At 48.0% G+C, this 141,918-nt stretch overlaps 4 protein-coding genes across 7 annotated transcripts; all 4 read left to right on the forward strand.

Moving 5' to 3' along the window:
• The first annotated feature begins 5,581 nt into the window (after nucleotides 1-5,581).
• ENTPD3 (ectonucleoside triphosphate diphosphohydrolase 3) lies at nucleotides 5,582-34,746 on the forward strand. 2 transcript variants are annotated; one of them, XM_059664467.1, is made up of 11 exons: nucleotides 5,582-5,664; nucleotides 6,380-6,431; nucleotides 9,632-9,759; nucleotides 15,938-16,055; nucleotides 23,565-23,715; nucleotides 26,028-26,187; nucleotides 27,057-27,290; nucleotides 29,237-29,509; nucleotides 29,679-29,789; nucleotides 30,556-30,693; nucleotides 33,404-34,746. In XM_059664467.1, exons 2-11 carry the CDS (start codon nucleotides 6,392-6,394, stop codon nucleotides 33,638-33,640), a joined length of 1,590 nt encoding a protein of 529 aa, XP_059520450.1. In that variant the 5' UTR covers nucleotides 5,582-5,664; nucleotides 6,380-6,391; the 3' UTR covers nucleotides 33,641-34,746. The 2 variants fall into 2 exon arrangements, with proteins under 2 accessions (XP_059520450.1, XP_059520451.1); XM_059664468.1 differs by lacking the exon at nucleotides 5,582-5,664 and adding an exon at nucleotides 5,813-6,084.
• Nucleotides 34,747-40,373: 5,627 nt separating this feature from the next.
• Nucleotides 40,374-43,770, forward strand: RPL14 (ribosomal protein L14). Of its 2 annotated transcripts, none has more exons than XM_059664470.1 (6): nucleotides 40,374-40,602; nucleotides 41,084-41,185; nucleotides 41,761-41,855; nucleotides 42,996-43,095; nucleotides 43,180-43,233; nucleotides 43,434-43,770. In XM_059664470.1, exons 1-6 carry the CDS (start codon nucleotides 40,450-40,452, stop codon nucleotides 43,716-43,718), a joined length of 789 nt encoding a protein of 262 aa, XP_059520453.1. In that variant the 5' UTR covers nucleotides 40,374-40,449; the 3' UTR covers nucleotides 43,719-43,770. The 2 variants fall into 2 exon arrangements, with proteins under 2 accessions (XP_059520453.1, XP_059520452.1); XM_059664469.1 differs by lacking the exon at nucleotides 40,374-40,602 and adding an exon at nucleotides 40,712-40,960.
• A 4,402-nt stretch (nucleotides 43,771-48,172) lies between these two features.
• ZNF620 (zinc finger protein 620) lies at nucleotides 48,173-50,650 on the forward strand. The gene is made up of 3 exons (XM_059663709.1): nucleotides 48,173-48,191; nucleotides 48,320-48,472; nucleotides 49,060-50,650. The coding sequence occupies exons 1-3, from the start codon at nucleotides 48,173-48,175 to the stop codon at nucleotides 49,995-49,997; spliced, it is 1,110 nt and encodes a 369-aa protein (XP_059519692.1). The 3' UTR covers nucleotides 49,998-50,650.
• A 3,511-nt stretch (nucleotides 50,651-54,161) lies between these two features.
• Nucleotides 54,162-63,640, forward strand: LOC132215739 (zinc finger protein 621-like). 2 transcript variants are annotated; one of them, XM_059664472.1, is made up of 6 exons: nucleotides 54,212-54,280; nucleotides 54,879-54,963; nucleotides 57,372-57,440; nucleotides 58,730-58,856; nucleotides 59,431-59,538; nucleotides 61,301-63,640. In XM_059664472.1, exons 3-6 carry the CDS (start codon nucleotides 57,438-57,440, stop codon nucleotides 62,377-62,379), a joined length of 1,317 nt encoding a protein of 438 aa, XP_059520455.1. In that variant the 5' UTR covers nucleotides 54,212-54,280; nucleotides 54,879-54,963; nucleotides 57,372-57,437; the 3' UTR covers nucleotides 62,380-63,640. The 2 variants fall into 2 exon arrangements, with proteins under 2 accessions (XP_059520454.1, XP_059520455.1); XM_059664471.1 differs by lacking the exon at nucleotides 57,372-57,440 and having other exon boundaries at nucleotides 54,162-54,280.
• The last annotated feature ends 78,278 nt before the right edge of the window (nucleotides 63,641-141,918 follow it).

A 141,918-nucleotide genomic window follows, 5' to 3' on the forward strand; every position in this document is an offset into this window, starting at 1 on the left:
CTATATCATCTATATCTATATCTATATCTATATCTATATCTATATCTATATCTATATCTATCTGAATAACCTCGATGGCCCATCAGTACTGGAGACAGAATCAATTGCATCCAACAACTGGTTCATCGTCCCTAAAGCAAGGAAGAACCTCATCTTCACACAGTCCCAGAGATGCGTGAGGAGGGGCTCAGGAGGTGCACACCTGAAACTCCAAGCTTGGAAGTGGATCCTGGAGAAGTTACCGAGACAAAAAGGCAAGAAGTGGGGAGTGCGGAGAACCCTGCAGCTCTGGGAGGCCTGTGCACCTAGCCAGGCTCAGGCCACTGTGTTCGGCTGTGTGGGTTGCACGCTGCTCCACTCCAGGGCGGTGGTCCACGGGAATGGTGCCCCTGAAGCTGTGTTTGCAGGGCCACTGTGAGGGGCACCATTGGGAGGCTGAGGTCGCATCTGCTGACGGTCCCACCAGCTCCAGGAGAACCTCTCGGCAGAATCTCACCTTGGCTGTACCAGCCCTCCACCTGGTGCAAAACCCACCACAGTGGGACTGGGTTCCATCCCTGTCTGAGTGCCCTGCTCCATTCAGCTCCACCCGGGAATGTTCCAGGAAAACTTAATCCCAATGGTGAAGGTGTGAGACCCTGCGATTGTACTTGGGGAGGTGAACCTTTGAGCTGAGCCATGTTAGTGGCCCCACCCCATCGTATCTGCTGGTAGCAGTAGTGTTACTGTTCATACTGATAAACCTCTAACTGGCTGATTGGGAGCTTTGATATATAGCACAACTATGATACAAATGAATTTTTAATACATAGATGAAGTCAAAACAAGTAAAGAAATGCTGCCATAAACAAAGAGAGAATCTGAGGCCAGAGGAATCCGTATCACTAAAAATTACTCTAGACCAAGAGAATGTCAGACCTAAATATAGACATCAGAGGCTGGAGGCTAAAATTCCAAAAAAATGTGATGACAAACTAGCTGGATGAGCCCCCTGCACAAAACCCAGATCCTCTGAGACCTGCCATGTGCTTGATAAAGGCCCTTGAAACATTACACCCACCAGCCTGAGAACAAAAGCAAAGAAACATATTGCTGAGACCTTGAGCCCATGCCCAACCTTTAACACCATTAAAAGAGACATTATACACCGCATGATATGGTCTGATAAGTAGTTAGTGCATCTAACCACCTATTCTTGTCAAAAATTGAATCTGAACCCAATAAAGCTTCTACATCTAACTATCGGTTTACTGATAAATGGCACTACACGAAAGCAATCAGCCAAATCCAGAATATGGGAAAGTCTTGGCCAATGGCCCAGTTTGTCCAGTAAATCAATGACATGGTGGGGGGTGGGGGGGTGGGACGGAGGAGGCGGGGAGTGTGGACAATAATATAATAATAATAAGCCTTGGGAGATAAAGCAATTAAATGCAATGTATGGACATTATTTAGATCCCGATTCAAATAACCCATAAAAAGGCAGCTGTTAGATGATATTGTTACTGTTAACTCAGTTATGTGGAAGGGAATGGGAGTTTTTTTATGTTTCTGTCAGTTTGCCAGGGAATTGACATATCTGATATTTGCTTCAAAATACTGCAGGAAAAAAATGTTGACTGGGAGACTGTAGAAGAAACAAGATTGACAAAGTGTTAATTATTGAAACTAGAGTTCACTACACTATTTTCTTTATTTTATATATTAATGAAATTTACATAATAAAAATTATTTTATGTATGTATTTATTTTTTAATTTCTTTATTGAGTTTAGAGAGAGAAAGGGAGAGAGAAACATCAGTGTGAGAGTGAAACATCGATGTGAGAGTAAAACATTGATTTGTTGCCTCCTGCATCCATCCTGACCAGAGATTGAACCCATAACCTGGGTATGTGCCCTGACCAGGAATCGAACCCACAACGCTTCAGTGCCTAGGGCAATGTTCCAACCAACTGAGCCACAATGGTCACAGCCATAATAAAAAAATTTTTAAAGAAGCAATGAATGGAAAGCAAAGAAATTGGTAAACGTAATAATTGAATGTAAAAAGGAATCACTAAGTCTCATGTACAGAAAATTCCTAAATAATTTATGTAGCTCCTCTGCCCTCAAGGAGGTGGAACATAACTCCCCACCCCTTAAGTGTACGGTGCTAAGAGGGACTTCCTTCTCAGAAATACAGAATGGAGAAGGAGGAAAGAAGAGTAACGTTGCAAGGGAAAATTAGGTATGAGGTTTGCAGAAACTCTGTGATATGGTGGCAACTTTCCTATAAAACTAAAACTTCTAAAGTAAAAAGTTTACTAAAAATATTAATAATTTCTGAAGAAGTAAAAAACACAAACAAAGTTATAAAGTAATAGCAATACTGACTTAAATCAAAGCCACTGGGGTGGGTATCAGGCATAATTTTTTTTAGGTGAAAAGGCACTTTATTATCATTTTACTATATAATATATTAGTGAATAAACCTGAGTGCAGGCAGAGTTATTTTTTTAAATATATTTTTACTGATTTCAGAGAGGAAGGGAGAAGGAGAGTGAAAGAGAAACATCAGTGATGAGAGAGAATCATTGATTGGCTGCCTCCTGCGTGCCCCCTACTGGGGATCGAGCCCACCGCCTGGGAATGTGCCCTTTGCCGGAATCAAACCCGGGACCACTCAGTCTGCAGGCCCACGCTCTATCCCCTGAGCCAAAGTGGCTAGGGCTGCAAAGTGATTTTTTTAAAGTGCCCACGAAAGAGAGGCAGAGACAGAGAGAGACGGAAGGACTCAGAGAAGGAGATACAGGTGTAGAGGTTATGGACTACATCGTATCACCCAAAACTGAAGCTCTGACCCTCGATGTGACTGCATTTGAGATAGGGCTTGTAGGGAGGCAGTTAAGGTTAAATGAGGTCATAAGCTAACCATTTTGCTCAAGAAGTTAGAAAAAGAACAGTGAGCATTTAAAAAGTGGAAGAAGGAAATAAAAGTAAGAACAAAATGAGCTGTAATGGCCAACAAAGGCACACTGTGGAGAGAGGACGGTTCATAAAATGACAACAGAATTGTGGCTGACAGACAAGAAAACTATGAAAAGAATGCAGAAACCAATCAGGCAGGGAAGAAAAAGATAAACTGAAGCCAGCCAAGTGGAGGAGGAAATTAGGCATATTCCAGCTAAGGGTGCAGAATTTCATTTCCCCAAATCAGGTGATAAAAGATGGAAAGAGATTACAATCGAAACTGGTGCCCAGGGAACATGTGAGGCACTTGCTTATAAATCTCGCCGCCCCCTCCCCCCAAAAGGATTGGGTTGGGCGAGCCGGTGGCTGCCCGGCCCCTGGCATAGACAGGGCCCAATTCTAGGAAAAGGCTTAGCATGTGACTCAGGTAGAATTGGCCTAGAACAGAAGTTCTGAGGATCCCAGAGAGCTTTTATTTTCGTGACTTGTAGCTCTCAATAATGAATGCATTAAAAATTAAAACTAAAATTTAAAAAATACTGTAGTTTTTAAAAATAACAAGAATAAATCCAATACATTGTTTACCAAAAAAAAATGAGAACAATCCAAATATCCACAGATACCGAAAAGCCCAGTGCACTTGGTTTATTTATACAATAGAATATGATGCAGCTTATTTTTTACCGAATCTATAGATAACTACATGGTTTGTTTTGTTTTGTTTGGTTGTAATATATTTTTATTGGATTTCAGAGAGGAAGGAAGAGGGAGAGAGAGATAGAAACATCAATGATGAGAGAGAATTATTGATTGGCTGCCTCCTGCACACCCCCCACTGGTGATCGAGCCTGCAACACAACCCGGGCATGTGCCCTTGACCAGAATCGAACCTGGGACCCTTCAGTCTGCAGGTTGATGTTCTATCCACCCAGCCAAACCGGCTAGGGCAGATAACTACATGTTAACAACAAATCTGGGGGGGGGGGGGGAGAACCCCTTTGAATGAAAAAGGCAAGTGGCAAAAGGATAGAAAATAAAATACCATTCATGTCCATTTTTAAGGCAGAAGATACTTATTGGTAAAGTGGGTCTTTGATGCGAGGCTAAATTTGGGCCTATTTCAGTAGGCAGCTCATTGAATGAATGGTCAAAAGATTTTGAGCAGGAACCCCACACCTCTGCTATGAAGATCAGTCTAGCGGTCCTTACCCTGGGTCCACACACACAATGCAGGGGGCTTGTATCCTTGCATGGGGAAAAATTTACCGTTATTTTCAGGAAATGGAACATTTCCCTTATGAATGGAGTCAACAAAGCTCAATGGTATTGGCAGGAGCTGTGACTGTCACCAATAGTAATCACAGATACTTCATATCACCTTACAGTTACGGTAAATGTTTTAAAATATCCCTACACTCATCCTAGCATACGATCTGCTGCTGGATCTCATCACTTAATGGCTTAATAAAGACGCACATATATATTACACACAGATTTGATTTTTAAAACATTTTAAAAATGCACACACACACTCTAGCTTGGAACCCTCTGAGCTCAGCTCCAGGCCTGGCTCTAGCAGAGGGCAGGCAGCCCGGGATATAGCAGAGGCCGCGGCTCTTTCCTCCAGACAATCAGGAGCCACAGGAGGGGCCTCTTGCTGGGATCATTGCAAGGAGCCCTGGGGTCACTCAGGGGTCAGGAGTCTGCCTGCTGCTGCCTGAACCACAGACTCCTGGGGACTGGAGTCTCTGCAGCCCCCATGCTGCACTTCTGTCATTTCCCCTTTGGCCTCTCCCAGGCAGCGCTTGTCTTAATTGTTGGCCTAATGACACCCCTATAAAAAGGGGGCGGGGAGAGCATTGCTCAGTGACCAGTGAGAAGGTCCCCGGGCACGGCCAGGGCAGATCTGCTAAGGTACGGGGTGGGCAAAAATAGGTTGACACTTGTGGGTACGTGAAACAGTTTATTCTTGTCTTATTTATTCATTAATTGCTTATTTGTATTATTTGTCTTCTTATTATTCCATATCCTTACTTATGATTCGTGTTTTTAGGTAACGATGGCTGGTAATTTAAAGTACTTTTGCCCACCCCTGTATTTGAGAAATATGTCTCTGCATTAATTGGTGCTTTCGGCCCAGGTGACCTAGAAACCTGTCTGCCTCCTGTCCGCCTCCCCCACTTCGCAGGTGCTGGCTGGCCTGCATCCACGGCAGGTTGGAGCACAGGGCCCACCTGTGCGCGCCCACGGAGTGTGTGTCTCTGCTCTGCCCCCTCACTTAGGCTTGGGGGGAAGGTGGAGGAAACCAGAAGAGAAATAGAGAGGTTCTTGGCCTTGACAGAGGGAAGGGGGAGGCAGGCAGCGGCACCTCCTCCCTTTCCCAGTGTAGGCCCCGGCGCGATCAGGGTACTCCCCCCCCCCTCCGCCTACCTCGCCCCCTCCCCCCTCCCTCCCCCCTCCCCACCCACCCCCACTCCCCACCCCCGAGGCCTAGCCAGCCCCACTCCTTTCCACTTGGGTCCTGGTGATGGAGTGAGCTGCAAGACCAAGGTGAAGAGGCGCCCAGCCTGGACCCGGCGGAGGGGGCGGCCCTGGCCGCGGCTGCCCCGCCCCGCCCCGCCCCGCCCCGCCCCCGGCGCCTCCGCAGAAGCCTGCACGCCGGCCGCCCGCTGCCACTGCGGCAGCCCCGGCGCCTCCTCGGTCGTCCGGCACAGGTGAGGACGGGGAGCCCCGCGTCTGATCCGTGGAGGGAGGAGCGGGAAGCTTCGTCAGGCTGAGAGCCGGAAGGGGGGACCGAGGGACCCGAACTCCAAATCCTGGGCGGGCGGCTGGGAGGGGGTCCCCGCCAAGCCCCGAGAGGCGGGCTCGCCTTCACCGAGCCGAGCGCCCCTGCGGGTCCGGAGGTGCGCTGGGCGCTCAGGTGCCTGTGACTGCGTGGGGCTTGGGGCCTCCCGGATCCTGGGGCGCTGGCTCCGGGGGGGCCCCACATCCTCTCGCAGCTGTTCCCAGCCCGGAGCTAAGGATACGCCTCTGGGTCTTGAAAGGAGGACCCCAGGCTCGCGGGCCGCGACCACGCAGAAACCTGCTTGCGGCGCGCTTTGGAGAGACTTGTGCTGCCCGGGGGCTGCGGACAGGTGGGGAATTCTGCAGGAAAAGCCAGGCTCCGTTCTGATTGTTTTCAATGTGAAAACCCAGCAAGCCCGTTGTAACCCTTTCCCTTGCATCTGGGGAGGTGACGCCGGAATTTAAGCCCCGGCTTTGGGTCTATCTCTGAAGTTCTGGGTTCACCCCCACCCCCGCCACCTCTACCCTCACCCCCGCCGTGAGGTTTGGACTGGGAGGAAGTGGGTCTGTGCTTTAACCGGTGCGAGGGTTTTGAACTTGAGCCAGGCGCCCTGGAAACATGACCGTCTGTGTTCTCGCCTGCAGCTGGGAGGAAAGATGTTCACGGTGCTGACCCGCCAGCCTTGCGAGCACGCAGGTTAGTATGGCAGCGGGCGGCCTGCGGGGTTTCCCGCATCGCAGGAGGACCGCGTCCGCCCAGGTTCCTCATCCCCGCCCCGGCCCGGCACATGGCTGTGCATCCTCTTGAGCTTGATGCCAGAGTTGCTCACCGGCTCTCACCACAGGCATTCCTCGCAGAAAAGTAATGCTTTTCATCCAAGCGACACCAAACAAGGGCTAACATGCATGTTTCGATTAAATGGTTTTTCCGGTTTGCATAATCCATTCATTTGGCCCTTGTGGTTTCCCTTACCCAACGGTGTGTGAGGTTTGCTGTAGAATAATGTGGATTTTGTGCCGAATTTCAAAGTGCTTGGAGCTTTGCTCCAATCCCATTCAAGCGTTGTTGCTGGCACAGCGCCTGCAGCATCCTCCAGCCCCCAGCATGGTCAGCATTGTTCCTGCGGATGTTCCCGCAGGCACATGTGCGGAATTCTCTCTCTCTCTCTCTCTCTCTCTCTCTCTCTCTCTCTCTCTCTCTCTCTCTCTCTCTCACGCACACACACACACATGCACACACACTTCCATGTTTGCCCCACCTGCCTGCCCTGGAGCGCTCTTTGCGGTTGCTCATATGAAAGTCCGGGAGCCTCTGGCCTCTCCTCTCCCAGGTCCGCACTGGGTAATTACAGTGTGTGTCCGGCCCTAATGATAGCGCAGCCGTGGGCCCTGTTCCCTAAATGAATGAGACCCGGTCTAGTCCATTTTGCTTCGTGGTAGACTTTTCTGCTGGGGCAAGTGTTTGCTTAAGGTAATCATAGCCTTTCACCCCAAATCTGCTGAAGCGCGGAGGACTGGGGAGCTAGCGTGTGGCTGTGGTCAGGGGACTGCTTACCTACCACCCGCCTTCCTCCTGTGGCCAGATGTGCCCCTACATTGGGTATTCTTTTTTTTTTCCTTTTTTTAAAAATATATTTTATTGATTTTTTACAGAGAGGAAGGGAGAGAGATAGAGAGTTAGAAACATCGATGAGAGAGAAACATCGATCAGCTGCCTCCTGCACACCTCCTACTGGGGATGTGCCCGCAACCCAGGTACATGCCCTTGACCGGAATCTAACCTGGGACCCCTCAGTCCGCAGGCTGACGCTCTATCCACTGAGCCAAACCGGTTTCGGCAAGTATTCTTGTCTTCCAAAAGGATACGATTGTCGGCTAGTGGGGGGAATTTATAACAATTTTTTTTCTTTTTCTTTAAAGGGAAATAGTATCTAAGGAGCTGATTTATTTTGATCTCCAGGTTTTTCCTGAAACACTTGGAAATTTTAACACAGATCCGGTAACATCACACGTACAGACTAACTTGTTACATTCCTCCCAAAGGACAAGTTTAACCTGGCAGATTAAACCTCCACATGTCTTGTTAGGGGGGAAATCCCTTCAACTGACACTGACAGGTGGTTTCTTTAAAAGTTGATACAAGAGTTTGTCTCTGTGGATAAACTGGTTCCTGGTGGTCTCCAGCATCAGAAAAGTGATCTAGGACCTGAAGGTCACCCATGGTGGTTGGCCCCCTTCAGTTGCTACTACAAAGGAGTCAGCTTAGAGTAACTGCGTCTCGTTTTATACACATGGGGCTCCTTCTGTGGAATGCATTCCCAGGAGTGGGATTGCAAGTCAGATGGTAGGCCTATTTGCAATTATTGTCAGTAAATACTGACACATTGCCTTCCACTGATGCTGTGTCAGTTTTCACTCCCAGTGACAAGGTAGAAGAATGAGGCTGTTTGTTAAGTAACCACTTTTGACATTAGGAAATGTCTGCGGCAGTGTCTACACAGCAGGGGATCAGATGGGGCAGCAATAAACTTTCATGAACCCACACTAGTTTGTTAAGACCTAATCTTGTAATCATTCAGTTAAGCAATATTAGTTTAAATTTAATAGACATAGTTCATTATGATACATTATGTATTATTATACAACTAGAGACCTGGTGCACAAAATTTGAGCACAGGGAGTCCCTCAGCCTGGCCTGCACCCTCTCGCAATCTGGGACATCCCTCTCGCAATCCGGGACTGCTGGCTCCTAACCACTTGCCTGCCTTCCTGCCTGCCTGCCTGCCTGCCTGCCTGCTCCCCCCTAACTGCCTCTGCCTGCCTGCCTGCCTGCCCCTAACTGCCTCTGCCTGCCCCTAACCACCTCTGCCTTGGCCCCCGCCATGGCAGCTTTGTCCAAAAGGATGTCTGGAATGACGTCTGGAAGGTCGTTCGGCTGTCTGGTCTAATTAGCATATTACTAATTTATTATTATAGATATGTATATACATCATATATTATACCATATATGCAATTATATAATGATCTTTACTTAGTGTCTATATATTTAATTTAAGAGTATTCATGTGCTTATTTATTCATTTTTTTGCTTTTAAATGGGTAGATAGAGTTTACATGTTTGATTAAAATACAAATCCCAGCGATTACATGATCCCTTTTGGACGAGACATGTGGATTGGGGTCTAGTTCGTCTTTGTTGGTGAAGATGTAGGGAGAGCTAGTGCCTTCACTGTAGACACAGCAAGCATAACTGAGTGTGAGTTCTTATTGGGAGCCCAAATGCTGTAGAGATTTAGACATGTTATCATTTGCTCCACAATAAGTCACCGTGTAGTGAATCATTAATTATATCTGAAGTACCATATTAATTTCTTCTTATTTATCTGAGATTAATTTTAAATGAAATATTACCTGCTTTAATGGAAAACCCATATTTTTCTAATCTGCACTGAAACAAATGTTATTGTAAATCTTCTCAGGGACAACCAGTAATATGCATAACATACTTTGAGAAATACCAGAAAACTAAACTATGCATACCGAAAACTAATATAATATTGTATACAACATATAGATATATGTATATGTGTAATGTAAAATATATAAATATATGTATAAATATATTAGAAACTAATACATATATAACTAATATGATACTACAGAAAACTAAATACCAGAAAACTAAAGCCATGCAAACACGGTTTAAGTCCACTCTTTGGAGGAAAGATAAGTGGGTATTAGAACCCAGCTGCTTCTCCACCTTAAGCGTGTGGGCCTCACTAAAGCCAGAAGTGACTGGTGCCCACGGCTATGCACCCAGTTCCTGGGTTCTGCAAAGAAGACAAGTGTCCTGTTCCTGCGTTTCCCTTGTAAGTCTTCTGGGTCTTCCCGTTTCAGGCTTCAAGGCCCTCTCCCGCACGCCAGTCGTCATCGCCTTGGTGGTCTTGATTTTGAGCGTGGTGGTCCTTGTGGCCATCACACTCATCCAGATTCACCAGAAAGAGGTCCTCCTTCCCGGACTGAAGGTAAGCGTGACGGGGTCGGCACGGAAGGGGAGCAGTGGGCTATGACATCACTTACTCTACAGCCATGAGTTAGAAGAGAAGAAGAGCATTCTCCCCGCCTCCAGCTGGAGCCTGGGAAGACAGTGTAAGACCCAAGGGAGAAGGCCGGACATGCTGGGTTTGTGATGTCCGAGGCTCCAGTTTGATTGTGGTGACACCTTTCCCAAGGACCGTGTGGTTTTTGCTTTGACCCCTGACTATTGGAAGCAAAGCTAGACTTTGTGGCCAGTGATAAATGGCTACCAAAGATTTACCAACTTGTCCGTCTCCCCAGAGCACACATCTCTCCCTGATCATGAGTGGAGACCAGGAGACCCAGTCTCCTCCTCTGGCCTGGCCTGGAGGAACAAAAATTCAAGGACTTGAGAAGATCTGGAACTGTATTTGGGCCTAGAAATGTGCCATGATCCCCCTAACTCTCCCCCCGGAAAAATCTCTCAGGACCTTATGCTCTCTTCCAGAGACCTTTCACGGCCCTTGATAAATAAGTCCATCCTAGATGGCCTCCTGGGTGACTTCTGGCAGGCTGAGAATCATGAATATCGCCCCAGGCTTGGCTGTAAGGATGACGGGAGGTGATCCCACAAGGGCCTGTCCCATGAAAGGCAGGCAGAGTCATTGAGCCCTTCTGCCCCGTGGGTAGAGGCCAGCAAACTTTCTGTAAAGGGCTAAATAGTACGTATTTTAGGGTTTGAGGGCCATTTATAATCTCTGTTACACATACCCTCTTTTGTTTTTGTCTTCTTAACTCTTTAAAAATGTCAAAACCACCTGGCCGGTGTGGCTCAGTGATTGAGCGTTGACCCATGAATCAAGACGTCCAATCCCTGCTCAGGACACATGCCTGGGTTGCAGGCTCAATCCCTGTTAGGGGGCATGCCGGAGGCTGCCAATCCATGTCTCTCTCTTATCAATGTTTCTATCCCTCTCCCTTCCTCTCTCTCTAAAATCAATAAAAACATACTTTAAAAAAAACAGTTAAAAATGTAAAAACCCTTCTTAGCTGGAGAGACATAGGGGCCAAGTTCAACTGTGTTATTTGAATTTCATTGATTGATTGATTGTTTTGAGAGAGAGAGAGAAACAGCAATTTGTTGTTCCACTTATTTATGCATCATTGGTTGCTCCTTGTATGTGCCCGGACCAGGGATCAGACCTTGGTGTATTGTGATGATGCTCAGACCAACTGAACTACCGACCAGGGCTATTTGATCCCCTTTAGCATTTACACTTGGCCTCACAAGTCCTTCTGCATCTTCCTACTGTTAGTGACTGGTCAATGGCTATATTTGAAGTAGAAGTTTTTAAAGATAAGAAACTACTATTGCCTTGGCTCGGGGTCTGCAGAGAGTGTAGACAGAGCATGGATGTGGGTCTGAACTGTCCCACCGCCTACCGTCAGCCTACAGATGCACAAGGCTCTGTACTTCGTGGAATTGCCAGGGATGGGAAAAGGACAGGTGGATGGGGTGGGCAGGGCAAAAGCCTTCATCTGTAAAATCACCCCTCAGGCCCTTCAAAAGTGAGGCGTGGGCTGGTTAAGGTGGTTGCCCGCTGCTGGCTTCCACTCATTCTGGGAGGTAAGAGGTAAGTCCTCTGTTCAGCCTGAGGGACATGAGGAGTTAGAAGACTGGAAGAGTGAACTGAAAAGTGGAGCCCGAGGCATACGGAGGGCACCATGGAAGGAGAGGGCCACCCGTGTTAAATGTTACTGTCTCGGGTGGATCCCCCTAACCTAAGATCTGAGGGCAAGCAGGTCATCTGAGGACGGCCCAGGAAGCACAGGGAGGGGCTGGGGAGGTGAGACGGGAGGAAAGCAGCCACTGGAGGGCCTGGGACCCAGCAGGTTACCCCTTGGGCGCCTGGGGCTCAGTCCTGCTGGGGATGCCTGGAAGTCAGTGCAGAACCCATTGCAGGGTTGTCCTCTACAGCGGGGGAGGGGCATATGGAACACCTGCCTCCCAGCTATCCCTCTCTTGGGCGTATTTACACACCAACACCCATCACTCATCGGTTGAGAGACTGCTCCCTGGGGAACGTTAACTCTAGTGTTTCTGGCACTTTATGCGCTCGGGTTGGCTCAGGCCACTAGAGAGAGTGTCTGCAGGCAGGTGGAAAGCGCACGGTTGGCCATCACGGCGGTAAGGTCTGAGGGACCGTGGGCAGGAACCTCCGTGACTGTTCCATGTAGATACAGTAATGATTACCCCCCTTTGCAGAGGAGGAAATGGAAGAACAGCAAGGGCAAATGGCGTCCCGTAGTTACACAGAGGGGACATAGCAGGACTGGTGTAGCAGGAAGGAAAGAGTAGAGCGTTGGCCTCAGGCAAGGGTTTGGGAAGATGGGAAGACACACCCTCACCCATCAGCACACAGTTCAAAGAGGGGCTTTTTTTTAGAAACAATTTTTTTAATTTGTTGATTTGAGAGACAGAGAGAGAAACATCAGTTCATTGTCCCACTTATTCATTCATTCATTGGTTGATTCTTGTATGTGCCCTGACTGGGGATTGGACCCAAAACCTTGGCGTATCGGGAAGATGTTCTAACCAACTGAGCCACCCGGCCAGGGCTCAAGGAGGGGCTTTTTAATCTCTGCAGAGTCTTGCTTCAGGCCCAGGCGCAGTTGTCAGGGGCAGGAAGTTGTGTAACATTGGGATATTGGCTCAGAAGGCCCCTTCTGCCTCACCGGGCCCATTAACGTGAGAAAAGACACACGTTCTGGGCCAGCTGAGCCAGGAGGAGGACAGGCCCGGAAGAGAACGTCCTCATGCAGCTTTTCTCAGGGCGCCAGCGATCTTTCCTCTCGCTGTGTGTGCGGGGGGGGGGGGGGGGGGGGGGGGGGACGTAGTGTTGACTGGATGTGAGGGCTTTTTCATTGTCATGTTTATGTTGTCATACCTGGAGCCCCCTTTTCCTTTGTGCGGACCTGACAGTTGGTTAGGAGGGGCCAGCTCCACCGTGGCCTGAGGGGCATGGGATGCTCCTCATGACCCTCGTGAAAGGTCATGGTGTCTGGCAATTCAATCCAACCAGGGCTTTTCTAACCTTGGTTTGCCTGAGTTTGAGAGCGGAACTTGTAAAACTTAGTTAAGGGTCGAAATGTCCCCCAGTCCCCTTCTCACTGCTACTGGTCTGACCTGCTCTACCAGCTCGAAGTGTAAACATGATGACATCACTGTTCCTTTCACTCAGCCCCCCCGCTGGCTTTAGTATCAAGTCCAGGATCTTCCTCCTGAGCCTTCACATCCCCACCTCCCATCAGCAACTGTCCGGAAGCTGGAGTTGCTCAGCCCCGTGTGATCAATACCCCCGGCCTCGCCCATGCAGCTGAATGATGTCACTGTTGGAGAGGGAGGGGCCCGCACAGTCTCAGGGTTTCCAGGGCACGGCTTTTCTGCTGTGACATGTTGGGCCACTCTCCCTTGCTTGGCCAGTACCCTCCGAAGCACAGCCACTGAGCCCCTCTGCGTTGAAACCATTCCTTCTAACCCCCATCGAGCTGGGACCCGCAGCCTGCATCTCTGGTGCCTGTGGCCCACCTGCTCTGCCCCTTGGAGAGTAAAGGATGGATCATGGGTTTCTTCCTTCCCAGAAAGCCTGGGCTCCTTGTCTAACTCGGACCACCTCCTCTCCAGCCAGACCTGCATCCCACTTAGCCAGGAGTTTGCCTACAGGGACTTTTTGTCTGAACAGTCAGTCTGCCAGGCTGGCTCAGGGACCTATTGACTAAACAGGCACCTGCTAGACTCAGTTTCCTGGGAACTCGATGAAAGCGTGGGGACTAGGAGTACAGGTTTGAGAGTCTATGAGACCCAGGCTTGTTCCCAGCTCTGTGACCTTGGGCAGTGACCCTGTGAGCCCTGGTTTCCCCATCTGTTTAATGGGGATGATGAAAACACCTGCATTATGAACGCAGTCATATGAAAGCACGTGGTGCAGTGCCTGGCATATGATAAGTACTAAATAAATACTTACTACTACTATTATTCTCTTATAGTAACAGTAATGATGATGACATAGTAACACGACTACTACTCCTAATAATAAAGCAGTCTGAGAAAGCTGAACTCATGACCTCTGCTTTTGCTTTGGCCAGAAGCTCGCAGTCCTTACGTTTTGGCGTTCACGAGGAAGACTGTTCGCTGTGGGTTAACCCACATTGCAGCCCTGTTTCTCTCTGAAGCTACACTAGACAGCGGACTCCTTACTGTTTCTCATCCCAACATCACCCACCTGGCTGAACTGAATGAAATGCATTCCCTCTCCCGCCTCCCTGGAACCACATTGAGTTCCACTGATCAAAGCAAATGAGCTCTGAAAACTGGTCAAAGACCCATTTTCCCACTTTTGAAAATGTCAGTGAACCGTGGTGGGGGCGGTTGGGTGATACTAGCAGTCACGCTGGGCCTCAAGGCTGACCCCTGTCCCCGCATCAGCAGGTGCCCCGGGGGCTGCCATCTCTCCAGGCTCACCAAGTGGAGTCTGGGGCTCCCCACCCCCACCCACCCCATGAGAACTGGATTCCAGCTGATTCCACGTGAGAATGGATGTTCTTCCTTCTCTCTGACCCAGCCCCAGCGGTCCCGGGCTTCGTACACAGGGAACCGCTTGCTTTGAGAAGGGCTGGAACAGAGATTTGGGGAAAGGCAGGTACCCCTTTCCCTTATTCTCTCTGTTCCCTTATTCTCTCTCTCCATTTCACTGTTCCCTTATTCTCTCTCTCCATTTCACGGGGAGCACCAGGCGTGGAAGGGCCGGTACTGGGGTGCTGATCAGCTCCACAGTGGGGGGGGAGAGAAAGCAAGCATAATGTGGAGCTCAGACCTCCCGAGTGCCTGCTTTCCCTCCTGCCTTCGGGTTTCGACCAGCACTTTAATCTCTCGCCGAGCCTCTGCCGGGACTCTGGGACGGGTGGTGAACAATGCCTCCCTTATTCGCCGTGGAAGGTGTCAGGTCAGGATCCTGACCAACATTTATCAGACTGAAGGGCTGTCCAAGTTCAAATACCAGTGAACACAGGAGGTTCTAACTCATGTCACAGAGAAGCTGGGAGTCAGGAGCCGGAGCAGCATTTTTTATTATTTGGTCCCATTTCAAATGAAGCAAAAATTTGTGTAGTAGAAAGCTGGAAACCTCCTTCATGTCTGGAATCAGTTCAATAAATTATTGTAAATCTCACAGTGGATGTGCGGAATGTTCTGAAAATGGCTATATTGGCAGGGAGAAATGTTCATATCATCTTAAGCAAGAAGAAAGCATTGGAAAAGACTATGTACAATATGTTCCTGTGTTGTTTTAAAGGCACATGTCTAGCCCTGGCCGGTGTGGCTCAGTAGGTTGGGTGTCATCCCTTGCACCGAAAGGTTGCTGGTTCGGTTCCCGGCCAGCGCACATGTCCAGGTTGCAGGCTCGATTCCCAGTAGGGGGCGTGCAAGAAGCAGCCGATGTGTGTTCTGCTTTCACATCGATGTTTCTCTTTCTCCTTTCCTCTCTCTCTAAAAATCAATAGAAATATCTTCTAAAAAAGAAAAAAAGATGAATACTTTAATTCTGAGGGCTGATTCAGATAGTAATGTGTCCCCCTTGTGCACACATCCACCTATAGTTTCCCTTTGGTTGTTTATTCCGGGATGACAGGCCTGCAAGTTTGGAGAGCAGAGGGCAGGGGGTGACTGAGCCCCCGGTGGCTCTGTCCCCGACCTCAGAGGTCTGGATGAAGGGGACTCACGCGCCTGTCTTTGTATCCAGGGTCCTTGGAGCACTGCGCTTCAGCCTGGGCTGCATAAGGAATCAGTCGCCACGGGAGCTTTAAGGACTGCAGAGATTCTGACTGAATGGCTGTGGGGCACGGCCTTGGCGTTGGGAGTTCCCAGAGCTCCCCAAGTGATTCCAATGTGTGGCCACGGCTGAGGACCGTGCCCTAGAACATCAGCCCTACCTCCCTCTGCCCCTTCTCCCCCCACAGTCCCCGGAGACAGCACTGGTTTGGGGCAAATAGTTTTTTCTTCTCTGTCAGCCCTTCCCTGCATGAAGCAGTGTGGACTAAGCTCTTGAGACTGTTTGGGGGCCCCTGGGGAAAGGAGTTGTCAGAGAAGCCCAGCCCATTCTGACCCCTTTCCCCCCCGCTGTTCTTCAGTATGGAATCGTGCTCGATGCCGGGTCTTCCAGAACCACAGTCTACGTGTATCAGTGGCCAGCGGAGAAGGAGAATAATACCGGTGTGGTCAGCCAAACCAGCAAATGCAGCGTGAAAGGTAAGGCCCAGAGTGGGTCTGGGAGGCCCGAAGGGAGGCCAAGGCAGAGTCCTGTGTCCTTGAAGGCCGGGAGGGGTCCCGAGAAGCTGCCTGGACTGGGTGCCAGCAAACGATGAGATCTCACGCTAGTGCTGCTACGCATCAGTAGCAGTGACCTTGCGTCAGTCACCGCCCTTCTCTGGGCCACCGTTTTCTCATCTGTAAAACACAGAGGTTTGCAAAGACCTTGCGTGCATAGATGCATAACCCAATAGGGTGGCGAAGGCAAGGGGTGGGAGTGGGCTGGAGGGGGTCAATGGGGGGGAGGGGGAGGAGGACATATATAATACTTTCAACAATAAAGAATTTTTTAAATAAATAAATAAGTGGAACAACAACAACAACAAAACCCACACAGGTTTGGGGGGCATGTCAAGAGCTGCGAGTGGTCTGAGACGTTACCTGCCGCTCTTTCATGGATGCTGGTGGGAGACGCAAGCTTCCTGGGTCACAAATAAAGGCAGTTTGTTATTCACAGCAATAGCAGCAGCCAGAGTATCAGCTCCTTTTCATCTGCTGGTTCTCTGAGGATGATGCAAAGAGGGCCAGACAGCATCTGCTCGCGCAGTGGGTTGGATTACAGAAGAGAAACCTGAGATTAGGGAATCTGAAACATTTATAAAGGGCACTGAGCGTGCCTGCCTTTTGCTCTGGGGTGCAACTTTTCTCTGTCTTCTGAGCCCGTTCGCTCTGCAAACATCCTTGAAAAAATAATCCAGAACAAAGGCAATCAGTGTCTGTGCTCATAAAACATGCAGGAACACGGGAGACAAGTTGTCTCCGAGCAGGTGTATGGGGTGTGGGGAGGGGGGTGGAGGGGGATGGACAATACAGAACCAAGCAGGCATGGCTCTGTTCCAGTAAAGCTTTATGGATGGACCCTGAACTTTTCACAAGTCACAAGATACCATTTTAAAATGTAAAAACTGCCCTGACCCGTGTGGCTCAGTTGGATGTTGTTCTGTGCACTGGGAGGTTTCTGGTTCAATTCCGGGTCAGGGCACATGCCCAGGTTGCGGGCTCAATCCCCAGTTGGAGGCGGGCGGGAGGCAACCGATGGATGTTGTGCTCTCACATCGATGTTTCTCTCTTCTCCCTTCCCCTCTCTCTCAAAATCAATAAGCTATTCTTAAAAGAAAAAAAAAAAAAGTAAGTACTATTTTATCTTACAGGCTGTACAAAAAACAAAAAAGGTGATGGCTTTGATTTGGCCCATGAGCTGCCACCCCTGAAACAGCACATTATTAGCATCTTTAATGACCCTCCACACAACTCCCTGCCTCCCCCAACGTATCCTGAACTTTATAGTAACTGTTTCCTTGTTCTGCTACATACTTTTGTCCTAATGTATTTGGTTTTCCCTGCTTTTGAAAAATGGAATCAAACACATGTTTAGTTAAATAGCATCAAACATTTATTCCTCTGTAATTTGCTTTGTTCACTAACACCGGGTTTTAAGGTTCATCTCTGTTGATATGAGTAGCAGTATTCCATCATTTTCCCTGTTGATGGACATTTGTATTTCTCTGGTTATTAATAAGGTTGAGTATCTTCTTAGATATTTCTGACCACTTCTGTTTTCTGTGAAATGCCTGCCTCATGTCTTTTGCTCATTTTTTAAAAAATATATTTTTATTGATTTCAGAAAGGAAGGGAGAGGGAGAGAGAGATAGAAACATCAATGATAAGAGAGAATCATTGACCGGCTGCCTCCTGCACACCCTGCAGTGGAGATTGAGCCCGCAACCTGGGCATGTGCCCTGACCAGGAAGAGACCTGGTTTGTAGGTTGATGCTCAACCACTGAGCAATGCTGGCCAGGCTGCCTCCAAGACATTCAAATACTTGAGCAGCTCATTGAGAGAAATAAAGGGCCGGAAGGACTGGTCTGGAGTCTCTAACCTATGAGTATATCTGTAATGCAGACAGGACATCCTGATATTTTTTAAAAGAAAAGTTGAGAGGCAGAGTTAGCCTTTCCTAACAGTCTTCTTTTGAAGACCAGGGTGAATGCGGATCACTTGCCCTGCTGTGGTGAGCATCCTGGCCTCGTCTACCACGATGCATAGGTGTCACAGTTAAGTTTAAGTTAGGGAGACCAGGTAGTTACTGGAGATCCCCACCTGTTGAAGGAGGAGGTAAGAAGAAGGATTAGACAGAAGAGCGATAAAGTGCAACGCAGGCCTGGCAAACCTCCAGCCGATCGTAGTTTTCTTTGGGCTGAAATGGCCTGGAGTGGCCGGGTGGCCATACCCTGTCACCTCCAGTCTTTGGATGTTGTCACCCTGGAAAGAGCAAGGCAGCTCTCTACGGCTCAGGCAAACCCTGAAGTTGCTGGCGGCCGGGATGGTAGGTCTTTATTGGAAGGGCGTCTGCGTGGCCCCTCTCTGGGCTCATTACAACAAGAAAGTCGGATGTTTTGTGGGTGCTGCTTGCCCACATGGCACAGGCAGCAGTAGCCTGGCTCCGACCTGAGCCAGAAATCCCATCTCTGTTCTCCTGATGTCTGAGCAGCTCTCCCCTCCGGGCAGGAAAGAGGGCCCAGGATGCTTGTTTAGAAAAGAGAGACCACCCATTTCAAGAAGAGAGGAGAGTGGAGAATAGTGATTAAGGCTTCCCCTCACCCCGGCTGGGTGAGCTCTGCAAAGGTATCGAACCTCTCTGCATCTTGGCCCTCTCATCTCTCAAATACAAAGCATAACCATAGTAACGCCTCCCCCATAGGAGAGATTTGAAGATGAGATGCCATAATATATGTCAAGCAGGTAGCAAACGCCTGGCATACACTAAGCACTCAGACCGTGTCAGCTATTCCTGTTCACGGGGCATCACCCTTGAGGTTTTCTGTGCCGGAGTTATAAGGTCGGTTCGACCCGGAAAAGCAATGTAGCCAAGTCAGCCCTGACGTCCCTCTGACTTGTAGGGAGACGTGAGAGTGTCATGGGAAGGAACACGGGCAGTCTCTCAGGGGTGGGGGCCTTGGCCCACCCAGGGCGGGATTGAGGGGAGGAGCGGGGTCACGGAGCCCACACCACCTCCATAAATGGGTCTTCCCTCCTTTGATCACGGCAGCCTCAGTGATCCATATATACCCTGAACGACCCAAGGACCACAAAGGAAAGCTTAATCACAGAGCTGAAGTCTGGTTAAGTGTCACCCCCTCGAGGACATGTGGCTTCTCCAGGGATAATTTGGGTTTCTGGTTTCTCAATTGCAAATTTCCCCTGGACTCTCCCGTCTTAGGCAATCCGAGGGGATGTTGAATGCTTGCTTGCCCAGCTGTTTCCCGAATGCCTGGGCCCTCAGAAATTCCTTTCTCAGGGGCGCCCTGGTGTGTGTCAGTCTAGGTTGCTGCTCTTTTCCGGGAGTTCCCTGGGTGCTGGTCCCCGTGCTGGTGTGGAGCCCTTCTTGGGGGGGACTGCCTCCTTGGCACCCCTCCTCTGTTTCGCTGTGGGCAGCACTCATGCCTGCTGCTGCCTTCTCCCACAAGGGACACTCATGTTTTCCCTTTACACCAGTGCTTACAACCTCCTTAAACGCCACTGGAGCCTTCTCCTCCATGGAAACCCCTTCAAGAGTTGCCCCAGGGACCAGCCACTACAGTGCTGACAGCACCCTTTGCTCAGACACGTGTGTCTTATGCTGCTGTCCCACCTGGAGTAAGTTTTGTGTCGTCTGCCCGCCCCTCCGTCCCCAGATTAGAATACAGTTTTCACTCTGTTCTTGGGGGTGAGAATCCCAGTATCCCATGAGCCCATGAGCCCAGTCTCTTTTCCCTCCAGGAGGCTGACGGGACCTTATGGAAACAGGTGACATGCTCGGATGGTCCAAGTGCGGACACCCTAGCAAGGCTGCTAACCAGTCCCCATCCGGAGGCCAGCGCTGGCAGAATGTAGTTTGTTTGCTGCAGCCGGGAGCAAACGACCCCCTTCCCGTAGAGTTGCATGTTGGTTTGAAAAACTCATTGATAGATTGATTGATTCATTAGTTCATTCTTTTATTTAATAAAATGTTTACTGGGTACCTGCCATTTGCCAGTAACATTTCTCAAGGCTGGGAATTATAAAACAAACAAAATATACAGGCTCTTCTGTTACAGAACGTACATTCTAATGAAGGAGATAGGTAATAAACAGATATGTGATATGTCAGGGAGAAGTTCTGCGAAGAGAAATCAAGCCAGGCAGGTGGATAGAGAGTGATCATGCTATTTTAGACGTGATCTTCGGGGAAGAACAAAATAGGTGACAGTTGTGCAGAGACAAAAGTGGGACAAGAGAGTGAGCCATGCAAGCTTTTGAGGGAAGAACATGCTGAGCAAGAGAAAAGGCCAAGGGTAGAAGCTGCTCGGCATTTTCCAGGAAAAGCAAAGGGGCCAGAGTGGCTGGAGCAGAATGAGGAAGAGGAAGAGAGAGAGGAGACCAAAGCTGTAGCCAGGCCAACTCGTGGCTTCAGAGACAGCAGGGCTCTGACTTCGACTCCAGTGCAATTTCTGCAAAGTATATTGGGAAGCCAGTAGGAGGTTCTGATCAGGGAACTAACATGCTATGACTTACCTTTTTTTTTTTAAATTTTGTTTTATTGCTTAAAGTATTACAAAGAGTATTACATATGTCTCCCTTTTTTCCCCCCTTGACCTTCCCCCGGCCTCCCCTACCCCCCAGTGTCTTGTGTCCATTGGTTATGCTTATATGCATGCATACAAGTCCTTCGGTTGATCTCTTACCCCCCCACAACCCTCCCAACTTATGACTTACCATTTTAATGGATCCCTCTGTTGATACAGAACACGTAGTGATAGGCTAAGATTGGGAGCAGGGAAGCCAGGGCTATGAGAACAGTGCGGGTGACATGATGCTCTGATGGCCTGGCCTGGACAGGTGCTTCTCAGCATGGGGGGATTTTGTCCCTCCCCCTGTTCCATCCACCCCCCTGGGAACATTTGTCTGGGGACATTTTCGATGGTCCCAGCTGGGGTTGGGGATGGTGCTGGCACCTAGTGGTAGAGGACAGAGATGCAGCTAAACATCGCACAAGGCACAAGACAACCTCTACAAGAGGTACCCGGCCCAATGTGAGCCGTGCTGAGGTTGAACTCTGGTCTGGAATGGCTCTGGGGGACGGGGTGAGGTGGGCTCAGATTGGAGAGCTGTTTTGAAAGGAGAGCCAACAAGAATTAAGGATAGATTCAATGTGAGGCATCCGGGTTGATGGTGCCTGAGCATCAGTTCTGAGCTGGTAACAGGTGATGGTACCATTTCCCTGTGCAGTCAGCTGGGGACTTGCAGGGATTAAGGAATTTGATTTTGGGCACAGGAAGTTGGATGGAGGGGCCTAAGACAAACTGGCAAACATTTTCTGTAAAGAATTAGGTGCTAAATACTCTTTACTTGTTGGCCACATGGTTTCTGACATAACTATGTAACTCTACCATGTGAGCATGAAAGCAGCCACAGCCAATAGGCAGACAAAGTATGTATTTCAAAAAAGCTTTATTTCCTGGACACTGTCCATGCCTAATGGGATATTCCCCAAGGACAGAAAGAACTTTAAAATAATCTTAGACTGTTCTCAATGATGATACAGTGGGTGGTAGTGCGGTGTTGTCATACTGAGACTTGTGTGTGGACTGCGAAATAAAGCAAATGAGTTGTTAAGTTGGAGTGCTAGCAAACAGGATTGGTAGCATAGAAAAAAGAAGATAAGGGTAGAAAAATCAAAGAATTTCAGTAAAAACCTGTAGTTTTGAATTAGAAGCACCAACAAGAATTCACGATATATTTTTCTCTGGAAATAAAGTTTTCCCGAGGTCTGTCCTCTGAGAAAACTTACAGTGAGCACCGTAGCTCCCAAACTTTGGGTGCTGAATACCATTACTCAATAAAAGCAACCAGGGCTCGGTGGGGAAATGGCTGAGTTCAGATCCGGGGCAGGAAGTGTATGAGGTCATTGACGCATCTTCCCGTGTCAGAAAGCAAAGAAAATCTCAGAGGACGCCAGGCCAACTGAAGAAGGCTAAGTAAGAATAACTGCAATGAATTGAAATGCATCACATATACCTTTACCAGTGTATGTTCCTAACATACAAAACAAACAAACAAAAATCCCTCTTTGACGAAGTTAGAAAGATATTGGAGAGGCAGTCTGTATTTTTAAGCTGGTAAATAAAGGAACAGAATCAAGCTCTTACCCTGTCTTCTCTGGACAAACGGTACTGTAGGGTAACCAAATAGTTAATGGTGGTGTAGCTCTTCTCCCATGACAGCATTTCAGGTAGAAAATATCACCATTTTACAGGCCCTCCTGGGCCGATGGGTCTCAGCAGCGACCATTGGTGCCTGCACCCAAAGAGAGACAGCCAGACGCTGGCGCCTCTTATTGGAAGTACGCACTAATCCCTAAGAATTCTGGTTTCAAGCCTGAATCTGATTAAGCCTCAGCATTCAGTTACCAATTTCTAGGAAAAACTGGGACCAAATAACATGTTAAAAATGAACCATGGGGATTCGGTCAGCAACTTCTAGGCTGTGGGGAACTCTACAAGCCAAATTAAATTGGGAGGGGGGGAAATTTTGTATTACCAAGAAAAAATAGAGATGCACAGCCTCAATTAAGAGATTAAGAGAGACTTAGAGCTCTACCAACCAACTGCAATGGGTGGGATTTATTTGGACTCTAATTCAAATAAACTAGAAAGTGAGAAAGGGGGGGGGGGAATATGATCAAAGAGCAAATGTGAACCTTAACTAGATATTTGACTGTGTTAAAGGGCGACTTTAATTTCTTATAGGTATAATAGTGGGTGGTGGCTATGCCTCTTTAAAAGAACTCTTGTCTCTGGTGATGCATACTGAAATATCCGCAGGATGAAAAGACACCATGTCTGCGGTTTGCTTCTGAGGGGAGAATGGGGGCGGGGGTGCAGGTGAAGTAAGAGGTGATCATTGTTCAAGCTGGGAGGTGGTGCATGGGTTCGCTGCATTACTCTCCCTACTTTTATTTACATTTGAAATTTCTAAAACGAGAACGTTTTTTGTAAAAGTGCATTTTTTAAGGCAGCCTGCTGTAAGGGTAGACTGAGGCTCTCTAGAAGGTGAGGTCTGGGTATATTTTTAAAATTGAATTTATTGAGGTAGCATGACATAAATTTCAGGTGTACACAATATAGTTTGATATCTGTGGACTCTACTGCATGCTCACCACCCAAAGTCCTTTCCTTCCATTACCGTATATTTGACCATTTACCAATTCAAGAACTTTTTTAAGCAGGTTAATTTTTCCACCCTGGCTCAGTTTTTTCACCTTTGTAATTCCCTCCTTCCTGTTTTGGGAGCTGAATCATCACGGCACCTAGCACATCCACCTACTGAAACCTATTCATTTCCAAAGCTGATTGGTTTTTTATTTGAAAGTTGTGCTGCTCTTGTCGGTTCCTGAGGTTGCTAAGAAGTGCTGACTGCTTGCTCTTTAGGCTCTGGGATCTCCAGCTATGGGAAAAACCCCCAAGACGCCCCCAAAGCCTTCGAGGATTGCATGCAAAAAGTCAAGGAGCAGATTCCAGCCCACCTGCAGGGATCCACGCACATTTACCTGGGCGCCACGGCTGGGATGCGCTTGCTGAGGTAAGGGCAGGACGGGCACGGAGCAGCCCATGTGACCAGAATAGCCAAGAATGTGTTGGACTTTGCCAAGAACGTAACTCTATTTCTGGGAACAAATCCCAAAGACAGAAGCCCATATTCTGCCATAAATGTAGATTTTAAAAAGTTGGGAAACTTTTCATCTTTATTTTAATACCCAGAAAGAAACAGTTCTGAAATCGATTCCCTTGCCCTTGGCAATTCTAATGAGAACTCTGAGAAAGGGGAAGGTGACATGAAATCTGTTCACGGGGTTAACTCTAGTTTTTAGAAAAGTAGAAACTTTGTTGTTGTTGTTTAATATATTTTTTAATTGATTTCAGAGAGGCAGGGAGAGGGAAAGATAGAAACATCAATGATGAGAGAGAATCATTGGTCGGCTGCCTCCTGCCCGCCCCACACTGGGGATCGAGCCTGTAACCCGGGCATGTGCCCTGACCAGGAATTGAACGCTGACCTCCTGGTTCATAGGGCAATGCTCAACCGCCGAGCCACACCAGCTGGGCAAAAAGTAGAAACTGTTTTTGACGCCTGGTATGTTGACACCTGAGCACAACCAGCTCCACTGGGGGCCACCCATAGCTATGGAGCTTGTACCCGTGTACAAAACGACACTGAAGTCTACTTCAAAGTCACGAAATGTCTGCACCTCCCCTCACCCCATCAAAGCCTTTGGAGTTATTATGAAACAAACATCTCATTTCATCCAACTAAGCAGTTCCTTCTAGATTTGCAGCCATGCCTTAGCCCAGTTGCGTTGTTTCTGAAGGCCATTTATCTCCATTTCTTCATTGTAGTATTTCATTGGCCTTGAAATAAAAGAAAAAAATAGTTTTAAAAAACAACATCGAACTCAAATCTCTCTAGGGTAGAAGAAGCTGCTCCAAACTTTGAAAATCAGGCTTTATCCCCAAAAGATGACACTCATTATCCTCCCAAGCCCCCTTGTCTGTGATCCCAATAATGTCAGATCGCATGTGGGCATGAAGGAAACACAAAGGAACAAGCACACAGGGCCTCTTCAACGTCACCATCCAAAAAAATCTTAGTTGGATTGGGCCCTTTTCTGGCCGTTTTCCTACCCTTGTTCCTATTCCTGTGTCCTGGTGGACCAAGAGGAATGTGGAATTTCTTAGAATCTGCCATGTTTTGAAGTCATTGAATTTACCTGAAATAGAAATGATACAGAAATCCCTTCCTTCTGCCTTTTCTTCCACATGGAAACAAAGAACCCAACTTTTACTTCGCTGCTTCCCCTGCTTCCCAGTCCTCTGAGTGAGAAATAACTACAAGGCTCCGTGATTGGTAGCCCATGACCAGCGCCGTGGGGTAGAAAGGTCAGCGCTTGGGGAAAAAGTGAATGAATGTTCCATTGGAATGCATTAAATATTAACTCCTCCTTGTGAAACTTTCTGACGGTGAGCCACGTCTTTGGAGCAACTAGCTGACAGTTTAATTGCCAGAAAAGGCAAAATTTTTAAAAATGAATGGGAATCGTCCTGGATGAGAACAGATGAAACTAGGGAAACTGAATTCTTTTCCAAGCATCGACCGCTTGCTGCGGCTCGCACTGCTCTTTCTCCGGGAGCCAAGAGTGAGCCCGTGGCCCTGGCTTCCTTAACACAGGGACGGGGGACGGGAGGGAAGATAATGCCCCGGAGGGTGAAATGGCAGCGGGTGAACGGCCTGATCACACCGTGTCCTGGGTGACATGAAACTACCATGTTGCCACCCCTCCGAGGGCAGCACACGAATGGATTCCACCCAGTGACGCCCCCGAGCGTCCTCGTATCCCCCTGGTGAAGCTGGAGAGTCAACCCTCTTCCTTCCCGCCCCCTCCTGAGCTCCCCTTCCTTCTGGCTTGATGAGGGCTCCTTTTTATGGTGTCCCCAAGAGATGACTTATACCATATCTGTCCGTCCCCCCCCCCCCCCCCCCGTCTCCTTTCCTCTGCTGACCTGAGTCAGATGAAGCACAAGGCTCTTTGGACAAGTGGGTGGCTGGAGGGAGGGGCGGGAACAGGTAGGGGAGGAGAGAACTAGTGGTGCTTTTCCTAGAATCTTTTTTCCTGCTTGGCAGGTTGGCAGGTACCAAGTGCTCCCTGCCGTTCCTTCCTGTCCCCCAGGAAGCCGTAGCTGGCAGGAGGGGTTGCCTTGTGTCGCACACATCTGGGAAATGGTCCCTGTCAGCAGCGGGCGGGCGGGCGGGGAGGTTTCGCCTGTTCACCTGACGGAGGGTATTTTAAGGCTCTGTTGTCCGGGCACTCAGCCTTGTGTGTTCTGTGCCTTGCATAGGTTGCAAAATGAAACAGCAGCTAATGAAGTCCTTGCGAGCATCCAAAACTACTTCAAGTCCCAGCCCTTTGATTTTAGGGGTGCTCAAATCATTTCTGGGCAAGAGGAAGGGATATATGGATGGATTACAGCCAACTATTTAATGGGAAATTTCCTGGAGGTGTGTGAAAACAAATGCATGGTTTCTAATCTTGCCATTGACCCCTTCCCCTGTGGGTGGTAGCTTCAGCAGAGGTGCATGCCAACAGGGCATCTGTCCCGGGTCATTCCTATTGTGTGACGCATCAGGGAAACACAGGGGACAATAGGTAAGAAAAGACACGCTAGCTGGTGCAAAACCTTGGCTCATAAGCAGGACCAAATGCCCGGGGGAGCGGGAATAGCATCCCTTTACGAGCAAATAAGACATTGGGGGAGGGGTGAGACTCTAACACTGGGCTATGGGTAGTAGGAAGGGCGGCTGGAGAATGACTCCTCTAAGCTGGCCCATAGCCCTCTGGAATTTACAGAGCCTTTGGGCGGCCCGCTCCCCAGGTCCCCGTGTCCCCAGGTCCCCGTGTCCCCAGGTCTCCGTGACACGCCAGTCTCCACACGCCCTTCTCTGGTGCAGAGGAAGGCTGACTCCAAGAGACAATCACCGTGTTACAGAGACCATATCCAGCCCCACACCTATGCTGTTCCTCCTCAAATATATTTTTTAAATCTTTAGTTCACTGCCAACAGTTAATATTTTGAAAAGTTCACATAAAAAGTCATAGCTTCTCCTGACACACGCACTCCCCAGGTTGCCAGAGTCCCCACCATTCCCTGTTGTCTACACCTAACCTACTTTGCTCACTTCTGCTGCCTGCCCAGCTCCTGTAAGCATTTGAGTTCACCACCCCTGACATAAAGGAGAGGTTTGGCCCTGAATGCTTCCCCGTATGTCCTAGTTCTTAGCAGTCAGAGACGGGTCTTGGGTGGAGAGCCCTGGGCAAACAGAAGTGGCATCTCCGGCCTGTTCTCATGCCTTCTTCTCCCGCGGCGCAGAAGGACCTGTGGCACATGTGGGTGCATCCAAATGGCGTGGAGACCACAGGTGCCCTGGATTTAGGCGGCGCCTCCACCCAGATATCCTTCGCGGTGGGAGAGAAGGTGGAGCTGAACACCAGTGACATCATAAAGGTGTCCCTGTACGGCTATGTGTACACACTCTACACGCGCAGCTTCCAGTGCTACGGGCGAAACGAGGCCGAGAAGAGGTTTCTGGCCATGCTCCTTCAGGTACCTGAGTGCGGGCGGGGAGCAGGCGTTTCCTGGGGGGTCTCAGCTGAGGGACGGGCACCTTGCCTTCTGGGGTCCGTCCTTTCAGCTCCAGTTAGAAGGTGGGTGACGTCAACAGCATTTTCCGGTTTACTTGTGGGGGTCCGAGCGCGCACACTCTCTCTCTTTCTCTCTCTCTGTTGTGTTGACCACTTCCAGTGTATTTGAGTCAGAATTCCAAGGAAATTCCAGAGCTCCCCACATTTTATAAATGATTCAAGTCCCGGGATCCCTTTATGGCAGGGGTGGGGAACGTCCAGCCCACAGGGCTATATAAGGCCTTTGAAATCGTTTGGTCTGGCCCTGCCAAGGCATTAAGTCTCAGCCAACCTGCCTCTTCCCAGGAGAAAAGCCCTGGAAAATCCTCTTTTCTCAACCTCCTGTTATTTCAGGCAAAGCTTAATGCTCCTTCCTCCAGCTCTGGCCCTGGCAGGGGGAGAGGGAGGGTGGGGGGGAGGGCTCCTCGGAACTCCACAGAAGGGGGCAGGTGAAACCATCCTCCCAGGGTGAGTAGGGGTCCGGGACTCTAACCTTTTAAAGTCAGCTGGCCCTGAGTATACTCCCCTGTCTGAGGTCTCATTTGCATATGAAAACACAAGTTTCCAGGTCTGAGTCCAGGACTGGGGGCAGAGGTGTGAGAGCCCAGCCTCTGCTGTGGACAGTCATCTCACAGGGCCCAGCCGTCTCTCCAACTTGCCTGGTAACCTCTGGATGCTGAGAGGGTGGCTCTGGCCTGAGCCTTCTGACTCAGGTGAGGGAAAGGATCCAGGTGTGATGAGGATCACCCACAAATGCGTGCCCGGACCTGCCTGACCAGCACTTTCATGTGCCAAGTACATGCTAGCAAGCCCGACTGAGGAAGTTCACGCAGATGATTACATCATGATCACTGGCTGAATCTGCGTCTCATTTCCTCTTCTGTTCCATAAGGGCCTGCACAGTGTGGTGAGGACACCTGGGTAGATACTTGGCAATCATTCTCTTATTAACCAGTCCCCAGCCACCCCCGGCTCAGGTCTCACTCTGATAACTTGTTAGACATTAGGGACTCTCCCTCCCTCCCTTCCTTTCTTCCTTCCTTCCTTCCGTCCTTCCTTCCTTCCTTCCTTCCTTCCTTCCTTCCTTCCTTCCTTCCTTCCTTCCGACAGATCTTTTTCTTTGATCAGCTGCCTCCTGCACACCCCCTACTGGGGATGTGCCCACAACCAAGGTACATGCCCTTGACCGGAATCAAACCTGGGACCCTTCAGTCCTCAGGCTGACGCTCTATCCACTGAGCCAAACCGGTTAGGGCCAAAGATGAGTTTTTAAGTAAGAAAAGGAAGGAGCAGAATAATGTGTAGGGTACTACCATTTATGGTTTTAGTAAAAGAAAGAGGGAAGAAAAGTAAATGTATTCACATATGCACCCAAGAAGTACAGACAACATCTCTGGTAGAATACATAAAAACTGGCCATAGAGGTCACTTCCAGGGAGGGGGTCAGGTGGGGGGCAATGAGGGGGACGGAAGCTTAATTCTCATAATTCATGTATTTGTCCCTTTGGGATTCTTTTATTAGGTGGATAGATAATACTCTAGTCAAAATGGTTGATTAACCTAAGCCTATCTTGTTTTCTCACCAAAATGAAGTTCATAAATCCTGCCTCACAGGCCTGCCGTAAGGGCTGGATCTGGTCATGTGAGCGAGAGCCTAGCATTGCACCTGGTACAGGTAACTGTCCCGCCACCGCCACTCGAGTTATCTAGACAACCGGGAGTTGCCTTCAAGTACCCACTGACACAGAGTGGCGTTTTCCCCATTTCCCTCTCGGCATTAGCGTGTAGCGATAATAAGAGTTGGCAAAAGGGAAGTACTTTGTCCTCCACGAAAGAGTGCTTTCTAAGAGGCCACTCTTGTGCCTACAGAATTCCACCACCAGCACCAGCGTCACCAACCCCTGCTACCCTCGGAATTACACCACCACCTTCACCGCGGGCCACCTCTTTGGCAGCCTGTGCACGGAGGAGCTGCGGCCTGGAGGTTACGACCCCGATGACACCATCACTTTTGAAGGAACCGGGGACCCATTACTCTGTCGGGTGAAGGTGGCTTCCCTCTTTGCCTTCAGAGCTTGCCACGACCGAGAGATCTGCTGCTTTGACGGGGTCTATCAGCCGGAAGTTAAAGGATCTTTTGTGGTAAGAGCAGAAACCACGGAAAGATTCCTGGTTTTTTTCCCATTGCATATTTATTTCTCACCTTTCCGTTTTCCTGCTGCTGACCTGTCTCCTGCTTTTATGACCTGCCCTCACACCTCCATGGTCTGTCCCATTCTGAGACACGCTGTCCTGTTCCGCTTCCTCCCAGGCCTTTGCCGGGTTCTTCTACACAGCCAACGCGTTAAACCTCTCGGGCAGCTTTTCCCTGGACGCCTTCAACTCCAGCACCTGGGATTTCTGCTCACAGGACTGGAGTCAGGTCAGTGTGTAAGGAGAAAGGAGCAACAGCGACACCCACAGCAGAGCAGGGGATGTTCCATCGTGCGCAGGAGTGCCTACGTTCTGAATTTCGCCCTACGCTGTTCTGCTTTTAACCCCCAAAATGGGGCTATCAGGGAGCCATACCTGCGTCAGGAACTAATGTTCTGACCACAGGCGCTGTGGTTTGAACCGTGTTGGGCACGTGATAAGCACCCTGTACGCTTAGAGAGTGTTCTTACGTGATGATGTTCTAGGGATATTTTTAATATTATATCATTGCATTCCTTAATGCAGGAGGCAGCCGATGGATGGTTCTTTCTCATTGATGTTTCTCTCTCTCCCTTCCTCCCTCTCTCTCAAATCAATTTTTAAAAAACACTAAAATTAGCCCTAACCGGTTTGGCTCAGTGGATAGAGCATCTGCCTATGGACTCAAGGGTCCCAGGTTCGATTCTGGTCATGGGCATGTACCTTGGTTGCGGGCACATCCCCAGTAGGGGGTGTGCAGGAGGCAGCTGATCGATGTTTCTCTCTCATCGATGTTTCTAACTCTCTATCCCTCTCCCTTCCTCTCTGTAAAAAATCAATAAAATATATTATAAACAAAACAAAACACTAAAATAAAATAAAAAAATTTTTTTTAAATAAATATGAAATGCTGGGTGATACAATTTTTTCAGCTAGTCCTTTGGTCCTAACGTGTTCCAAATGTGCATTTTAAAACCTGCCTGCCTGCCTTCCCCTCCCTGCTTTGACCTTCTCAGCTCCCGCTGCTGCTGCCCCGGTTCGATGAGGTGTACGCCCGCTCCTACTGCTTCTCGGCGCACTATATCTACCACTTGCTCGTGAGTGGGTACAAATTCACCGAGGACACCTGGCCCCAGATACATTTTAAAAAAGAGGTAAGTCAGAGCACAAGTCCTTTCCTCCTCTTCCTCTCAAAACAGAGAGGTTTGCACGTACGTGCGTGAAAGGAGAGCCTTGACCCCCAGGGACCTCCCCGGAGGGATGAGGAAGAATTGGGAAGCCAGCTCACTGCAGACCCTTCCCCTTGAGCAGAGCCTTGGAAGCAAGGACCCGTGGGCTCTGAGCTCCTCCAGGGCAGGACTTGTGTTATCCTCACATTCCCAGCATTCAGTTCAGCACATGGGCGAGAACCTGGAAGATGCTTAGTAAATGTTTGTTGAGTAAATGAATAAATATGTTAAGGATTTCATCCTAACATATTTTCATTCTAAAAAGAAGCCTCAAATAGAACAGTTTGTTTTTTTTAAAAAAAGAGGATGGTTTTTAAAACAAAGCCCTGGCTGGTGTTGCTCAGTTGGTGGAGCGCCATCCCATGTACTGAGAGGTCACTGGTTCTATTCCTGGTCAGGGCACAAGCCCTGGTTATGGGCTCAATCCCCAATAGGGTTCATGCAAGAGGCAGCCAATTGATGATTCTCTCATCAATGTGTCTCTCTCCCTCTCCCTTCCCCTCTCTCTTTAAAATCAATTTAAAAAACTTTTTAAAAAGAGGGTAGTAACTAATCGCTCTCCATTTACGCAGATGTCAGAGTAAGATACAGGCTTTAGAGCTTGAGGGGTTAAATAGAATTTTCTCTCGGAATGAGCCTGAGGCACCATGTTTACTGTCAAGAGTCCAGCATGGGCCAAAGCTGGAACCCCGCTGTTCCCCGGTGACTGTGCGGTGACGGGCCTCGGACCTTGCTTTCGGGCAGCGGCAGCCTGGCTGACATGCCCATCCAGCACTACGTTCCCGGGGTCGGGGCAGCTTGTCTGGGTTCAGGAAGAGCTGGTGTAAAGCCTGAGGTATATCTGGAGTCCGTCTGTTCGGTATGAGCTTTGGCTAATTAGATGAAACCAATCAACATCTGGCATTAGGCCTGTGACTGGCTATTTTTACATCAATGAAATTGAATCATCTACAAGAAATAAGGATGTCTGGGAACATATCAGGATCGTTGTGGGCATGTCCTCTCCCCGCTTGGCTTCATGATCTAATTATCAGGAAAGTACATGATGAGAATGGAGAACGACTTCCCACTGAGCACCCGCTTGGATGCACACAGAATTCTAGGTGTCAAGTTCCTTTCCTTTATTCATAAAGAATCTTCTATCCAGCCAAATTAGTATCCGAATGTGAGGGCCTAAAAAGACGGCAGAAGATTGGCCGCACGAAGACTGAACATCAAAACTATATTTGGAGGAAGTAATGAAATAAGACTAGAAATAAATCCAGATGTTATAAAAACATGTGAAGTAAGAATAAATAGTGTTGTGGCTTAAAATGTATATTTTTATTTTTATTTTACTTTATTTTTTTTAATATATTTTTATTGATTTTTTACAGAGAGGAAGAGAGAGAGATAGAGAGCTAGAAACATCGATGAGAGAGAAACATCGATCAGCTGCCTCCTGCACATCTCCCACTGGGGATATGCCCGCAACCCAGGTACATGCCCTTGACCGGAATCGAACCTGGGACCTCTCAGTCCGCAGGCCGACGCTCTATGCACTGAGCCAAACCGGTTTCGGCAAAATGTATATTTTTTTAAAAAGAAAACTAACGCCAAATAAAAAAGGAAAAGAGAAGAATTCATCCATACACCAGAGCAACCCAGAATTCAAGTATAGCTAATATTCAGTGTGATGGGGATGGGGCCAGGGGGGTCATAGGATACAGGCACATTCGAGTGGCCTAAAATGCTAATTTTTTAAAGGGAACATGCACACACACAATTTATAAGGCAAGAAAGGAAAAAAATAAATATAGGAAAAAAGCACCAATTGACATTTTTAAAGTAAGGTATTAGAAGTCCAAGTATATCAACCATTACAATAATCCATAAATGGACCAAACCTACCAGTTAAAAGACAGACCTTGTCAGACCTGATTTTTAAAAATCAAATATATGTAATTTATAAGAGAACACTTAGGCTTCACACATCAGGATTTGGAAAGATTGAAAGTTAAAAAGAAAAAAGAAAAAGATTTTTTTTTAAACTGTCAGGCAAACATCACCCAGAAGAAAAACTGCTGTAGCTATTTAATATCTGAAAACAATAGTCTTTAAGATAAAGAGCATCATTCACAATAGAGAGGATTACAACAGAATGACAAAAAGTTCATTTCATCATGAAGATTGCAAATTCGAAATATTTATCCATCTAATAAAACAACCTAAAAATGTGCAAACCAAAAATTGATTGAATTTATCAGAAGAAACTGACAAAACCCTGTTTCTTAGAAACTGGCCCTCGGCTTAGCGAACACACATTACCTTCCTTCTTTAGCCGCAGACACTGTACAGCCGGCAACAACAGACAATGGTCCACTGTCATCAACTCTGCCTCTTCCCACTTGGCCGCGGCGAGGTTGTGGGGACTCGTTCTGCCTTGCCTCTGCGGTGCTGGAGTTAGGGCCCTCGAGCCTTTGGGGGTCCCAGTGACTTGGATTGTCGCCCAGCCTCTGCAGTGTCTGAACTTGGGCAAGTCCTTTGACCTCTTTTCCAGTGGGTGTTTCCTGCTGGTGGCAGTGGTGTGCCCCGGGTATGGCATTCCCACCTCAGCCCCTGCCCTGAGAACTCAACCATCTCTTCTACTTCACAGGTGGACAATAGCAGCATAGCCTGGTCTCTTGGCTACATGCTCACGCTGACCAACCAGATCCCAGCCGAAATCCCCCTGATCCGCCTGCCCATGAAGCCACCTACCTTTATGAGCGTCCTCGCCTTCTTCACGGGCGTGGCCTTGCTGTGCCTGGCATTCCTGGTGTACCTGTATGCGTTGTCTAGGAATCAGAGGCGCTCCCAGCATGCCTTGGACCACGCAGTGGATTCCGAGTGAGCCGAGTGAGCAGCTGCAGGAGCTCGAGGGCTGCCCAGGTCCAGCCTGGGTGACACCAGACAATGCGAGTGAAATGCCCATCTGCGGGAAACACGACCGCAGTCAAATATTTAGGTTGTGCGCCCCTCAGATACGATGTATGCCAAAGCACCTCTTGGGGAGCCCCTCAACTGTTCCTTGCACACTGCTCCTCAGAGACCCCACCACCCACTGCTGACCCCCTGGGGAACAGGAGAGACAGGCCCTCAAGGCCGGCTCCTTATTCCAGCGCCCCAGAGGAAGAGGAAGCAGAGATTATGACAGTTCCATGTTGAAGAATTGACCTCAGGGCACATTTTGCATCCTGTCCTCCCTTAGAAAGGCCGTATTCCTCCTGGCAGATGCCCACTAAGCATTTGACCCGATCAGCTATCGCATCGTATGGCTTCCGCCCACTGGTCCTTAACTGAGGCTGTCCTTTAGCAATCCCATCCACATTGAGCTCCCTCAGGTTGGTAGAATACAGGATCTGGGGGAGAAGACGGCTTTACGCCAAGGACAGTGGCTGCAGCCAGCTTCTGTCGTGCAGGCAGAACCCTGAAGGATGGACGCACGGCAAGTCTCCCAGGAAACAGCTGGCCATTCCTCAAGTGGGATTCCCTCCCGCTCAGGGCTCTGGTCATTAGATCGCAGCCGGTGTCTGTGTCATTATCCTCACCTCCCCTTCACGTTCTCCTGTCATCCTATGAAACATTTCCTCCTAGCGAGGGCATTGTGTTCCAGATCTTTCTGCCTTGGCGAGGCTTTTGTTTCGGGCCATCTTTCCAGAAACCGTTAGCGTGGCGTGCACCTTCTGTCCACCATCCCGCAGGTATGCTTGATGCTGCCACAAGACGCCCTATTCTATGATTGGCTTACCAGTTCCTTTCCTGGGCGGTAGACGTCCCTGCGTAGCAGCCATAGTTCCTGACTTTGGGGAAAGAAGAGGAAGCTGCAGGGACGGTTAACTCCTAAGTGGGATGGGGAGAACTCCGGCATGTCCGATGGCTACAGGCTAAAAGTCAGCAGGATTGCAGATGGTCGTTTGGTAGCTCAATGTGGAATAAAGGACTCGGATTTTGTTTTGACTTGCAGGGTGTGTGTTTGTTACTCTGCACATGGTCCTCCTTCTCCTAAGGTCCCAAGGCGGTACTGATGAGAAGTTTTAAAAATTGAGAACATTTTCTTCAGAAGACTTGCCTAGTGAATTAAGAAAATGATGCATTAATATCACTTTTATTTCAGAGAGTTCAAAGGACTTCCCTTTGGTAAACCTTTGGCTCCTTGAGATACTAGTAGTTGTGTTGACCTTATTTGATAGTCAAAGCTTCTGTGAGGCCACAGCCTGCCATTTAGATATCCCCCCCGCCCCCATTTAGATCTTGATTCCCACCCAGAATGGCTGCTCCATCCCAAAATGCACCTTTGCTCACAGAGTTCTCCCTACCTAGACTGGGTCATCCTCGAATCCATCCAAATAATGCGTATTTCTCAAGGCATAATTTTAGCTCTACTTCTTTCACAAAGCTTTCCTTACACACACTATGGCCTGTCTCCTGGATCACCTTTTCAAAACTAATTGCATCATAAATTCTTATATCATTATTCATCTTTGTGTGTGCATATGGCTTATTTCTAATATAGACAGAAGGTACCCTGGCCAATTTGGCTCAGTGGATAGAGTGTGGGCCCGAGGACTGAAGGGTTTTGAGATTTTGAGATCTTGAATAAGGAAAGGGGTTCTTAATACACACACACAAAAGGCCTTACCCATGAGAATATGTGTGAAAACAAAAGAACTACAAATATGTTCACTATGGATGGATCTTACAAACATAGGGTAAAAAGCAAGTGTAATTCCATTTATGTAAAGCTCCAAAACTGGCAAAACTAAACACAGAAGATCAACTCTAAAGAAAAACAAGAAAATCATTGCTCTTAAATTTGGGGCGGGGGGAAACAGAGATTGTGTCTGGAAAGGAATAAACAGATGTCTTAGTCTGCTAGGGCTGCCATAACAATGGATGGCTTAAACAACAGAAATCTAATTTCTCACAGTTCTGGAAGCTGGGAAGCCGAAGGTCAAGGTGCCAGCTGATTCAGTTCCTGGCTTGTGGGCAGCTGCCTTCTCACGGGGTCCTCACAGGGCCTTGTCTCTGTGCTTGTGCAGAAAGAGAGGGTGAGCTCTCTGGTGTCTCTTTCTATAAGGGTACTAATCCCATCATGATAGTGGGCACCCCCTCATGACCTCATCTAACCCCAATCACCTCCCAAAAGTCCCATATCCAAATACCATCCCATTGGGGGTTGGGACTTCTAACATATGAATATCGGGGGCACACAAAAATTCAGTCTATAGTAACAGAACTTTTGGGGTGATGGTGATTGATATTCTATAACTAGGTAGTAGTTACAGGTGTTCCCTTTTTTCAACCATGCATGTACTTTCTGTATGTCCTATATGACATTTAAAAGATTGTAGGTCTGGGTTAACTCAAGAATTTGCTCTTTGCTACCTCTATGATCTTCATAAAGTCTTTCAATCTCTGGGACTAATATCTACTAGTACCTCATGGGATTGTTGAGAAAAGTAAAATGTAGCACTTAGCCAGTGTCTGGCAGGGAGTATAGGCAATGAATAAGAGTTTTAAAAAGTATTTCTTTCATCCATTTACTCATTCATTCATTTATTCATTCATCATACATTCTCCAAAAGTCTACTCTATGCTAAGTAAGGACTCCTGAAACACATGAGACACGAAGGCCCTCTGCTGGAGCGATGGAGAAAATCTTTCCCAGGTTGGGTCCTTTTTGTTTCTACCTCATTAGGATGCTGAAAAAAATCATCAGTTCAAAAATATTTTTAATATTATAAAATACTGAGACAATCGGAAATCTGAACATTTGATATCAAGCATTCCCGCTAATTTTTGTTTACCTTCACAGCAACACCTAGAATAATGGTTAACTGAAGGTTGTAGCCTAGCCACATTGACACATAAAATTGACCATCACATCTATGAATTGATTCAGAATGATTTGTAAAGGAGGATGCGGATGGGACAGAACTAGCCAATCCTCCCAGTGATGGGACGAGCCAGTTGGGTGAAGCCGGCCTATCAGAGTTCTGCTTATGCGTGGTCTGATACTTTGGTTTCTGATGTAAGTAGCTGCTAAGGATTATCCTGCTCATTTCCCGTCGCCTACACCACAAGGTGGTCCGGGGCTTACTTAGAGTTACCTTGCCATTATCATACAGCAGCGGTTCTCAACCTGTGGGTCGCGACCCCTTTGGGGGTCGAACGACCCTTTCACAGGGGTCGCCTAAGACCATCGGAAAACACATATATAATTACATATTGTTTTTGTGATTCATCACTATGCTTTATTTATGTTCAATGTGTAACAATGAAAATACATCCTGCCTATCAGATATTTACATGACGATTCATAACAGTAGCAAAATTACAGTTATGAAATAGCAACGAAAATAATTTTGTGGTTGGGGGTCACCACAACCTGAGGAACTGTATTAAAGGGCCGCGGCATTAGGAAGGTTGAGAACCACTGTCATAGAGAAATCCGCAAAGAGCCTGGGGCTGCTTGGGAAGGATCTCCAGCGGCTTCTTCCAGGAGAGCTGTAGCGTGAGGAGCACATTCTAGGAAAAGGGAGGCCCAGTATAAGAAAAGCCGTGAGACCCGTAGCTACTGCAGGATTGTTGTGCAGGGCCTTGAATGCCAGGCTGGGTAGTTTGGACTTGATTCTGTAGAACAGAGGATGAAAGTGAACATTTGGAGGACTTTAAATAATTGTTGACTTAATCAGATGATGAACTTTAGAAAAATAATTTTGTAACTGGAGAATCCGAAAGTGTTTGCCAAAGTGTGTTCAGTGAATCACTGGGGAGCTTTTTTTTAAAATATATTTTTATTGTTTTCAGAGAAGAAGGGAAGGAGAGATAGAAATATCAATGAGAAAGAATAATTGATGGAATGCCTCCTGCACGCCCCCTACTGGGGATGCAGCCCACAACTTGGGCATGTGCCCTCACCAGGAATCTAACCATGACCTCCTGGTTCATAGGTCGGTGCTCAACCACTGAGCCACACCTGCCAGGTGGGGGAGCTTGTTTTTTTTAAATGCTGATTCTTGCCCCTCCTCAGACCAGCAAATCAGATTCTCTGGTGTTAAAGCCAGAAAACCCCATTTTGAAAGTTGTTTTTGTGTGTGTGCGTTTTTAAGCTAACCTTTATTTGGGGGAAATAAGTGTACCAGCCCTAAAGGTAACGCTTTGAATTTCCACAAGCTGAACACACTCAGGTAACCAACACGCGGAGGAAACTGGCCACCAGCAGCTCAGCAGCCTCTCTTCACCTCCAGCCGCCGCTGCCTACACCGAGGGTAAACACGTTCATTTACTTCTAACAACCAAAGATTAGTTTGCTTGTTTTGAACTTCATAGGGTCGACATCACATGGCATACACCCTACGCGTCTGACTTATTTCACTGTTGTGTGTGAGCGCGCCCATGTTCCGTGCACACGCTGCTGACTCCATTATAAAGACTCCCACGACGTATCCATTCTCTTGTTGATGAGCCCTTGGGTGGTGTCCACTCTGGGGCTCTTACCACAACCAGACTGCTGTGAGTGTTCTTATTCATGTCTTTTGCTTTGTAAATTATAAAGCAGGACGCCAAGGCCGAAAGACGAAACCATTGGCCACCCACTTGTTGAGCCCCTTAGGAGGCACTGTGCTAAGAAGACGGTCAAGGTCCTGCCCTCATAGAACTTACTTTAGTTGGTGCAAAACTACAGCTAAATGGACAGAAAGCTAAGAGTCAAACAACTGTGGTAAGAACTCTGAGGAAAACAAAAAGCTGATCTAGTAAAGGGACAAGGGGACTGACCTTTTTTATGTGGCAGTCATGCTGTATGAACAAAGGGAAGAGCATTCTTTTTTTTTTTATTGTCTAAAGTTTTACATTTGTCTTCTTTTTCCCCAATTGACGCCCCCCTTCCCCCCGCCCCGCCCCCGAAGAGCATTCTTGGCACGGGAGACGCCACGTACAAGTCATGGAGAAGGGGAGGGCTTGTCCTATTCAAGACCAGTGTGGCTGAAGCACGATGAAGGGGAACAAGGGGTTGCATGTAGGATCATATGATTCAGGCCAGAATAAGCAGCTTTGATTTTATTCTAATAGTGTAGACAGCCATTGAGATGTTTTAAACAGAAAGATGTGATTTATTGATTTAAAATTTTTATTGATTTTTGGAGAGGGAGAGGAACATCGATGTGAGAGCAGAACTTAGATGGGCGGCCTCCTGCACACCCCCTTCCAGGGGTCCAACCAAACTAGCGACTCGAACCAGGGGCAACCCTTCAGTGCACCGGCCGACACCCACCCATTGAGCCACACTGAGTCACACTTGCCAGGGCATGATTTGTTTTTTATTTTACTTTATTTTTAAAAATATATTCTTTATTGATTTCAGAGAGGAAGGGAGAGGGGAGAGAGAGAAACATCAATGATGAGAATCACTGATTGGCTGCCTCCTGCACGCCCCCTACTGGGGATTGAGCCCGCAACCCAGGCATGTGCCCTTTGCCGGAATCGAACCCGGGACCCTTCAGTCTACAGGCTGACGCTCTATCCACTGAGCCAAGCTGGCCAGGGCATGATTTGTTTTTTAAAAAGATCCCTCTGACTTCTGAGCAGAGAATAGATTAAATGGATCAATGGAAAAGCAGATCACTTTAGGAGGCGGCTTGGAACAGTCCAGGAGTATATGCTGGTGTAGATCTTAGGAAACGACTGAAATAGACTTGGGAATTGTCAGCAAAGTAATCACCATCTTAATCAAGTCGTGAATAGTAACACTGCCAAGGAGCATCCCGCGTGTGTCCTGATACGATGCCATCAAGGGCGCAGCATTTCTACCAAAAAGGCATAAGCTGAGTGCAATCGTGAGGAAAACCACAACAAACCCTTATCGAGAGACATTCCATGGAACAACTAGCCTGTATTTTAAAATGCAAAAACGTCAGTATTACCAAAGATAAAAGCTTAGGAACGGTTACCGATTAAAAAAACAAAACAGAAAAACTAGACATGGTAACTAAACACAACTTGTTTAGATTAGATTGTGGACCAGGAAAAAAAAAAATATATATATATATATATATATATATATATATATATATATATATATATATATTGCCTTTAACAACTGTAAATGGGGCAATTGATAACATTTAAATAGGACTGCAAATTAAAGAACAGACTATTCGTATTATTTTTCTGATTTTGATCATTTTATTATGTAAGATATGTCTTTGTTTTTAGGAAATAACACATTTAATCGTGTAGCGATAAAGAAACATCATGGCTGCAATTCTCTCTCAAATCGTTCAGAGAACGCAAACAAAATGTCAACATTCAGCATTTATGGGAATTACCTCTATTAGCTTTGCAACGTTTCTGTAGGTCTGAATTACTCTAAAATAAAACGTTAACAAAATTACTGGAGTCACTCGGGGACAGAAAAAACATCTAGCACTAAACCATGAGTAACCACGTTTAGACAAAAATCGGGAGAAAGGTGAGCAGTGGAAAGAAAGATGGAAGAATGTTAAAAAAGAGCCAAGTGGAATGTGGACAAAGGGAGTCAAAGCTTCTGTGCTCTGCACTCTAAACTGCTAAGCGATGACCACCGAGGGAGAGCTCATTGCCGGCTTCAGCGAAAAACCCACCAAGCTCCGCCGGCTCCGCCATGTTTTCCCAGTGAGCATGCGCGCGAGTACGCACGCACGCACGCACGCCCCAGCTCTAACCAATCAGCGCCCACGTCGGCGTTCCGTTCAGCGCAGGGGCGGGGCGACTTTCTGCACATGCGCACGGTTGGGTGGGCCTCGTTCCTTCTCGCCGAGCGCCGCCAACATGGTGAGTATCACTGCTGCGGGCTCCGGGGTCTGGCCTCCCCGCAGCTGCACCACCGCCTGAGCGGGGCGCGGAATGGCGCCCAGCGGGCCCTGCGTAGCGCAAGGTGAGGGTTCCCGGGCGAATGGAGCGCGTAGTTTGCGGGCTTCCCGGACCCGCGGTCGATGAGCGCGTGGAGGGCCCGGCAGGCCCGGCGCGCCTGGGCTTACGCGTGCGCGCAGCCGCCGCCAAAGCTGGAGGGCCGGCGGCCTGGCGGGGCTGGGACTGGCGGGCCGGGCCGTGGCGGCCGGCGAGGCCCCGGCTTTTGCCGCCGTCCCCGCCTCTGCGAGTTTGTTCTCCAGGTCGACCCGTGGCACTTGGGGTGGGTGTTTCCCTCTACGTTCTTCTTCGCTGCACTGAGCCTCTTTGCCTGTAAACTGCAGGACCTTGTGAATGTGGAGAGATTTTAATGAGTTTCGCTTTCCTCCCCCCCGGCCCATTTTAGGTGTTCAGGCGCTTCGTGGAGGTTGGCCGGGTGGCCTACGTCTCCTTCGGGCCTCATGCCGGGAAGCTGGTCGCGATCGTGGATGTTATCGATCAGAACAGGGTAAGTGTAAGGAAAGAGTCACAGCTTCCCACGGCAGTGGGTGGTGCGCTGTAATGACCCCAGCGGCCCCGGAGGCAGGAGGGCTGTGGGTGGGCGATGGCGGTATTGTAGTTTGGGGAAAGCATGCAGGGCGCTGTAGGGGTTTTCAGGCACAGATTTGAGTTGGCCAGTGCCACTGGGTTTGGGTATGGCCTCTGCCGCTTACACTAGCCAGCACCTTTAACTGTGGCTAAAACATTGGTGAGGGTTAAATGAGTTACTATATATGTATAAAGGGAGTTTAGAACAAGCCAGGCGTGTAGTATTGAGAACCACAAACTTAAGGGATTGACCAGAGGCTGTGAATGGACATTAAGTTGTTTGTTGGGAATGTAAGGATTGAAGACTTATAATTGTCAAGTAAATTACATGTAGTTAGGTAATAGGCTGAACTACTGCTAATAATAATTAATTGGGTTTTTTTTTAAAAAAGCATTTAAATAGTAGGGCTTGGATTTTGAAAGGACATGTTATGCAGGCTATCCTGTTGAATGCTGTTAGGTTTTGCACTGAGGTCTTGATCTTATGTATTCTAGGCTTTGGTTGATGGACCTTGCACTCGAGTAAGGAGACAGGCTATGCCTTTCAAATGCATGCAGCTCACTGACTTCATCCTTAAGTTCCCACACAGGTAAAACCCACCTCCCAGCTTTGCTTATGCTAAAGCAGCAGTGGCCAACCTTTCGGACCTCATGGGCCACCAGTGGTCCGTGGGCCACCGGTTGGCGACCACTGTGCTAGAGAACATTTTCTTGGTTTACTTAAAAAAAAGTTTTTGTTATTTTACTAGTTTTCCTTGACAATATAGTGAACAGTTTTGAAGAATGGAAGCAATTCAGAAGAATTTCCAGTGTGGTGGGCGGGCATTGTTTCCCTTTAAATGTGCTGCGATCTTTTCGTTCTCTGGGTTTGCCTGTGTGCAGATTTGCCATCCTCTTTTGTTTGTACCTCTCTCAGGATTTACGCAGCAAAGACCTTTTTTTAGGAATTCTGGTTTCCTGTTTATATTTTAATCACTTTTAGTTCCAAAACAAAAATACGAGTTCTTGTCTCTTCCAATACTCGTTATCCTTAGTTGAATGTTTCCTATGTATCAGAAGTATTTAACAGCCCTAGCTAGTTTTGCTCAGTGGTAAGAGTGTCGGCCTGCTGATGGAAGGGTCTTGGGTTCAGTTCCCAGTCAAGTGTATGGACCTGAGTTGCATGCTCTACCCCTGGCCCCAGTAGGGGCAAGTACAGGAGGTAACCACATCAATGTTTCTCTACTGCCACCCCTCCCCTCCAGTCTCTTTTAAAAAAATCAATGGAAAAAATATCCTCGGGTGAGGATTTTTTTAAAAAGTAACATGCATCATTTTGTGACAGTTACTTAATAGGAATTGAAAATCATTAATTCTTTCTTGACATGCTTTATGTAGACTGTGGACGTTAACTGCTGTGTTGTACAGTTATCCAACTGCACTGACAGTTGTAGTGGGACACCTACTGTAACTACTAGTTTACTTTTGAAGTGTACTGGGTTTTACTGGGTTAATTGTGTGTTTGAGGTTATAAGACATCCAAAGATGTGGTGTGCCGGGTGGTATTTGTTCTCTAGAGACAACTAGAGCTAGAAGTACAACAAATGGGAAGGGTACTTTTGGGATTATTTTGCTTATGCTTTTTAACCTGAGGGGTTATCAGTTCTGCTTTTTAGAGGGCAGAAAAGCTGCCCTTGGGTTTGTGTTGCTTCAAAGCTGATTTCTTCATCTCTAGTCTTGGTTCTTTCTAGTGCCCGCCAGAAGTATGTTCGACAAGCCTGGGAGAAGGCAGATATCAATACAAAATGGGCAGCCACAAGATGGGCCAAGAAGATTGAAGCCAGAGAAAAGGTAATAACTTAGAGTCATTTGAATTCTGGCCTTTTTTGGAGGGTTGGAAGGTGGTATAAGAGTTTTGTGTTTTGTTTTTTATAGAAAGCCAAGATGACAGATTTTGATCGTTACAAAGTGATGAAGGCAAAGAAAATGGTAAGTTTTTAAAATTAGTACAGGATTATGTTTTAACCCTAAACTTATTTATATGGTAATTCTGTTTGCCCATGCTTAAGTAGAGCAAAGTTGATTATATGAGGGTCTAAGACATTAGGGTTTTCTCTTAAACATATATACATATATGACAATAGTTTCTGTATGCATGTTGTAAATATACTTACATTGGCATTTTTCAGAGGAACCGAATAATCAAGCTCGAAGTTAAGAAGCTTCAAAAGGCAGCTCTCCTGAAAGCTTCGCCCAAAAAAGCACCTGCTGCTAAAGGTGCCGCTGCAGCAGCAGCTGCTGCAAAGGTTCCAGCAAAAAAGGCCACTGCTGCAGGCAAGAAGGCTCCAGGCCAGAAGGTTCCCGCCCAGAAACCTGCAGGCCAGAAGGCAGCGCCTCCAAAAGCTCAAAAGGGTCCGAAAGCCCCAGCCCAGAAAGCACCTGCTGCTCCCAAGGCATCTGGCAAGAAAGCATGAGAGCACGAGGGGCTACTGTACGCGTATAATAAAGGTTCTTTTTAACACACTGGCCCATCTGCTTGCTGCGGGGCAGGGATTGCGAAGGAGATTGATGGTAGGAAGGCTGATGTCATTGTTAGAAAATCAGCTCCTTTGTCTCACTCTGCCTGCTTTCGGGTAGTTTAAAGCCATCACACTGAGTGGTAACGAGTTAATGTTCTCATGGGAAATGATGATTAGACTATCAGGTGATTTTCTTTCTTGTACAAATATATTTTCCATATAAACATAAAATTCTAGCAGCTTTGGATGCTTGAGGGTTTAATAAGATATATTCTAAGTTTGGTTGCCTATCATTTCTAACCAAGAGCTGATTTCCTGAACCTGACTGGGAAATGGACAGAATCATTTTGGCTTGGTATCAGTAGTCAAGTGATAATAGTGTAATAGCTTCTGTGATAAAGGAAATGCAGTCAGTTTTGGGTTACCTGGCCTGTGTGAGGGTTCAGGAGTTGTCTAGAGAAATAAAATTAGACCTCCCCTTTTTTTGTGTGTGCCACAGAATTTAGTCATTTATATGTGCCATGAGATGAAAAAGGTTGAAAATCACTGGTCTAAACCAACTAAGTGGTGGTAGTGCCACTTAGGCCTAAGTAAGCCATCTTACTGGTTTCTTGGTTTTACTGCTCTTGGGTTCGTCTTCTGGTTTTCAGTTACTGCATCCTCTGGTGTTTCTTCCGATTAGGCTTCATGAGTGATAGACGTGGCTTGTCTGTATTATTTTGTCCTCATGAACTGTTTCTTACAGCATTTCTCATAGTAATTGTGTGGGTGTTATACTCCACAGCAGCCAGTGCGATTCTGACACTTGACTACCAAGGGGTTTAGAGGTCTGCTCCCACTTCAGGTGCAATCACAAGTCCCAGGCCTTCTGAGTAACCCGCTATAAATTGGACTGCCCCCTGAGGCTTGATAATTGACGGGGGCAGCTCATCATAGAACTCCTTCCTGTTAACAGTTTATTAGAAAGGTTAAAGCTTAACAGCTCTTCCCACTTCCAAGGCTCCCGCTGCGGGCGGGCTGGCGCAGCCACAGCTCCCAGGCAGCTCTGGCACACGGAGCAATGATCCCCTCGCTGCCTGGCAGAGCAGCCCGTACTGGCAAACGCCAGAGAACGCTGGGTAAATCAGGATTGTAACTCGACGTCCCCGGAGGATGGCCCTGCAGGACACGAACCCGGGGCCGGCAACGGCAACTTTCTGCGAAAGTGGGGACAATGGTCTCTGCGGCTGGGATAAGGAACCATAGAGACGAGCGGCTTCCCAACTTTCTAGAGAGGAAGCGGTGCACGCACTTCCGGCTGGGCTGGCCGCGCTTCCCTAGAGGACCTAGCTCTCGTTCCCACGCTTCGCCTGCGCCTGCGCCGGGCGGGTTAGCCCTCAGGGCAAGTCGGGGCTCGCCTCCCGGGCTGGCTAACGGTTTGTTTCCAGCTCTGCCTTTACGGTGAGGCGGTGGCGGGAGGAATGGGGCCCGAGGCGAAGAGAGCACATTCGCAGGGTGCGAGGCAGCGTTACTTTTACCCGTGCCTCCTTATTTCTCCTCAGTCTCACCTCTAGAACCGCGAGGGCGGCATGTCCAGGCCACGTGGCACCGGGTGAGCCGGCATCCTCTCGGCCTCTGTGGATCCCCGTCCTTCTGATGTGTCAGTGTCAGAGCGTTCAGACCTGTTAGGAGTTTACTCAAGCCAAACTGATAACTGACAGGAAGCAGAACCTCAACAGATTGAGAAAATGCTCTGGAAAATGGTAGTTTTGCACCTTATTTTATACATTACAGCCAAAAGAGAAGGCTTATGTGGGCTAATTGAAATCCATGGGTGATAGTGAGGCAGCAGAAAGCAAGGGGTGTGTGTGTGTGGGGGGGGGATTGGATACAAAGGAAAGTGATAGACACTTCTTTTCCGTAGGTGGGTACAAGTTAAGGTCTACGTTTAACATGATACCTATGAGGGGATCTGTTGTCTCTACTGGTGCCCGCTCTTTGAGGAGTCCAGAAAAAGAGCAATTACTTAGTTATTGCAAAGGCATGTTTTTCTGGTATGTTATCTTAGATGCAAAAAGACCAGAGACAGCCTTAATTAAGGTGAGGATTGACCTTTGTTAGGGAAAAATGCCTTAGGCATGACTACGCCACACACTGCTTTTAGTTCAAAAGTTTCAATTTAAAACCATCCCTCTGTGTTACTTGAGTTTGTAAGGCTGCCACGCAGGCCTCCCCTGCGCTTGTCAGGTTTAGTATTCGGTCCCTTTTTGTCCACGGATGTCAGGAGAGTAGGTGTCAGCTCTGCATCCAGACCTTGCGTTGTCTGGGCCAGTGGCTTCCATTTTGAACCTCACAATTGGATGTGTTTGGAGAAGAGGAGGAGTTGAGGGATGGAGAGATGAGAATGCCCAAACTAAGATAATTGCAATGGGAAAAAAGGAGTATGGAGGGATTGACTGGGATAGATTTGGCATTGAGGCTGAAAAGTAGAAATTAACTGAAAAGTGGAAATTGCAACACTGCATACAGTGAAGACCCCTTTCACCCCATCCACAAGATTGTCTTCCTTGGATAACACAATTCTAATAATTATTTTGTAGATCCCATTGGATTTTCTACATAGACATGCCATCTATGAATAAAGAGTTTTATTTTTTTCTTTCAAGTCTGGATGCCTTTATTTTTCTTGCCTATTTGCACTGGCTAGAACCTCCAGTTCAGTATTGAGAAGTGGTGAGAGCAGCTTGTCATTATTGCTGCTCTTTTTGCCTTTGTCTTTTTTCTCTCTGTGTTTCATTTGGTATTGCTATGCCTTACATGCACTTCTCCCTCCCTCGCCCCAACCTGTGCAATTTCTGATTTGCCGTTAATTTTCATCTCGGACATTGGAGTTTTCATATCTAGAAGTTTGATTTGGATTTTTTAAAGAAATACATTTTGTATCTATTTAATTTTTAAACATATGGTATACATTTATAATAACTACTAGAGGCCTAGTGCACGAAATTCATACACTGGATGGGGGGCTCCCTCAGTCTGGCCTGTGCCCTCTCACTCTCACAGTCCAGGACCCCTCGGGGGACGTCCAACTGCCGGCTTAGTCCTGATACCTGGGGATCGAGCCTAAGCTGGCAGTCAGACATCCCTCTCGCAGTCTGGGAACCCTCGCTCCTTACCGCCTGCCTGCAGCAGAGGCGGGAGAGGCTCACATCACCACTGCTGTGCTCACCAGCTTCTGCCTGAGTGGCGCTCCCCCTGTGAGAGTGCACTGACCACCAGGGGGCAGCTCCTGCATTGAGTGTCTGCCCCCTGGTGGTCAGTGCGCATCATAGCGACCAGTCTTTCCACTGGTCCTTCTGCTGTTAGGTTAATTTGCATATTAGGGGTTTATTATATAGGATTTTAATGTTCTCTGTTAGTGAATGCCAGGCATTGTTCCCTTCTGTCCTTTCAAAGGATCCTTTCCCTGGCTTTGGGTCATTTACTTACAGCCATGCCTAGATCAGTACTCTGTTAAATTTTCTAGGGGAACCGTCTGCAGGTGACTTGTATTCTTTTCCTGTTCAGCTCTTTCCTCTGCTTTTCTGTCCTATAAATTCTAGCTGTCTTGGTCCCCTCAGGCTCTACCACGATCTGCCAGGCTCTGTCTCAGTTTGCCCTCCCTGCATTATAGCCTGGAAACTTCCGGCGTAGTAAGCTTGGGGAATCGTGGGGCTTACCTCTTTGTTTCCCATGTCTCAGGAATGGTCTTTCATTGCTTGATAACCAGTATCTTAAAAACTGTTGGTTTATGTAATTTTGTTCAGGCGGGCTAATCGGGTCATTGAATCCCTGTAGATGAGAAATGGAAGTTTTCCCTTAGCATTTTGAAAAACATTCCCCTTTACTTTTGCCATGTAGTGACTCTCCAGTCTTCATGTATGTGTTGTTTTTCCTTCTCCAAAGCCTTTAGGATCTTTTTTCATGTTCTCATTTTTCTGAGACGTCTCACTGGGGTGCCTTTGTATAGATGTTTTTCATTCATTGTCCTAAATTCTTTGTGGGCCCTCCCTCCTCCCTGGTGCTTTTAAACAGAGAGAATATTTTACCAAAATATCCTGTGGTGTGAATGATCTCCCTTTGGTTTGCTTTCCCCTCTGCCAGCAGTTAAGATTTAGCTTTCTCTTCTTTTCTAACTTAGATACCACCCATCCTTTATTTTCTGCCTTCTGACATTTTGTTAACACCTCCTCGTGGGCCATGATGTTACTATCACTTTAATGGGATCAAGGAGGGAGTGGAGATCAGTACAAAAGTGCTGTGTGTGGGCGGTGTTTATACAGATGCCCCTGTGCATGTGCACACACGGCCCAGGTAGGGGGAAGGAGCCAGAGGGACCGACAGGTACACAGAGCAGGGCATGGCAGAGTCAGCGCAGAGATCCACCGGGGATGACCGCAGAGGGGTGCAGTGAGGAGGGCAGTGCGGCTGAGGGCTGGCCCCTGTGGTGGGGAGGGTGCTGGCTAGCTGTCCTGGACTATACCACCTGACCCCGTGGGCCTCTGCCCCTGTACTTAGGCTCCACTGCCCTCACACAGGCGTGAGCCGGGACCTGTTGTTTCAGGAGCCGGTGACCTTTGAGGACGTGGCCGTGTACTTCACTCAGAATGAGTGGGACATCCTGGACCCTGTGCAGAGGGTTGTCTGCCTCTACCTTTTCAGCATCCTGTCCTCTTTCTTCCTTAGACTTTGTGGGTCTCTCAACACCCTCATGGGCAGTTGCTCTAAAGGCTGAGCTCCCCAGAAGCTACTGGGTGGGGAGAGCCCTGGGTTCCCAGGTTTTGAAGTCGGCTGTCCCTCCAGCCCCGAGAGGGGCTCTGCCTTAAGCACGGTGGGAAATGAAGGTTTCTTGGGAGCTCAGCAGAGCCCCTTAGTGTCCCTGTCCTCCAGTGAGTGAGGGAGGATTCCAGGACTCTCCCCCTTCTTCTCCCGTCTCGGCGGTCTTCCTCTCACCGAGGGTCTCTGTTCATCACTTCGCTCTGTCTACCCTTTTATCCCTCCCAGTCACTTGGGGGAAAGCTCTTGGTCTTTTGCCCTAGTTAACAGTCTTTTCTGTCTCCCCGTCTTGATGCTCTTTATGGGAATGCTGCCTGGCCTCACCTGCCTCTCCCCCACGGAGTCTTCTTTCTAGGGGGGCTCTGTTGGGTGGTGATCTTTGGTGCCCTTTTCTGCACAGACTGGAAAATATCCACACACCTGCTCCTGTTTCCCCTGCAGCACAAGTCTTCTGTTTGCAACATCAGGGGCTGACGGCTGTGTTTTCTTTTTGTGATACCAGGGGGTGAGACCAGAATTGAGAAGGAAAAATCCACTCCAAAGGAACACATTGCCAAAGAATCAGAGTCCCGCAGACTGACACTGGCAGGGCTGCCAGGGAATGTGCCCCAGGACCTTGATCTTGGGAGCAGCCCAGGGCAGCAGCACAGCCACTGGGTAGTTACGAAGGCAGAGTCAGAGAGGAGAAATTTCACTGATGGGTCATTCCAGTATCATGAGGCCCAGGCTATTGAGAGTGGGGAGAAGTGTGAGAAATTGGCAAAAAACATTAGCGTCAACACACAACTCGCCGCGAATCAGCCAGGTCCTGGTGGTCAGATACCTTATGAATGTAGAAAATGTGACAGATACTTCAGTCAAATGGCTGACTTCCACCGACATCAGAGGTGTCACACTGGTGAAAAGTCTTTTGGATGCAAAGAATGTGGGAAAGACTGCAGATGTAACTCCTATAACCCACTACTTACTCGGCATCAGGTAGTTCACACTGGAAAGAAACGACTTAAATGTAAAGAGCATGGGAAAGGCGTAAGTTCAGACACAGCCTTGATTCAGCACCAGAGAATCCACACTGGAGAGAAGCCCTATGAGTGTAAGGAGAGCGGCAAGGCCTTCAGTAGCAGCTCCGTCTTCCTCCAGCACCAGAGGTTCCACACTGGGAAGAGACTCTATGAGTGTGAAGAGTGTGGGAAGCAACTGAGCTCCAACACAGCCTTGACTCAGCATCAGCGCATTCACACCAGGGAGAAGCCTTTCGAATGTAAGGAGTGTGGGAAGGCATTCGTTCAGAAATTCACCCTGGTTCAGCACGAGCGAGTGCACTCTGGTGAGAGACCTTACGAGTGTAAGGTGTGTGGGAAAACCTTTAGCTGGTGTGGAAGATTCTTTCTACATAAGAAACTCCACACGCAGAAGGCATCAGTCCAGGAGGAGGACTAGCCACAGCTGGGCTCACTGCCTCTCCTGGTGTCTCCCCGTCTTCATGTTTTTTGTCAGTGTCATCGCTGTTCTTCCTGGACTGTGCTCATTCTTTTTTCAAAAAAATCCTCACCCAAGGATATGTGTATTGATTTGAGAGGGAGAGGGAGAGAGGGAGAGAGAAACAGCGATGTGAGAGAAACAGTGATCGGTTGCCTTCCGTATGTGCCCCAACTGGGATTTAACCCACAACCTAGTTATGTGTCCTGACTGGGAATTGAACCCACGACCTTTTGGTGTATGGGACCATGTTCCAACCAACTGAGCCACCTGGCCAGGGCTGTACTGTACTGTGCTAATTCTTAACTGTATGCCTCTGTTCCTACAGCTCTGCGTAACTGGAATGCCCACTTCTCTCCTGTCCCACTAAGATGTTTAATTCAGACTCTTGGCTTCCCCAAATTCTCTGAGCCCTTGTTTCCCCAACATGAACTTTCTTTACAGTTAGAAAAGACAAAAGAACAAATCTCAAAACTTACAAACATGAAAGGAATGTAAGTTTCTAGACTGGAAGGCTATACTAAGTGCCCAGCAAGACTGATTAGAATACCAGGTTTGAAGAGATCCTAAAAAGTATCTAGAGAGAAAAAACAAAAAATCAGGGGGGAAAATAATGGCATCCCATTTCTCAGTAGTAACCTTGAAAGTTAGGTGACTATGGTGCATGCCTTCAAAATTCTAAGGGAAAATCATTTCGTCCAGAATTAAAGACATTTCAGACCCTTTAAATCTTAAAACTTATATGTCCCATGTATCTCTCTTCAGATGTGCAACATTAAACAAGGGGTAAACCAGAAAGATAAAGATATATGGGCACCTATTACAATATGAATATTAGAAGTCTCCCAAACTCACCAACAGAGGGGCCTTGTCCATTGGAGCCATCTGCATCTAGGACATTCTAATAGAGTTCAGGCTTTCAGAGACCGACCTCGGGTGCAGCCCACCCACACTACTTATTACTCTGAAGTTACTCTTGACCACTCAATTGCTGTCTGTGCCTTTGCAAAAGTTGGGGTGTGTGTACTCTGAATCAGATGCAAGATGCTATCTGTCTTAAATTTATCCATCTCATTGCTGTTCCAAGTGACCTCTCAGCCAGGAACATTTCTTAGCAACTTCATCTAGTTTTTTTTTTTTCCACTCAGGGAATTAGCTACCACTTTTGCAGACAGCTTGACGGCCCACTGCAGGAAGCAGAGGGTTAAGTTACAGAAACTCGCTGCTAATTTCTTTATCTGTAAAATAGGGATGACAATCTACCTCATAGTTCTGTGTTGAGGATTAGCTGCATTAATACATGTAGAGGTGCTTAGCACAGTGACTGGAGCATAATAAACAAAAATGTTATTTATGGGAATGTGATTGATATGTTTTGACTTACATATACACCAATGAAACAATCACCACAAGATAATAAGCGGCCAAACCTCCCAAATTTTGCTTATGCCCCTGTAATTCTCCCTCCTGGCTCCCCACAGGTAACCACTGATGTGCTTTCTGTCACTTTGCCTTCATTTTCCTTTTCTAGGATTTTATATGAATGTTGTCACACTAGGTACTTTTCTCTGGTCCAGAGTCTTTCACTTGGAATAATTATTTTGAGGTTCACCCATGTTGCATACATCAGTGGTTCATTCCTTTTATTTTCTGAGTAGTATTGCACTACGGCTATATCACAGTTTGTCCATTCACCTCTTGATGGCCATTTGGGTTGTTTCTAGTTTCTGGTTGTTACATATAAAACTTCTGTGAACATTTGTGTTCAAGTGTTTATAAATGTATATGCTTTTATTTATCCTGGTAAATGCCAGGAGTGGACTAGCCAGGTCATAGATAGGTATATTTATGTTTTTAAGAATCTTCAGAATGGTTCTACAAAGTTGTGGCATTTACATTCCCACCATTGTATGAGAGTCCCACTCCTAATACATCTTTGCCTACACTTGATATTTCACTTTACTTTTAACTATTTTGATAAGTGTATAACGCTGTCTTATTGAAATTTTAATTTGCATTTCCCTAATGACTAATGCTATTGTGCATATTGTCATGTGCTTACTTACCTTCCATATGTCTTCTTTGGTAAAGTTCATATTTTCTCCCTTTGTTTTAATTGGGTTTTCTTTTTATTGATATGTGAGAGGTCTTTATATACTATTGACACAAGTCCTCTTTCATAGATGTGGTTTCCAAATATTTTCTCCCTGCTTGTGGTTTGTCTTTTCATTCTCTTAACAGTAGCTTTTGAAGAGCAGATTTCAATATTGATGAGGTCCACTTTTTCAGTTCTTTTATGGATTGTGCTTTCAGTGTCATATGTAAGAAATATTTGCCTTACCCAAGTTTATAAAGGCTTTTTTCTGTTTTTCCTTCCTGTTTTTATAGTTTAAAATTTTACATTTAGATCTATCACCTGTTTTGTACAGGGTGTGAGGTATGGACCTAAGTTCCTCCCCCCTTCCCTTTTTAAATGGATCACCTATTGTAGCACCATTTTTTGAAAGCATGGTTCCTTCTCTTCTGAATTGCCTTTGCACCATTGTCACAAATCAGTTGTCCCTGTTTGTGTGGGCCCAGCACTAGATTCTGTTTTGTTGCACTGATCTGTTTGTTTATTTTGATGCCATTAACATACTGCCTTAATTAAAGCCACGTAGTGTCAATCATTCTACTTTGGTTTTTGCCAAAGTTGTTTAGGCCATTCTAGGTCCTTTGCATTTCCATGTGAATTTTAGAATCATTTTGTCTATTTCTACAAAACACATTCTAGGATTTTGTATTGAATCTATAGATCAGTTTTGGAATAACTGACATTGTAATCATTTAGATAGTCTTTTGACTCATGAACATTGTAAATGTATTCGTTTAGATCTTAATTTCTTTTAGCAGTGTTTTATTCATTTATTTAGATCTTAATTTCTTTTACTGTTTAGGTCTTTTATATGTTTTCTCAGACTTATGTCTAAATATTTCATATTTTTGATGCTCTAATAAATAGTAAATTACTAATTTTCATTGATGGTATACAGAAATATAATTAATTTTTGTATTTTGATCTTTTAGCCTGCAACCTTGCACAACTCACTTATTAGTTCTAGTGACATTTGTAGATTCCATAGGCTTTTGTAACATTGACAAAGCCTTTTATGTCTATTCCAATTTTGGATGCATTTTCTTTTTCTTGACTTATTGCATGGGCTAGTGGCTGGGGATAGTGTGTTTTTCTGTTCCAGACTTTAATTTGATCCATGAGTAGATTCCTTGACAGCTGCAAAGACTAACGTTTCCCATCTCTCCTGATTCACCTTGCCATGTAGCTGCCTCTGGGTCAGTGCTTCCTGCACTCTGTACCTCTGGTGAAGCTGTTCTGGGAAAGAACAGGACTAAACCATTAAATATAGGGCATGTCCTGTACACACAGGATGCCTGGCAACCTTAGTCACCATTATTTTGGTTGTTAAATGAATCTGCTCCAAAGGTCCCCCACAGGCCTAGGTCCTAGGAAGGAGGGGGCAGGTGGAAACAGAGACATAGAAGCATAGGACAGACTGACAAATTTCAGAGGGAAGATGGGTGGGTAAGTGGGTAGAGATTAAGCAAAGAACTTACATGCATAACCCATGGACACAGACAATAGTGTGGTGAAGGCCTGGGAGGAGGTGTGGGGTGGAGGGGGTTAATGGGGAAAAAAGGGTGACATTGTAATACTTTCATCAATAAAGTTAAATTTAAAAATAAAAAGGCAGGTGGGAACCATGGTTTAGGAAACCCAAGCAGGATCCTTGGCTTAGGCCCCTAAGAGATGACAAACAGGAGCCATCCCTCCACACCTGCACAGCCCAGGTGACCCACGGAGTAACGGCGGCCGACAGCCGGTGGGGCAGTCCGTCACCTGCGGCCCCGCTGGGCCTAGAGGCCGAGGTCTGAGCCCAGCGAGGCTGTATCCGAGCCACGATCCCCCAGTCCCAAGCTTGCAACAAGGGTCGCAGCTGGCAGGGCCCCCCCCCCCCCGAACCCCCACCAGCGACTGGCGGCCCGGTCAGGGACCCGCCCCCAGCCCCACCCCTTCCGCGGCCGGCCCAGTCACGTGGGGGCGGGCGCCGGGACCACCGAGACGGCCGGCCTCCGGCGGCCTAGAGGGGCGCTGGGCGCACGCGCTGGCTTCCGCGTCGGCGTTTAGCCACCAGCTTTACGCGGTTCGGAGAGGAGGTGTGTGCGTCCCAGCGAGTGCTCCGTGCCAGGTCCGCCCGGTGCCGGCCTCCTCACTTTCCCTGGCGCCCCGAGCTCGGTCCCGTTGGTGGCTCGCGCCTCCCTGACCCGGGTCCGGGCCTCGCAGACGCCGCCGAGGGGGCTGCGCGGCCTCCGGAGCCGGGCCAGCCCCTGCCCAGCGCAGCGCGACCCTCTTTCCCACCCCAACAGCCTCCGGCGCCCGCTGCTGAGTGTCCGTGTTGGGTCCCCTGCTTCCCTGCCGTTTCTGTGTTCGGGGTCTCGGCCAGCATCACCCCCTAGAACGCCGTTTTACTCTTTATCCGCAGCCAGGCACCCTGTCCCGCCTTTCCACAGGCACCTTTTGTGGGTCCATGTCATGGTCCCTGTAAGAGCTTCTTTGGGGTTTTAGGTGACTCTAGGGGCTCGCCTCGTCTCGGATCTCACCGCCCGCCGTGCAGGGCTCAGCAGCCCAGGGACGGGGCGGGCAGGGGCGGGCCTGGCTGAGGTCCTGGCGAGCACTTCCCGAGGAGGTGGGGGCGACCAGCCGGAGGGGCCTGGAGAGCCTCCTGCCCGTGCTGCTGCGGGGGGTGCAGACCTGAGCTCCCGCACTCATGGCTCGTCTTCTCTTAGCTTCTAAGGTTCTTGCTTTTCCACACCCAGAAGACAGTGCCCGAAGCCAGGGACACCAGCCATGCGCCAAACAACTGGGCCTCAGGTGAGCCGAGCTTCCTTTCCGTCTGTTAAAAAGCACATCAGCGCCCGGCCGGTGTTGCTCAGTGGTTGAGCGCGGGCCTTATGAACCAGGAGGTCAGGCTCCAGGAGGTCACGGTTGGATTCCCCATGAGGCCCCTGCCCAGGTTGTGGACTCGATCCCTGGTGGGGGACGAGCAGGAGGCAGCCCATCAATGATTCTCATCCTCCCCCCTTTTTTTTTTTTTTTTTTTAATTTGATTTTTTACAGAGAGGAAGGGGGAGGGATAGAGAGTTAGGAACATCGATGAGAGAGAAACATCGATCAGCTGCCTCCTGCACGCCCCCTACTGGGGATGTGCCTGCAACCAAGGTACATGCCCTTGACCGGAATCGAACCTGGGACCCTTGAGTCCGCAGGCCGACGCTCTATCCACTGAGCCAAACCGGTTAGGGCGATTCTCTCCTCATCCTTGATGTTTCTGCCTCTCGCGCCCTCTCCCTTCTCTCTGAAATAAATACAAATTTATTTTTTTAAAAAATCACAGTAGCTCTCAGTTGATCAGGAAAGGACCAAGAAGGCCTAAGGTGGCCAGGCTCTGGTTTTCTCTTTGAGTAAATACCCGGGGGAGGAAATGAGAGTTTTGTGTATAGAGAGGGATGAATTTGGGTGTGTAGATTTAAGTGTAAAAGGGGGACCCAAGCCTAGAAATTCTCCTTCACTGGAAATCTAGACCATGTTCTACAAAGAAAAGTCACCTGCTGAGATCAGAGAAATCCTTCATTGAAGTGATTGCCCCACAAATAGGAGACGTATCCCAGAGAGACCAGCATTGTTCCTCCCATACGCACTTTCTAAATGCTGGGTGCATAGTATTGAATAATGCAGACAAGTTCTCTTTTCTCATTAGCCAAATAGACGGTCTGCAAACAGATACACAAAATACCATAATTACATGTTGCCAAAGCACAATGCTTCTCAGGCGTGTGGTCCACTGGCAGTGTGGGCATCACCTGGGAGCTCATTAGAATTGCAGAGTCTTGGGCCCCATCCTAGACTCCGTCAGACTGGGGAGGAGGATAGCGGGGCTGGGAATCTGCTGTGAAAGCCCTTCAGGGGATTTTTATATACCTTCTCAAATTCGAGACACCTCAAGGAAGCTACCTCTCCAGGGAGGCCTCCTAGAGGTAGGATCTCATGTCAAGGATGCGATAGAAACAGTCTTGGGAACTGCAGAAGAGAACTTTCCAGAGAGAAAGACAGCAAATGCAAACCCCCTGTAGTGGGAGTGGGGGTGAGGGGAGCTGGGTGGACTTTAGAAACGGGGAAGTCAGAGAAAGTTGTTCAGTGTGAGATGGGGGACGTAGGCACATGTCTGGTAGGTCCCGATGAAGACTTTGGTTTCTACTCTGGGTTCACTGGGAAAGCACCAAAGAATTTTAAAAAGGGGAGGTGACATGGTTAGATTTATCTATTTAAAAGATTTTCCGTGGTGGTGAGTTGTTTGTGGAAGGGTATTGGTCAGTTGCATATTGTAGATCAGGTAAGAGAGTAATTACTGCCTTTTTCATTTGTAATTAGACTTCATTTTTTAGAGAAGTTTTAGTTTCATAGCAAAATTGAGCAGAAAAAGCAGATCCCGTGTCCTTCCTGCCTCCACACATGCATAGCCTCCCCCATTATCACTGTCCCCCGTCAGAGTGGTACATTAGTTAAAATTGATGAACATGCATTGATGCATCATAATCATCCAGAGTCCATAGTTTGCATTAGGGTTCACTTTTTTTTGTTATTTTTTAAAATATATTTTTATTGATTTCAGAAAGGAAGGGAGAGGGAGAGAAAGATAGAAACATCAGTGATGAGAGAATAATTGATTGGCTGCCTCCTTCAAGCCCCCTACTGGGGATGGAGCCCCTGCATATACCCTGACCAGGAATCGTACTGTGACCTCCTGGTTCATAGGTTGATGCTTAACCATTCGGCCACACCTGCTGAGCAGGTTCATTCTTGGTGTTTTACATATTGTGGGTTACAAACGTATGTGACATGTATCCACCATTATAGCATCGTACAGAGTGTTTTCATAGTCCTAAAAATTCTGTGGGCTCTACTTATTCATCCCTCCCTCCCTGGAAACCATTGATCTTTTCAACTGTTGACATTGTTTTGCCGTTTTCAGAATGCCAAATAGTTGGAATTATATTGTATAGGCTTTTCAGATTGGTTTCTTTCACTTAGTCATATTCATTTAAGGTTCCCCTGTGACTTTTCACGGCTTGATAGCTTATTTCATTTTAGTGTTGAGTAATAAATATTCCCTCGTCTGGATGTACCACAGTTTGTTTTAGACACTTACCTACTAAGGACATAGTGGTTGCTTCCAAGTCTTGGCAGTTACGAGTAAAGCTGCTGTAAACTTCTGTGTGCAGGTTTTTGTGTGGACATAAACTTTCAGCTCATTTGGGAAGACACCAAGCACGTGATTGCTGGATCATATGGTAAGAGGATGTTTAGTTTTGTAAGACACTGCCAAACTGTCTTCCAGAGTGGCTGTACCATTTTGCATCCCCACCAGCAATGAGTGAGAGCTCCTCTTCCACTCTTCCAGCATTTGGTTGTCAGTGTTCTGTTCTAGATTTGGCTATTCTGATAGATGTGTATCTCATTGTTTTAATTTGCATTTCCCAGATGACATATGATATTAAACATTTTATCATATACTTATTTGCCATCTGTGTGTCTTTTTTTTTAAAAAATATTTTTATTGATTTAAGAGAGGAAGGGAGAGAGAGATAGGAACATCAGTGGATCTGTGCCCAGAGACAGGGCACTGCCAACCTTGTTTGAATACAGGTGGTTCAGAGAAGAGACTGGAACAGGCAGGTTGTGGGTTTTTTCCAACAGAGCTAGCTTTTTTTTTTTTTTTTTAAATATATTTTATTGATTTTTCACAGAGAGGAAGGGAGAGAGATAGAAAGTTAGAAACGTCGATGAGAGAGAAACATCGATCAGCTGCCTCCTGCACATCTCCCACTGGGGATGTGCCCGCAACCCAGGTACATGCCCTTGACCGGAATCGAACCTGGGACCTTTCAGTCCGCAGGCCAACGCTCTATCCACTGAGCCAAACCGGTTTCGGCAGAGCTAGCTTTTTGATAAAGTAAGAAGGTATGAAAAGAAATTTGCAAAATGCTGGAAAAACTTTTTAAAAATATATATTTTTATTGATTTCAGAGAGTAAGGGAGAAGGAGAGAGAGATAGAAACATCAATGATGAGAGAGAATCACCGATCAGCTGCCTCCTGCACGATCCCTTTGGGGGAATCGAGCCCACAACCTGAGCATATATGCCCTTGACCGGCCTCGAACCCGGGACCCTTCAGTCCGCAGGCTGATGCCCTATACACTGAGCCAAACCAGCTAGGGCTGTGCGTGCGTACTTTAGATGGGCGGAGACGGGGTGAGTGGCAGCTACCTGTAGTGGTTAATGTATAGAAAATAAGGTGACCAGAGTATGGAGTACTTGAGATAGGAGGTGCCAGAGGGACAGATCCTCAGGGGTTGATGCAGTTACCAGGCAGAGAGCCCAGATGCCAGGCTATGAGATTAGGATGACTTAGAGCTGAGCAGATGGGAGTGCGTTGGGGTGCCATGTTTGAAGTGGAATGACTGGCTGAAGGCGATCTTGATACAGCAGACCTTCCACGGGGCTCAGAGTTGGGGACCTGCAGTTCAGGCTGCCTCCTCCTGCCCCTCACTCAGCTTGAGCAGGAACCTGTTGTTCCAGGAGTCTGTGACCTTTGAGGACGTGGCTGTGTACTTCACCCAGAACCAATGGGCCAGCCTGGACCCTGTGCAGAGGGCCCTGTACAGGGACGTGATGCTGGAGAACTATGCAAATGTGGCCGCCCTGGGTAGGTCCCTCTCATGGGCTCTTGGTGATAGTTTGACATCTTTCTCAGATATTTGGGGGACTCTGGTAGCCCTTGGGTTTGATGACTCTGTGGGGGAGTTCTGTAGTCCTAGCCTTCGGAGATGCTGGGTGGGGAGATTCTGGTGCCCTTTGGTTTTGAAACTGGACTTCCTTACACCTCAGGGAGGAGTGAGATTCTGGGCACTGAGTGGAAGGACTTCCTGGTGCCCTGGGTGACCTGTTCCTCCATCCTTCCATTGTCCTGGGGTTGTGGGTCCTCCTCTCTGAGGAGAGTCTCCCAGATATCAGTGCATATATCCTTCCTGAGGGGCTTTCCTTTCTAATAGCCAGGGCAAGGTTGAAATTTCCATGGAGAACGGCTGTCTCCCTGTCATTCCCTTTAGAGCCCATCCACTTTAAGCCCATCCTCAGAACCCTTGGCTGGCTCCCTTGGTCTCCGAGGTGGTCCATTTCTCTCCCCTCCCAACTAGCCCGTTAGGAGCTGGGCCAAGAGAGATCTCAGGAAGAGGTCTGAACGTCTCCCTCGACTTGTCTGTCTTTTTTTCTTACTGAAGTGGCATTTCCAGCCCCCAAGCCTGATCTGATCTCCCAGCTGGAGAGAGGGCGCGCACCCTGGGGCCCCGATCCTTGGGAAGCAGGGGTTTTGCGAAGCATCTGTCCAGGTGAGTAAGAGAATACAGCAGTTTCTGGCTTGGCCTTCCCGGTTTACTGGAAATGTTTCTTCTGCAGTAGAAAACAAAGCTCCCTGTTGTCCTAAGGCAGTAGTCGGTGCACTCTGACCTCCACTGAGTTCCAGCCCCGAGCCCAGAGAGACCAGTCCCCAGAGTCCGTGGCCACACACTGTCTGTACACACATGTGGCCGTGCTCCTGCAGAAAGCTGTGACCCAGGAGCTCCTGAACCACTTTCTTTCTCACCAGAGGAAATATTTAATTTCATGCCAGTTTTCTTGGCAGCAGAGGAGTAGGGTTTTTGCCATATTTTAAGGAAAATTTGATTCTGTGGGTCAAACTGATTTCTTTGTGCCACAGCTATGGATTTTATTTTAATTTGCCTTTATTGGTGCAGTTTAAAGATTCCTATGCCATAATATTTGGGTTTACATTGTATTTGTCCTATATGGGGTTGCATAGGAGAAGGCAAGGCACATTCCCCCCACCACGGCACCCAGCACGTACACACAGCCTCTGATTTCCCCGAGGCTGCTTCCCAGTCCTGGGAGCTTTTCATTACTTGGTTTTCTTTCCTTTCGAAAGAAGGTTCAGGCCTCACTTCTCACACATACAGTGATTTTGTAAGTAATGGTTTGTTTAGCATGATGCCACTGTGGCCTACAGTTCTCCAACTTCTGTTCCAGCTGACTTTCTGGAGGAATCTTTTATCTCAGGATATTACGTGGAACATTCAAAAATGGAATTTATTAGGCCATTATTTAGAATTTAGAATTCGGGTGGTTTCCTGGCCTATGAGGGCGGGGGGCATTATGATCTGTTGTTTGCTCACTTGTGTTCCCAGCCTGCTCCGCCTCGTCATGCTAGAGCTGACCTCAGAGCAGTCTCACTGGTCTTTTTCCTCTTCTGGGTCTCTCTCTTTAAAAAATGTTCCATTTTTGCTGATCCCTCTTATCTGTCCTTTTCTCTGTCCCCCCTCATGCCTTCTTTCCTTCCCATTCTTTTTATTTTTTTATTTTTACTGATTTTTTTTAATCCTCACCCAAGGATATTTTTCCATTGATTTTTTAAAAAAATGTATTTTTATTGATTTCAGAGAGGAACGGGGGGTGGGGGGGGGGTGGGGGGTGGGCCTGCATGCCCCCTAATGGGCAACGCTGGCATGTGCCCTTGACCGTAATGGAACCTGAGACCCGTCAGTCCGCAGGCTGACGCTCTGTCCACTGAGCCAGACCGGCCAGGGCCCGTTTATTATAGAGTGGAAGTAAGAGGGACAGACAGACAGACAGACAGATGTTGATGTGAGAGAAACACAGTGGTTGGTTGCCTTCTCTACGAGCCCCAACCAGGACCCGGGCCAGGGAGGAGCCTGTAACCAAGTTATGTGCCCTTGGCCAGAATCAAATCGGGGGTCATTTGGTCCTCAGGCCGATGCTCTATCCACTGAGCCAAACTGGCTAGGGCTCCCTCTCATTCTTGAAGTTCTCATTCTGCCCATTTCACCTGCCTTAGTGCCCCCCCCCCCGCCCCCTCCAACTCCAGCCTTCCTTACAGGAGGCACATCCTGTTTCCATGTCATTACAGCTGTATTTCACTACTTTTCTTTTTCTCTCCTGTCCTCCTCTATGGATGCTTATAGCCATTTTATGAGTATATTTTTAAAAAATCACATCCTACAAGAGAGAATTAGGATCCCTGGATTCTGCTTTCTGTCCAGCTCAGTAATTTGGAGTGCTCACGGTTGCTTTGGTCAGGTGACGAGTCCTGGATCAAGGATGAAGAGCCTGCCGTAAAGCAGGAAGCATCCGGAGAAACAGAGCGGCTCGGAGTGCCGGGAGGTGGACTCAGAAATGTTTCTCAGCGCCTTGAATTTAAAAGCAAGGCCACGTGGCCCACTTTCAGCCTGAACCCGAATCTGATACTTCGAGGGGGAATGAAGTTCTATGAGTGCAAAGAATGTGGGAAAATCTTCAGGTACAACTCAAGGCTCATTCGGCATCAGATGAGCCACACCAGGGAGAAGCCCTTCAAATGTAAGGAATGCAGCAAAGCTTTCAAGTCCAGCTATGACTGCATTATACACGAGAAGAACCACATTGGGGAAGGGCCCTATGAATGCAAGGAGTGTGGCAAAGGTTTGAGTTCCAACACAGCCTTGACTCAGCATCAGAGGATCCACACGGGGGAGAAGCCCTACAAGTGCAAGGAGTGCGGCAAGGCCTTCCGCAGGAATGCAGCCTACCTTCAGCATCAGCGCCTACACACGGGGGAGAAAATCTATAAGTGCAAGGAATGCTGGAAAGCCTTTGGTTGTAGGTCGCTTTTCATTGTCCACCAGAGAACTCATACTGGGGAGAAGCCCTACCAGTGTAAGGAGTGTGGCAAGGCGTTCACACAGAAGGTGGCTTCCATTCAGCACCAGAGGGTGCACACTGGAGAGAGGCCTTATGAGTGTAAGGTGTGTGGGAAAGCCTTCAGATGGTACAGCAGTTTTGTTCAGCATCAGAAATTGCACCCCGTGGAGAAAAAGCCTGTCCTGGCGAGTCCCCAGTGCCCCTCTTCAGCCTTGTCGCCGGGTCCTCTCCAGAGCCTGTGCTTGGCTCCCGCCGTGGCCACCCCCTCGCTGACCTTCCCCCAGGCTGTGCTCCTTCCTACCTCTGGGCCTTTGTTTGTGCTGCTGCCCACATCTGGAATGCCTTCGCCACCTGTCCAACTAGTGCAGGTCTTCCCGGGCCTTGCTCCCACTGTCAAGCCTTCCCCGGTTCATCTCGCCTCTCGTGAGCTTTATCTTGCCACGCCCGTGGCACTCACGCCCAGCAAATCTCCAACCTAATTGGAGTTTCATTTGTATTTTTTCCTCACCTGACGTGTTTCAGCACACACTGCATTGTAATCTATATATTTAAAGATTGTGTTTATATAGTATGTTGTCTTTTCTTCGGGGGATGGAAATACTTGATCTTTGCCTTGGCCCCTTTCTGGCTTGAATAGTAATGGCTGTATCTGTGGGGGTGCTGGTCGGACACTGTGGTGTTAGAGAAGTTTGGGAGAGAGCACATCCCTGTGTTAGTCTGTTAGAGAGAAGCAACCTGAGAGAAATGGAGGAGAGTAGAGAATTGTAGTAAATTTGCAACAACAGACTTCAGAAATGAGTGCAGATTGTTGAGAATAGTTCGAGATGGTGTAGTAATGCAGTTGAAGTTGCATTGTCCTTGCTCGGATCATTGAGGATCTCATACATCTATGCCAAAGCTCGCGTGGGATAACCAGTTTGATTCTCTGCCTTCCCCCAGACCGGTGTCCGTGGTGGAGAGACTGAGAAGCAGGCTGGCAGAGACCTCCAGGGGACATCAGACCTGAATCTAAAGTGTTAACTGTTCCTTAGAGACAAAGCTATTCAAGATAAAGTGGTGCTTCCCTAACACTAGTGAGATTCACCACAGTTGATGCCACATTGGTGGGACCATTAAACAAATCCACTTATTCATTCTCTTAAAAATATTGGGTATCTACTGTGTGCCAGGCACCGTAGGAAAACCAGGGAAATGATGGTGGGTGGATGTCTTCACCCTCCTGAATCTTACAGTTATTTGGGGAAGAAAGTGGGACAGATACTTTAACAAATTATTCAAATGTGAAGGAAATGTGTGGGGTGTTGTGCGAGAATCCGGGAAAAAGGAGGCCTGAGGGAACAGCAAAGGTCCTGAAGTAGGAAGACACATGGCTCACCTCAGATGCTAAAGGAAATCCAATCTGGCGGGGGTGATAAGTGAGGGATGGAGAAAATAGTATAACACAGCTGTTTTACTAGCTCAACTCACTCATTACACAGAGATTCTTCAAGGTCCACCCTAAAGCAAAGAAATGTGGCCCAAATATTTTACCGAAGCATTTTATTTTCTATCTTCATATGTACGTACGTATAGTTTCCTAACTCATTCCAAAGTAAGTTGCAGGCATCATACGCTTCGCCCCGGACTTCTTCAGCTGTGTCTCCTGAGAATGTAAGGCAATCCTTCCACATAATCACAATAGCACTCTCACCCAAGAAAATGTACCACAATGTGGGGGTACCATCTAATTTACAGTCCATTCCTGATTTCCTTGTACCTTTTCTAAAGCTGATTTTTTCCCCCAATCCAAGATCCAATGAAGGTTTCCCATGGATTTGGTTGTTACATCTCTTCTAGAACAGTCCCCTGATTAAAAACAAAATGATACTGACTTTTTAAAAGTTTCGTTACTTATATCGAGGTATATTTTACATGTAAATGATTCACCCGCTCCAGGTATACAATTCAATGATTTTTTTTAGTAACGTTAAACATGACCATAAATCAGTTTAACATTTTCATCCAGTAAGGTCCCTCCTGTCCAAGCAACCACTAATCTACTTTTTTGTCTCCATAAATCTTTTAATGAACTGTTTCTATTTTTTTATTAAAATTTTTTTTAAAGCCAAAACCGGTTTGGCTCGGTGGATAGAGCGTCGGCCTGCGGACTGAGGGGTCCCGGGTTCGATTCCGGTCAGGGGCATGTACCTGGGTTGCGGGCACATCCCCAGTGGGAGATGTGCAGGAGGCGGCTGATCGATGTTTCTCTCTCATCGATGTTTCTAACTATCTCTCTCCCTTCCTCTCTGTGAAAAATCAATAAAATATATTTTAAAAAAAATTTTTTTTAAAAATTGATTTCAGAAAGGAAGGAAGAGGGAGAGAGAGAGAGAGAGATCAATGATAAGAATCATTGGTCAGCTGCCTCCTGTATGCCCCCTACTGGGGATTGAACCCGCAACCCAGGCATGTGCCCTGACCGGGTCAGTGACCTCCTGGTTCATAGGTTGATGCTCAACCACTGAGCCACACTGGACAACAATTTCTATTTTTCAAAAGTGCTTCTGGGCTTTCTAGTTATAATATGATGTCCATGCTTAGCTGTTACTTCCCAGCCCTGGCCCTGGAATCAACCATTTCTCCAAGGAGTCCAGATGTGGGACATGGTATTTAGAAACCAAGAGCTGGGGACCAGATGTGGTATCTTGAACATGGATGGCCTGAGGCTGGGATTTGTACATGTCAGCTAGTTCAGGGCTGGGGGGCTGTTGGACATTCACCTGGCTTTCATGTGAAAATGCAAAATGAATGATCAGATGGATCTCTGCGATCTTGGTGCTAAAATATGACAAGAGGCATTGATTTTTGGTTCTTATTTGAACTTGTCGCCATTATGATGTGTGTGTGTAAGAAAAGAGTAAATAATCTATGATTGGCTGCCATGTCTAATTCATTCGATTTCCAAATAACTGACAGAGTGCCTGAATGTTGAAAGCTTCAATAAGTGCTTTTTAAATAAATTACCAAAGCATCTTTGTATAAATGGTTATTGCCTTCATCATAATTCATATATACCTCGCCTCCTCAAATAATTCAATTTGTTTCTATTGAGATGTAGTTTAATGTCACCAGAGGGCTAAGCAATATAGAGATTCATGAGCTATAAATTGTAAAAGAGGCCTCATTATGTATTAAAATACATCGTAATATCTGTGGATCTGTTTATAAATTGAAGAAATTATTGCCATAATTATAGGATTATAGCAAAAGTTATCTTAAAATAATTAGTGTATATTGGTAGATAAATGTTGGTCACTAGCAAAAGGGAAGTGAGCAATGTGAGAAGCAGTAAATTTAGTCTTTGTTAGTGCAGAAAGGGGCAAAATTCAGCATTGTTTATAAACTTTTACCTGTGCCTAGATTTTAAGCAAGTGGCATTTAAAAAATATATTTTTATTGATTTCAGAGGTAGAAACATCAATGATGAGAGAGAATCATTGATTGGCTGCTTCCTGCACGCCCCACACTGGGGACTGACCCCACAACTGGGCATGTGCCCTGACTAGGAATCGAACTGTGACCTCCTGGTTTATAGGTTGACACTCAACCACTGAGCAACGCCAGCCAGGTGAGAAAGTGGCATTTCTAAGGAAGAGTGAAATTGTCATCTTAGAGAGCACAGCAAGCATTAGCCATGGAAGCAAAGGGAAAAGAAAAAGATGGAGTTATTTCAGTTCCTAGCTGGATGCATATATACCCCGCCTCCTCAAATAGTTCAATTTGTTTCTATTGAGATTGACTTGAGCGGTCTTCTGACCTTTCTAGGATGTTAGTAATCCAGAGAGGGGATTGAGCCCTGTTCAGGTCTCCACCCTCATTTTCACCCCATTTGACAAAAGATTTGCACAGTCCCCAATTGTTTCCACATTTGGTCCTCCTCCTCCTCTTTCTCTTCCTCCTCTATCCTCTCTAGCTAGCTATCTGGCTATCTCTAAATACTTCCATGGGTATATCCAAGAACAAGAATCTTTTCTTAATGTAACTTCAATGTAGTTATCAAATTCATGAAATTTAACACCGATCTAATACTGTTTCCTACTTTATATTCAGATTTTGCCAACTATCCCATTAATGTTGCTTACAGCTATCTGTATTTCTAATTCAGGACCACAGATTACATTTAGTTCTCATGTCTTTCTGGGGCCTTTTGATTTAGAACATGTCCTCACCCTGCCTTTGTCTTGCATGACTTCGACTTTACCTTATTTGGGTTTGTCTAATGTTTCCTCATTATTAGATTCAGATTATGCATTTTGGCCCCAATATCCCAGAAGGGATAATGCGTCCTCAGTACATCTTATCTTGAGGCATACCTTGTGGGTTGATTTCATTATTGAAAATAAGGACATTGAGCATTTAGTTAAGGTGGTGTTGATTAGATTTTCCACTGTCAAATTACTCTTTTCCTTTTTGTGGTTAATAGGTACTTTTGTGGGAGGTATTTTGAGTTTATGTAAATATACTCCTTAGCAAACGCTCACCTAGTCTTGCCTGAGTCATACCCTAATTTCTAAATGGAGGTGGTATGGATCTATCAGCATCATCTGTGAAGCAGAAGACAGCACCTGGATCCAGTTTCATGCTTTTATTAAATTATCCTTGGCAGGTGAAATGGCTGCAGAGCGCCAGCATGCTTCACACTCTTTATTCAGTAGACTGGCAGCCCAGCCACCAGGTGAGAGCTGCCAGATATTTTTAAATGTAGCTATAAACAACCGCAGAGGAAGACAGAATAAATTCCGGCTGAGCCTGGGGCCTCTGAGTCCTCAGGTGATGGTTCTCCTGTGACGTGGGGCCAGGTTGACCCTGTAGGTGATCCGCCACTATTCTTAGGACAGGGAAGACCCTTCATCCCTCTGTTGAATTCCTGAATATTTATTTTTAAATTCTACTTAGTTTCTAAGGGTGAGGTCGTTTCCTAGGGAGAAGCTTCACCTCCCCCCCCCACCTTTTTTTTTTTTTGAAATATATTTTTTATTTTAGAGAAGGGAGAGGGAGAGAGGGAGATACATCATTGATGAGAGAGAATCATTGATCAGCTGCCTCCTGCACACCCCACACTAGGCATCGAGCCCTCACCCGAGCATGTGCCCTGACTAGGAATCAAACCATGACCTCCAGGTTCGTAGATTGTCGTTCAACCACTGAGCCACACCGGCTGGGCAAGCTTCCCTTCGTCACGAAGAATCCTTGAACGTATAAGGAACACGTACTGGTCGTACCACCTGCCCCTCCAGCGCCAGGCAGTGAAGGGCCGAGGGTCCCTGGCTTCACTGGGGCAGCGGGGCTTGGGCTCCCCTGGCTCCCTGCATATGGTGCATTTACTCCTCTCAGAAGCGAACCTTTGCTTTCTATTTGTTGGTCCTGGGCGGTACGGTTCCTCGATATACACAGCATAATGAAAAATGGTGCTTCCCACAGGAGATCCGAAATGGGGTGATTTGTCAGTGACAAAGTCCTGCCAGGCTTTTCTAAGTAGTTGTGGCTCCGGATGGAGTTACTCTCACAGCTAAACAGCAGTGCAGTTATTCATTTAGTCACCAGCAGAGAGAATCAATGCCTGTGGGCTTGTACAAAGATTCAAGTTCAAGGTGAGTCTTCATTGCATTTAGTCGTCAAGAAAGCTGGTGGCCAGTGTACATGTTCCTCAAGCTAAGAAAAGAACTATGACAGCAAGAGGCCAAACCTAGTTTTTACTGGAAAAGAATTAATATCCAATGAGATGCACATATCTTGAGCATGTGATGAGTTTTGATCATTATATACACTGTGTACCGTCACCAAAATAAGATAGAGAACACTTCAGTCATCCAGGGAATTCCAGTCAGGGACCCAGAGGCAGGGACCGTTCTGGTTCCCATCGCCATCTTTCCTTGCAAGCTGGCCACTGTTCTAACTTGTAGCTCAAAAGATTGGTTGGGCCTGTTTTTGATCTTCATATAAAGGGAATCATGCAGTATGTACTCTTTTTGGGGTCTAGTTTCTTTTTAAAAAAATATATTTTATTGATTTTTACAGAGAGGAGGGGAGAGGGATAGAGAGTTAGAAACATCGATGAGAGAGAAACATCGATCAACTGCCTCCTGCACACCCCACACTGGGGATGTGCCCGCAACCAAGGTACATGCCCTTGACTGGAATTGAACCTGAGACCTTTCAGTCTGCAGGCCAACGCTCTACCCACTGAGCCAAACCAGTCAGGGCTGGGGTCTAGTTTCTTGACTCAGTATTTTTCTGTGAGATTCACCCATGTAGTTGTGACGTTTTAAAAATTGTCGTGTAATATTCCCTCATATTATCTTGAAGCAAATCGTATCATTCCATCCATAAATATTCAGTAGGCAACTCTAAAAGATAGGTAGTCTAAAAAGACCCTACAGCCCAGCCGGTGTGGTTCAGTGGTTGAGCGTTGACCTGTGAACCGTGAGGTCACAGTTCGATTCCTGGTCAGGGCACATGCCCAGTGTGAGGCGTGCAGGAGGCAGCCAATCAATGATACTCTCTCATCATTGATGTTTGTATCTCTCTCACCCTCTCCCTTCCTTTCTGAAGTCAATAAACACATATATATATTTTAAAAAAGGAAAAGACCCTACATTGTCACATTGAAAAGAAATCAGCACAAAGGCTCTGATGTATTTTGGTCCTCTGTCTGGTGGTGATGTTGGGGGTTGTGGTCCAGGTTGGGACAGGAACATGAGGGCCTGAGGGCCTGACTATGGCAGAGGGTTACAGAGCAAGAGGAAAGCATTTTGAAATATAGTGGGGCCTTAATTTACAAGTGTCCCGACTAACGAGTTTTTTGAGATACGAGCCATCTCTCGGCCGATTTTTTGCTTTGAGTTGTGAGCTAAAATTCGGGTTACGAGCCAGCTTCAGATACCCCACCGCTAGTTGGCGCAGCGAACGTCACAGTGAACGCCACAACATCAGCCCAGCATCACATGTTTCACTCGTTCACTTTATGATTTGACATACGAGTAATTTGAATTACGAGCTCCGTCACGGAACGAATTAAACTCGTAAGTCAAGGCCCCACTGTACACAGTGAGGTGCTGGGAGGGGGGCAGGCACGGTGAATGAGGGACTGGGAGGATGACGTCATGCTGTGGTCCAGGTTGAGCCAGGAACACTGGGGACTTGGGCTTGCTAAATGTATATGGAATAAGTGAGTGACCATGGATGGCATCAGGGACAATGGGTGGCAAAACACCATTTTCTATTCTTTCTGCTTTTTATTCTGGGATTCCCAGCCACTGAGCATATACCTTAAGAAGCATTTAGTCTGAGGTGTGTTTGTTATGCTCAAAGATTCAACTAGCCTGCCTTATGACACACAGTATCTCTTAACTCCAAATACCTTTTCTTTTCTTTGTTTAAAATGGCTCTTTATTCACACACACACCCCTTCTTTTTGTTGGAATTTAATTTTGACTAGAAGAGATTGGTCTCATTCCCAGGTTATTTGGAATCTGCCTGCATACTGTCTTCTCTTGTGCATTAAAAAAAAAAAATCTTTCAATTTAATTTTCTCTTTCAAAAATGCTGTGTATCAGCCAACCCAACATGCAAATCCGGCGCAGCACATTCCGTGTTCTTGGGATGCTTCCCCAGGCTGGCCCGCATTCCGCAGCCCTCCTGCTGTTCCCTGCCCGTGTGTCCTTTCATTCTGTTGATAGCTTTCATTTTGGTCTCCCCTTCGCATCTGGCCCTTCAAGCTGGGCTGTGGTTCTGCACTGTGGTTGGGCCGTTCAGGGATTGGACTCTTTTTCAGCCCCCACTGAATGCCGTCTCTTTCTGTGGCATGAAGATGAGCTTAGGATGTCTTTCTTATGGTGCCTTGAATGACATACTCTGCTTTGGGTGCAAAAGCCCATACCAATATGAAGTGCTATCTGTGTTCTGTATGGAATAATAATAATAATAATAATAGTAATAGTAATAATAATAATATAAAAAGCACAAACTTTTAGCACCATCTTTGAACATAGCCCTCTTCCTTGGCAATATATTATCTTTCAACAATACTAAAAAAGGTCTATAGATTATATTGTGAGTGTTATATTCTAACATTTTTTTTATTCTAACATTTTTTTATTTGCTATTATGTATTGTATCATTTCCCCTCTCAACAGAAAAGGGTATTTAAAAATTAGAATTGTTCTAGTTGATGGCCAGAATAAGTTTTCTTTTTTTAAAAAATATATTTTTATTGATTTCAGAGAGGAAGGAAGAGGTATAGAAACATCAATGATAAGAGAGACTCATCAATCGGCTGCCTCCCACACGCCCCCTACTGAGGATCAAGCCTGCAACCCAGGCATGTGCCCCAACCGGGAATCGAACCATGACCTTCTGGTTCATAGGTCAATGCTCAACCATGGTTTTCTTCAAGCTAAAAATATAACTACTAGGATGGCAAGAGACTAGACCTAGTTTTTATTGAAATATAATTAGCATACAGTGAAATGCACATAGCCCAGTCACTTGATGAGTTTTGACAATTATATATACCCATCCCATGTACCATTATCAAAACAAGATATGGAATATTTTTCTCATCGTAGACTGTTCCTTCCTGTCCCCTTCAGTCAATACCCACCACCCAGGGCCAGCCACTATGCTGATTTCTATCACCACACCTTAGTTTTGCCTGTTTTTGAATATTGCATAAATACATTATGAATGCTTTTGGTCTGGGTTTTTTTCTTAAATATATTTTCATTGATTTCAGAGAGGAAGGGAGAGGGGGAGAGAGAGAGAAACATCAATGATGAGAGAGAATCATTGATTGGCTGCCCCCTGCATGCCCCATACTGGGTATTGAGCCCACAACCAGGGCATGTGCCCTTGATTAGAATTGAACCTGGGACCCTTCAGTGTGCAGGCTGCTGCTCTAGCCACTGAGCCAAACCAGCTAGGGCTGTGTTTGGTTTTTTCCCCCATACTATCATGTCTGTAAGATCCACACATGCTGTGTGTATCTCTAGTCCATTCCCTTGTATAGCTGAATGTTCTGTTGTATATCCACACAATTTGTTTATCCATTCATCTGTTGATGGGCATTGGGGTTGTTTTTAGTTTTGGACTATTTTAAACAAAGTTGCTATGATCATTTGTGTACGAGCCTTTGCATGAGTGTGGCAGAAGACTGTAGAATGGGACCAGTGATCCCCCTCCTGGTGTTCACGCCATTGCATAACCTCTTTCCCTTGAGTGTGGGCAGGACCCATGACTTGCTTCTGACCCGTAGATGATGACAACGGTAATGGGACGTTGCTCCTGTGACTGTCACGTCACATTGTGTCCTCTGTCTTGCTAGCACACTCTAGTGACCTTCTTGCTGCCTATGATGAAACAAGCTGCCCACTGGACAGGCCCTCATGGCAAGGAACAGAGAGCAGCCTCTGTCCGATAGCCATCAAATAACTGATGCCCTCAGTTGAGGGCCTTCAAGGAACCAAGTCCTGCCAACAACCATGTGACCTCAGAAGTGGTTCCTTCCCCAGTCAGATGAGACCTCCACCCTTGCCGACACCTCGATGGCAGTCTTGTGAGAGGTACTGAGGCAGAGGACCAGCTAAGCCATGCCCAGACTCTGGACTCATGGAAACTGTGAGATAAGCAATACATGCTTTGCCAGCTGCCAAGTCTGAGCTATGTGGCATAACAATAGATAACAAATACAGTCGGCTGTGTTTTTATTTCCCTCGGATAACTATCTGTGAATGGAATGACTAGATGATAGTCGGTACACATTTAACTTTTGAAGAATTTGCAAAGCTACTTCTCAAGCGGTTGCATATTTTTACTTTCCTATGAGCATTGCATGAGAGTTTGCTGGCTCCACATCCTCAACAACCTTTTGCGTTGCCAGTCTTTTTGATTTTACATTCTAATGGGTATGAAATGATATCTCACTGTGGTTTTTAATTTGCATTTGCTTGACTAATGAATGACTCATCACTGATGTTTCTATCTCTCCCTCTCCATTCCTCTCTGAAATCAATAAAACTATTTTTTTAAAAAAGAAAATGCACACTTGGATGCTATACCCAAATTGTGCCACTAGATGGAGCTCGGATGCAGGCAGACAGGGCGTTGAGGATTTTGCAGTGGCTGCACCTGCAGAGGGTGGGTGACTGTGCTGGTGTCTCTAACAGAAACGGTAATGAAGGCAGGGAGAATTGGACACCTTCAAGGTGACAATCTCCACCTGTGGGGCTGCCAAGATCCGTCTTGGTCCATTCACAAGCCCAGGGCTGATGTCCTTGGCCTCAGGAGGACGGTAGGCCCTGACACTAGCAGGGAACCAGAAGTGGGAGGGTGGGGTCCCATCCTTGCCCTATCTGCATTTACCTGCAGGGAGCCACAGGCAGCTGGATTTGGACAGATCCCCTCCCCCACACATGTAAAAACAACCCTGAACCTACAAGCCCCCAACATGCATGGGGCAAAACGGCAAGGAGTGTTTCTAGGTTTTCTGACGGGGAAATTCTGGACGGCCTCCTCAGAGGTAGTCTCCATTCCTGATGTTCTGTCCATTGGGAAATCCTGTGGATGCCAAGCGAGTCTCTTGGCCCTTGGGGACCTCAGTTTTCTTATCTGCGATGTGGGGATAATTACAGCTGGCGCCTCCTAGGGGAAATGCTCTGTGAGCATCATAGGAAAGAACGGAAGAACCGAGGGAGCTTTGCCAACTCTAAAGTGCCCTATGTGCTCGTTGTCTCTCTATGGCATTCACTCCTCTCCTTACTCCTGGAGAGCATGCATCACAGGCCAGGCACGGGTGTCGACCCCTGTAAGGCGGTGCTTCTGTAACCCCAGCAGGCTAGTCAGTGGCAGAGGGGCCCTTCAGACCCAGGCTGTGGCTTTAAAACGGACCCCTCGCCACTACCCCAGACCGCCTCTCCTGCTCAAAGTCAAGTGGCTGCGATGCAAAAGGCACGTGCCTTGTTTTCCACATTCTCACTTACTTCCAGGCGAAGGCTTAAGAGTCGCGTCCCCTGCGGCTCTCACTTCTGTTTGCACACACCTGCAGCCTCAAGGCCCCTCCCTGGGCCCAGCTGTTCTTCACTCCCTGTCTCCTGCTGCCTCCGAGATGGAGCCGGAGACAGGAGGAGGGTGGAGGGCAGAGCTGGGAAAGCAGGATGGGGGTGCCCTGCTTTCTGTGTGTCCTGCCGCAGCGAGGCTCCGACAGGCGAGGCCCCCTCCCCCGCCCCCCCAGGCGCCATTTGGCTTCTGTTAAGGACAGCAACACTTGAGGGCGTATTTGTCACTGACCTGTCCAGGCCCAGCTGACTGGAGCCACACTGGACATGCAAAATCAGGAAATGCATTTCCCCTCATGTTGGCAGCCTCTGCGCCACCTCAGAGCTGGTACCTCCCACCTGGGGCCAGTGAGGCGGCCGGTGATGGTCCCTCCCAGGTCAAGGGCTTCGGCTAGGAGCCGAGGCAGGGTCTGTGCCTGGTGGGCGTTGGACCCGGTACCGTTTCAGGTTTTGTCATTTCACGGAGGGATGCCTGTTTTAACAAGGTTCCCGGGTAGCGTTTGACTTCAATTCGTTAAGAAAGGAGGGTGTGCGCAGGGAGGGTAGGAGATGTGTTCTGTACAGGCTTCTGGCTGCAGCGCCGTCACTGCCTGAAAGGGAGGAAGCCAGCTAGACAGCGGGCGCCGGTGGTTAAGGCCCCCTTTGTCCTCCGATTCCGGGATCAATGACCCAGTTGTATTCATTTGTCTTCATTACAGTGTGAATGGCTGATACAGTAGGGAACCGTCCTTCGATTTTTCACAGGAGCTATAAGCGAGGCTGCTCTGGGCCACGTTCTCGGGACAGCAGATCCGGGGGCACAGGGAGCTGCCCGCCGGGAGATTCTCTGTCCCCGCGACCCCCAGCTGAAGTGTGCAAGGGCCTTCAGCCACCTCTTCCAGGAGGGGCTGGCTCCGGGTCCGGCAGGCCGGTGGCCCTGGAACCGGGGCTCAGGGACAGCCTCCCGCGTGGCCGCTCCCGCTGGGGCCGGAGGGGCCCCTCTGGCCAACTCCACTGAAATGGCGACGCTGGCGCCTCTCCCTGCCGCCTGGTGCCCGGAGGGCTCAGGGCCGGAAGGAAGCCTCTTCTCCCAGGACCGCCCCCAAGGCCATCATTTCATCCCGCGGTCCGATCCCAAGTCCGTTTCCACCCCAGCGAGCGTGGCCCGTGACCACGGGGCAGTCACGTCCAGGTGGGCGAGGCCAGGAATCCACCCAACCGCCGCTAAGCGTTTCCAGGGGTCTCTATGCGGGACAGGAAGCCGAGGTCAAGGGCCTGCGCGGTGACGTAGCCGTGGGGGACCGCGCAGGGGCCTGCGTGGTGACGTAGCCGTGGGGGACCGCGCAGGGGCCTGCGTCTGACGTAGCCGTGGGGGACCGTGCAGTGGCCTGCGTGGTGACGTAGCCGTGGAAGACCGCGCAGGGGCCTGCGTGGTGACGTGTCCGTGGAAGACCGCGCAGGGGCCTGCGTGGTGACGTGTCCGTGGAAGACCGCGCAGGGGCCTGCGTGGTGACGTAGCCGTGGGGGACCGCGCAGGGGCCTGCGTGGTGACGTAGCCGTGGGGGACCGCGCAGGGGCCTGCGTCTGACGTAGCCGTGGAGGGCCGACCGTGCAGGTGCGAGGTGTGGTGGCTCAGGGCCGGGCCCAGCCTGGCGGAAACGGGAGGAAATGGAAGAGCCATCTGTGCAGGGGCGATGCTCGGGGGCGAGTCGGAGTCAGGCGAGCGATGAAGGGGCAGCCGGGCTCCCAGGAGGAGCGGCCTGTGCAAACGCCCAGAGGTGGGAGCCAGGTGCATGCGCTGGGCTGCGCAGGCGGCTTTGCCTGGGGGATGGGGTTGGGGGTGGGGGTCGGAGCCCTGTGGGAAGATGGGGTCGGAGAGGTGAGTGGCCACTTTGGGAGGAATCAGAAAAGGAAGAAATAGCCCGGGTTCGATTCCGGGCAGAGGGCACTTACCTCCCTTGCTGGCTTGCCCCTGGCCCTGGTTGGGGCTCCTGCAGGAAGCAACCAATCAAGGTATCTCTCTCACATCCATGTTTCTCTCTGTCTCCCCCTCCCTTCCACTCTCTAAAAATCAATGGAATCTGGCCATCAAGGCTGGGTGGTTGAGCATGGACCCTCCAAACAAGGAGGTTACAGTTCAATTCCCGGTCAGGGCACATGCCTAGGTTGCGGGATTGATCCCCGGGGTGTGCAGGAGGCAGCCGATCCATGATTCTCATCATTGATGTTTCTCTCTCTCTCCCCCTCTCCCTTCCTCTCTCTGAAATCATAATTACAAAAACAAAACAAAATAAAAATCAATAGCAAAATACCCTCTGGTGAAGATTAACAAAAAATAAAGAAAAGGAAGGAATGCCCAGGGGTCCAGGACAGAGTCTTATATCGCCAGCGGGCAGAAAGCCACAGGCTCTGCCGGGCGTCTGGTCTTGTCCCCGTGCGGGTGGGAGCAGGCAGGCCAGCCAGAGGCCGCAGAGCAGGCTGGGCTGCTGGAGCGGAGGGGCCAGAGGTCCTTTCACGCCAGATTAGACTCGAATCACTCGGAGGGTCCTGCCACGCCCAGCCGCTTCTAAAGGTCACGGGTCCCCAGAGTCTGGCATTAGAATTTGTAGCTGCCGCTGGTCCAGTGGGAAGTCCCTGGTCAGGGGTCAGCGTCCTATTTGCGGTTGGCCCCGTGCGAGGGTGCTGCAGCCCAAGGCAGCGAGGCAGGGGAAGACATGCAGGGCTGTCTGGAGATCCCGGAGGCCAGAGGGTGGCCGGGATGCTCCTGGCTCTGCAAACCCTCCGCAGCCCTGCTTGGTGTGTGGGAATCCAGGAGCCTCCCTCGGCCTCACAGCAGGTGTAACATCCCGAATCCTGGGCCGCTCCCAGGGTGAGAACACTGGGGTGCAAGGCCCCCGCCTGGCCCTGTGGGCCTCGAGGGCAGGGCGGCCTCCTCGCTGGCCTGGTCCAGCTTGTGTGACGGAGCTCACTTGATTTTCCCTAAGAAGGGAGTCCCAGCACAGTTCATAGGGTCCTAGAAGAGGCATTGGCGTCAAATGCCAGGGCGGGATAAACCAGGCGCATCCCTGGGCATCTCGCTCAACTCCTTGGGACCCGTGGTTTCTCATCTATAAAGAGGGCCAGCCTCCCCTCGCAGGGCTAAACACTGAAGGAGACGAGGCCCAGCTCAGTTCTTCCAGCCACAGTGGGTCGGCACCGTGCAGGGACCACTCGCCGGCCTCTCTGGTTCCGCCCAGGGACCCCAGCCTGGGCCGGCTTTCCGGCCGCTCTGCAGCTGGTGGCCGGCAGGGGGCAGCAACGAAACGCACGGCCCAGGCTGTCTGGCTGCGTTCCTCGCAGTCTGGGATAGAAAGTTCTCTGCATCAGTGAATGCAGTTTGGGTGGATTTGTTTTCAAATGGGTGATGTTTGAGATTCCTTTCTGAAAGCCCTCCACATCTGGCATTCAAAGAAAACCACCCGTCTAGACGCCCAGGCCGATAGCAGCTTGTCTGAAATGCAGGCCCCTTTCCCCGCGTCCCTGCTCAGGCCGACGCCCTCCCTCCCTCCTTCTCTTCGTGTGACCTTTTATCTCAGCGGGAGCTCCGACTAGAAAGAGGATTCTGGAAATGTGGTGTGTTTCTCATTAAGTTTCTGCAGCACAGCGGTCACGTGACAAAGCCCCCCCCCCCCTTCTCCTTTCTTTATCGAGCGTATCTACAATAACTCCTGCGGCCGAGGTTTTATTTCATCTGAGACGATTGGAGACTGAAGTCTTGTTGAGAGGGAGATTGTAAAAAACCTGTTTCTAGGGTGCTGGTGGCCTGTTTGGGTCCTTTTTCCTTGACGTTGAAGCGGTCAAACAGAATTCCGAATGGAAGCAGTCCTGGGGGGGGGCCTGATGTCCCCTTGCTCTTCTCTTTCCAAACCTGAACGTTTCCTTCTCTCAAACTTGAGGCTGTGACCTGGGAGATTTTAAGGATGGGGAGCCTGGTGGCCGGAGGAGGGTCATTGCTGTGAGCCAGCTGCTCCCTCCCCTGAAGGTGTGAGAGGCTGTCGTCAGGGCCCAGGGGTCCATGGCAACGGAGGAGAGAGCGAGGAGGACGGGGGTCCTGACAGCTGCCTCTAGCCTTTGCCTCTCCCCAGGCCCTCCTGCCTCTGTGAAATGAAAAGCCGCAGGTCGAAGTCTGGGCAGCTGGTGTCTCCAAACGGGCCCACAGCTTCCAGCCTGAAGCAAAGAGCAGGAATCTGTCACACCTGTGCGGTGAGCACTGCACGAGGAGTCCCTCCCTACCCATCGCTCGGCCACCCGGGCATCTCTTCATCTCTTCCCTCATACTCACCTTGGCCGTGGAGGTGGGCGTGGCCGGCCTTTCGTTTTCCTCTGAGCAGCAGGGGGCTGGATCTCTTGGGGCACCATCTTAGGGCTGTCGTGGGCCCTGCCCCGCGCTGCACAGCCCAGAGGTGACCCACAGGCAGGGGTGCTGATGGCTGTCCCCATGCCTGGGTGCCTTCGAACCTTTGCCCTTCCCTTCGCCCCCTGACGCATCACGGCACCCTCTATTGCCAGCATTCTAGAAGCCTTGAGGATTCCGCCCCACCCACTGAACAGCAGAATGCAAACAAGGAGTGGGTGTCTGTTTCCAGTCCGACTGCCCCTAACTCCTGTGGGACCTGGGTGAGTCCGTTCCCCTCCCCCCGTGCTTGTCCTCATCTTTAGGATCCAGCTTGGATCTGAGGTTCGCTCAACTCTCAGCTCAAACTGCCTGTGGCAGGGGCCAGCAAGCTATTGTCCACAGCGGCCTATTTGTCTACATAAAGTTTTATTGGCACACAGCCCCGCCATCGCGGACCACTGCCTGTGGCTGCCTTTGTCTACACCTGCAACAGCAGAATGAGTGGTTGTGACAGGGACTGACTACACGGCCCACGGAGCCCCAGGTTTCACCACCTGGTTCTCCACAGAGTTTGCCGAACTCTGCTCCGTGGCTCAGTCTTACTTATTTTCCCTGGACTGAGGCGGAGTTGCTCCCAGAGCTACTCTAATTTTACTTTGCGGTGACAAGGCACTTGAATGAGGCCGAGGAGGCTTTCCAGGATCCCAGCCAGAGAGCCGGTGAAGGACTCTGTGTTAGTCTGGTCGGCCGCATAGCAAATACGCAGACGGGGTGGTTTAAACAATAGACATTTATTTTCTCCCTGTTCTGGAGGCTGGCAGTCCATGATCATGCTAGCAAATTCTGTCTCTCTCTTGGTCCATAGGCAGCTGCCATTTCACTGTGGCCTCACATGGTCTCTTCTTGGTATGTGTGTGTGTGTGTGTGGGGAGAGAGAGAGAGAGAGAGAGAGAGAGAGAGAGAGAGAGAGAGAGAGAGAGAGAGAGGGAGAGAGAGATGATTGCATGCTGGCTCTCTGGTGCTCTTTTGACAAGGACACTAATTCTGTTGGATTAGGGCCTCACCCTTATAACCTTGTTTAACCTTAATTACTTCCTTATAGGCCCCATCTCCAAATACAGTCACCTTGGAGTTGGGATTTCACCATATGAATTTGTGGGGAGGCCAGGGTAGAAACGCAGTTCAGTCCATAACAGAACCTTATTCCTTTTCTCAGGAGACTTTCTCATTACGCCAACAGGACAGATGGGGAAGCTGAGGCAGTGTGTGTGTGTGTGTGTGGGGGGGGGGGGGAGCGGGGGGGGGGCGGTCAGATGCTTGCTCTGAGCCTTAGGACAGTTTCCCCAGAAGCAAACCCTGAGATGAGGACTTGTGTGCAAGTGATGCACTGGAGATGTGCTTCTTGGTGACTGGGAGTCAGGGAGAGGCAAGGTGAGAGCTCAGGTGAGTCCCCGCAGGGGGTGGCTTCATCCTGACCCTGCAGGGGAGGGCTGGAGTGTGAGTTCCATCTCCTGAGCCTGAGACACCTGCACCTGTCAGTCACTGCCTAAGGGCTGCCCTGGGGGGACAGTAAGTCCCCGGCATTTCCAATCTCCGCAGGTGTGGGCAGAGCAGCTCTAGTGGCCGGAGCACAGTCCCTCACCGGGAGCTGCCAGATCACGCAGGAGCCAGCATGGGGAGGGAGGGCCACCCAGCAGCTGTAAAAGGGACAGGAGGGCATCCGGGCAGGGCACTGGCTGCGGGACTACCTCCCACAAAGGAAAGGCCGAGCCAGTAACAAGATGCACATGAAGAGTGCCCAGGACCAATCTGGCAGAACGGGATCTGGCACATCTGCAGGAATGCGTGAAGTCCTCTGAGGAAGGGACTAAACCTTTTGCATTCTTGCATTCCCAGATGTGGCACACAGTAGGTGCTCAGTTAGGCTGGAGGGCTGCTTGGAGAGTGGCTGAGTGGATGCTTGGGGAGGGGTTGGGGGGATGGGCGACAGGCTGGGATCAGAGGCAGAGGGCCAGCCCGCCTCAGGCCTCTCCTCACAGCTGGGACACCTGCTCACAACTGACATCCAGGAAGGTTTTGAGTTTGAGCAGTTTGCCCCCAAAAAGGACTTTTCTGAGTCTGGGTTTCAAAGACTTTCTTTGCCACACAGGGCAATGGCCTTTCCCCAGGGGTGGGGTGAAGGAGTGGGGCACGGAAATGTTGGGGGTGGTGGTGGTGGGGGGGGTGGGAGCAGAGGACTCGAATCTGGCCAGAGTGGGATTTTGTTTCTATCTTCATTGTTTTTCACACGTCTCGGAACAAACAGAACGGTGGCTGGTTTCACCCGCTCTTGGACTGTTTTTTCTCCCCCTTTGGGAGAATTGAACTGAAAAACTATTAGAAATAATGAGAGTTCAGTAAGGCAGCCCGTCACGAAACAAATGTACAAAAATCAATAGCTTTGCTATTTCCAACAGTAACCACTGAGGAAAAAAATAATGGAAAAGAAAGATCTCGTTCACAATAGAAACCAAAGATATTTATCACCTCCAGGCCAGGTTCTGGGAGAAGACACAAGGGCGACACCCTCCTCCCTCTGTGCCAGGCACCCCTCTGTGATGGCAGAGAGAGCTGTTGTGACTATGGTTGAGGGCCTGGTCCCCACCTCTGCCGCGGGGCAGGACGATTGGGAGCCGGCATTGCCCCGCCCCGGGCTCTCTTGGTGGGAGTGATTTTGCTTCCTCCAGGGCATGTTGAAGATATAAGCTCACGACAGCTGCTCTGGGAAGCTGCCAAGGGGCTGCTGGGCCTGCGGGTTGCCCGCTGTGGTTGCTGTGGGTGGTCACCCGCGCCTGGACAGGGCCGGGGAGCAGGCCTTCGGCTGGAGCAGGGAGCCAGAGTATGTGGCGCTGTCTCCTGGAGCCCGGCTGACTCTGGAAGGCTGCAGAGTTGACCACTCTAACCGCTCTGGGGTGTCCCGATGGACAAGCTGGCCTGCCAGTGTGAGTGCTGGGCACAGAAGATACCATCGGCAGGGGTTTCTCCTGTAACCAGGATGCTTTCACGTCTAGGATGGGGTTAAGTCAAGGAAGAAATCCAGGCCTTTTTTAAAAAACAGATCAATGAGGAGAGAGAATCATAGATCAGCTGCCTCCTGCACGCCCCCTACTGGGGGTCAGGCCTGCAACCTGGGCATGTGCCCTGACCAGGAATTGAACCACGACCTCCTGGTTCATATGTTGACACTCAACCACTGAGCCACACCAACTGGGCCCAAGGCTTTTTTTTTAAATCTCAGGGATATTCTAGGATCACCTCTAACTTGGGTGGAAGTATCACATACATTGGTCAGGTCAGGATGTCTTTCCTTTGCAGATGGTAGAAAACCTAGCACCCCTCACAAAATGAAATAAAAATACAGAACAAAACAGCAGTACCGCACCCATTTTCCTTTGCACAGAGCACACCAGCTTCTCTGCCCACTGCCGGCCCCCATGGCTGCCTAAGGAGCTTGCTTCGCCCGTTCTCATGGCCGTCCAGGAATGAAGGGGTACCCATTGCCCCCCGGGCCCAGCCTGACAGTGACAGGCGGGAGGAGTGGGTCAGTGCCCCAGCTCCCTTGCCCCACAGGCAGGCTGGCTCTGAAATGTGTGCCCCAGGCGGTCTCCCCGAGTTCCTAGCGGGACTCAGCCCAAGTTGGTCTTGAGCTGTTACCTGCTCAGTAATGCACCTTGTCTTCCTGGTCTCACCTCTTCTGCTGGGTTATCTGGCATCACTTCTCAAAGAAACTCTTTGCAAATGAATGTTTTAGGGGAAGCCTCCAGAGAGAGAGAGAGAGATTGAGATTTAGCCCCATATAACGAATCTAGGCATAGATTTGGCTTCAGGTAGGGTTGGACCCAGCAGACTCAAATACTGTTAGGACTTGATTTCTCTCTTCACATCACTTGGCTCTGCTTTCTTTTGAGTCAGAAATTCTCAGCACAGTGGCCGCCTGCAGTTCCAGGTTGACACTCTCCCAACTAAACCACCGTGGCAGAATAAAAGAACTTTTTTGCCAGTAGTTCCATGAAAATCATAGAGTTGCAAATCAACTGTCCCGACTTGCACATCTCCGAGCCATCCCTGAGGCCGGGTGGGTGGAATGGTCCCATTGGCCAGTCCCGAGTCTTGGGCCTGTGGTTCCCTTTCAGGTCCTCTTCTGCACACTCCCATTCTGCGTCCCTGCCCACTCCTTTGCATATCCTGCAGGGACCGGAAGCAGGGACGGGACTCGTGATTTGGAGGTAGTTAAGGGCAGTGCTTGCCCCTGTGCACATGCTGATGCCCAGCTGTAGAAGGGAGGGGCCTTGAACTTACCCGAACCTCTAGAATCGGCTCCCCTGCTGACCTTCAGACGACATTGGTGAACACTTTCAGTGTCTGTGGGTAAGCCAGACCACTCTTCCCCCCCCCACGTTATGAGGTAAAAGGAAAGTGAATATCCCAGCTGAAGCACTGCATCCCTCTGCTTTTCCGACTAGTGATTTCTGTAGAAGAAACCAACCTTTGACGAGAAAATAGGAGGTGGAAAGGGAGCTAATATCTGGAGCGTGGCCACTGTGAGCCGGACGTCATCTTCGCGCTGTAGGCTGTGATCCATTTAAAGTCAACCGGGCACTGCTCCCCTGAACCTGGGAGATGTCACCTCAGATGCCGAAAAAGGCAGGACAGGGGCTTGGCGCCCGGGCTGTTGGGCCCTGGGCCACTGTGTTTCCACCGTCCTAGATGCTTTCCCTCGGAGATGGTGTTGGAGAGGGAAGTCTGATCTGCGGGTTCTGTGGATAAAGAGAAACTCTTCCCCCTGGTCTGAGTCCTGTGATTGTGGGAAGGAACAATTTTAAGCAAGTGGGGCATCGTCATACGTGGTGTTAAGAATTAGAAGCAACCCACCGATGCTTGTGAAACCACAGAAAGCTTAATAGCCGAGAGCAAGCAGATTGCTCAGATCCAGGCCTGAGAAACTTGTCATCTGTGTCATTCACAGTGCAGGCAGGAGGGACTGAGGTCGGCGTGGCCCCAGAGAGCAAGGACTCTGCCTGCGTCGTGATGACTTTGTCCCCGGAGCCCAGCACTGTGCCTGACATACAGCGGTGCCCAGCGTGTACGTGGTGAGTGAATGAACAAATGGACACACGGTGATGGCTTTTTAAAAACAACAATACTGTTTTCCAAAGGTCTTCCCGTGACAACAGACACATTATTTCTGATGGTGGCATAATGGTTCCTCATAGTTCAATTTGTTTAACTCTTTATTTTTTATTTTTTTAAAAAAATATATTTTATTGATTTTTTTAACAGAGAGGAAGGGAGAGGGATAGAGAGTTAGAAACATCGATCAGCTGCCTCCTGCACACCCTCCACTGGGGATGTGCCTGCAACAGAGGTACATGCCCTTGACCGGAATCGAACCTGGGACCCTTCAGTCTGCAGGCCGGTGCTCTATCCACTGAGCCAAACCGGTTAGGGCTGTTTAACTCTTTATTAACAGCTCAAAATTGTTTTGATATATAGAACTACTTAATGCCCTATTTTTGAACAGTCGGGTAGTTTACATTTCAAGGGGATATTTTTGTGGATTATTGTGTAAGATAAGTGGGCCACTGGGTAAGAGTTGAGCATCGTTTCTTGCTGTGTACTTCCGCCCTCCTGTTCTGTGCATCTCTGGTGACTCTCTGGAGAGGACCAGCATCTTGTCTCTGGGCCTGTGACGCCACGTCTCGGTTTCTATCCTGCTCTGCTTCCTTCCCACCCCCACAACCTCGTTAGTGCCTCACGCAGGATCCGGATTTCAAAAATACTTGTGGAATTAGTGTTGGCAAGCGCGTGGGAGACCCAGACTCGCGCAGACTGTTGGTGGGAGTGTTAATTGGTGCAGCGGCTGGGAAGGCAGTTTGGCAGCATCTATGCATGTGTAGCATGTGCAGACCCTGTGACTCAGCCATCACACTGCTCCGTGTCTCCGCGGGAGGAACTTGTGCACATGTGCAGATGTTCACTGCAGCACGGATCAGAGCAGCGAGACTGGAAACCACGCAACTCCGGAGGAATTCTATACTGTGCAGAGGTCAAGGAGAATGAACTAGACCAGGGGCTAAACATCGGGTCCTGTGTGTCAAATCCAGGCCCGCAGACGTCTTTGACTGACATTGCACAGTGTTTTTGCGACATATAATCTACAATTGTTTGAACACAGTTGAATCTTTTTCTCTTGTTAATCTTTACCTGAGGGTATTTTTTCCATTGACTTTTAGAGAGAGTAGAAGGGAGGGAGAGAAGGGGAGAGAGACGGGGGAGGGGGGAGAGAGAGAGAAACATGGATGTGAAGGAGACATATCGGTTGGTTGCCTCCCGCATGTGCCTCAACCGGGCCAATGGAACCTGCAAACCCACGTACATGCCCTTGACTGGGAATCAAACCCAAGACCCTTTGGAGTGTAAACCGAGGCTCTATCCTCTGGCCACAGAGGCCAGTACTGAGTACAGTTGATTCTGCTTAAGGTAGTTCTGTTCTGTAAAGTCACTTCAAACACTGAATCAGCAACTACTGAACCACTGCTCCCTGTGTGAGGTTCCTGCAAAACTCCGGCCACATTTCCATCAGCCAATAAACACATGACTTTGTTTCATGTGTTTTTGTTTAAAGACACCTTATCTGATACATGTTACTGATTCATTAACATTGAACTCACCGCCCAAGGGCTTATGGGAAAGGTCTCAGGCCAGGAGAGCAAGTGAGAGGGACGACAGCCTGCCCTCGTGCCAGGCACTCCAGGTGCTGCTGTTTGCACAGCAGCTGAGGTCGGGGCGCTCTCCTTCCCATCATACTATTTTGCAATGTCTGTTGATTGGGCACCTTTGAGTCCTGGGGAACCGGCAGCTGGGAGAAGGGCTGAGGGTGCTGTGCAGGGAGGCCCGTTTCTCCCATGCTCATGAAGTCTGCCCACTGCAGAAACAGCGACAGCAAACAGGCTTCGAAAACCCTGTTAGGAATCCCTTTGGTCTGCGCCCCTGCAGGGAACAGGGGCATCTTCTGAAAAATAATGTTAAAAGTGGTCTCCTAAGCCCACAATGGAAGGAGGAGGCACTGATGGGCTTGATTCCCCATATTTGGGTCTTAAGCGCCGCCCGCTCCCCCCATCCAACATCAAAATGCACTTGAGGGGGAAGGGTGGTGAATAGAGGAAGGAGAGGAAAGGAGGAAGAAAGTGGTTGTGCCCATCTCCCAGTGGAGCCACTGCCCTTCTCTGGGGAAAGAAACTGATGTGAAGAAGGCAAGAGCAACAGTTTGGCACCAGGACAGAGGTTTTGAAGGCCTGGGTTCAAATCCAGGTCCTACTGCTTACCAGCCATGTGACCTGAGGCCAGTCCTCGGGCCTGGAGCCTTGGCTTCCTCACGCTAGCAATGAGAAGAACAATGACCTCAGAGAGCCGTTGGCAGGTTAAGAGCTGTATGTGAAGAATCTGCGCATAGTAGGTCTTCATAAATGCTAGTTGTAGTTGTTTTTATTTTGATCACACACCTGATTGCGGCCTTGTGCCAAAGGCCAGTGGACAGCCATCTGCATTTTCTGAGAGGGCCCTGGGGAAGGGAGACAAGAAGAAAAAGGCAGGGCTGAGAGCGGAGGTCTTGGTGCCTGCACATTGGCTAGTTTCATTAAAAAGCCAGCTTCTTGATAAGCCATTGCCTGAATACTGGGGGAAACCCTGCTAGCCCTGGGGACAGGCGTGTTTTGCTCTCTGACCCTCAACCACCTTGCTTTTGAGAGGAAGCTGAGCCCGGGGCAGCCTTGTTGATCTGACCTCTGCTTATCTGGGTCCTGGGTGTAACTGGATGGGGCCTCAGTGTCCCTGGCTTAGGACCCTCCCTTCTGGACAGGGCACTGCGCCCCTAACAATGCTGTTCCCAGAGACTTCTATGGCCCCACAACTCTTAGATGACTAATGGTGTGGGGTGTGTGTGTGTGTGTGTGTGTGTGTGTGTGTGTGTGTCCTAAATCAGATTAGCAGGAGATCTCCACACAAAACAAAACAAAAAAAAGAAGCAAAGGCAATAATAACTTTAAGAAGAAATATTCTCTCTCTCTGTCTCCCTCTCTCTCTCTTTCTCCATCTCTCCATCTCCCTCAGTCTCTGTTGTTTTGGTAAAATCTTGGCCTTGCTGTATTCTCCATGAAGGTTATAACAGGGTCATTTTCCCTCATAGGATGGAGTTGTTTTGATGGATGAGCTGCCTGGGGTGAGAACATAGCAGGGAGTGCTGGCAAAGTCGATGGATTTGACCACAGTTGGCCTGAGTGTGTGTCCTGCCCCGAGCTCTGGGGCTGTGTGACCTGGAGGAAATGACTCACCTGCTTTGAGCCTCAGTGTCCTCCCATGTGTCCGTGACCTTGCTTTGCTCACTTTTCACATGCGCCTCACTCTTCTGCAGTATTTATGTTCTGGTTGAAACGGGAGTTGTGATACGTCTTGAAGGTGAATAAAAACCAAACATCCATTTTGAAATGTTAGGTGATTATTTGTAATCATATCTTGGAATGTCTGGCTCATGTCGGGGTGTCAGGGAAAAGGCCAACAATTTCCTGAGGTTTTTACATTGGGCAAGATGGAGAGGAACTGAAGATTTTGGAATAAGGAAAGACCAATGAATAATGCTCATTTTTAACGTCTAGAATCAGAGCATTGAAAGAATAAAGACACCACACTCGCTGGAGTGTGGACCCATGGCCACAGGTCATTCTTGCCAGTCCTGGAAATACCAGTCTGACCCAAACCTTGCTGTTCTAGTTGGGGGGGGGGGGTATGTCAGTCTGCGTGGGGCTAGTTTTATTCTACAAGTCATTGTCCCTGCCCCGGGGCTGTCCTAGCTGTGCAGAGCCCGCTGTTTGAGATTCCTTCACGGGAGGTAGGCTCCTGGGGAGACTGGGGGAGTCTCATCGTGTTTCCTCTGGGACAGTGTCTCCCAGTAGCCCGTCCTGCTTTGAGAGCCTTGGGGGTGGATGTTAATGGGAATGGGGGGGGGGTGCTGGCCATGAGCTCTTAGGTTGAATCTATGGTGAAATGTACGAATGGCCAGGACCCTAGGAACTCTGAGTTGGGCAAACACCAGTGACTGTGACAGGGTCCCAGCCTCCCCATATATCTCAGCATCTATGATGGAGCTACCCCCAGGGAGGGGAGAAAGCAGAGGTTCTTGGCCTCTAGGTGGCTTGTCCAAAGCCTTCTTCAAAAAGCCTTCAATGTATTGTTGTCGGTATGGGGGCTCTTGACCCCAGAGGACGTGCCCTAGTATTCCCATCAGAGCTCCTTGCCTTTGGGGTCAGCTGTCAGAAGGGGGACAAAATAAGTGTCATGGAAGTACTTTGTCAGCAGTGCCCTGTCTGCAACTTGAAGCTGTTGTACCAGTTACCATTACATTGATCTTCAGTGGAGGGTTTTTATTCATCTCAAATGGAGTGTAGAGAACCCTCCCCGTGACAGCTGGATGCAAGTCCTTGTCACAATTCCAAGAAGGAACTTCTCCCAGGATGTACTTTACGGAATGTTCTCCTGATGTTGCCTTTTTCCTCTCAGCGTTTACTGGGGAAGCCCTGGGAGCAGTGCTATCGCCTAGACACCTTACTGTGGGTAATCGCCAACCTCTTATTCCGTTTTACAAGGCAAACAACCTTGGTAGTTTGCTTGCTGCGTGGTGGGTGTGACACTTTATCATCTTTACTGAGCCCTGCGAGTTTAGAACAAGAGGGAATTTCAGTTCCTGGCAAAATGGAAGGTTAGAATTTCTAAAACCCTTCTAATTGCAAATAATGGAAAATGCTACATAAAAACTAAGAAACAGAATCATAAATGCATGGAATACCTGACAAGAAGGTGAAGGGAGTCTTCAGAGACCAGGAGGAGGAGGGGGTGGGAGTGACTGCAGGTGTGAGCGAGCACCTGCGGCCACAGCGGTGAAGGGAGACAGGACACTGGGCCCGGGAGAGTTAAGCGGGGCCTTTCTACCCACTCCCTACCTACGTCTCAAATTGCAATTCTGTGTTGTTCCTGAATAAACTCACTTTGCTGGGAAAATATCTAGCCGTCTATTTTAGCTCAACAGTGTTTATCATTTGTTGTGAAAGTAGCCACAAGAACCCCGGATGGAGATACAGCCTCGAGAGCCAAAAGCCTGGGAAGACCTGGTGTTATTTGTAAACTCCTGGATGGATTGCTCTGTTTCATAAAGTCCTTATTCCTGCCCGGATGCTGTGTCTCAGTGGTTGAGCGTCGACCTGTGAACCAAGAGGTCATGGTTAGATTCCTGGACAGGGCACATGCCAGGGTTGCAGGCTCAATCCCCAGTAGGGGGCATGCCAGAGGCAGCTGATCCATGATTCTCTCTCATCACTGATGTTTCTGTCTCCTTCTTGGAAATAAGTACAAATATTTCAAAAAAATCCTTGCTTCCTTCTGGGTGCCTCAGCACTCGCCCAGAGGGGATCATTAATCAGCCCCATTGCCTTAATTAAAGCTCTCCAATATTTCATTGGAGATTAATATCTGTTTGCAAAGAGCTGGAGTTTCAACTGTCAGGCAATGAGCTCAAACTCTGAGTCACAGCCACTCTAAGTTCCATCAGCACTTCCAGGGCAGAACAACGCAGAGGATGACTTCGGAGGTCTCATGGGGTGCTCTATGCGTGTGGAATAATTATTACTCCTAAGCCACCCCTGACCTCCATTCCACCACTATCACTAAATGGTAGCAGCTGCTATTACTATGCACCAGGCACTGTGCAAAGTTCTTTTTATGCATTATCTCATTTACTCTTCACAACCATCCAATGAGCTAAGAGTTATCCCTGTTTCACAGTTAAAGGAGTTGAAATTTCAAAAGGTTAAGTAACATGCCCTGTAGCAGAGCTAGTGAACGTCCTAGCTGGGGTTAGAACACAATTTGAGTCCACGTTGTTAACTACTGCCCTCCAAGATGCTCAGGTTTCATTATGCTTCTCTCACCCCTGGGTCCCCATGTCATTCCCATAAGGGTAATGAAAGGTAATTGGTAAAGAGATTGTATCTTTTGGGATGTGTTCTTCAGGAAATATCTGAACACGTGTCCCTACCTGGCTTAAACAATCAGGAAGTATGTCACCCCACACTCCTGAACAACTGCTAGAGGAAGGTGGGTATCATCATAGTGGCTCTAGCCTTCAGTGTGGGTGGGGCCAGGAAAGGTGTCCCCAGGTCATGACACTTGAGCTGAGGCTGAAAGTGAATGGGAGTTAACCAGAGGGGTTGGCTAGAGGCAGTGGGGACAGTCAGGGAGAAGGTGATGAGTGCTGTAGAGCTGGACCAGACTCAGCCTGGCTGGATGTGGCCCTGGGGACACCAGGAAGGCAGGGAAAGGTGAATGGAGGCAGATCATACAGGGCCTTGTATATCATGCTAAGGATTTGGAATGTGTCCTTCGTGGTGGCGTGGAAATGCACAATCCCCTAAGCTGCTTGGTGGAAGTGGATTAGAGAGGGAAAGACTGTGACACCGAAACCACGCAGGAGCCAGTTGTAATTCAGGAGGCATCGAAGATGGAGGGGAAAGGACTTGGGCATATTTGGGGGTGATTTAGAAAATGATATCATCAGTCTTGTTGATCAGTTCAATAGAGGGGTGACAAAGTTCTGAGGGTGTCCCCAGGTCTCTAGGTTGAGTGAGTGGTTGGGGACACTCAGAGAGATGGGGTTAGGCAGGAAGAACCCAACTAAAGGCTGTTCTACACTCAGCTGTACAATGAGAGACATAAAAGAAAACAATTTAAGAGACATACCTACTCAAAAATGGGAAGACCCACTATGTGTAGGTGTCAACAATTCCCATATTATTGTTGAGTTGCAATTCTGTTAACTCTATGTCAATATTTTTTTTAGTCAACATGATACATATCAATGGATGACAGTAATCCCCCAATTAATGGTCTTTAACTATATTTTTAACATAGGTCTTTTAATTGAGGTAATATATGTTCTTGGTTAAAAAATCAAATTATAGCCCTGGCCGATAGCTCAGTTGGTTAGAGCATTGTCCCCATACTGCAAGGTGGTGGGTTTGATCCCAGGTCAGTGCACACGCAGGAAGCAACCAATGAATGCACAGATAAGTGGAACAACAAAAATAAAATCAATGTTTTTTGGTTTTTGTTAAAAAATTTTTTTTAAAATATATTTTTATTGATTTCAGAGAGGAAGGGAGAGGGCGATAGAGATAGAAACATCAGTGATGAGGGAGAATCATTGATCAGCTGCCTCCTGCACACCCCTTACTGGGAATCGAGCCTGCAACCTGGGCATGTGCCCTGACAGGGAGTGGAACGGGTGACTTCTTGGTTCATAGGTTGACAGTTAACTACTGAGCCACCCCAGCTGGGCTCTTTTTAAAAAAATTGTTTGCTTTCATTGTCTCCTTGAGTCCAAAATCTCAGGAAAGGTGTAAGTTCTCTGAAATCTCACCCCCAACCCACAGCTTCCACTCTGGGTTCCTGTTTGAGCTGATTGACTGTCTCTCCAAGGCCTCCCCCACCCTCTCTGCTGACTCTCAGGTTTCTACTCCCTTTGGGGGTGGGGGTGCTCACATCCCAGAGATTCCTAAGAAAGGACGGAGGGGAGGTGGTTTTTCTCACTTCCACACTAAAAATGATGTTCTTCTCCTCTGGCGGCCTTAACTTTCATTGATTATCCCTGGGTGAATCACATTTCACTCAGGCGGCAAACTGGTAGATTTTCTAATTTCTTCATTCCTTCCACATTGATTAGCTAGAATTCTTCTGTAAAGAAGTTCTTTCTTTATTTTTTTAAATCATCAACTAGATGTAAACTATAATTCCTAAGCAGCAGAGAATTGCTTAATTCTTCCCTTCTGTTAATTTTCAGGGTAAGGAGCTGGTACAGGTGTCACAGGTCAGGTTTTTGTTTGTTTGTTTGTTTGTTTGTTTTTTGCTTGTTTTCTTAATCGTCAGTTGAACATATTTGAGAAATAGGAAGCAAAAAGAGCCGGGCTGCCCTTCAATGGGGCTGATGCATAAACCATCCACTGTGTTTCCGGGATTTCTTCTGTCTGGGAATCAGGACAGGAGGGTCCTGCACCAAATGGATTCAAACCCCAAGCCTTCCCTTCAGGACAGGTGGAGGGAGAGGCAGACCTCGCCTCCCGGGAAAGCCGCCCCCCTCTCCTGTGGCATTGCCCAGAGAATATATATCCTGGGCACCAGCTTGACCCACTGCCATTCGGGTGGTTTAAAATTTTATGCTCCAGATGTTTCTAGAATAATTACTGTGTCTGCCTTAGCACAGCCCCCCTCAACGCCCCCGCACTCCCCCAAAGCCCTGTCTCACATGGGACTGTGTAAAGGAAAAAGATTGCAAATGACTCTCCAGTCCTATTTGGTTAATCTGTGGTGTTACAGTGAATACCCCTGGGTTTGGAGTTCGCTGGAGCTTTGCAGTGGAAAGGAGAAAAAGAGGACATTTAAAATGTTTTCTAATCCTCTCATCTCTTAGAGCCAAGTTTGCAGTTTCTGGTTCAGAGGAACTCAAGCATAAGCGTTCTGCCTTGCTTGTCCCAGGGATCAAGTAACAACCAGCACCCCAGAGTGGCTTCCTTCCCTGGCGGGGTGCATCTATCTGCACCTTCTCCTGCTCCTCCAGGGATGTAGATTTCGCTCCTTTCTCAGCACCGGGGTGGGCCCTCTGCTGTGTCCTGGACCCTGAGCTGGGCCCGGAGCTGTGGGGCTGGGATGCAGATGGTGTGCCACTCCCCGGGGTGGAGGGTCATCTCCACACTTCCCCAGAGAGCCTCTGTAGGTAAGACACAACTGCTCACCAGAAGTTTTCTTACCAGGAAAACGATGGGGGGGAGCTGGGGAGAGTCCTGCTCACTAAGTGTCTTGCATGGTCTGGGCACAGTGAGGCTGTTGATATATAAATACCAGCTTCTCACCAGCCAGGCCCCCACACAGGCCATTCTAAGATCCCATGCCTCCGTGTAAATGGAGTGAGATTGGGGATCAGGCGCAGTGCTGCTTGGGGAAGCAGACGGGAAGCCTAGTGCTCCCAGCAGGGAGGAGCTGTGACCTCAGGATTGGGAAGCTCTTGGAGAAGACGCTTTACCCAGAATCCCGTCCTGGGCATGAGGCACCAGAAAGGCAGCGCTCATGGCTCCCCTGACTCCCACTTACTTTGCCATGTTTTTCCTTTCACAAAGGAATTGATTTATTCATGTTTCCCTAATACTTGAATATTGTAAAAAAAAAAAAATAATAAAATTCAAAACTACAGAGAAAGTTCAAATGCTCTTATCCCGTGGAGGGGACCACATTCATAGCTGGACGTACAGTCGTTCAGACTTCAGCAGTGAATATGTAGACATGCCAGTGACTTAAATTGTATTACATGTGTGGAATCCCTTTTATTCCGTTCTCTCTCGCTATGTACAGATTTCCGTTTCTCCTGTGTCGGGCTGACCCTGTAGCCCCAGCATCTTCTCAGGTCTGCCCATCTCCACGTGGAATTCCCTGGTCTGGAATTTTGGGTCCTCCTCCCTCCTCTGCTGGTCTGAGGACCTGAGGTCCCACCTACAGTGGGGCTTCCTTGTGGGGTTCTTGCTGACATCTTACCCCAACATGCTTCCCTAAGAAGGACGGTTGGGACAGGTGTGTCTGTGTTGAGCACATGTTTTCCTCACCCAAGTACAAACCAGGGTGGACGTTCTAAGAGAAAGTGCACGCCCCAGAGCAGGAAGGCCCCCCGGGCCCCCCCCCCCCCCCCCCCCGCTCCCTGCACAGCGCCGAGACCCTGACATGTGTTTTGGGGGTCTCCACAGCCATGAACCTCTTCCTCTCTTGTTCTCTCCCAGAGAAGAAAAGTCTGCAGAGCTCGGAGCCCGTGTCTGCTCCTCTGCTCTGGCCTCCTTTTCGTTTCTTCCTCAGTCATCATGGACTGGAGTCTAACAGATGCAGGACAGTGCCCACATCGGATATTTACAGCATCACATAGATGAGGGGGTAACCATCCACGAGTCCACCGCCCACCCGGGGCAGAGTGCCGGACGTGCCAGCACCCGCTGCTCTCTCCTCTGGGCTGCCTTTTCCACTGGCCCAGGTGGCAGAAGGTCTGGCCGCCTGTCAGGCCACCGGTCCCCAGAAGCGCACAGCTGGGCCACTGCATCTCCTCCCCAGATGTCACTTCCTAACACTCCCCATCCCTCCCCAGGACTTTCCCAAAGGAGTCACCACCCTGGGGGAACCGGCCTTTTCCCTTCAACATCTCGGTTCTTCCCAAGTTCAATTTCCTGCATCCCCACTTCAGGGTGGACCCAGATCCAGACCAGAGCTCCCCCAGGCCTTCCCCCCCCCCCCACCCCACATTCCCACCCTCACTCCCCGCCCCCACAGTCTGGCCACAGTCCAGAAAGGGTTAAATTGGGGAGAGCACCAGCTCCTGCAGTTAATCCGGGATTCTCAGCACTGATCTTTGTGCCTGTCATTTGCATTTCTCTCCTTTGTGCCGGCTTTTCTTCCTCCCTTTCCCCTGGCCCCTGAGCCCGCATTAGCATACCGAGCCGGCTGCAGGGGGCCCCCTGCTGTGTGCCAGCCTGCGCAATCTGCAGGCGCCATCAATTTTTCAGCACTTTTCTCATTTCTCATTACAGTCAGGCCCAAGCGGCTCCCCGCTCCACACCCTCCCCAGCCGTCCTGCCGGCAAGCAGGCGAGCAGGGGCTGTCACGGCCCTCCCGGCCCTCCCCAGCATGCACTTGCTTGTTGAGGCTCCCACCATAATTAATCATAGTACAGCATTAATCCTGGCCAAGGCTGTCTGCCTGAATAATTATGTCAACGCGCTCGAATGGCTGGCCCAATAGAAATCTTACCAACCTTGAGCACTGGGTAGCATCTCTGCACCCAGGACTGGCACGGGACCTGGGCTTCCCCGCAGTGCGCCCACATGCATGCACACACATATGTGCACATGGGCCTGCTTACACACACACACACACAGGCACACACTTGGCATGAAGCCAGGAGGAGCAGAATGGTGGAACTCTCGGTAAACAGCATTTTTTTTCAAACCAGGAAACATGGCTGCCCAATGAAGTTATCTTTAGGAACCAAAGTGGGTGGTTGTCATAGCGATGTGTGCATTATTAAGAGAGTGTTGTTCATCCCAGCCGCTAATCTTATAATGAGGCTGGCTCATTATCAGGTTGAGGAGAAGTTGGCTTTTGCTCTCCTTTCTTCTGTGGGCCTGGGGTCCAGTGGGGTCCCAAGCTCCAGCTCCAAGCTGGATCACTGACTCCCAGCATGCATCTGTTATTTGGTTACTTTTTCCTCCTTCCCTGCCCTTTTGGTGGGGGGGGGGGGGGTGAAGGGGAGCAGGGAGGCAGATACAGGAGGATGGGACTGGGCAGGGCTCCTGCTGCCTTTGCCCATGCTCAGTCTGCCACAGCCTGTGAATCACTTAGTGCCTGAGCACTGTTTTGGCCCAGGCAGCTGGGGCCTGTGTGAACTATAGTTCCAGAGGAGCCTGAAAACCATCACTTCCTCTCTTTCCTCTGCACCCGTTTCTCTTGCCCAGTCTGTGCCTGGGGACACCAAGCTAACGGACCAAATAGTAGCTTTGCATCGTGACCACCATTTAATGGGGACTTCTTTATTTCCCAGGGGTGAGTACAATCCTGTGAGCCCCCGAGACACATTGAAAGTCCACCATCGGGTTTGGGCATCTGGCGACGCACTTGAGGACCAGATGTCCAGTTAATTGTAAATCAGTTTGGAGATTGTTGGCCATTCCTTTCATTGTCTCTCTCTGCTTGGGTCTTTTATAGATCACTGCGAAGGTCCTTGGGGCTCAAGTTTGGATTTCATGCAGCCTGTGCTTTTCATCCTCCCCTTTCTCTTTAAATTAAGGTGTTTCTAATTTTGCTCGCCGTTCAGGTCGGGAGAGCATCCTCTACAAAGGGAAAGGAGGAAGCAAACAAGGCAACCGCTGCTGAGTGTGCCATCCAGTGGATGGTGGGCGTGGGCCTGAGTGGTGGTGGGGGAAAGGCGATGGCATGTGGCTTTATTATTGAGCTTCATGTCACGGTGAGCAGGGGAGTTGCCTGTGGCACAAAGAGGGCCCCAGAACTGCCCATCCCCAACCCGGATCCTCCAGAGCCCTGGGCAGCGGCACTGCATCCCAGTGGCGGGCTAGCATCTTGTGATAGGTTTTCTCCGCTCAGTCCAGTGACCGGAGACTGGCCTGGGGGCTGATTAGAAACAGATTTGAGAGTCCCCTGACCAATTGGAGTAGGCATTTCCAACAAGTTCCTCTGGTAAAGAGAATGCACGTAGATTTTTTGGTAAACCTCTTTATTTTTTTTTAAAAAATATGTTTTTATTGATTTTTCTAGAAAGAGGAAAGGAGAAGGGAGCGAGAGATAGAAACATTAATGAGAGAGAATTATGGATTGGCTGCCTACTGCACTCCTACCACCAGGGATTGAGTCTGCAACCCGGACATGTGCCCTGACCAGGAATGTAACCCATGATCTCTTGGTTCATGGGAGGATGCTTAAACAACTGAGCCACACTGGCTGGGCTCTTTGTTTAATTTAATAGTGCCCCCCCCCCAAAAAAAAGCAATATAGGAATATAGTGAAGAAATAGTCCCTAGTTATCAGGCTCTGTCCTTAGGCACTCCTACCTGGTCATTTTTAAAAAGTATCTTTCCTGAGATGTCCTTTGCATCATCTATAATAATAAAAGTGTAATATGCAAATTAACTGAACAGCTGAACAGCAGAAGGACTGTCCGGGCAATCATGCTATGACACGCACTGGCGCCAGGCCAGCCAAGGCAGGTGCGATGCGATTGGTTGGGGGGGCGCCATCGCCCCACGATTGCCCCGCAGAGGGAGGCCCAGGCCACCAGCCAGCAAGGCAATCAATGTGGGGGGAGGGGAAGACTCCGAGATTGCCCTGCAGAGGTAGGCCCAGGCTACCTGTCCGGTGGCTGCGCTGTGGCGAGTGGGCGGGGCCTCCCTCTGCCCTCTTTGGGGTCATCAATCACGAGGCTCAAAGACTGGACTGCGAGAGGGCGCAGGCCGGGCTAAGGAACACCCACCCCAGTACATGAATTTTGTGCACCGGGCCTCTACTTTATATATAAATCCTTTGCATCCACACATGGCAGCATCCTAAATGCACTGTTCTGTCACTGGCTTCCTTCACTATGCAATATGTCTTAGCTATGGTTTCATATCAATATATTGAGATCTTCCTCATTTTTGAAGATGGCCGCACGTAATATTTTGTATGGGATGTAGCATGTTTCATGGATTTTGAATACAGCTGGCGTCTGCCCCTAATCAGGCACCTTTCTCTCCTCTGCCTTTAAGAATCTGGTTTCATAAATCTGCAACAACACCTGGGAAAAGGGAGGTAGTTGATTTTTTTAAAGCCCTACTTTTAACCGGAAGGTAGCCTGTCTTGATTTGGGTTCCCCAGTGGCAGACCCTGAGACCAGGGTTCCAGTGTGGGTAGGTTATCTGGGAGGTGATTACAAGGGATCCCTGTAGGTGAGAGGGGATGAGCTGGACGATGCAGGCCCCTGAGTGCAATTCTACGCTGACTGGTCCTGCAGTACAAATGACGTGGGCAGTGTGCTCCATTATGGTCCTCCAGTTTGGGTGGTGGTCAGGTGTGTGAACATGTCACTTGCACCTTCACACTTCCTAATTAGTACCACAAACGATGGGAATTCCAGTCTTCATCATCAGCATGGCTTTAGTTTGAGCTTGAAGGTAAGACCCAGGCCTTGGTAGATGAAATTGTTGGCTCTGCATCCTTCACCTTGCCCTCTATCTTCATCCTTGCTGTGGCCCCCTTGCAGGTGGGATGAAGTCCCCACCTCTTAACTTTGGGCTCAACCATGGAACTTCTTTGGGCCAGAATTATCTGGGCAATGAAAAAGGCCAGTTCTAACCTGGGCCTTAAGAGCCCTCAGATGATTTGGATTCTTCTCCTGTGTTCAGAGACCATCTTCTAGGCATCAGTGTCCCTCTTAGGTATGGGCCCTAGAATGAATACGCTGTGGAGTAGAGATGGGCCAAACCTCAGAGAGAGTCAAAACGAGATGCATCTAAAGCTTGAAGTAGAGCTGCCCAGCCAAATCTTTCCTCGTCCAGCCAACTCTCAGCTGACCCACAGACACAGAAGTGAAAAATGCATGATTGTTATAAAGGTTAAACGGCATTATTGCAGCAACAGTTAACTGATACATTCGTCTTCTAATAGAATGCCACTGTATATTGACCTTGGACACCAGACATGGCAAGGGCACGGGAAGCACCCCAGCCGAGAGGCCACTCTCTTTTTGACTCGAGGGCTGGGAGAAAGTGTGTGACTCAATTAAGATACAATGAAGATCCTCCTCCATGGTCTCCCTTTTATCTACTGTCCTCATTATCCCGCTTCCTTCTCTTCTCACCGTGGGAATGGTGCGGCGTTTGCATGCTGATGAGCGTGTCTGTGGCCCAGCTTCTGAACTAGAGATGTCTGGGTAATTAATTTGGACTTAAGCTCCTCTAGCCAGCCCTTGATAGACCTACAACTGAGTGCATGGGAAGGCCTTGATTTCTCCTGGGCATTTTGGGGGGTACATAGAGGTCAAGAGTCATTTGGTACCTGTCTATTTAAAGTCAGTCTCAAAGTGAGTTTTGAAAAATGTATGAAAATGTACAGTTGTTTCAAGTGACTTAGCTTCCTCCTGGGAACCCCCATCATCCCCCTAATACTGTGAATTGTGGGTGGTTTTTTTTTGCATTTCATCTCTACAATTTGGTTATAGAGCAAGTCTCCCTTATGAGAGTATAAGGTATTTCCTAGGCATGAGGCTTGGCTGGAGCTCAGGCGGAATATGGGCCATGACACAAGGCTTCCATTGAAGGAAGAGATGAGCAGGTAGAAATACAAATGTGACTTGGGAAGATAAGTGAGGCGTTAACTCAAGAAATAACAGCCCCAGGTTTACATGTCAGTTTCTAGATGTACAATGTGCTTTCCAACTTTCCATATTTCTTGACCTTCTCTCTACCTCCTCCTCTTCTCTCTAATCTCCTCTAAGGCCTAGTCTTTCTACATTTCATCAGGGTCAAATGAAGCAACTCGTGTTCTTTAAGTCCTGTAGTGCTTTCCACAACGGCTTTCAAAACGTTAGCTCTGTCCCACAGTAGGAAATTAATTTCGCATCAGTTTCTAACACACATGTACAGACATATGCTTTTAGAGGTGAAGGGATCTGAAGAGGGAGGGAGGTTCACAGGCCTGCCAACTCCAACTTAATTTAAATCTCATCTACGTCACTTCCCTTCCTCCGTCTTCAGACCTAGTTCCTCCAGATGTTATCCCTGTAGAGCAGTGGTTCTCAACCTTCTGGCCCTTTAAATGCAGTTCCTCATGTTGTGACCCAACCATAAAATTATTTTCGTTGCTACTTCATCACTGTGATGTTGCTACTGATATGAATCGTAATGTAAATATCTGATATGCAAGATGGCCTTAGGCGACCCCTGTGAAAGGGTCGTTCGACCGCCAAAGGGGTCGCGGCCCACAGGTTGAGAACCGCTGCTGTAGAAGGAAGAGAAGCCAAGCATCTTTTTACGTAACCGTGCCCTTCCGTCATGCTCCCGTTGCTGGGTGTTGGTGTTTTGTGGGCCAACACTGACTGGCAGTTGATAGTCTCTGTGACTTGAGTCCAAAGGTTAGACTTTCTTGTAGGGTGCACGTCTAGGTCCTTAAAGGGCCCCGTGGGAACTGCCTGATGGGGGCTGACCTCTTCCACCCCCCACTCAGCTTTCACTGTGGAGTCTACCCCCAGGTTCCTGCTGCTGGGCGGGCAGCCCAGTTGAGCAGAGCACAGGAGAGACGAGTCCAGCCACTTTCTGGGATGTCTGCTTGACTTCTGGGGGCCCCACATTGTCAGCCTCACCAAACAGCTGAGCACAGGCTGTTCCAGGCTCTCCTTTCCTGCCATGTGTGTCCCGTCCAGCGCGTCCCTGCTCAGGTGGACAGAGTACATCCTTGGGGTTTGAGGGGCAGACTCTTGCCAGATTCCCAGATCTTGGAGCCTTAACATTTGGCTTTGAGGTGGGAACAGCACTCACACCGTTGGGAGGAATCACATTTCCCAGACCCAGCACCGCCTTCCAGTTGGTGGCTCTGCGGTGGGTTCCAACTTCTGGAGCCGCAGGAAAAGTCTCATCCAGCACCTTTTAATACAAACAAAACGACTTTCTTAGGGCTGGGCAGTGGGTCCTCCATAAATATTCTCCCAGTGTCGCTGATGGAACATGCATGGGTGTGTGGGGGCGTGGGGGGTGTGGGGGTGTGTGTGGCCTGAGGACATCGGGTTTAATGCACACAGGGGCACAGAGAGAGGGGAAGGAAAGGGCGTGTGCATTTCTGGCTCCTAGTGCAGAGTCTCGGTTCACTGAAAGAATGAAAAATGAGCTGATACAGGAACCTTTGCAGCAGGAAGCAAATGCATAGAGGTGCTGAGGTTCAGCGTCAGTCTCTGGCACTTGCAGGGGACCATGGGGTGGTGGCCTTAGCCTGGTCTTCAGTGGCCAGCGGTTCCCCATCTTGGGCACCATGCCACCCCACTGGCCTCTTTTCTGTAAAATGTGTCCAGGCCCCAGGCCCTCACCATGCTCCCCCCCTGCCAGGCCCCCTCCCCTTCGTTCCTTCCTTCCCCGTTCCATCAGTGTATTTCTGTATCTGCTACAAAGGTCAGGAAAACAAATCAATGAGGAGAAGGACCCAATAATCCTGAGACCTGATTCCAGGATGGGTGGTGGGGAGGGAAGCCGCTCAATAAAATGAAAGAGAATTTAAAAATTCCCTGAACAAGGCACAGCATGAGGTCGGGATCAAAGGGCCAGGCAGCTCATCTTCCTGTGCAGGCGCTGGAGGCTCTGAGGTGGGGGAGCAACGGCCTTGGGCCTCCGCCCCCTCCTCACCTGTCTCCCAACACACACACACACACACACACACACACATGCACACGCACACACACACGCGCGCGCGCGCACACACACACACACGCGAACCATGCCAGAGCACCCGCATCCACACAGGCACATGCACACTCCTTGGATCACCACCTGACTGCTCAGGAAAGATCAGATGATAACTTCCGGAGCCTGGGAGGCAGAGGGGAGAAGGTATTGGCTATCGTCCCCCTTCCAGAGGCTTTCTCAAGGTCCCATCTGTCGGAGAGACATAAAATGCCCGTGTGAAGACCAGAGAAGCAAGTGGATAGTGACGGAGGAACAGGATGTTCCAAGTCCCACCTGGCTTTTTCCGAATCGACCCTGGAAAAAGGTGAGAAAATACAAACCCGTCAGTCTGCCAAGAGCTGAGTCCACTTTTTAAAGTCCCTTCCTTGCGAGTGGCAGCTCTTCCATGAAGTCCTTCCCGACACCGACCCTTCTTCCACCTCCACCGGGGCCTGATTGAGCACTCTCGCCCTGAAGCACCCTGTGTCCAGTCCTCCTCCACCAGCGCACCTGGGATGCATTGTCCCTCTTCATCACGAGTCTGCCCCATGCTATTCCGAGAGGGCCGATCATAAAGCAGATCAGGGACCGATGGCCTGAGCTCCCGTCCAGCCGTCACCCCTTATTGACTGTGACCTTGGACGAATCGCTTAGCCTCGGTTTCCTCGTGTGTAAAATGGGGATAATAAATGTACTCCCTTTTTTGCACAATGGCTCTTCAAATAGTCAAGGGCAGGCTTTTCTCCTTCCGGTTCACTGGGCTCTGTCATTGTCACAGTTCTTTATATAACATAACTTTCAAAACGCCAAAGGTGTTTTGAGCAAGAACACCGTAGGCCGAATAAGGAAAGAAGTTCTCTATGTTGGGAACCATATTTGAATGTATATGTTCTGGCACGTTTGCTACGAAGTGACTCACTGCTTCATATTGTGCTTATTGTACACAGATGTAGAAAACATGAAGACCTCATATATACATATTTGGAGAAGGTCACGTATGTGCATGTCCATGTTTGAGTGTGTGTGTGTGATTAATTTCCTGTTTGTTTCCAAATAGTTTTGAGGTGGTTTCCCGATTAAAGCTGAATAGAAGAGGAGTTGTTTGATAATAAAGATAAATAATAGAATAAAGATTATGGGAAGGATTCAGAAGTCGATACTTTAAGATTTCTTTGTTGAACAGTCTAAACATGTGCAGGAAATTTGGCTGTTTCTTGAAAGTTGAGGTTCTAAAACAAACCCTTCTGATTACCTTGTTTTTATTTTGACAAAAATGGTGTTATTTCCGGACTATTTCTTGCTTGCAGTAAGTCAGAGAAATGGCAGCTTAATCCAGGAAGATGAGAAATTTAAATCAATTTAGGAGTTGGCAGCCAAAAGCATGTTGATTTGTGGCTTATTTTCACCTATTTTTTCTTTGTTTTTCTCTTATTTATGCAACAAAAACAAATCCTATATTTGTAAGCTGCTTTCCACCTTATTCCTCTAACAATTCTGTGTATGGAATAAACATTATTCTTCCCATAAACTGAGCCTCAGAGAGTTGAGTGACATGTCCATGGTATGGATATACCACAATTTATTTAACTATTCTCTTATTGATGTACATTTCAGCTCTTTCCACATAGGATTTGTGTAAATAAGGCTACCGTGAATATTCTTGTATAGGTCTCTTTATAGATTTATGTTTTCATTTCTCTTGAGTAAATACTAGAGGTGGACTAGCCAGGTCATAGAAGAGGTGAATGTTTATTGGAAAGCCCAACAGTGTTCCATGTGATTGACCAGTTTGCACTCCCATGCGTGGTGATGTCCAAGAGTTCTGGTTTCTCCATGTCCGCACCAGTTCCTGGTATTGTCAGTCTTTGTTTCTGGCTGTTCTGAGAGCCTGTAGGAGTGTCTCATTGTGGTTTTAATTTGCATTTCCTTGAGGACCAATGACCTTGAACACCTTTTCATATGTGGTCTGGCCATTTGAATCCCTTCTTCCAGCCAGAAGGAATGAACCACTGCTACTCACAACAGATTAATTTCAAACACATTATGTTGAGTTCAAGAAGCCAGACACAAAAGGGAACAGGCTGTGATTCCATGTTTATGAAAGAACAGATAAAAGTGGAAATACAGTGATAGAGGTCACAATAATGGTTGCCAAGAGAGCTGGGGTGGGGGCATTGACTGGAAAGGGGCAGGGGAGCTGTCTCAGTGGGTAATGGAAATGTTGTTTATCTTGATCTGTGCAGAGGTTTCACAGGATTTCTTTCCTCTGGTTCTATGAGCTCAGGTTGGCCCTTTCCCAGAACACCTCTGTGTGCTCAGCTAGGGCCACTGGCTGCCGTGGCCTGATTCACGAGCCCAAAATGACGCTGGAGAAGGGAGGCTGGGAAACCACTGAGCCACATTCTGTCTCCTCCCATGTTAATAGCGTTTGCTTCATTGTACAACTAATCAGAGCCACTTAGTTCAGTTGTTCACTCTGTGCATTGCACAGAGGTACCTGGGGTGAGTAGGCCCTGGCGTTTAAGCTGTGGATCCTGGCTGTGCCAATCCAGAGCAGGTGCCTTTTCCTAATCATCCGCCAGGAGGGGATAATTTTGTAGAAAATCGTTCTTTAAGCTCACAGTGGCAGCGTGGCTAACACTGGGTCACGCAAAGCCTGTGTTGGTACCGCTTGGCTATTGTGAAGGCTGCTGCAGCGAACATAGGAGTGCAAATGTCTTTTCGAGACCCTGCTTTCAGTTCTCTTGGATAAATACACAGATCGTATGGTAGTTCGCTCGCTAACATTTGTGAGGAGCTTCCATACTGTTTTCTATGACAGTTAGCACCATTTGGGAGGTAGATATTATTAATGCACATGGGAACTCCCATTGCGTTTGACCAGCTAGACACACTACCCTATTGCTCGTTAGCTAGGGCTGTGTACTAACTTCTGACCTTGATGGAGCATCAGCAGTTAAGGCATGTCAGTCTCTCACCTTAGAATTGGCCAAGCAGTTCCAGCATTCTCTTGGTATGGGAACATTCCTATTAACCCTTAGAGTCTCTGTTCACCAGCACCTCCCACCACCGGCCTGGGAGCTGGAGATCTAGGGAGGTGGTGGGCAGCTGGCAGCCCTCTCCCATGTGATGTGGGGAACTGAGCAGGGAGAGAAGGACTAGAGGCCCAGTGGGATAAAGTGACTCAGTTAATGCTTCTGATCAGGTCCATGGCAGAGCCAAGAATTGAACTTTAGATGATCAGATGGTACAAGTCTGTCCCATAGCAACTGACCTCACGCTGCATTGTGAGATGTTTGTATCAAAATAAAGATTTTGGTGACGTCATGTGAGTCCGAGCGTACCAGGCTTAAAGAGAAATGGCACTGCCTCCTAGATGGGTGTATGTTATTAATACCAGGTTGGCCTGGGGCAGGTGTTAGGAAAGAAGGGCCATGACTCCAGGTAGACAGTGGGAGCAGGGGGATGTACTGAGGACCTCCTGCTCCTCAGACTGGGAGCTCTTGGAGACTTGGGTGGGCTAGAGCTGACTGACAGTATAAAACTGGGTGATCCTTGGATCAAAAAGCAGGTTGATGTTCACCACAGGAGGAAAGGGCCCTTGAGTGGGGTGGTGATGAAGACGGGGAACTTGGGCTGGAGCAGATGCTTGACCGGAAGGTGAAGTGACAAGCAGCTGTCAGGAATAAAGGCAGGCATGGGGAAGACCTTTGAAAGACCCCTGAGCCTCATGGCAGAGGGGATCAGACTCCCACGGAAGGACCTAACATAGTGCTGTGTGTCCAGTAGGCCCTCAGCATATATTGGTTCCCCCAAAGAGGCCGAGTAATACAAATAGAGCGAATCTAAATAAACATAGGCCAATTCTAGGAGAAGATTTGTACAAGGAGTAGAGGGACTTTTGCAATAAGGTGGCTGATGGCTTCTTTGTTAGAGAAAGTTGTGGGCGCCCTGAGTGAAGCCGGGGTGGGGAGGCCCAGGTGTCCTCTCCGTGCTCTTTGGTTTCTGATTTTCCCCTCAGTGAACCACGAACCACCTTTCTGGGACCCCCTGGTTCCAAGTCACACACGTTTGAACACCACTGGATTAAGTCATGTCTAAGGCCAATTCTAACTCTGATCTGCGTGAGCAAATTCCTCATCACTAAGGGGAAGTTGTGAGGGAGAGGTATTTGCCCAGCACCTACAAGGAACAAGAAGCTTTCTTGTCATTACCTCATTGAAGCCCCATGACAATCCTGTTACTATTCCCATTACAAACCAGGAAAACGGCCCAGGAGAGGTTCAAGGACTCTCCCAGAGTCACGCGGATGGTGAGTGCTGTCGCCCACTGCAAGTGTTGGCGTCACTGATGGGAACGCCCGTGCCCTTTTTGGTGTTTTTTGTTTTTGTTTTGTTAATTCTCACCCAAGAATATTTTTTCCATTGATTTTTAAAGAGCGTGAAAGGGAAGGGAGGGGAGAAAAGAGAAATAGAGAGAAAGAAACATCAATATGAGAGAGACACATAGATTGGTTGCCTCTCCCATCCTTGGGGCTGGGGGATCTCTGCAACCCAGGTTCGTGCCCTTGACTGGGAATCGAACCCGTGACCCTTTGGTGGTTGGGTGGACACTCTAACCACTTAGCAACACTGGCCAGCACCACGTGCACTTTTTCATGCCGCCAGCTGGCATGAGATTATCCACTTTCTTTGTACGCTATGAGGTTAGTCCTATAGAGGTGAGTCCTTACTCTCTCTCAGTCAGAGTCAGCCTCTCTCTCTCTCTCTCTCTCTCTCTCTGTCTCTGTCTCTCTCTCTCTCTCTCCCCCAGTAATGCCGCACTGGGCCCGGGGCAGTAGGGGTACAAGGAAACCTTGCCCTGCCCTCCTCTCCTCACCTTCTTCCCTGGAATTGCTGGCAGTGCTCGGAGCCTTCCTTGGTTCTGACGGTCAGCGTTTCTGCCATCGCACGGTATCAGCCCCAGTCTCCCTGGGACAGAGTGCTGATTGGAATCCTCTAGAAGCCCACTTATCAAGCGCCCCACAGCAGAGAGCCCGGCTCTCCGGAAACAGCGCTCTTTCCATCAGCCTGAGATGGAATTAACCTCCCAGAGGACCCTGGGCAGCCTTTGTGCACCAATCACTCTTGGTTCCACATTGAGTTTCCATGGGCTTTATTTTATTTTTCCTCCAAATCTTGTGGCTGCTGCATTAGGCACCAGCTCCACAAGTTGCCTAGAAACTGCTTTGCGTCAGCGGCTCATCCAGGTCCCCATGTGCAGGCAGAGTGATAAGCACCACCATTTATTTTTTAAAATGCAGACATACATTTAAGCCAAACGTTCTGATGTCTGCAAAGTCCAGCTGGCAACGGACAGCCAGTGAGAAAGGCCTCAAGGTGAAACAGAGCTGGGATTTCAATGAGAAAATGAATAAGTGAGACCCCCATTCACTCCTCTCTCTGTAAATGTAGGGTCAGTGCCAATTTTAGGTGACTTTTTTTCCCCCCCTCAACCCAGTTCCTCTCCGGCCCCGCCCAACCCTTCAGAACTAAAGATGTTTCTTAAAGGGAGACACTTCCATTCCACTTCTAACTGTTCCGAACAAGAAAAAGGAAGAAGAAAGAGAGGGTGCAGATGGCACTGGACTCTCCCTTGTTCAAGGCCACGAGGTTTGTGGCGGTGACCCCACCCACTCGAGGGAGCAGATACGCCTCTCAGGCCTGGCCAGGGGAACGTCAGGACTGGACACGTGACCCAGGAGAGTCAGTCCTGGGACTTGGTTGGAACTCTGGGGAAGGTGGCTTTTATGTTTATTTTTTCTGCTGGAGTTGCAACCCTGGTAGGGTAGACAGCTGGTTCTGCTGGTGGTCAGCTTTGTCATCATGTGGAGAAGACCTACCTGCTGAGAATGAAGGTAAAATACCGTAAAGTTAAGAGATGGGAGCACATTGTTGGGGCCACTGGACCAGCCTTTTCAGTTAAATGAGTCCATACATTTCCTCTCTCCCCCTTTGTTTGTGCTTAAGTCAGTTTGATTTGAGCTTTTGTCATTTGCAGCCAAAATAGTTGGGGGATGCAGTTATGTGGATCTCTCACTCCTTCCAACACAGATCTGTTTCCCACCTCCTAGAGAGAAGGGCTTTGCTCTGTGGTGGCCCTTTAAGGTCTTGATACCTGCTGATGCCAAGCATTTCTTCTCCGTAGAGACAGTGGGTGGAGGGGAAGTGGGCATGTGCTCAACAACTCGGAGCAGGGGAACGACGTCTCAGAACTCCCCTTTGAAGCCAGCAGAAATGTGTCTTACCGTGCAGAGACGTGGGGCTGGAGGGGCATCACACATGGGCCCTAACTCCAGGGACTCGGAGAAAGGGTGTTAGGACGCACGTGTAATAAAGCTAAAGACAAGCCCAAGTGCAAGGCCTGGTGGGAGACTAAATGGTCGGTCAGGGTTATAGGAGTTCAGATAGGGAACAGAGGCAGGCTTCCAAAGCTGGGGAAGAGGGGGCAGTGGAGGGGAAGGCGGGAAGGTGGTGTTCACAAGATTGCCCAGGCCTTTAGAGCCCTGCCTCCATTCCTGGGTGAGAGGGTCCTCCTATAAATGACCCCCTTTCTCCCCTTCCCCTCCCTTCCCCTCCCCTCCCTCTCTTCCCCTCCCCCACTCCTGTCTTCTCCTTCTCTTTCTCCATCCCCGAGAACTCTCATGGAGCAAGGGCTAGGTGGGAGGGTGTGGCCCTAGGGAATCATTGCTGTCTGCCCATCCACCTCTGGGAGTCCAGCATGGAGTGAATGGGCTTGGAATTACATCAGGGCAGAAGTAGGTTAGACTGAAGGAAGAACCAAGTGGGACTCCTGAAAGGGCCTGCATTGGTTGCCAAGGCAACATACTGACTCTTTCCCAGGAGGAATTTTAAAATAGGCCACACATTCCTTTTTATGGGAGGTTGGGAGTCTTGCCCGGAACGATGATGGGACCTGCGAAGGACTCAGCATGAGAGGTCAAATTTTGTCAAAGCAAAGACTTCATTTATAGAAATCGGTACAAAAGGACAATGTTCTGTCATTGGCTGGGCTACTCTCAGGGACAACCTGTCTGCAGAGCCTGGGAAGCAGATGTGAAGGTCCAAGGGATGGAGGGGCCTCTGTGGTTAGTTTTTTGACATGCCCCCTCTGGGGGTTTAAACATGTGCGTGTCACCTGGTGCATCCATTCACCCTTTGTAGCAGGTATGGGTGACTATGGCTCTCATTCCAGTGGTAAAGTGGGATCCCCACAAGCATCCCTGTCTTCTCCTACTGGCTCCTTAGGGCCTGGGATCCAGGTTTGACTCTCTGATCTACCTCTTACTCCCCAGGAGATGCGGTTAAGCTACTGAAACTTTGAGAGCCTTGCTCTTAATGTGCAAAAATTGGGGAGCAGGAAGTGCTGGGCAGAGGAAAGATGAAATACTGCAGAGAGCCCTGGCCAGGTGGCTCAGTTTGTTGGGGTGTCATCCTATACACCAAAAGGTTGTATATGGGTTCAATTCCCGATCGGGGCACATACCTAGGTTGGGGGTTCATCTCCAGTTGAGGCATGTATGAGAGGCAGCTGATTGATGTTTTTCTCTCCCCCTTCCTCTCTCTCTGAAATCAATAAAAACATACCCTCAGGTGAGGATTAAAAAAAAAAAAAGAAATATTGCAGAGAGATGGCCCAGCTCTGTATGTGGCACAGGGCAGACATCTGCTTCTTTTATAAGTTCAGTGTCTTCATCTGTTTTAGAGAGAATTACTGAATTTAGGGTCACACCTCTTGAGAATCTGGTCCCAGCTTGGGGATCCCTTAGGCAACGATGCCTTCCCTAAAGCCCCACTTCGTGCAAATCTCACCTCGAGCTCTCTCCCTTATTCTCCATTCTAATTGGTGTTTATATGTTTATGATCATTTGATGAACCTCTGCATCCGTGGTAAGAATGGGAAGGCAGGGACCTTGTCTATGTTCCCCACAGTATCCCCAGTGCCTGCACACGGTAAGGGTTCAGTAAGTGTTTGTTGAATGAACAAATGAAAGATCAGAAACCCTGCTCGGTAGTTGCATGTGTCTTTGCTTAATAAGACACAGGGGAAATGAAAATGTCACCGTCTAATAAATGTAATTTCTCTGGGAGGAAAAATCTTTGCAAACACGAGCCCACGTGATGTATGTAAATAATTAAACAAGTGCATGGTGGTGGAAAAGTGAGTAATTCCTGGAGTTACATGGTCGGTTGAATTTTGCTTTTGTTTGCTCTAGTTTAATGCAGCAGCCTTCAAAATCTGCATCTGTTGCTTCCACCTGCTAAATTTCATGGACTAGAGCACATCTGTGTTGCTTTAGGTACTTGGCAGATATATTTCAGCTCCAAACCTATCCCTGATTGTTGCTCCTCAGACACCTGTTGACGTGTTTCTCTCTTCCCTTGCATCCTCCTCCTTGTGCTCCCCTGGGTCTGGGCACAGGAATAGCTACATCAGAGCCTCAGTGCATGCACATGTGTGCACACAGGCATGCATGCATGTGTAAGCACACAGGAAGGCACTGGACAGACCGGGCAATCTGTGGAGATGAGTGCTGGAATTGGAGTCAGGTGTGTCAAGAAAGCAACACACGGTTGGTCACTGAAGCTGCCCTTGTGCCATTAAACAGATGGCGACCTAAGACAAAGTCTGAGGGGAACGAGGAAACATTGATGAGAGAATTAAGAGATGGTGATTCTGTTTTCTATCCTGGGCCACATGGAGGCTCAGAGTAAGTGAGGTCTCTGCCATCCCGAGGTGATGCACCTATGCTCTGTGCTCTTGGCCTTGGTGCCCATTAGAGCTGTGAGATCTGAGCTGTAGTTCCCCGTCTCTCAATGGGGAATAGAGGCTCTCTGGCTGCCGCAGGATTAGTCGTGACGCTCAAGTGAAGTGATGGATGTGTATGACAGAGCTGCAGAAACTGTGGTTCAGAGCTGGGGCTCCGGACTTCAACTATATGGGTTTGATCCCTGGCTCCATCTTTTCTTAACTATGTGACTTTGGGCAGGTATTTAACTTTTTGAGAAAACCTTAGTTTCTTTAGCTATAAAATGAGAAAGACAATAACAGAGTTGCTGTGAGGGTTATGGATAATGTAGGTAAAACAGTTAGTACAGTGAATGGCGCACATTACTCAAAATAATGTTAAATGATCTTGACGAGTCAGTAAGCATGATTTATTCTTCTAATCTGCATTCTTTCTGGCCTCATAACTCTCTTCATGACAACTGTGGTTAAATTATAGGCCATCAGAAAGTTCCTAGTTTTTGTCATACTTACTCCTTTGATCAACTCTTCTTGATAAAAGACTGATCTAGGACAGTCTTGGTATATTTCAAGTGAAGGCTTTTGCTTTGAAAGTCATCAACTCAAACATGAAATAAACTAATAACCCAAAAGAATGATAGATTCATAAACAAATGCTCCCTCCCTCTTCTAAGCTGTTTTCTAATTTGGCTAAACCAAGTGCCATTTATACAGCACAGAGGAAAATTGAGAGCCAGCAGTTTCTGGCACATCTGATTTAGACAGATGGACTTTGTAGATGGGTGTCCATGGTGGATGATCTCGCTGCTGTTATAATTCTGAGGGCCATGTCATTTTCAGAGGAGCTATAACCTCAGGTTCTCATTGAAGATCATCTTTTTATCCTCAGAATTTAACAGTATGCTTAAAGGATGGTAGGTACTCAATAAACATGAATGAAGAAATGAATGAACCAATGGAGAGTATTAGTTTTCATTCTACTGTTGGCTTTACTTCACAGGTCATTATTTCCTCTGGCCAAGAGCTGGTTTTATTTAATAGCCAGTATGTATTGAGTGCTGACTGCGTGAAGGCCCAGTGCTCAGGGCTGGTGGGCATATAGAGGCGCCAATGCTTTATATTGTTTATTTAATTTTCAGTTGGAGAACATTTTCATCTGGCAGGGATTGAAAGGTCACAAGTTGTTTGGCTCTGTAACAACTTTGCTCTAGAATCCTTACCGACTTTCGAAAGTGCAGCTTTGAATATTTTCTGCCTGCTTTGATTCAGGTATGAAAAGCAGCACCAAATAGGAATGAGAATAAAACACAGGAAGCCCGATCAGTAACCTAGGCATAAGCCTAACCTCAGCCACTCCACTGCTGCCGGACATCTCACGTCACTGGTGAGGAGGGGGACAGAAAAGAAGTTGGTGAACAAGCCTGGTGCTCCAAGGACGGGCCCAGTTCCAGTGGCCTCTTCCCTTACCCTGCGCCCTAGTCCCGCCTCCTGTTCTGACGTTGTCAGCAGTTAAATGCAGCCCTGCTCAGTCCTTTAGAAGGCAATGACCCACTCAACTTTTTTTTAAAAAATATATTTTATTGATTTTTTACAGAGAGGAAGTGAGAGGAAGAGAGAGTTAGAAACATCGATGAGAGAGAAACATCGATCAGCCGCCTCCTGCACGCCCCCCACTGGGGATGTGCCTGCAACCAAGGTACATGCCCTTGACCGGAATCGAACCTGGGACCCTTCAGTCCGAAGGCTGATGCTCTAGCCACTGAGCCAAACCGGTCAGGGCCCCACTCAACTTTTGAGAGAAGACAGGAGGGTGTGCTCAGCTGCCAGCTGACTTCCACCCTTGGCTACCCAGCAGGATTTGTAAAGCAGATCCGAGCACACATGTTGTAGGGTGATCTTGTGCATCGGAAGCCTGAAGAGAGAAGCCTGCCTCCATAGTCGTAACTATTATGCTTTCTGTAAGGATATGCTTTCTTTATTTTTATTACTTATTCATTCTTAATATTTATTTGTTTATTCTTATTGTCCATAGGCTAGAAAGCATGCATGGCAGCATAGCAGTCCAAGTGCAGGTCTTTACTTTCACCTATATTGACCTTTTTCTTGTTAGATTTACTATATTTCCAGTTACTGGGGTTCTGTTGGGTGCTGATCCTTTTACCTTACTCTTGCTGCTCCACCCTGCTTCACCTTCCCCACAATTTTCTTCAGGACATTGTCTCTGTCCTCATCCAAGGCATTGGCACAGTTCTTAACTGGGAGTGAAGTTAAGAACCTGGGCAGGAATCGTGGGACCTGGGGCACTGCTTCCCTTTATCTCAGGAGCTCTGGGAGGTCTTGGATAGCAAGGAACAGAAAACCCCTCAAACTAGCTTAAGGAAAGAAGGATTTATTTTTAGCATGGTGGGAAATTTCATGCACTCTGGTTTCTCTCTGCCATTTGGGTCCTCATAGTTGTCTGTGTCTGCTGTGGTGATTGCTGCATCTGCCAGGCTGTGCAGGCTTGCATTTCTGCTCACTCACTGGGGTTTACTGAGCCATCATGACTTCCCTCAAGGACTTCCCGCAGACTCCAAGGCCACTGGCCTTCCAGCTCAGCTCCCTGTGTTCACGGACCCTTTGGACTGACCCAGTTTGGTACAAGTATCCACAGCTGTTTCAACCATCTGTGGCCAAAGGCAAAATCATATTGTATAGTGAGCTGTCTCTTCAAGATTGTGAGTGAGACAGTTTCTCCATACTGGGATGGAATAGAGAAGAAAATGACTGCATGTATCTAGAATTCTTCCATAGGCCAAAATACCTCCATAGTTAAGAGGGCAATAATGGCGTTGATTTTGGAGACATTAGCATTTCAAGGCCTTACAACCTTCTAGGTAGGTCTGCCATATGGTTTCCCACAGAAGACAGAGCCTATCTAAATGTCTGTTGGAAGTCTACTTTTATTGGGAAGGCATTTATTTATTCATTACTGGGGAAAACCAACAATTTCCTATTGTCCCATTCTGATTTTAATTAGAATATTAATCAGCTATTCTCTGCACAACTTTGGCCAGAAATTCACAATGCAATATACTAAAATTCCTAGGAACAGAGCCAATTTAATTTGTATTAAATATTTTGCCCCAGGTTAGCATTAGAGACTTATTATTGCATGTCTCATGCAACTATTATTATTACAAATGTGCATATTGTGCAAATTAAAATCATATTTCATTCAGGAAAAAACCTCTCTGTTTGCTCAAGTCCTAGTGACGGTGTCTCTATTCCCGAGGGAATTCATTTCTTGTGACACCTCTCATGCTAGATCTAGCAAGGAACTGTCTCTGGGACACCCGGCCACTTACCACTTCTGGAAGGATATAGTTTACCCACTGCTTCAGTGGCTGCACTGAGGAGAGTGGCTGTCGCTATGTCTTTGTTTAAGGAGCTTTCAGCACAGTAATGTATGATAACTATTATGATAGGGAAGTGCAGGATGCTGTGATATATTTGATGAGGTTGCTAGGAAGTCTCTCTTGTCTAGGGAGTCAGGAAAGGTCTCCTGGAGGATCAGATATGAAAACTAAGACTTGATGATTGAGTAAGAGTTAAATAAGGGAAGAAAGGATAGGGTATGGGAAGAATGAACTAACGTTCAATATGCCTGCATTATTGAGGGTGGGATGAGGATTGACAAGACCCGAACTGGAGAACTAGCATGGGGTCAGGTAATGGAGAATTTAGAAGCCTTGGCATATAGTTTACCATAAGGAGCAGTGGAAAGCCAGTGAGGCTTTTAGTAGAGGAGTGATATGATGAGATTTCATATTTAGTAGAATCCCTTTGGCTAAGAAGAGGAGCATGTGTTGGAAGAAAATAACAGTAGAAGCAGTGACAATAGTTAGGAAACCATTTCCATGATGCAGGCAAGAAAAGATGATGTCTTGGACAATGGGAGTGACTATGGAAATGGAAAGAGGTGCATAGACAGAGGGATTATTTGGGGGATGGAATTGATAGGTGGTGATGACTAATTAGATGTGGGGGCGGGGGTGAGGAGGAAGGATCAGTCAAAGGAGAATTCCTGGTTTGCTTGGAGCATCTGGGATGAGGTGCCATTTACTGAGATGAGAAATCCAGAGGAGACAGATTTTGGGAGGTGGGGGCAGAAAGATGATGAGTTTAAATTTGAACACACTGAATTTGAATGGCTGGAAGACACAGTACTCGAATTCCTAGCCAGTGCAATAAGGCAAGAAAAGGAAATAAAAGGCATATAGATTGGAAAAGAATTAAACTTTCTATTTGCAAAGGACATGATGTCCTATGTAGAAAATCCCTATAAATCTACAAAAAAAAAAAAAATTCATGAGTTGAGTAAGATTGCAAGGTAGAAGACCAACATGCAAAAATGAATTGTATTTCTATACACTAGCAATGACTGCATGGAAACTGAAACAAACATCATTTACGATTACTTTAAAAAATATATTTATGTATAAATCCAACAACTTGTACAAGGTTGTGTGCTTAAAAACTACAAAATGTTAAAGAAATTGAAGATCTGAATAAATGGAGGGACGTACCATGTTCATGGATTGAAAGACTCAACATAGAAAAGATACCACTATTAAAATGCCAGCAAAATTTTTTGTGTGTGTAGAAATAGGTAAGCTTAGTCTAAAATTTATATGGAAAGTCAAAGGAACAACAATAGCTAAAATAATTTTTTAAAAGAAGAAGTGAGAGAAACTATATTGCTACAATAATTAAGGCAAGTAGCCGAAGCCGGTTTGGCTCAGTGGATAGAGCCTCGGCCTGCGGACTGAAGGGTCCCAGGTTCGATTCCGGTCAAGGGCATGTACGTTGGTTGCGGGCACATCCCCAGTAGGAGATGTGCGGGAGGCAGCTGATCGATGTTTCTCTCTCATCGATGTTTCTAACTCACTATCTCTCTCCCTTCCTCTCTGTAAAAAATCAATAAAATATATATATATATATATAAAATAATTAAGGCAAGTGTTATTGGCAGAGGTATATAGGCACACAGATCATAAAATAGGATAGAAAACCCAAAAATAAGCCATTTTGGTTTTTGACACCCCACTAAATCGTAGCCAACGCTTCCAAGACCCCATGGTGCAAAATGCAGCCCACAGCCCCAAACTGTTGCTCTGGGCACCAGGTAATGACGTCACATTGCAACGCCTGGCTTTCTCTCCCTAGCAACTAGCCTCCTTGGAGTTTCTTCAGCCCAGGAACCTGACTTGCTTTATAGCCAGGTGCAAACATTTCACACTTTAACCACATGTCTGTGAAGCATTTTTTCCGTGCCTCATCTCATTTTATCCTCACAGAAGTCCTGGAGTAGGTAGATAGGAGACTCCGTAGAATCCTATTTTCTTTTCATTAGCCAGAAAACAGAGATTTAGAAAGTTTAGAAACTTGATCTGACTGAAAAGAAGTAAGAAATGGTGGACCTTGAAAATGACTTCAGGTTTTCTCACTGCGCAGAATATAGTTAAACACTGCTGCAGTTAAATATTTTACCCTTTGTTCTGCTTGCGTGATCTACAATAATAATCTGCTTTGTGTTAATATTTACTGCTGTTGTTGACAATTACCTGAAAGAGAAGTTGGGGTGCTTTACTGGGCTGGAAAAAGTTTAGCTCCATCAGAAAGCAGGTTTAGTTAAGCAAATTTATCCTATATTTATAAAAGGCTAAATTGACTTGGGCATGCACGATACATATAAAGCTCTCACTGGCGCCAATTGACGCATATGTTTTGTCTGTCATTGTCGATTGTGAATTTGGTTGAAACTTCTATTATAGAGAAAGGGCAAATAGTGATATTAAAATATTTCTCCTAATTATAATTTCCTTTCAATGTGCACAAATCCGTGCACTGGGACACTAGTAAAACTATAAGAAGTTTAGAAGAAAACATAGGAGAAAGTATTTGGGACCTATAGCTTGGTGAAAAGTCTTAGACACAATACCTAAAGTATGATCCATTAAAAAAATTGGACTTCATTAACATGTAAATTTTTGCTCTGGGAAAGACTCCATTAAGAGGATGAAAATACAAGCTATATACTTGCAAATAACACATACGACAAGGGATATATATTGTAGGACAAAGAACTCTCAAAACTCAACAGAAAAATCACAGATAATCTGATTAGAAAATGGGCAAAAGACATGAAGAGATATTTCACTGAAAAGTACATATAGATGGCAAATAAGCACACGAAAGGATGTTCAATACTAGCCATTCAGAGACGCAAATTAAGACAATAATGAGATATTACTGTATGGCTATTTGAACCGTCAGAAAAATTTTCAAAAGTGACTATAGCAAACATTGGCAAGGATGCAGAGAAACTAGTTCTCATAAATTGCTGGTGGGAATGTAAAATGATACTGCCACTTTGGAAAGCAATTTGGCTGTTTTTAAAAAATGAAACATATATTTATAGAATGACCCAGCAATCATATTCCTGGTCATTTAGCCCAGAGAAATGAAACTTATATCTATAGAAAAACCAGAATCAGAATGTTCACACCAGCTTTATTTGTATAGCTCCAAACAGGAAACAACCAAAATATTTTTTCAATGGATGAATGGCTAAACAAACTGGGGTACATCCATACCATGGACAACTTCCCATCAATAAAAAGGAACAAATTATTGACACACACAATTTGGGCGGGTCTCAAGGGTATTATGCTGAATGAAAAAAGCCAATTATGTACTGTATGATTCCATTTATAGAACATTCTCAAAATGACCAAATTATAGATATAGAAGGCAGATTAGTGGTTGTCAGGGAGATGATGAGTGGGTATGATTATGAAGGGCTAACATGAAGGAGTTCTTTGTGGTAGAATAATTCTGTAACTTGATTGTAGTGGTGGCCGCAAAAATGCCTACATGTGATAAAAGGGCACAGCACAGCACTGTATATACACACTGTACCCATGTCAGTGTCCTGGTTTTGATGCTGTACTATAGTTATGTAGCAAGTAGAGGAAACTAGGCGAAGGGTTCATGGGACCTCTCTGTTTTTTGCTACTTCCTGTGAATCTAGAATTATTTCAAAAATAAAAAGTTTAAGAAAATGAAAACAAGTAAAACATCTTATTAGTTTACATCGATACTGTCCATTCAAAGTTAGGATCACAGAATAAACCTCACTGATCTGACATCAGTGTTGTCTTTCCTCTGAATCACTCTGTTCTCAGTGACACCATCATAAGTACCACCCCCTCCTTTTTAAAACAATACACAGACTCAGAGTCTGTTGGATGATAAAACCAGTACTCCCATCAACCATGGTATTACTGAAAACAATTTAAGAATTGTGCTGTTCTTTCTGTCTTTCATGTCTTTTCTACTAGGGAATCTATAGGAAATTTAAAATCAAAATGCCATAGTTAATAACCGATGGAGCCATTTTCAAATCTCAGCCAGAAGAATATTCTGGAAGATGGAGTAAGGTTGTTTCTCTGATTTTTATCTTCTCTGAAAATGATTCACAATCAATAGGCAGAACAAGAAATAGGAAATCATGAGTCACTTGGAACCCTGAACCACAAACACCAAGTCAGAGAGAGGAGGGAAGAAGGTTTATTTTTTAGCTGAGAGGATGGAGCTTAAAACTGAGTGGTTGCAAGGTGTGTGTGTGTGTGTGTGTGTGTGTGTGTGTGTGTGTGTATGTGTAGGAGGGCTCACATACTTTGTGTGTTTGCTTTTGTCATGTGGAATACAGGAAAGCTTCAAATATGGGGTGTTCAGGAGCCTTAAAATGCTGGGTGAGAGTGGGTCCTGGGAGAGTAGTTGTTTGGAAGTCTGTGGAAGAAGCAGATATTAGATTCTCAGCCCATTTCTGCAGGAGACCTAGAATTTGTTCTGTGGAGAAACTGAGCCAGGCAGGATAGGCTGCTGGGCTGGGGAAGAGAGCTCTGCCTTGATTTAACAGGAAGTCAATAAGTGATAGCTGAAAACTGACAAATCTAGAGGTAACAGCAAATGCGTATCACTTGAGACATAGTGGTAAAGCCTGGAGAAAAATAACCGAAGCATGAGGAGTGACTGCTTACAGAACAATAGTAAGTGGTGAAGTGGGGGAAAGGGTGAAATGAGACTGGCCAAACGTTGAGCATCATGGAAACTGGGTGACAGGTACATGGCGATTCATCATGCCATGGTCTCTTCTTTGGGGCACGTTTGAAAATGTCCATGATGAAAAATCAGAAAATCAGTGCCCATTGTTCTTATCGTTATCATTATTAAAGCGCCACTGACTTTCAAAGCTGTTTACCTGGAATACCCAGATGGTAAAACGACAACAAACCTGCTTTGCTCACTCCCAAGTCTATGGTCTCTAGCAGTTGAATTAAGCAGGCAGCTGGGGGTTGGGGAGGGAGGGAGCTCTGGAATCTGGGTGGGCCCTGGGGGCTTTGTCCTGCCTCCCTGGGCTTGAGATTCCTTACCTGTAAAATGAGGGTTGGGGCCAACCCCAGAGCCTGTAACATTAGGAATTAGTAGGGTTGGAATAGACATGGGAATGGAAGGGGACCAGGTGGGTGGGAGGGGGCATATTAACATTCCCGGGAGAAACAGGGTTAAAAAATGGTGAAGATTTGGCTGCTGTCAGGAAACCTGAAATGAAGGAATTGCTTCTCCCTTCACTTATTTTCTTCTCCGGTGCTCTGTCATCCTCTTCAGCCATTAAGAAGATACCCCTCTCTGCTCCGGGAGGATTATATCCCAATAGGAGCAACATCTGATTCTGTGGAGGAGCTTTGGGGGCGGGGGGCCGGTGAGCAAGGCGGTGACAGTGACTAATGAAAGAGCAGGGCCAACAGCGTGTGAACGGTGACGAGCATTACGTGGCGGGGCTCCCGCCCTCAGTTAATCGAAGGCTCCAATTTGGTCTGCTGAACAAACATATTTAAGGAGGTCTATTGAACACAAAATTAATTTAGGAGACATTAATCTAAAGAGAACTCAACTGACGATAGCCGTGAAGGTGTTTAACGGAAAGCAGAGCAAAAAAAATGAGCCAGGCCTGCCACAGCCCATCCTTTCGTTGAGAAAATATGAGTATCCCCAGGTCTCAGTAGATTCTAATACCTTCTTTGGGGCAGTACAGCCTCCAGATGGACCAAGTGAGCAAAGTAGACTCCTCAAGGCGGAGTGCGCCATGCAAGAGAGAAGTCGAGTTGGTTTCAGGATGAGGTGCCCGTGTGCCCACTGGCACACCTTCTCTTCCTGCTTTTGTTTCCTGTGTATGTTTGGGCTGAGTTTACCTGGCATTAGACTGAACCTGGCTTTTCACAGTGTGGTCCACAGGCCGGCACTGTGAGCATCAGCTGGAGCTTGTCAGAGATGCAGGCTCCCAGGCGCTGCCCCAGCCCTGCTGACCTTGAACCTGCGTTTTAACCATATTCCCAGGTGGTTCGCAAGCACTGAGAGCTTGAGGGGCACTGGCTCGTAAAGTTCCCTCCTTGACGAGGGGAAAGTGAGAACAATCTAACTGCACAGCCCAGAAAACCACGAATGGTCTGAACTTTCCCCCTCCAAATGACAAAACTAAAGACTGGGGCAGAAAATTTGAAAACATACAGAGCAGCAGAAAGGACACATCAGTTAGCTGTAATCTTGTGAACTCAAAAAATGACAATGAACATCTGAGAGTGTGTTCCTCTTGCCTTTGTTATATGCATATTATGTGTGTGCCTAGAATGCGGAAGGCAAAGCCTTTAAAACACAAAAGGCAATCCCTCTCTCCTTCAGCTGCACTTAGTCCAAGAGAATGAGCCACTAGTTGTACCATTTTAGAAAAAGAGGAAGATCAAGTTGGCCTGGAGCCGTGGTCGGCAAACTGCAGCTCGCGAACCACATACAGCTCTTTGGCCCCTTGAGTGTGGCTCTTCCACAAAAATACTACGTGTGGGCATGCATGTACAGTGCGATTGAAACTTCGTGGCCCATGCGCAGAATTCGGTATTTTGTGGCAGAGTCGCACTCAAGAGGCCAAAGAGCCGCATGTGGCTGGTGAGCCACAGTTTGCTGAGCCGTAGTTTGCCGACCACTGGCCTGGAGGTATGTTCCAGAGGCTCTTCCGTGTATACCTGATTTCATATCCTTTAACTTTTTAGTGATCTTGTTGCTTTGTTTTGGCTAAACAGGGAAACAAACACCAAAAAGAAGTTCTAGTTTCCAACTCTGAAAGCCCTTTTAGGAATTCGACCTCCTGCCACACTGTCTATTTTTATTGAGGCCAAAGCCTCCTCCTGATTCTTCAAGGCTTGACCCTGAGATTTCCTGCTCCTGCATCACCTAGGCTGAGCTGTCTCTTCCTTCCTGTCGTATCACTCTCTGCCCACGACCAGGTTCTAGGCAAGAAATGGACTTTCCCCTGGAGCCTCTGGAAGGAATGTAGCCCCGTGACACCTTGATTTTAGCCCATGAAACCTTCCGTGCTTCTGAGTTCCAGAAACGTCAGATAACACATGTATGGTGTTTGAAACCACTACATTTGTGGCCATCTGTTGCAGAAGCCATAGGAGACTAATGAAAGGGGATCTGATGGGGACCCGAGGGTGTCCCAGCTACATCTGTCCCCTCCAAGTCAGAAAGCCAAGTCAGAGAGCCAACACTGGAAATCAATGGTCAACAGATTAGCTGACTATCACATTGAGGGGAGTATAGCACCGTGATTAAGCCGTGGGATCTGACGTTTGCTGCCCGTTGGTTAAATCTTGGCTTCTGCCACTTTTAGCTCCATGACCTTGGCGTGTTCCATGATCATTTCCGAACCTCAGTGCATCACCTGTAAAATGGGGATAATCACAAAACCCAAGACATATTCCAGGGTGAAATGAGTATGTATGCAAGGTGCCTGACACACATTACAATCTTAATTTGAAATATTGCTGGTAGCACCATGGGATCCCATTTCGATTCAACTGTGTTGCACATTCTAACGACAGGTGAGGATCAAGCTTGGTGGGCATTAGGGATTAAAATCACTTCGCTTGCCCAGAGGGTAGGGGACATGGGTTTTGTGTTCATAAGCTTGTCAGACGAGAGTTTCCTTGTCACAGTGGCAATTACATGATGCCGAGTCCAAGTGCAAAACATACGGTGCAGTATTTTAAATGACCTAGAAGGGGGAGTTGTTGAAAACTGTACAGCGGCTCCTCTGCATGTCTGTTATTTTAGCGCTTTCCCCTGCTCAATCCTCGGTTTGTTTCTTTAAAGGATGGCTTTCACCTTCATTTGAGTTTGCTGTCCTCCTGAGGTCTTTGTTCAGCCCAGCCAAGTCCACCCATTATACTTGTGCCTGTCTCCTCTTCCCAAGGTCATCTGGGAGGTATTTTCCCAGCCTTTGATATGCTAAGCAGCCATAATTGGAGAAAGTTTAATAAATAACCATTAAGTTGCTATTAGAAGTGTCAGAACTGGTATAACGAGTAATTTTTATAACAGCTAACCAAGTGCAACTGTAACTATAAAGCCCCTTACTGTCTCAGCTCAGCTTCAGCCCCGTCTAGACGTGGACCCTCCAGACCCTTCCTGTGAGGGAGGTGCCTGCCACCCGGGTGGGCGATGGCCTGGGGTCTCTGACTCATCTCTGTTAGAGAACAGCACCTACACGCCAATCAGCCAGCGTGGACATGGATTTAAACAGCTCCCCAAGGAGGCCAGAGCTGGTGATTCTCCAGGGCGGGTAGGAGCCATCCGGGACAGCAGTCGCCAACCTTTCGGACCTCACGGACCACCAGTGGCCCGCAGACCACCGGTTGGCGACTGATGATCCAGGAAGTATATCTGCTCTCTCCTCGCTCTCCCCAGGTCACAGACTCAGAGCTGCTGGACATCTTGCAGGGCAGGGCTCTCTTCTCCATTCCAGGGACGTCGCTGGTTTGGGCTGCATCTCTCACTAGTGGTGATTTTCCCGCCCGGCGAAATGGTGGCAGAGAAGGGGGCCTGGGAGGACTTGGCTGAGCTGTGGCCCAGGGCCGGCCTGGTGCTCCGAGGAAGCCAGTGGGTGTGGGAGAGCTTGCTTCTCTCTGAGGCTGCGCCAGCTCCTGGAACCGCTGAAAACCCTCCCTGAGGAGAGCCAGTTAAAACAACAACAAAAGAGATCCATCAAGCCTTATGGGGTGATTTTAAGGCGAATTGGAAAGTGTCTTAACTGGAGAAGGAGGTGGGCCGCAGTGGAAACTTGGCCCCTTGCCCCTCACACAGAGCCTCAGTTTGCAGCCAGGCGGGCCCTCCAACCACCTCCCTCCGGCTGCCCTGGAGCCTGTCCCCCGCCCCCCCCCCCCCTTCCCCTGTTCGCCAGATGAACTGCCCTGTCTGTGCCTTGCCTTAGGCGGGGCCTCTTGGGGATAGAGCTGTGTTTGTCTCCACTATGTGTTGAACTTGGCAGGTGCAGACGCATCTCATTCCAAGTCAAACTACCACCTTTCAGAAGAGAAGGCAGGGCCTGGAACCGCAGCCTGAGACGGGCCTGTGCACAGGCACTGAGGGCTGAGGGCTGGGAGCCTCCTGCTCCACCACCTGCCGGTGCTGCCTGGGCATTCAGGCCGCAGGTCACAGGGGGAGGTGGGGGGTGTGGGCAGCAGGACTAAAGGGTGGCTCCACAGACAGTGAGCTGTTGCTTTGGGCAGACGAGCAGTTATTGGCCACATTGATGCCACCTGGGCACACACACACGCGCGGGCAGAGCCAGCTCGAGAGCGTCTTATTTCTCAAGAAGCAGCCCCCCTACCGGAAAGCTCCAGAAAGACACTGAGTACAACCAGGGGGTTCGCTGTCTTTTCCCTTTGCCCCCTCAGCCGGCTTGGTATCTGTTGCTCCCACAGAGAGAGGCTGCTCTCCCCGGACCAGGATGGTAGATCCGAGGGAAGAAAGAACTGCAGCCTCAGTTTCTCATTTGAAACTATTGCTGGCCCAGCTGTCGTGGCTCAGTGTGAACGTTGACCGACCTATGAACCAGGAGGTCACAGTTCGATTCCCAGTCAGAACACATGCCCAGGGTGCGGGCTTGATCCCCAGTGTGGGGTGGGCAGGAGGCAGCCTATCCATGATTCTCTCTCATCATTGATGTTTATATCTTTCTCTCCCTCTCCCTTCCTCTCTGAAATCAGTAAAAATATATTTTTTTAAAAAAGAAAATTATTGCTGGATGGTGAGGTCCCTTGTCACCTCCCCAGTGCTGAGGACTTTCTGGTATCTCAGAGTAGCCGTCTGGACGTGAGCTCCACCATATACCAGCCACGTGAGCTGGGCACGTGCCCGAGCCCCTCTGTGCCAGGCTCCTCTCCTATGAAGTGGGGCATCGTCTGTCCAGCGAATGTCGTGAGGTTCAGAGGAGAGGACACGTGGAAAAGTGCTTGCTCGCCTGTTACTTTCATCAGCCCCGTGCAGATGTCCCATGTTCTTTTAAAGTCGGGAGAGCCTTGCCAGCGGAAGCGCTGGGCTTGGCAGCCCCACATCTGGCACAGACCAAATGACCCCGCGGTTCTTGTGCCCGGTTGTGTATGTGTTTGCTTTGTCTGCTGAGCTTGCTACGAAGCAAAGCACGTCAAGGAAGGTAGACAACATTAAACGTTTCCCAAGACCCTCCGGGGTTACCAAAGATGGGTCGTCAGGTTTAAGAAAACAACGCATCCCCACCAGGGCTCTTTGGTAGAGATTTCATGTGTCCCACTCATGCAATTGTAAGTTTGCTTGTAGCCATATTGAAAACGATTTTAAAAGGCGAAATTAATTTTAGTAATATATAGTTTAACTGCCACATATTAAACATGTTACCATTTCAACATGTAATCGAAAATTATTACTGGGATACTTTATGTTCTCTTTTCCTACCAAGCCTTTGAAGTCCAGTGTGGGTTTTACATTTACGGCAGACTTGACTCCATGGCGGAAAGTTATTGGAAATTCTTGATCTGTTTTTAGATTTCAGAAACTTCATAGTTGCCAGAATAGACTCACATACTCGAGTCATTCCAAGTATACTTAGGAGGTTTCCAGGAATGGAATGAGTATCAGCTTTAAATACAGATCTCCATAAAATAAAATTTAAATTTAGTTCCCGAGTCACACTAAACAACATTTCAAGGACTCAGTGGCCTCTACGCATAGCTTGTGGCTGTCAAATCGGACGATGGGAGGAGTGTCCGCGAGGCCATTTTCTTACCCGCTTGTATTTCCACAGCTAGGATTACCTTTACTAACTTTCTTTGCAGGAATGTTTTTAAATCACTTGCCAAGTTTACGAGTATTTAAAACTAGACATTACACACACTCTCTCTCTCCACTGAATTGGCCATGAAACAGCACAGTGCAAATGGTTGAGGGGGTTCTACTGGCCCTCTCTCCACAAAAGGAAGTGACATGGGACTCGCTGACACAGTGAGTGAGGGAGGGGGCAGTGACAATCTGTATATTAAATAGTGAGTGAGGGAAGGCCCCAATGTCTATATCCTATATAATAAAAGGGTAATATGCAAATTGACCCTAAGGGCCGAATGACCGGGAATGACCAGTCGCTATGATGTGCACTGACCACCAGGGGGCAGATGCTCAATGCAGGAGCTGCTCCCTGGTGGTCAGTGCACTCCCACAGGGGGAGCTCCACTTAGCCCCAAGCCGGGCTGATGGCTGTGAGCGCAGCGGTGGTGACGGGAGCCTCTCCCACCTCCTCGGCAGGCACCAAGGATGTCTGACTGCTGCTTAGGCCTGCTCCCTGGAGGTAGACATTCCCTGAGGGGTCCCCGACTGCAAGAGGGTGCAGGCCGGGCTGAGGGATCCCCCTCCCCTCTCTGAGTGCACAAATTTTCGTGCACTGGGCCTCTAGTATTAAATACTTTAAAATCTTAATGTCCTTTTTTGGGGTCAAACATTAAAATAAGTGGAAGCTCTAGCATTCTCTCCCTACACCCCATGGATCCCCTTTGCCCACCATGCTCAGAAGACCAGGCCTGGAAGGCAGCTGCTGTGGTCTCAGCCTCGCCCTGGGCTCAGGCACCAGTTTCCATCCCTGACTTTTAGGAAGGGATGACAATTATTCCAGGCCTTTTCCCTTCTGACCTCCCCTTCCCCTCCCAGAGTTCCTGGGTCTTTAAAAAAAAATTATTTTTATCATACATTTATTTTAGGACTCTGATGAAATATTAAATACTTGATCATCCAAAACAAAAACAAAATGTTTCCAAGAGAAGTCACAAAGAGATGGCTAAGTCTTCACTTTAGAATTTGACCCCATTTGGGTCTTTGGGGGTAGCTTATACAGTCACTTCCCCTCCTACTCAAATTAGTCTGAGGTTTTTGGCACACCTTCCTGGGACAACATCCTGGGCAACTTGGACTTGTATTGCCAGGATGCTCACTGTTATGATTTTTCTCCAACCTCACTATTTTCAGAGATAGAATATCCTTCCCATTTCCATGTGGACTGTGTCTTGTTTTATTCGTCGGCGATTTCAGAGTTCTGGCTGTGTCCTCCTGGCTGGGTTCTGGGTGGTCCATCATCAGTCTCCCTTTCTCTAGGTGCCCTTCTCCATCCACTTTTCTTCTTCTTTCTTTGGCTGTTTTGCTACTTAAATCCTCGGAGGTGGAATTTTCTGAGTCCTTGGCTTTTTGTGGACTCTTATGACCAGAGCTGCAGTAGGAGTTGCATATGTGGTGCTTTTTTCCAACCCCTCGCTCCCCGGCTTCCCTCTCGAGGAGGATCCAGATAAAATCCTCTAGGGAGTGGAAGGATTCTTGGCAAATTGTAGGGACTTTCTTCCTCCCTTTTGTCTCAGATTGTATAAACAAAATATTCCAGAGGCTTCAAATACGGTTTTACACCAATGCCTTGTGAAGAATATATATTTCACTGGAGGAAATCTAGAATGTTCCCATCCAAGTTCACCCAGGCGTCCAGCATTCGGGTGATTTGTGCCTGGCTGTCCAGGGCCCTGCTTAGGGGTCAAGGCCTCTCTTGCTAGTTATCATGGCCTACAGTTTCCTGGATCAGTTTCATTCCAAGAAATTCTAACATCATCTTATAAACCAGGAGGTAACTTGCTTTTGCTGCTGCTTCTTTTCTCATTTGAATTCCTCAATTTCAAATGTAGTTATTTTCTTAGTGTCAGCTCCAGCCTTCCCAGGGAGGAAATCTACTATGAGTGGTTGGGCCCCACTTGGCGTTTATCGGAAAGTTGCTCCAATAAATACTGGCCTTGGGCAGAGATTTGCACATAGCACTATGCATAGAGACCTGTCTAGCTTGGCAGGTGACTGCGTGTCCCATGACCTTCACTGCACACTTCATCGCCAGGAGTCCTGTTGCCAAAGGGCAGGACATGGACAGAGCAAGAGGTGGCAGTGTGGCCAGGGCTAGGACTAGAGCTCATGGATTTCCACCAACCATGTGTCACCCTACCCTTCTGCTTTGTCATTGGTTTTGAGGAACTGTATTAGCATATTAAAATAACCACCTGTTTATTTATAAAGCAAGGCTACTACTGCTTTTTGTTGTTTTTAGTTTATTAATTGCTGCATCAATATTAATTTATTCCATATGGGCTAGCTTTATTTTGTTCTTTTCCTAGTTGGTGAATGCTTAGTGTACTTTTTTTTTTTTTAACCCGTTGAAGACATTTTTGCTTACCCAAGGTCCTAAGTGTCAAATCATAAAGATAAACTGTTGCTTCCTCTAGAATCTTTGTAGTTTTGGCTTCCGTATTTAGGTCTACTAACCATCTCAAAACACTTTTTAGTATAATGTGGTTCTCCCCCTGCCCTTGGAGTGTTGGCCTCATCTTGGTCACTGAATCCCATGCTCCAGGGGCCCAGCCCCTGAGCTTCTGCCAAACCATTTCCACTGCCCTCACCGCTGGGCAGCAGGGCCCTCCCAGCCATCATCAGCTCATCCGAGAGCAATTCCCACCGGGACTGTGGGCGTAGCCCCTCTTCTAGGTAAGGGTCCTGGAGAGGGAGTTGGCATTGTTGACCCCACCATTTAGCATTGATGGGGATTTGAGGTCCTACTGTCCCCCAAGGAGTTCTTTGGACACTAAGTCCATGTAGCAACTGTGCATAGCTCCTGGCATGGAGCATAACTCTTTCCTGGCACAAAGCACTGTCCTTGCTCATTGCAATCTTCAGGGCAGCTCTAGTAGGCAGGTATTGATCTATCTGCATGTAATATCTTAAGTTACATGTCAAGACTAGGCATAGGAGGTGCATCCTCAATAAATAGGTCAATGCTGATATTATTTCCCTGGGATTTCTGCAGAGGAGGTCCCATCTTGCTTCTGTGACATGGGAAGCTCCGGCTCTCACAGGCCTGTAGACCACCACCTGCCCCCTGCAGCTGTATAGAGGTGATTCGGGATAGTAAGGGATCATGGGAATGACCACTTCAACCAGGTCCTGGTGTCAGGTGATTACTGGATTTTTCTAATCTTGACAAGACCTTGAACTACATTATAATGTGTTTTATATTTTATTTTCAAGTGAGTTTCATGAAAAATATGTATTTTAAAATAGAATACCTTTTTAGGTAAAAATGAAGAAACCTGAGACTGTGTGTATATACAAATGCTTTGGGCTTGAAACTGTAAGACTTTTGTTTTTCTTAAATTTTTATTTATTGATTTGAGAGAGAGAGAGAGAGAGAGAGAGAGAGAGAGAGAGAGAGGGAGAGAGAGAGAGAGAGACATTTATTTGTTCCATTTATTTATGCATTCATTGGTTGATTCTTGTATATGGCCTGACTAGGGATCAAACCTCCAATCTTGGCCTATGGGGATGATACTCTAACCAACTGTGAGACTTTCCGAAGCCACTCTGAGACGAAGGACCTGTCATTGGAATGGCCCCAAGGCTGACCCTGTGGCTCTTTCTCCAATTTGAGTTTTAATGGATTCGACTTCTGCTCTAAGGACATCCCTGGGTCACAGGAGACCATAGACCATAACTTTGGGGAGTTTCCAGTTCACTCTTTCTGAGGTGGTCTCCTGATGTGGGCTTAGGAGCTGGGGACTCTTCAACCTTGACTATTTTCTGCAATCTTCAACCCATTAAGGAAATCTTAAATTAATTTCTAACATCCGTTTCTTAAAATGGAAATTCATCTTAGAGAAGATGCTGTCTTTTGTGTGTGAGCTTCTTTCCCTCCAGGACTTCTCTTCCCTCAGGACCTTCTCTTCCTCTGTTCTCTGCCTCAGGCGCATTGCTGTTCTGTGGCTGGAGTCTCTTAGGGAAACACACCCACCCTCATCCATGGGTAGGATGGTCAGCTCATCGGGTATTGCTCGGTAGTTTCCTGTTTTCAACATGCAAAGTTCTGCGTTCCAGGGAACCTCCCACTCCCAGGCAAGCTGGGAAGGGATGGTCAACCCTCTCCTTTGGTTCATTTCCTGCCATCACAGCACCTGTGAGTTGGTTCTGGGCTGCATCTGTTGGCCCCCATTGCAGCCACTATGCCACCTTGTGTCTGTGATGCCAGGTGTGATAGACTGAAAAGTCCGTCTGCTGTCGTCCCCAGGCTGAGGACCCCGTGTGAGCCCATGACCAGTATCGGGGGGCCATCTCTGGGCCCTCTGGACTTCCACACTCACGTATAACCGGGCAGAGAGAGGACTACTAGGGTGCTGACCTTGTTCCCGTGGAGGCTTGGTCACCTTGGCTACGGAGTCTTACCCTGAAGCATGGTGCCTGAGGAAGTCAGGATTGGACATCTCTCAACCTAAATGCTTAATGCAGCGGTTCTCAACCTGTGGGTCGCGACCCCTTTGGGAGTCGAACGACCCTTTCACAGGGGTTGCCTAAGACCTTTGGAAAACACATATATAATTACATATTGTTTTTGTGATGAATCACTATGCTTTAATTATGTTCAATTTGTAACAATGAAAATACATCCTGCATATCAGATATTTACATAACGATTCATAACAGTAGCAAAATTACAGTGATGAAGTAGCAACGAAAATAATTTTATGGTTGGGGGTCACCACAACATGAGCAACTGTATTAAAGGGTCGCAGCATTAGGAAGGTTGAGAACCACTGGCTTAATGGATTCAAGGACCTTGAGAGCCAGGTTTGGCTTCTGCTACACTCAAAACCACAAACTTTGAGCTAGGACCTATTGACTGCGGAACAAGGAAGAAGCTTCCTAAGAGGAGTTTACTGAAAGATCAGTCGGAGGCCGACAGCCAGGTGACACAGGCTTTATTAGAGGAAAGACCTGCCGGCTATCTCGCAAAGGGAGAGCAGCAGCCCCTGCAGCAGCTAGAACTCCTTTTAAGGAGAATGAGGAAGGCACCAGGGCTTGGGGTAGTTGGCGAGAGCTGGTTGGTTCCTCAATGTATATGTCCATACAAGGTGTTCCTTCTGAGTTGGGGCCATATCACATTTACAGTAAGTCATCGCCATTCCAGGGACAGGTGGGCTTAGTAATCACGTTCCAGGGAAAGGTGAGTCTATCATTTACTTCAGCGATGTTCCCAACGCACGAAGGTTTCTAGGCCATAGGGGACTTCCCAGGAGGGGGCAGTGTAGAGCAGGCAGCCAGCCAAGGACAGCTCACACCGGGCTCAGAAAGGATCCTGATTGGTCTGCCCCAACTTATTGCCCAGTTGTATCCTTTGGACATTTTCCAGTTGCCCGGTCCCCTGGGAACCTTTAATAAGTCATTTCCTGATTGATTCACTAAGTAACTTTCAGCCTCCTCCTCAGTCAGCCCGGGGTCCCTTACTGGGTAGCTTTGAGGTCCTTGATAGGACCTTCCCCAGGTCCAGGTCCGTGCCTAGCCGGGCGTGCTGAGCCTTTCACGCAGAGGCCTTCCGGGGCGCTGACCATGGCTCCCTAGGACTTTAGATTCGAGAGCTGAGCAGTCACGACAGAGGCGGTTCACTAACACCCCTCCCCATGGGGCCTGTGCCTGGGCAGCAGGATCCCAGGGAGGAGCTGGGTGCCACGGCCCCTGTTTATCTGTTTGTTCTTCAGTGAACTGATGTGAATATGGTCAGTGTGATGCACATAGATGAATGACCACCAGGGCGCTCAGCCCAACCCTGCCTGCTGAAAGGGGCAGAACCGGACTTCTTAGGACATCACTGTTCAATGGAAACATATACGAGCCTGTTATGTAATTTTGAATGTTCTAGTAGCCACATTAAAAATAAAAAAATCAATAAAACATTAAAAAAATAACCAGGTGAACATTTTTAAAGGCAATTTTCATAATCCAAAATATGTAATAACATAAAAATAAAGTTGTGTTCAATGGAAAATATTTTTATCTTCCGATTTTCAGTTTTCACTTTAATTAAAATGAAATAATATTAAAAGTAGCGTCTCTCTGTCGCACTGGCCACATTTCAAGTGTTCACTGGCTACAAGGGGCTCCTAGCGATGGCCCCGTGCAATGCGTCCCTGGTGAGCTGTGGGAGCCATGGCCCCACCCTAACTGCACAGGAGGTGCCCTGGTCTCCGCTGCTTCCTCAGTGCCTGCAGGGACCTCTCCACACCCCTTCCTTCTCCCTTTGACCCTTCCAGCCCCTCAGTGCTGTCATCCCGGTCAAAGTCTCCCCTCCTAGCCTTCCCTTCCCCCAAGCTCTCCTGGCCGTGCCCCCCACAGCTTTCCTAGAAGGTTGGAGAGGGATGAAAGGCGTTTGCAGGGAGGTGTGAACGAGGCTTCCGACACAAATCTCCTCTTCCAAAGGATCCTCTAATTGCTGGAAGGGGGTGGGAGCCAATCACAATGAATTCTGCTGCGGAGCTCTCACTTAATCCTGGAGTATAACGTTCAAGGACTCAGCATGGTGAGCACCACACTCCCTTCCTCTGCTCAGCCCCACACCCCTGCAAGCCAAGGCCTCACTCTCACTAAATCCTGGAGTATAACGTTCAAGGACTCGGCCTGTTAAGCACCACACTCCCTTCCTCTGCTCAGCCCCTCACCCCTATAAGCCAAGGCCTCACGCACAGTCAGTGCAGCTCCTGCTCCAAATAATAACAGCCTCATGCGTGCCGAACGGATGGTGTCTGACCTCGTACCCTGACGCCTGGAATTACTGGAATGACGCTTCAAGGCAGCCCTTATCGTCCCTGTTCGGTTAGGTGGCTCAGGAGGCGGCAAAGGAAAAAAAGAGTTGATCAGAAAAGGAAGGAAGGAAGGAAAGTTCATTCTGCGTCCCCGGGAGACCCACGTACCCCAAGGACAGGGCACGTGGATTCATACCAACAGGGAGGGGGGGGCGCTTTTTTTATACTGCGGTTGGGTGAGGGGTGGGGACATGAGCTGAGGTAGTCAGTTGAGGAAGTTTCAGCTGCAGGGGGTCAGCAAGGTATTCAGGAAGGAGTCCGTATCTGTGTGGGGGTCGTGGAGAAGCCAGTATCTGTGTCTGGCATGCTGATCTGTTAGAAATGCCAGGGGGAGTCCATTATCTCGTCACACGTCTGCATGTATCCGATCCTGGGCTCTCTCTGATCTAACAGTCCCCTTCACACAGGCTCAGAGGATCAGCTGGATGGGGACGTGGTCTGTCTGACCCAGAGTGTGAGCTCCCAGGACACCAGCCCCACCTGCAGGCCCTCCACTGTCGGGAAGTTGTGGGAAAATGTGTGAGCAGCAGGGTGGTGGAGAGAGGCTGCCTCTGAGGGATGTGCACAGAGACCTGGGGACCCCAGCAACGTGCAGCTGCTGAGAATAGAGACCTCTCCTACCCAGGGGAGCTGTCACCTCAACCAGGACAGATCCAGGGTCACCTGGAGCTGGTGGACATGATCCCCCAAACTTTCTGCTTCTGTCCCCTACCGTGGTTTATTTTGTTGTTGGGAGCATTCTTGTATTGTTTCATTTTTGTTAGTTATAATTTAAAAATGTAAATCTTGCCCTAACCAGTTTGGCTCAGTGGCTAGAGCGTCAGCCTGCGGACTCAAGGGTCCCAGGTTTGATTCCGGTCAAGGGCATGTACCTTGATTGTGGGCACATCCCCAGTAGGGAGATGTGCAGGAAGCAGCTGATCGATGTTTCTCTCTCATCGATGTTTCTAACTCTCTATCACTTTCCCTTCCTCTGTAAAAAAATCAATAAAATGTATTTTTAAAAAATGTAAATCTTGAGGCCCGGCCGGCATGGCTCAGTGGTTGAACATCGACCTATGAACCAGGAGATCACGGTTCGATTCCTGGTCAAGCCATAAGCCCAGGGTTGTGGGCTCGATCCCCAGTGTGGCGTGCAGAAGGCAGCCAATCAATGATTCTCTCTCATCATTGACGTTTCCACCTCTCTCTCCCTCTCCCATCCTCTCTGAAATAAATAAAATAGATTTTTTAAAAAGTAAACCTTACTGAATTTTGACAGTTGCAAACACCCAGTGTATCTACCATGCCAGTCAAGATATGGGATATTTTATTACCTCAGAAAGCGCCTTCATGCCTCCCTCCAGGAAATGCCCCCTGCAGGGGTAACAGGCATTCTAACCTCATCACTGTAGGTTAGTTTTGCCTGTTCTGAAAACTTCTTGAAAATGGAAACACATGAAATATAGTCTTTTATGCCTGGCTTCTGCTCGACGTATGTCCATGAGACCCTTCTATAGTGTAGTTTATTCCTTTTTACTGCCGAGCGGTATTTCATCAGAAGGAACACCTCCGTCTTTTCCTTCTCTCTTTTCATTTTCTTGTTAATGGGCATTTGGATAATTTCCAGGGTTTCTTTACTATGATCAGAGCAGCTATGTGTTCTTGGGGATACATGCAGTCCTTTCCCCAGGGCACATGCCTTGGGGTGGAATCGTGGTTGCATGTGGTAGGTTGCATGTTCACCGTGTTGGAGACCGCCAAGCCCTTCTACATGGCTGTGCTGTACCTACAGCGTATGCTGGTTCCTAGACAGGCAGCTGGCAGGTCCACCTGGCAGCCAGATCATAGCAGCCGAAGGCGCTGTTTGAGCACCCTCCGTCTGGAGGGGGGCAACAGAACCCCAGTTTGAACTAGCTTAAATCCAAAGAGGGGACTGAGCCACTGGCTAATGGAGTCTGTGTGTGTGTGTGTGTGTGTGTGTGTGTGTGTTTTGGGGGTGGGGGAGTGTCTGAGCCAGGGATCCGCCACCTCTTTTCTGTCTCTCAATTCTGCTTCTCTCTGCCTGCGATTGACCATCTCCCAATCTGGCCTCCCTCCAGCTCAGCAAGCATATGGTGTTTTCCAGCCCTAAGATAACAAATGCTGAAGATTAGAACCACGCTAAGACGCCGCTTTTTAACTGTTCAGATTGGTGATCATATAAAAGTCTGATAGCGCATCTGTTGACATGGGTAAGTAGGCAGTTTCGTACATTGCCAGTGAGAGTCAAACAGCGGTACATCCCCTGCAGAGGGAGACGAGCCCATGTGCCCCAGACAAGTGAGGGGGACCAACGCGGTGCCACCCTAAAGCTGCCTTTTGGGGTATTGATTTTAAGCTGTTTGTTAAGAAACAAGACTCTGAAAGATCAGTTGACCCTCTTTTTTCTTATGCTGAAAATCTACATTTGTCTCTTTCTAGTTCTAACAAGAATCATATAATTACTTATTTTCTCTCTCTGTGTCCCTGTCTATCCATCTATCTATCGAGCAGTCAATTAATATGGATGTATTTCTTTATGAATAGCTTATCAATATTATTTCAGCTTTGTCTGGAGCCTCATGGAGGCAGGCACTCTAGATACCCTCTCCCCACCCCCCCACTCCCCACCCCCCATCTCCCAGGCGGGCCCAGTGGCTGGCAACAGGGGACACTCAGCCAACACATTAAAGCATCTTGGACAGGTCCCCATCTAAGGGCTGAGCGGTCTCAGTGCTGCATTTGAGATTCTGGTACTGTCCCCAACTGCCCCCCTGGGCCTGGGACAGTCACCTAGATCCCTCCAGCTTCTGTCTCCACCTCAATAAAATGAATATGTGAGTCCTCTTTCTTCCCTTCAGCCGGTGTGGGGTCTGCGGAGACAATGGATGCAGGAGCCTTTGTATAGACGGGAAAGCCCCTAGTGAGTGCGCCCCCAGGGGCCTTTGGAAGACTTCCCAGGGGTATGAGCACAGGCCGTTTTAAAGGAATCATTCTCCAAATCCTTAATTTCCATACACGCAGTTTTCTCGTTTGATTTACATGAGAATACATCTGAATTTACAAAATGGATTCTCCTACTTATTGTTAAAAAATAACAATAAATAAAAAAGCATACCCCTCCCTGCCCCCTGCCCGCCCCAATCTGCCTATGGCAGTGGCCACCAGGCCTGAAACCCCCGGGAGAATGGAGAAAGGGGAGGAGGCCTTTGTTGCTTCCTCAGGGTCCCACTGCCCTGTGGACCCCCATGTTTCCCATCTTGTCCATCGGATGTGAAGGGGAAGGATGGCCTCAGAAACAGCATCCTGACACGTGAGGATGTTCTGAGTCCATATGGCGGTCTGAGCGGTGGGAGCCGAGATAATGTTCCTTCTTGAAGCAGAGTCCAGGGACTACAAAGCAGAGAGCGTTAGTCAGGAGCATTGAGTGCTGAAGGAAAAAGAACTCAGCTTATAAAAATGTATTTCACTGTGAGCAGTACTTTCCAGCTGTGCTCCGTGCTGAGCCCAGGCCAGGTCTTCAGCGGGAAGGAAAGCAGCCTCGCACAGCCCCAGAGCGGGGCTCAGGGACACCCGCCCATTTCAGTGCAACGGGAAAGTTTGCCCGGACGGCCCAGCTCTCAAGACACACCAAGCAGGACCCACAGATAAAAATTTTAGGTGACTTGTTTTGGATGTCGTGTACGCTATTCAGTAAGATGATTTAAAATCCTCTTTAAGAAATCATATCACGAAATAATTCAGTGATGGCTAATGCTCATTTTATTTTACCATATAAACCATTTAATCTTTTCTACCTCCTATTAACAAGGATAACATTATTATAGCTCCTAGACTGGTTAATTTTCAGCAGAATGTACCTTTCTATTTCATTAAATGCATATGAAAAGTTAGACCGTATTTCATCTCATTAGGAGATGCATTTCCAATTATATTTAACATTTTATGTTTAAAAAGTTATCAAAATTGATCATTTTTTTCTTTGCAGTTTTGGTCGGTTGTGTGATAATTCAATTCAGAAGCAATTTTTTTTTTTTTAAACACAGAGAGGCTCAAGGTCACAAGAATAAAATACATTTTTTAATGTACTAAAATATATATTTAATATATTTTAAATGTATAATGGGGTGATCAATAAAAGATTTTCAGATTTTAGAAGTATGTTAAATTATGTTAAAGGTTTGTGAAGGAAGTAGAAAAGAAATATGAATTCAAGGAGAAAAATGAAAGAAGTAAAATTTCTCAACAGTGCAGAAGAGCTTATGCATATATTTTAAATTAGGTGGTGAGCATGAAATTATTATGAGCTCCAGATTCCCTTTAATATTTTAAAAGACTAATAGTTTCAATGTCAACATTTGCAGAAAATTATATCCCTTGCAACCGCTAAACTTATGATGTCAACGTTTACATGTGAACTTAGAAATATGCAGTGGGGTGCATTGGTTCTTTAAAATTCTTTTGGAGCTGTGCACGTTAGCAAAATTGGAAGACCACTGACCTATGGGAAGGCCACAGTTGCAAATACAGAAGGTGCTGTCTTCTTCCTGCTTCTACCTTCTCCACCTCTCCAGTCCATGACCTACTTGACCAGGGGCTCTGTCTGCCTGAGCAGCTGTTAGCCAGCCTGCCCACAGAATTTCCCTTCTCAGCCCACTGCCTGTTTAAAAGAATAGTAATAGTAAAAAACACCCAAAGCAGCACATCAGTTTGCTATTGCCACAGGTATATTGCATGAAAAAACAACCAGACCAACCTCAGTGGCGTACAACAATAAACGTTTAACCCAGGTCGTGAGTCTGAGGATTGGCTGGGCAGTTCTGCTAATCTTGCCCGTGTTCTGTTGATATTAGCTGGGCTCACTAGGGCATTTTCAGCCCCTGGGATGGCTTGTCTTTCCTCCACATGATCTCCCACACTCTGGCTAGTTTTCATGGCAGCGAGGCTGGGTTCTAAGAAAGAGAGGAAAGCACACAAGGCCAGCGTAGGCCTCACTCAGCTCTGGCTCTCCATCCCTTTCTCCACATCTTATTGGCCAGAGCAAATCAAAACTGGCCCAGATTCGGGCGGGGGGGGGGGTGGGTAGTCTCCATGTCTTGATGGGAGGAGCTGCAAAGTCACATTGCAAAGATGCTAAGATATGAGCAGAGGTACAGGACTGGGGCCATGTTTACAATGAATCCATCACAAATAGCAATGGCTGTTACGACTTGGGTCCTAGTGATGAACCAGATGCTTCGATTAGATGCTTCAAATGGGTGAATGCATTGGTTTCTCAGAAGGGCGGAGAATCTATCTTTATGTGACCTATTATTTTTTCCCTGCCCTCCTTTTCTCTCCTAGGTACCCTAAATGCTACTCTTTATTTCCCTAATGAGGCAGAACCAAAGACTTAAGGAAGCTGCAGGCCACAGCGACTAACGGGATGTGTGCTGCTCTCCCAAACCAGGTACTACTGGGGCTGGTGTGCTGGGGAGGAAGAGGCGGACTGGGAAGGAGGGTACAGAGGGACCATGCATGCTCAGAGTGAAGGGGAGAAGAAGGTCCTTCTGTCTTTAGGATGAGGAACGTGAACTCTTTGCATGGAAGGGGCTGTAAAGGTATTCTTACACCTTGACCAAGATGGAATAGAATGGAACCGTGTAGTAATTTCCTTATGAATCAGGAAAGTTGCGGACAGACTATCATTGTATTTTGTTTTTTGGCTAGGCACTGTGCTAAGTGCTTGTGTTGCCTTATTTAAGCTCACAACTCAGGACAAGAATAATTTAGGTTGTAGGATGGTTACTGATCTCAATCAGCACTCCAGGAGAACGCCTTTATGTTTGGAGAAAGGAAGGAGGAGAGAAGGAGAGAGAAGAGGAAGAGGAGAGGGAAGAGAAGGGGAAGAAGGCACTTTTTTTCCAATAAGCAAATATCTCTCCATAATTCTGATTGGTCCAACCTAGGTCACGTATCCATGCATTGTCCAATAACAGTGTACACAGAGAATGCCAAGGGAATCAATCATTTGCAGGGGAAATGAAGTTATTATAATTGGCTGAGGCTAATCAAGGTCTGCCTTTGGAGTAAGGGCCAATTTTTCAAATCATATTTCCACTACTCAAGGGGGGAGGAGTGGAATAGAATTGGTGGGGGGGAACATTCACTCTGTCCACTGCATATGTGCTCTTATCCTCACATTGCAGAAGGAAAAGCTGAAACTTAGGGAAGAGAAGGGGAGGGAATTGTGGGGTCACGTCAAAGACTTTCTATAGCCAGCAGATGACTGGGTTCAAATCTAGCCCTTTCGGTGGCTCATGGGGAGCCTGGGAACCTCACTTCACAGTTCTGTTCTTTCTTCCCTCCCCTGCCTTAGGTGGCTCATCATTATGGTTCTTTCTGTTGTTTTTGTTCTGTGATTGAGACTCTATGACCAGTTCAAGCTCTCAAGGCCAGTAAACAGAAGTGCTTTGAACCAGAATTTGGTCAAATGGCCACACCTAGCTCAGGAATTCCGCGGCTGAAAATTGGGATGATTTTGATCTAAAAGGAAGATTGGATGTTGAGAGAGAGCACTCTGACAAGGGCTGATAGATCTGTTGGTTTTACTTACAACCTATGCCACTGTAGCGGATCTGAATAGTTAAAATATTAACACATTCTATTTACTTATTCATGTATTTCCCACAAATGCAGTTAATAATATTTTTATTCCCAGATTCAACATGTAGAGGCATAATATTTTGAAATTTTAATCGCAGTATCGTCATTCTTACTAATTCATTTTAATCTATGGTCCTTCCTCCACTCTAATTAGCCCATGAGGGTGAGACTTACCTCCTCGGGAGCAGACTGAGACATGGGGTTAGAAATGAGCCAGTGCTCAGCTTTGGGTTTTGAAACAGACTTTTGAAGCTCATGGCAGAGGCAGTAACTTTGAGAGAGAAGACCTTCAAAATTCTAGACTGCCTGAACACCAGAAGGCCAAAGTTTAGACCCTAAACTATAGTTTCTGAAGGAGCACGGGATGATGGAAGAATTGGTTGTCTTACCCCAAAGGAAGTCAGATCTGTGGGAGGGGTGAGGAAGGGAGAGTCAGAGAGCTGGAGGGGGAGCAGTAGAGAACAGTGCTGGGGTGGGCTCTGAGCAGGGATCTCCATCTCCTGCCCCACCCCAGGGCCGATCCCTGGCCTGGGGAGCACAGGGCGGTGAAGCCAGATCACCCAGTGTGCATCCCCATCTCACTATTACTGCCCTGTGGCTTCTCTCTGTGTCTACATTTCCTTTTCTGTAAGCTAGAGATAATAGTAATATCTACTTTGTGTTGTTATTGTTAGGATTTAATGAATAAGAACATAAAAAACACTTAGAACAGAGCTGGATACCTTATAAGCACCCAGCAAACCTCTTGTACTGAATATCTGAGCGGAGAGGGATCTGTGCAGAGTTTTGTTTTGTCTCTAAAAAGTCTAATGTTAACACAGCCACATTTTTTTAGTTATATGTGATTCAGATGTTTTATCCCTGAAAGTTTAAAATATTTCATTAAGTAAATACACTCAAAGTGAATAAAACTCTGAGTTACATACAAAGTTACTGAGAGTGCAAAAATTCTTACAAATTCTGAGTGCACAACATGACTTCAAATCTGTGATTCATGCCTGGCTGGTGTTGCTCAGTGGTGGAGCATCTTCCTATGAACCAGGTCATGGTTGGATTCCCATTCAGGGCACATGCCCCGGTTGCAAGCTCCATACCCAGTAGGGGGCGTGTAGGAGGCTGATGGATGTTTCTCTCTCATCAGTGTTTCTCTCTCTCTCTCCCTCCATCTGCCTTCCTCTAGAATCAAGAAAAACAAATATTTAAACATATAAATCTGTAATTCTGATGATACACCTTGTAGAAAATCTAGATTAATTTTTAAAAAGTTCAAGTAAATTCACATTCAAAGGTGCATCCAGTTCTCATAAGCAGTCAGAGCATACCTGCCAGCTGCCATTCAGAGCATTTCCAGGTTGACAGGCACGGTGTCCATCCGTCTGTAGATACCTGAAGGGCCACTGATGTGAGAGATTATGAAGAAACTATACTCTGATAAAATGTGGTGGAAACACCCTTGAGGGGAAGATTTCCACAAGCACAGATCTAACCCACACAATTTGAGAAGGATTGGCTTCATGCTGTCTTGAAATTGCAATTGCAGTGGCATCCGGGGTCCACTCAACTGAGAACAGCGGACATGGCTTGTGGGGTAAGCCCAGGGCCTTATGTGGATTTCTTAGTAGGAATGTCATTCTTTTTCTCGGTGCTACACACACCCATGTGCACATATAAGCACCCCCCCCCCCCACACACTCCAACAGGAAACACGGCTTTCTCCCTAATCATCTGCTCAGGTTGCCATAGCAACACTTGTAGCCAAGTTCTCAGCTGAACAAGTTTTATAAGACAGCAGAGTGTTTTCCTGCGCTACTCTCACTGGAAGAGCAGAGCCTGACCTGGTCTAAACTGGCTCAAAGAGTGGCCTGCCGTGAAGGCGATGGGAAAGGGCTCCGAGAAGACACCAGACCAGCTCCAGGCGTAGCCACGGTGGAGGAAGACTGCCCATGATTTATCAAGAAAGGGTCAGATTACACGTGGAATGCAGGGTTCCAGGAGGCCAGGCCGGCTCTGCAAAGCCTCAGCTGCTGGTCCCCAAGTGCCTGCCTGCAAACACACGCTCTCTTTCTGTTATGGCTAGCAGGGCTTGAGCTGGACATTTTCCATCTTCTCCTTTTCACAAAAATCAAAACAAAAAAATATAATAGAATTCATGGCAAAAAACGAGACCAGTGTTTCTTATTGTCATTTCTGCGCAAGGCCTATTTGCTGCTGGTTGCCTGCTGCTGAATTAAAGGAACAGTCAGCCCCTCAATTCCCACCACATTCATGCTGTGAACAGGACCCCAAGTGTGGGGATTGGCATGGGGTCTAGAACAAGGAAAAGTAAAGGCGTTCACCTGGGAGGGCCTGCCTTCTGCAGCCTCCTGATGCCAGACCAAGGGCCAGACATCTGTGGAAGGCCTGTTTAGGGACAGGTTGTCAATGTCATCTAAGAAGCTACAAGGTCACGTGAGAAGGAAAGCTCTTTAGGCTTAATGAAATCCTTTCCCTCAATATCTCATTGGAACCTGGTAACAGGTTTGCAAATGCAGGGAAGATCGTGTATCTGTCTGATGGAGATACTATACACATCTTGGGGTGAAGCCTAAGTGATACCTGAGGAAAACTTATAGCGTTTATTAGGAAACGAAATTAGATTTAAAATAAATGAACTAAGCTTCCTACTCAAGAAGCTAGGGGGAAAAAGAAGCAAGATCAACCCAATGATCTTAAGAAGTGGATTCAAGTCTTGGCTCTGTGTTTATATTGCCTAAGACAATGGTTGGCAAACTGCGGCTCGCGAGCCACATGTGGCTCTTTGGCCCCTTGAGTGCGGCTCTTCCACAAAATACCGAATTCTGCGCATGGGCCACGAAGTTTCAATCGCACTGTACATGTGCGCCCGCACGTGGTATTTTGTGGAAGAGCCACACTCAAGGGGCCAAAGAGCCGCATGTGGCTCGCAAGCCACAGTTTGCCGACCATTGGCCTAAGAGACTTTGAGGCAAGTTTCTGCACCTCAATTTCTTCAACTGTAAAATGGATGTAATAATAAAAATATCGATCTTTACACTGTTTTTGTAAATATCACATGAGCTACTGTATGCAAGATGCTTTGTTAATGGTATAAAATGTTATCTATAAAAAGAAAAGTGTAATATGCAAATTGACCAAACGACCGAAGAGCAGAACAACCGTCCAGGCGACCTTCAGGATGACCACGCTATGACACCCACTGGCGCCAGGCCAGCCAAGGCGGGTGCGATGCAATAGGTTGGAGGCCTGGCCATTGCCCCATGATAGCCCTGCAGAGGGAGGCCCAGGCCACTGGCTGGTGGGGCAATTGATCAATCGGGGGGCTCCACGATTGCCCCAAAGAGAGAGGTCCAAGCTACCCCGCAGCAGCGCTGCAGCGGATGAGTGGGGCCTCCCTCTGTGGGGGCAATTCATTGCAGAGCCCGGGCCAGGTGGGGAGGGCCTTCCTCTTTGGGGTGATCCATTGAGGAGCCCCAATCGGGTGAGCGGAGCCTACCTCTTTAGGGTGATCGATCACAGGGCTCTTGGACTGTGAGAGGGCACAGGCCAGGCTGAGGAACTCCCCCCCTCCCCCAGTGCACTAATTTCCTGCACCGGGCCTCTAGTTATGAATAATGTTTAGTGACATGGAAAAGTACAACATGTACACAAAATGCCATTTTTGGTGAAAGAAAACATAGCATGCTAGAAGAATTTGTGCAGATAGCTACCAATATGTTAAAATAGGTACCTATGGGCAGTATTTCACAACTTAAAAAGACATTATTACTCTACCACCCTGGAGACTTGTTAAACTGTTTTTCTCCCTAATTTTGTTTCCCAGTGAAATTTTAATATTACAGATATACTATATATCTACCCGTTTATTTATTGCATGGATGGATAGCTGTGCTTTATATATGTAAAAAGTACGTTTTTCTCCTCATGAGGACCAATTTGGGGGCCTTAGGGGCTATATTGCCTCCGTTAAATGTTGACAAAAGGCCATCCAAACTTGTAGAAAGCTTTATAAGAATTTATCGGAGCCAAGATTTGAGGATATGCCGGGAAATGACAGTTTTGCAGCTTATTTTATGCATTTAGAATCGAAGGAGAAAATGTAAGGAAAGTTACATGAAATCTATTAGTGGTAGATTAAGGAGGAGGGAGAAAGTAGAGCGGAGACCTCTCTCGGATTGGGTAAAAAGCCAAAAGGAGAGAGACATGCTTTCTTTACATGGGATGCAGGATAGTTAACCACATTACGGTACTAGGGATGGTATGCGGGCCACAAGATAACAAGGAGGAGTTTCTTGGTCTTGTGCCTGGGGCCTGTGGTTGTGTTCTGAGGGGTCTGGAAAAGAAAATTACTCTGACATTTCAAAGGTATGTTATTCTAGATGCATCAGAACAAATGGACAGGGCTCACTTAAGGTCAAGATTGACCTTTGTTAAGGCAGCCACAGGCCTGGGACGTGACTCCTCGCCATGACAGGCCCAGTTAGGAATTTATGATTAGATTATCCTGCGTGGTTACTTTCGGTCACTGAGTTTGTAAGGATTGCCATCGGCCCCCTGAGCTTGCCGGGTTTACTGCACAGCCTCTTGTTTTGTTCACATGAGAATGCATGGTCTGTGGATAGTGGGATGCAGCAGATTCTCCTCCTGCTGCTGTATTTTCCTTTACTTTCCCCCCTTCTTTTCTTCCCCACCCTCCTCCTCCCCCCCCTCCTCCTCCCCCTCCTCCTCCTCCTCCCCTTCCTCCTCCTCCTCCTCCTCCTCCTCGTCCTCCTCCTTCCAATTAACACAAATTCCTTGTGTCACTTGAGGTATAGTAGTGATTTCAAAAAATAAAGGTGGGTGCTAAATGTACTGGACACATCCTTTTCTTTTTAAAAATTTTTTATTGATTGATTTTAGAGAGAAGAAGAAAAAGAGAGAGAGAGAGAAACATTGGTTTGTTCCATTTTCCAGACCCCATTTTAATTTTATTTTTTTAAAATATTTGGAGTATATTGTAGTCATTATAGGTTTTTAAGAAATCTAGAGGCAGAATAGCCAATTTATTTATTTATTATTATTTTTTTAATCCTCACCCGAGGATATTTTTCCATTGATTTTCAGAGAGAGTGGAAGAGAGAGAGAGAAAGACAAAGAGAATATCAGTGTGAGAGAAACACATTGCTTGGTTGCCTCCTGCACGCAGGGCCCAGGGTCCAGGCACGGGAGGAGCGTACCCGAGGTATGTGCCCTTTTTTTTTTTTTTTTTAAATATATTTTATTGATTTTTTACAGAGAGGAAGGGAGAGGGATAGAGAGCTAGAAACATCGATGAGAGAGAAACATCGATCAGCTGCCTCCCGCACACCCCCCACCGGGGATGTGCCTGCAACCAAGGTACATGCCCTTGACCAGAATCGAACCCGGGACCCTTCAGTCCGCAGGCCAATGCTCTATCCACTGAGCCAAACTGGTCAGGGCGAGGTACGTGCCCTTGACCGGAATCAAACCTGGAACCCTTCGGTTCACGGGCCTGACACTGAGTCAAAGCGGCTAGGGCCAGACCCCATTTTTATGTGCTAAAAGTTAATACAGGCAGAAGGGTCAGAGCGTGCGGCATCAGACTGCCTGGGTTTGAGTCCTGACACCCTGTCTCATTGTGTTCTCTCAAAGCTTCAGCTCACTCATTTCCAGAACTGGGATACCTGCCCTGTCCCCCGCTCACGGCTGATAGTAAATCCCATCCCTGGCACGTTGGTGGGGTCTGACCTGTTTCCAAGGCAGGGGATGCCTGTAGCTGGGCCTCCTGGCTAAAACGCCTTCACCTGCAGAAGCTGCTCTCACTGAGGGAAGTTTAGACGCCGCAGCCAAAAGGGAGACTTGTCCCGTCCCTTCTGCATCCAACCCTGTGGGTTTTTGGTTTTTGGGTTTTTTTTGTTTGTTTGTTTTT

The sequence above is a fragment of the Myotis daubentonii genome, chromosome 14, assembly GCF_963259705.1.
Source record: "Myotis daubentonii chromosome 14, mMyoDau2.1, whole genome shotgun sequence".
NCBI classification, from domain to species: Eukaryota; Metazoa; Chordata; class Mammalia; order Chiroptera; family Vespertilionidae; genus Myotis; species Myotis daubentonii.

Coding starts and splice junctions, on each gene's coding strand:
- ENTPD3 (XM_059664467.1), top strand. CDS start 6,392: ATGTTCACGGTGCTGACCCGCCAGCCTTGCGAGCACGCAG. Junction 27,291..29,236: donor TTCTGGCCATGCTCCTTCAG/GTACCTGAGTGC, acceptor TTGTGCCTACAG/AATTCCACCACCAGCACCAG. Junction 29,510..29,678: donor AAGTTAAAGGATCTTTTGTG/GTAAGAGCAGAA, acceptor GCTTCCTCCCAG/GCCTTTGCCGGGTTCTTCTA.
- RPL14 (XM_059664469.1), top strand. CDS start 40,724: ATGGAGCGCGTAGTTTGCGGGCTTCCCGGACCCGCGGTCGATGAGCGC. Junction 40,961..41,083: donor GTCGACCCGTGGCACTTGGG/GTGGGTGTTTCC, acceptor GGCCCATTTTAG/GTGTTCAGGCGCTTCGTGGA. Junction 41,186..41,760: donor ATGTTATCGATCAGAACAGG/GTAAGTGTAAGG, acceptor TATGTATTCTAG/GCTTTGGTTGATGGACCTTG.
- ZNF620 (XM_059663709.1), top strand. Junction 48,473..49,059: donor CTCTTTCTTCCTTAGACTTT/GTGGGTCTCTCA, acceptor TTGTGATACCAG/GGGGTGAGACCAGAATTGAG.
- LOC132215739 (XM_059664471.1), top strand. CDS start 54,940: ATGCGCCAAACAACTGGGCCTCAG. Junction 54,964..58,729: donor GCCAAACAACTGGGCCTCAG/GTGAGCCGAGCT, acceptor CTGTTGTTCCAG/GAGTCTGTGACCTTTGAGGA. Junction 59,539..61,300: donor TTTGCGAAGCATCTGTCCAG/GTGAGTAAGAGA, acceptor TGCTTTGGTCAG/GTGACGAGTCCTGGATCAAG.